At 46.9% G+C, this 123,011-nt stretch overlaps 1 protein-coding gene across 2 annotated transcripts; it reads left to right on the top strand.

Annotated features, from left to right (window-relative positions):
- The first annotated feature begins 52,470 nt into the window (after window positions 1–52,470).
- Window positions 52,471–98,411, top strand: LOC116986995. Of its 2 annotated transcripts, none has more exons than XM_033042878.1 (10): window positions 52,471–52,735; window positions 81,905–82,036; window positions 82,301–82,366; window positions 84,251–84,394; window positions 86,076–86,232; window positions 86,662–87,003; window positions 87,235–87,407; window positions 92,922–92,977; window positions 95,329–95,379; window positions 97,339–98,411. In XM_033042878.1, exons 1-9 carry the CDS (start codon window positions 52,703–52,705, stop codon window positions 95,363–95,365), a joined length of 1,140 nt encoding a protein of 379 aa, XP_032898769.1. In that variant the 5' UTR covers window positions 52,471–52,702; the 3' UTR covers window positions 95,366–95,379; window positions 97,339–98,411. The 2 variants fall into 2 exon arrangements, with proteins under 2 accessions (XP_032898769.1, XP_032898767.1); XM_033042876.1 differs by having other exon boundaries at window positions 84,248–84,394.
- The last annotated feature ends 24,600 nt before the right edge of the window (window positions 98,412–123,011 follow it).

The following is a 123,011-nucleotide window of genomic DNA, read 5'->3' as shown; positions in this document are numbered from 1 at the left end:
GCTGGAACGCCGTTTCATATCTGTCTCCCACTGATAAAATACTGGACATACCCTAAACGTACTAATATAGCTGCAGTTTATCCATCGCCAGCCCTTCCTAAACTGTTAAACACAGTCCTTGACCTATCACTGCGACATCGGTTAGAAAGGATGTGTAGGAAGGAACTGCTTTATGCTGCTTTATGCTGAAGATAGGCGCAACGTGCTGGGTAACCTATGAGAGAGAAGCGAGTGTCACCAAACTTCTGAATTCTCTGGGGTGGAACCCTCTCCAAGACAGACGTGAAGCTCACCGTTTGACCTGTTTTTACAAAATGTTAAATGGTCAGCTCGACATAGACTACAAGACCTACACCAAACCCAAACCAAATAGGAGCAGACGAGGGCATTCGATCCAACTTGTGATCCCAGCTACAAAGACAGATGTAGACAGCAATTCGTTCAACCCCCGCACAATTAAAGCATGGAATAATCTCCACCCAACTATAGTTACCCAACCAGATGCAACTAAATTTAAAGTAGCTCTTTCTTCCCAATAACCCTTTCTGGCTTAAGCCCTCCCTTCACCACCTCCAGTTTAAATTCCATTTGGAATATTTTGGAGGACCAAGAAACCAAGAACCAAGAATGCAGTTGGTCAGGCAACATCTCTGGAGCAAAGGGTCTCCAGTCTGAAGAACGACCTTTTATTCTAAGGCTACGGCCTCTCTTCCTGGACTCTCCCGCTAGTGGAAACATCTCTTCACAGTGGAAACATCCTCTCCACATTATCTTTAAACTTTTGAGAACAAGGCCACGGAAATAAGCCCATTGGCCCACCAAGTCCGCACCGACCAGCGATCACCCCATACACTAGCACTATCCTGCACACCAGGGACTATTTACAATTTAACCAAAGCAAATTAAACCCACAAACCTGTACGTCTTGGGAGTTGGGAGGAAACCGGAGCACCCGGAGAAAACCCACGTGGACATCGGGAGAACGTACAAACTCCACGCAGACAGCACCTGAAGTCAAGATCGAACCTGGGCCTCTGGTGCTGTAAGGCAGCAGCCACTGTGCCGCCCCGTCAATAGAGGTGATAAGCAAGTGAGCGGCATAGTGACGCAGCTTGTAGAGCCGCTGCCTCACAGCCCCTGAGACGCACGTTCATTCCTGACCTTGAGCGCTGTCTGTGTGGAGTTTGCAAGTTCTCCCTGTGACCACCTGAGTTTCCTCCGCGCGTTCAAGTTTCCCCCCACGTCCCAGAGACGTGCGGGTTTGTAGCGTGACTGGCTTCTGTTAATGGCCTCGTGTGTGTAGGAAGTGGATGAGAAAGTGGGATAACATAACAGAGAACTTGTGTGGACAGGTGATCGATGGTCAGCATGGACTCGGTGGGCCGAAGGACCTGTTTCTCTGCTGCAGTTCTAAACTACACAAATTGACAATACCCGTAAGAATTCTGAACTTAAATAAAAAAGATTTCATTTTGATAATGGAATCATTTGATCACTCAATTGACTTTTCATTTGCCTTGTGTATCCAATAGGTGGTTAATTTGACTGAAAGACCTTGAGCCAGCAGCATAATGAAGGACGAGTCACACGCCGGCCACTCTCTCTTCTCCCTTCTCCCATCAGGCAAAAGGTACAGAAGTGTGAAAACACACACCAATAGATTCAGGGTCTCTTCCATACCCCGCAACACTGCTCTCTCTCCCCATCCCCGCACTAGCAATAAGGGCAGAGTCCCCCTAGTCACCCCACCAGCCGTCACATAATCCTACGTCATTTCCGCCACCTCCAACGTGACCCCACCACTCGCCGCATCTTCCCATCTCCCCCCATGTCTGCCTTCCGCAAAGACCGCTCCCTCCGCAACTCCCTTGTCAATTCTTCCCTTCCTTCCCGTACCACCCCCTCCCCGGGCACTTTCCGTTGCAACCACAAGAAATGCAACACCTGTCCCTTTACCTCCCCCCTCGACTCCATTCAAGGACCCAAGCAGTCGTTCCAGGTGCGACAGAGGTTCACCTGTAACTCCTCCAACCTCATCTACTGCATCCGCTGTTCTAGATGTCAGCTGATCTACATCGGTGAGACTAAGCGGAGGTTGGGCGATCGTTTCGCCGAACACCTCCGCTCGGTCCGCAAGAACCTACCTGACCTCCCGGTGGCTCAGCACTTCAACTCCCCATCCCATTCCCAATCCGACCTCTCTGTCCTGGGTCTCCTCCATTGCCAGAGTGAGCAACACCGGAAATTGGAGGAACAGCACCTCATGTTCCGCTTGGGGAGCCTGCATCCGGGGGGCATGAACATTGAATTCTCCCAATTTTGTTAGCCCTTGCTGTCTCCTCCCCTTCCTATCTCTCCCTCAGCCCTCGGGCTCCTCCTCCTCGTTCCTTTCTCCCCCCCCCCCCCATCAGTCTGAAGAAGGGTTTCGGCCCGAAACGTTGCCTATTTCCTTCGCTCCATAGATGCTGCTGCACCCGCTGAGTTTCTCCAGCATTTTTGTGTAACTTCGATTTTCCAGCATCTGCAGTTCCTTCTTGAACACCAATAGATTCAGGGACAGTTTCTTCCCAGCTGTTATCAGGCAACTAAATCATCCTACCCCAACCAGAGACATGTGCTGAACTCCTATCTACCTCTTTGGTGTCCCTCGGAATATCCTTGACCGGACTTTGCTGGCTTTACCTTGCACTGAACGTTATACCCGTTGTTATGTATCTACATGCTGCAAATGGATTGATTGTAATCATATGTTTAAGAAGGAACTGCAGATGCTGGAAAATCGAAGGTCGACAAAAGTGCTGGAGAAACTCAGCGGGTGCAGCAGCATCTATGGAGCGAAGGGAATAGGCAACGTTTCGGGCCGAAACCCTTCTTCAGACTTGCAATCATATATTGTCTTTCTGCTGACTGGTTAGCAGGCAACAAAAATCTTTTCACTGTACCTCGGTACACGTGACAATAAACTAAACTGAACTGATCTAGGAGATAGGAGCAGAATTAGGCCATTCGGCCCATCGAGTCTGCTCCGCCATTGGCTGATCTATTTTTCCCTGTCAAGCCCTTGTTCTTGTAACCTTGATAACGTTCTTACTAATCAAGAGCCTATTTTATCTCTGCTTTTAAAAAAAACACTTTCAGGCCACTCCATGTCACTTGTCCTGCTATTACTAAAGGAAGTCGGTGGCTCCGAAATGCCTTGCTTACTCCATGCATGGGTCTTTCCCAGCACGGACTCATTATCATCCCAGGAAAGAAAGAAATTGCAAAGTAGCAGATTTCCATTTACTAAAAAACAACTCTGCAGAAAGTTCTGGCGTCAAATGCACCACGGGTGATTGAAGCACAACAAAAATCTACTGAGTCTTATTTGCTGCACTGGGATATCTTTACATGGAACATAGAACAAGGAGCAGGCCTTTCAGCCCTCAATGTCTGTGCTGGACATAACAGCAAGATTAATCTCATCTGTCTGCACATGATCCATAGCCTTCCATTCCCTGCATATCCGTGAGCCCATCTTAAAAACCTCATCAACACCACTATCGTATCTGCCTCCATCACCACCCTGGCAGCGCGTTCCAGGCACCCACCACCCTCTGTGTATAAAACTTGCCCCACACATCTCCTTTTAAACTTTCCTCCGCTCATCTTAAAGCTATGGGTTGATGGTAAAGAAGTGTGAAAACACACACCTCCAGATTCAGAAGGTAGACAAAAATGCTGGAGAAACTCAGCGGGTGAGGCAGCATCTATGGAGAGAAGGAAGAGGCGACGTTTCGGGTCGAGACCCTTCTTCAGACTGATGTCGGGGGGGGGGGGGGGAAGGGGGACGAAAGGAAGAGGCGGAGACAGTAGACTTGTGGGAGAGCTGGGAAGGGGAGGGAAAGGAGGGAGAACACAAGGACTATCTGAAATTGGAGAAGTCAATGTTCATACCACTGAGGTGTAAACTACCCAAGCAAAATATGAGGTGCTGCTCCTCCAATTTGCACTGGGCCTCACTTTGGCAATGGAGGAGGCCCAGGACAGAAAGGTCGGATTCAGAATGGGAGGGGGAGTTGAAGTGCTGGGCCACCGGGAGATCAGGTTGGTTAGTGTGAACTGAGCGGAGGTGTTGGACGAAGCGATCGCCGAGCCTGCGCTTGGTCTCGCCGATGTAGAGAAATTGACAGCTGGAACAGCGGATGCAGTAGATGAGGTTGGAGGAGGTGCAGGTGAACCTCTGCCTCTTTCGTCACCTCCAGATTCAGAGACAGTTTCTTCCCAGCTGGTGTCAGGTAAGTGAATCATCCTACCACAACCGGAGAGCAGTGCTGAACTACTATCAGCCTGGTTGGGGTGACCCTGGGACTATCCTTGTTTAAGAAAGAACTGCAGTTGCTGGAAAAATCGAAGGCAGACAAAAATGCTGGAGAAACTCAGCGGGTGAGGCAGCATCTATGGAGCGAAAGAATAATCAGTCTGAAGAAGGGTCTCGACCCGAAACATCGCCTATTTCCTTCGCTCCATAGATGCTGCCTCACCCGCTGAGTTTCTCCAGCATTTTTGTCAAGCTGGGACTATCCTTGATCGGACATTGCTGGCTTTACCTTGCACTAAACGTTATTCCCTTATCATGTATCTATACACTGTAAACGGCTCAATTATAACCAGTTGTCTTTCTGCTGACTGGAGAACGCAACAAAAGCTTTTCACTGTTTCTCGGTACACGTGACGATAAACTAAACTGAAGTGGCCTCTAATTTTTGACATTTCCTTCCTGGGTAAAAGCTTCTGATTGTCTACTCTTTCCACGCCTCACATAATTTTACATGCTTCTATCAGGTCTCTCCTCAACCTCCGGGAATTCTGTAGAGTCCAATCTCTCCTTGTAGCTACTGTAACAGCTAACGTGCAAACACCGCACAAACAGCAGCCGGAGTCAAGATCGAACCTGAGACTCTGGCGCTGTGTGACAGCAGCTTTACTTTAGACTTTAGGGAAACAGGCGCAGAAGCAGGCCCTTCGGCCCACCGCGTCCGTGCCAAACAGTGATCACATTCACCCCATATGCTAGCACTATCCTACACAGCAGCGACAATTTACAATTTTACCGAAGCCAATTAACCTACAAACCTGTGCGTCTTTGGAGTGTTGGAAAAAACTGGAGCACCCGCAGAAAACCCATCCCGGTCACAGGGAGAACGTACAAACTCGGTATAGACAGCACCCGTGGTCAGGATCGAACCCGGGTCTCTGGCGCTGTAAGACAGCAACCCTACCGCTGCGCCACCGTGCCCCCCTAATGGGCATGGTCAAGTATTTGATGGCCAACGTGAACACAATGGGCCGAGGAGTCTTTTAATGTTCTCCCTGACTCGGTGACCCCCCAATGAAAGTTCAAAACCGATGAAATATCTGCAGGAGGTAAATGTACCCTTGAATTTCACCTGGTGCCAAGCATTATTCAACCAGTAGGATTTTCCAACACTCCCTCCATTGTTCCTGCCGCATGACATCGCTCAAGAGACTTTCGGATAGGCACATGGATATGTGGGGAATTAAGGGACAAAGTAGAGAAGAGTTGGTCTTGGCATCATGTTCGGCTCAGATATTGTGGGCCAAAGGATTCTATGTATCTTACAAATCAACCAAGTTGTGATAGTACCTTGTATTTCAAATGTTAACCCACTAGTTTGCCAATTGCTCACAAGGATGACTAACATATGGATGCTTTCAAGAGAGAGCTAGATAGGGCTCTTAAAAATAGCGGAGTCAGGGGACATGGGGAGAAGGCAGGAACGGGTTACTGATTGGGGATGATCAGCCATGATCACATTGAATGGCGGTGCTGGCTCAAAGGGCCAAATGGCCTACTCCTGCACCTATTGTCTATTGTCTATTGTCTATTGTCATATCTAACATGCAACAGATGAAACACAAACTCCTCAGTTAACTCTTGTCGAACTTCAGATGTTAGACATTAGAGATACAGCGCGGAAACAGGCCCGTCGGCCCTCCGAGTCCGCGCCGACCAGCGGTCACCCCGTAGACTAGCACTATCCCACATACCAGAGAAAGTTTACAATTTATACCCAAGCCAAATAGCTCTCTCGTTTATTATATTGTTGACATTGCACTATGTTTACATATTCAGTTGTGCTGCTGCAAGTAAGAATTTCATTGTTCTGCCTGGGACACATGACAAAAAAAACACTCTTGACTGTCTTGAGCAACTTACAAACCCGCACGTCTTTGGAGTGTGGGAGGAAACCAGAGCACCCGGAGAAACCCCACGCAGGTCACAGGGAGAACGTACCAAACTCCGCACAGACAGCACCTGTAGTCAGGTTCGAACTCAGGACTCTGGCGCTGTAAGACAGCAATTCTACCGCTGCACCACTGTTAAAAACTTCATCTAGGTCTTTAATTCCCTCTATAGTTCTCCCTGATAATGGCCTCCCAAGTCCCACTGACTATGTTGAAATCTGCCTCTCAGGAAAAAAGCACTCGACTTCCCTTCTCTATAATTAATTTATGGTTAATTCTCTTTAAAAGCATTACATCACTCCTCTGCCAGTTTACTTGCTATGCTTCATCACCCTATTGTTTCTTATTAACCTACATTTACTGGAAGTATATTCCTTAATCTAATCTCTCTGCAAACACACGTTGTTTTTCAGTGTTTAGACACAAAATGCTGGGGTGACTGAGTGAGTCAGGCAACATCTCTGGAGAGCGTTGATGGGTGATGTTTCGGGTCAGGACCCTTCTACAGACATACATTCTTCTCAGCCCTGACATGAAATGTCACCTCCTGTATATCGGCGTGACCAAGCGCAGGCTCGGCGATCGTTTTTCACTGACAACTCCGCTCAGTCCGCCTAGTCAAGTCAAGTCAAGTCACATTTATTTATATAGCACATTTAAAAAACAACTCTCGTTGGCCAAAGTGCTTTACATTTGTTATAAGAATAGCACAACAAAACAAATTACATACATATATACATGTAGCCCTCACTCAGAGGACGTCAGGAAAGACTTGGGGCCTAAACTTACCTGATCTCCTGGTTGCTAAGCACTTTAACTCACCCTCCCATTCCCACGCTGACCTTTCTGTCCTGGGCCTCCTCCACTGTCAGTGTGAGGCCCAGCGCAAATTGGAGGAAAAACACATATTTCGCTTGGGCAGCTTACATCCCAGCGGTATGAATATTGACTTCTCTAACTTCAAGTTTGCTTTCCCTCTCAATCCACACCTCTCCCCCTTCCCAGTTCTCCAACTAGTCTGACTGTATTTTATCTCTGTTCGTTTTGTTGTTACCTTCACCAAGCTAACAATGATTTATTCTACATTTGCCTTGAGCTTCATCCCCTTTGTCTCATTTTCACACCTTACACTTCCTTATCTCTGTATCTCCCTATCCCCTGACAGTCTGAAGAAGGGTCTTGACTCGAAACATCACTCACTCCTTCTATTCAGAGATGCTACCTGAACTGCTGAGTTACTCCAGCATTTTGTTTCTTTCTTTGGTAAATGCAGTTCCTTGGTATTTCAGTCTGAAGAAGGGCCTCGACCCGAAACGTCACCTATTCCTTTTCCCCAGAGATGCCACCTGACCTGCTGAGTTACTTCAGCTTTTTGTATCTATCCTTGCTATTGCATATTGTTTGATGCTTTATATTTATAAAGAACACAATGAGAAATAATAAATAAATTCAAAGTCTTCATTGTAATTACAAGAAGCTCCAAGTTTTCAAAGTTAAATTATAGCTGTTTCAAATAAGCAGTTCACTTCTCCCACCCTAGTCATCCTACTAGTTTCACTGTCGTCCTGTTCAGCTTCACTATTTGTATCTACTCGTTATCACCTTCTCCACAACCAACAATGGAGCATTGTGGGCTCCACCTTTCCTTGATCATCGTTTGTTTTGTTCTTTTCATTCCTTTGACGCCTTTTGTTCTTTGCACTTTTTCGAACCTCTCGTTTCCCTCTCCCCTGACTCTCAGTCTGAGGAAGGGTCTCGACCCGAAACGTCACCCATTCCTTTTCTCCCGAGATGCTGCCTGACCCCGCTGAGTAGCTCCGGCATTTCGTGTCTGTCTTGGGTGTAAGCCAGCATCTGCGTTCCCTTTCCGACACGCTGTCACCTTGTTCCTGAAAGGAGACTAAAATTCACAAAACTAGGAAGTGCTGGAAGAAATAAACTGCAAGGATCCTTGTAAATGTAAATCTAGAAAAAATGCTTCATTCATCTTGACTGCGACAGTTGTTATAAGCATTACAGAGCGCCGTGCATGACATGGCAACCAAAAAGGCATCCGGCTAAACAAAACCCAGCTATATCTGGCTCCTCGACAAAGCTCTTCCAAGGATTGTTAGTTGGATTAAATAATGCTAGCTTACAGCCATGATTTTGTTTTTGATCTGAATCGGTCCAAATAGCAATAGTTGGAGGTTGTTTTTTTTTTAAAGGCCATTGACCCTGTCAGAAGCAAGACAAAAATAGTTTTTTTTCCCGTGGAAGTATGCGCGGAGTATTTTACCCAGGAGGGGTGGGGAGAATCAGAAACAGGAGGACGAAGGTTTACAATGAGAGAGGCCAGAACATGGAAAGGCGCTTCTGACCATTGTGTCCATGTTGGCCTTCAAATACCTGACCAATAAATACATTGATGATGTAACGGTGGTCAAAACCGTCAGGGGGCGTGCCAATCAGAAACCTTGGCTAACTGGGGAAGTGTGTTCCCTACTGAGAATCCGGAATGCTGCATTCAAATCTGGGGACAACGCAGCATACAAACTGGCAAGGAGTAACCTATCCCGGGGGATCAGGGAAGTGAAGAGGCTGTATGGGCAAAAACTTAATAGCCACTTCGAAAATGACAAAGACACACGTCGCTTGTGGCAGGGATTTCATACCATCACTGACTACAAGCTCCCCCCGCTGCGGATATGCCAAAACGACCCCTCTCTACCAGATGAACTGAACGAGTTCTACGCACGGTTTGAGGTTAAAAACAGCACCCAGACACGTGCACTACTGCCATCTCCCAGTGACCAGTCGCTCAGGCTGTCCGCAGCCGGAGTTAAAAAGGCCTTTGCCAGCATCAATCCACGCAAAGCTGCAGGGCCGGACAACATTCCTGGATGCGTTTTAAGAGACTGCGCCGAGCAACTGAAAGATGTCTTCACAGACATTTTTAACATCTCACTCAGCCAGGCAGTAGTGCCCAACTGTCTTAACAGTGCCACCATCATCCCTGTCCCGAAGAAACCAAACCCAGCCTGCCATAATGACTTTCGACCAGTGGCTCTAACACCCATAGCAATGAAGTGTTTTGAGCGACTGGTTATGCAGCACATCAAAAAGAGTCTACCTGCCGACCTAGACCCACTGCAGTTCGCCTACAGAGCCAACCGATCCACAGAGGACGCAGTCTCAACAACACTGAACCTCGTATTGTCACACCTTGATCGGAAAAATACTTATGGCAGGATCCTCTTCATAGACTTCAGCTCTGCGTTTAACACAATCATTCCGCAGCAGCTGGTTGAGAAGTTGGAGCTATTGGGGGTTGATGCTGGCACATGTAACTGGGTCCTGAACTTTCTATCACAACGGCAGCAGACAGTCAGGGTGGGCAGTAGGACATCAAAAACCATAGCCGTGAGCACTGGCTCGCCCCAAGGCTGTGTCCTAAGCCCCCTGCTGTTTAGTCTGCTTACACACGACTGTACTGCTAGACTCAATAACAACTTCATCAACAAGTTCGCTGCTGACACAACAGTGGTGGGTCTCATCAGTGACAATGATGAGTCGGCGTACAGGATGGAGGTGAAGCTGCTCACAGGATGGTGCAAATCCCACAACCTCATTCTCAACGTGGGAAAAACTAAGGAGATGGTGGTTGACTTCAGGAGGGCGGGAAAACAACACCATACACCTCTGCACATCGATGGAGCTGATGTGGAAAGGGTCAGCAGCGTGAAGTTCCTAGGACTCCACCTGTCAGATGACCTGATGTCCACAACCAACACCACAGCACTGGTCAAGAGAGCCCAGCAGCGACTACACCCTCTCCGAAGACTACGTAAAGCAGGTCTCCCCACTACACATCTACGAACTTTTTATAGGGGGACAATCGAGAGCACATTAACCAACGGCATCACTTCCTGGTTCGGGAGCTGCAAGGCGTACGAATGGCACCAACTAGACAGGATTGTGAAGACCGCCAGCAGGATTATTGGTGCTCCACTCCCTTTCTTGCTGGACATATACAGGAAGAGATGTATCAACAGAGCCATCTCCATCATCAAAGACCCCTACCACCCATCACATCACATATTCTCCATCCTGCCATCTGGGAAGAGGTACAGGAGCATTAGCTGCAAAACCAGCAGGATGCTCCTCAGCTTCTTCCCGCAGGCTATAATACTGTTAAACGGACTTTGCCCCCTGCCAAAGTATCGCGCACCAACCACCAACCTGGACAGAGCCACTGTCGGGCCGCTGCCGATCGGAACGCATGTTGATGTTTAGTTGAGAGTAGTGTTAAACTTGTTCATGATATATGTATTTTTATTTCTATTTATTTTTTACTGCACACTGAATGTTCCTAGTGGCGGCGCGGCTCTGGCTGCAGCGGCTCTCCGGCAGTCCTGTTTGTTTTGTGTTTTTTGTGTTGTTTATTTTCGTTTTGGTTAGTCTAGTTTTGGTTTTTAGTTTCTGTTTTGGGGGGGGGGGGTTGAAACGGGGCTTGCTGTCTCTCCCTGCGGGGGAATGCGACTTTTTTGTCGTATTCCCCTTCTCTGCCTCCGTCTGCGCTGAGGCCTAATGGCGGAGCTGGCGACCTCGAGGCTCAGGAGGCAGAGCCCGCCAGGACTCGCACTGGGCTCGCTCCCGTGAGGACGGCCCGGCTCGGGGCTGGAACAGTGCTTTCGTGAGGGGCTGTGACGCTCCCGAAGGAAGGAACGGTGCTCCCGTCGGAGTGGCCGAGCTCGGGGAGGTACGGCGCTCCTAGCCCGAGGGAGGAGCGGCGCCCATGCTGGGGCGGCCCAGCCCGAGGGAGAAGCGGTGCCCAGTCGGGGTGGCTCAGCCCGAGGGAGGAGCGGCGCCCAGTCGGGGCGGCCCAGCCCGAGGGAGGAGCGACGCCCAGTCGGGGCGGCCTGGCGCGAGGCTGAGACGGTAACGGTACTCACGTGAGGGCGACCCGGCTCGGGGCTGGAACGGTGCTCCGGTGGCTGGGACGGTGTTCTGGCGGCGGTGGCCTGAGTCCGGGGTTCGGCCGCGGGCCAGCGGCTGCGTCAGCAGGACTGGTGGGCGGCAGCTTCGACCACCCCGGGCCGCGGTGTTTGAGCCGCGGGACAGTTGTAACATCGCCCGGGGGGTATCGCCTCAGCGCAGAGGGAGAAGAGGAGGGAAGAGACTGGAGACCTAAGACTTTTGCCTCCATCACAGTGAGGAGATGTTGGTTGGACTCACTGTGGTGGATGTTAATATGTGTTTATTGTTGTTTTTTATTGTATTGTATTGTATGTATGACTGCTTCAATTTCGTTCAGACTTCGGTCTGAATGACAATAAAGGCTATCTAATGGACGCTGGTTTGAGTAACATTTTTTTGTTTCCTCTGGGTATGTGAGTACTCAGGAAAATAACAATAAAGATATACAATACAATACCCATGCCCATTAGGCTGCACAGGGGAGCATCAGTAGATTTTCTGCCTTTCGGCACCAGATACCCAGGTGTGACCTTGACTACAGATGCTATCTGTACGGGAGTTTGTACGTTCCCCCTGAGACCTGTGTGGGGTTTCTCTGGAATCTCCAGTCTCCTCCCACATTCCAAAGACGTACATGTTTGTCATTGGTAAAATTGGCTTTGGTAAAATTATAAATTGTCCCGAGTGTGCGTAGGGTAGTGTTGGTGTGCGGGGATCACTGGTTGGCCCGGACTCGGGACCGGTTTATCGTGCTGCATCTCCAAAAGCTAAAAACTAAAATCACTAAAAACGTAAGACCAAGGGGCTTTACTGTCCATCTCAGTAAATTAGCAAAGAGAAAAAATGCTTGGAAAATCTACAAAAACAGATTCCTGTTAGTGACTCATGCCAAAAAGAGTTAGCCTGGGAAAGAACTGGGCTCACATACAACATGAATGTTACTCTTGGCCGAATAATCACTTCCATTTTATTCTCCTGTGAATCCAGGATCAAGTAATGACACAATGATATAATGCAACCCAATTCATAATGTGGATATTAGAATGATAGAGTCATACCAGCCTGGAAACAAGCCCTTCGGCCCAACATTCCCACACCGACCAACGTGTCACATCGACACTAGTCCCACCTGCCTGCATTTGGCCCGTATCCATCTAAACCTGTCCTATCCATGTACCTGTCTAATTGTCTCTTAAACTTTGCGATAGTCCCTGCCTCAACTACCTCCTCTGGCAGCTTGTTCCATACACCCACCACCCTGTGTGTGAAAAAGTTACCCCTCAGGTTCCTATCAAATCTTTCCCCCCTCGCCTTAAACCTATGTCCTCAAGATCTCGATTCTGTTACTCTGGGTAAGAGACTCTGTGCATCTACCCAATCTATTCCTCTCATGATTTAATACACCTCAATAAGATCATCCCTCATCCTCCTGTGCTCAAAGGAATAGAGTCCTAGCCTGTTCAACCTCTCCCTGTAGTTCAGACCGTCTAGTCCTGGCAACATCCTCGTAAATCTTCTCTGTACCCTTTCCAACCTGACAACATATTTTCTATAACATGGTGTCTAGATCTGAAAACAATACACTAAATGCAGCCTCACCAATGTATAACTGCAAGGTAACCTCCCAACATTTATACTCAAGACTGATTGCCATTGTGCTGAAAGCCTTTTTGACCACCCTATCTACCTGTGAAGCCACCTTCAAGGAATTATGTACCTGCACTTCTAGATCTCTCTGCTCTACAACACACTACCCACACCCTTACCTTTTACTGTGCAGGTTCTGCCCATGTTAGACTTTCCAAAATGCCACACATCACGTTTCTCTGTATCAAATTCCATCAACCATTACTCAGCCCACCGACCCAACCGATCAAGATCTAGCTGCAAATGTTGACAACTTCAGACGACTGATGTTTCTCACACTGATTTTGAAGCTCCCTTTCAAAATGTTGGCACCAAACTCACCATGAGGCCCGTAGTTCACGCCAGGGTCATTATAATCGCGTGGTTTTGTCAAAAGCCTTGTTTTGTCAATTTCATTCTAAAACCGTTCTACTTGTCTGGTTAGATTAGAGATACAGCACGGAAACAGATTCTTCAGCCCACTGAGTCCACACTGACCAACAATCACCCGTTCACATTTCTTCTTCTTCTTAGGCCCACATCGGTCATGTCTGACCATGGGTGTCTCCAGGGTGTTATTCCCTATATCAAGGACGCCTGTGCGTGACTTTGATTAATGTGGGGAGACTGGTGCACAGACAGCCACCCTTAGAAACATAGAAACATAGAAATTAGGTGCAGGAGTAGGCCATTCGGCCCTTCGAGCCTGCACCGCCATTCAATATGATCATGGCTGATCATCCAACTCAGTATCCCGTACCTGCCTTCTCTCCATACCCTCTGATCCCCTTAGCCACAAGGGCCAGATCTAACTCCCTCTTAAATATAGCCAATGAACTGGCCTCGACTACCCTCTGTGGCAGGGAGTTCCAGAGATTCACCACTCTCTGTGTGAAAAAAGTTCTTCTCATCTCGGTTTTAAAGGATTTCCCCCTTATCCTTAAGCTGTGACCCCTTGTCCTGGACTTCCCCAACATCGGGAGCAATCTTCCTGCATCTAGCCTGTCCAACCCCTTAAGAATTTTGTAAGTTTCTATAAGATCCCCTCTCAATCTCCTAAATTCTAGAGAGTATAAACCAAGTCTATCCAGTCTTTCTTCATAAGACAGTCCTGACATCCCAGGAATCAGTCTGGTGAACCTTCTCTGCACTCCCTCTATGGCAATAATGTCCTTCCTCAGATTTGGAGACCAAAACTGTACGCAATACTCCAGGTGTGGTCTCACCAAGACCCTGTACAACTGCAGTATAACCTCCCTGCTCCTATACTCAAATCCTTTTGCTATGAAAGCTAACATACCATTCGCTTTCTTCACTGCCTGCTGCACCTGCATGCCCACTTTCAATGACTGGTGTACCATGACACCCAGGTCTCGCTGCATCTCCCCTTTTCCTAGTCGGCCACCATTTAGATAATAGTCTGCTTTCCTGTTTTTGTCACCAAAATGGATAACCTCACATTTATCCACATTATACTGCATCTGCCAAACATTTGCCCACTCACCCAGCCTATCCAAGTCACCTTGCAGTCTCCTAGCATCCTCCTCACAGCTAACACTGCCCCCCAGCTTAGTGTCATCCGCAAACTTGGAGATATTGCCTTCAATTCCCTCATCCAGATCATTAATATATATTGTAAATAGCTGGGGTCCCAGCACTGAGCCTTGCGGTACCCCACTAGTCACTGCCTGCCATTGTGAAAAGGACCCGTTTACTCCTACTCTTTGCTTCCTGTTTGCCAGCCAGTTCTCTATCCACATCAATACTGAACCCCCAATGCCGTGTGCTTTAAGTTTGTAAACTAATCTCTTATGTGGGACCTTGTCGAAAGCCTTCTGGAAGTCCAGATACACCACATCCACTGGTTCTCCCCTATCCACGCTACTAGTTACATCCTCGAAGAATTCTATAAGATTCGTCAGACATGATTTACCTTTTGTAAATCCATGCTGACTTAGTCCAATGATTTCACCACTTTCCAAATGTGCTGCTATCCCATCTTTAATAACTGACTCTAGCAGTTTCCCCACTACCGATGTTAGACTAACTGGTTTGTAATTCCCCGTTTTCTCTCTCCCTCCCTTCTTAAAAAGTGGGGTTACGTTTGCTACCCGCCAATCCTCAGGAACTACTCCAGAATCTAAAGAGTTTTGAAAGATTATTACTAATGCATCCATTATTTCTGGAGCTACTTCCTTAAGTACTCTGGGATGCAGCCTATCTGGCCCTGGGGATTTATCGGCCTTTAATCCATTTAATTTCCCCAACACCACTTCCCGGCTAACCTGGATTTCACTCAATTCCTCCAACTCCTTTGACCCGCGGTCCCCTGCTATTTCCGGCAGATTATTTATGTCTTCCTTAGTGAAGACGGAACCAAAGTAGTTATTCAATTGGTCCGCCATATCCTTGTTCCCCATGATCAACTCACCTGTTTCTGACTGCAAGGGACCTACATTTGTTTTAACTAATCTCTTTCTTTTCACATATCTATAAAAACTTTTGCAGTCAGTTTTTATGTTCCCTGCCAGTTTTCTTGACAGATCTGGGTCAGGATCCAGAGGCATGGAGTCCAAGACGACCGGAGACCCTTTTCTGCTGCAGCCTTCATCCGCCTTCCCAGCCGTTGTGACGCTCCACTAAGGTCAGCCATCGTCCTCCGCATGTTCCACCGTCGAGGTACTGGTTGGATTTCTCTTTGTCAGAGACCTCCCCCTCAACCTTACCACCATGGGTGACCCTACCAGGAGCATAGCTCCAGACGGCATCGCTCTCAGGATCTCAGGTCCACACAAGCTTCTCCGCCACACCAAGGTGACAATCCACGTTCACACTAGTTCATTGTTATCCTACTTATTTATCCACTCCCGACACACCAGGAGCAATGCTGCACAAAATACTTTTCTACACTAAACCCAATTTGCCTGCATTTGGCCCTTATCCCTCAAAACCCTTCCTATTCATGTACCTGTCCAAATGTGTCCTTTAAAATTAGGTTTAGTTTAGTTTAGTTTAGAGATAGAGTGCAGAAACAGGCCCTTCGGCCCACCGAGTCCGCACCAACCAGCGATCCCCGCGCATTAACACTATCCTACACACACTAGGGACAATTTACAATTATACCAAGCTAATTAACTTATAAACCTGTACGTTTTTGAAGTGTGGGAGGAAACTGGAGAAAATCCCGGAGAAAACCCACGCAGGTCACGGGGAGAAAGTACAAACTCCGTACGGACACGCACCTCGAACCTGTGTCTCTGGTCCAGTAAGGCGCGACTCTTCTGCTGCGCCACCTTGCCGCCCTAGCCAAATGTTGTCATTGTGCCAGCCTCTATCACCTTCTCTGTCAGATTTTTCCATACCCTTAAAAAATTCTACCTTAAAAATTGTCCCTTAAATCTTTCTCATCTGATCTAAAACATACGTCCTCTAGATTCACCTTGGTAGTAAGTCTGCTCATAATACAAATGTGACCTGACCAGGGTCTTACAAACCCTCAGCATAACATTCTTGTTGTTATAATCTAGTCCTCTCTAAATGAAAACATTGCATGTGCCTTCCTTGCTACAGACTCAACCTTTCAAATTAATCTTTTGGGAATCCAGCACCGACACTCCCATGTCCCTTTTCCCCAAGATAGACACAAAATGCTGGAGTGACTCAGCGGGCCAGGCAGCATCTCTGGAGAGAAGGAATGGGTGAATTTTTGGGTCGAGACCCTTCTTCTGACTGAAAGTCACGGGAAAGGGGAATGAGAGACACAGACGGCGATGTAGAGAGATTGGTGTTTCTGTAAATACAGCACTCAGTGGTGAAAAACTTCCAGGGTATTTCCCTGTGTTTTATATAATATTCCCATTGTTTCATATCCTGGATTTTAAGTCGTTTAGGTCATGGTGTATAGCCAAAACAATCAGACGAAGGAAAAATAAATAAATCTGTTTTTACAAAGAAAAATATCAGATACTATATGTCCCTGTGTTTTCTTGCCTATTTTTGCACATTTTTCAAGCAGGATTTCATCAAATCCTATCGCCCTGTCCCACGGTGTGAGTTCATTCCAAAAGCTCTCCCGAGTTTAAAAAAAATCAAACTCGTGGTAAGCACGGAGAATGAACGTAGCGGGTACGTCGGAGCTCGGGGACGTCTCTTAGCGCTAACGGCAGGTACTCGGGAAGACTCGTGAAGATTTTTCTACATGATGAGAAATGTCCACGAGAGCCCCGAGTACCGACGAGCGGCCATTACCGTAAATCTCCAAGTTCGAATCAGGGCAAACTCGGGAGAACTCTTGGAATGAACTCGTACCATGGGACAAGGGTTTTAGACTAATTTATAACTGAAAGATTACATTAATTTTTGCAATTAAATAACTCAATATAAGCCACATTCTGATTATGCTGATGATTTTTCTCATTTGTTACCCGATAAGATGGTTTTCGAATGCCCCAAGTTTTTGCAGCAGAACGTGAGCAGTAGTGTCAATTTGGTCACACGTGCGAAATGTGTGAATTAAAAGCAGAATAACCATATAACCATATAACCATAGAACCATATAACAATTACAGCACGGAAACAGGCCATCTCGGCCCTACAAGTCCGTGCCGAACAATTATTTTCCCCTAGTCCCATCTACCTGCACTCAGACCATAACCCTCCATTCCTTTCCCATCCATATACTGTACCTATCCAATTTATTTTTAACCGTGTATATGTTTATTGTTTCTTTTTTTATTGTTTATATTTTGTGTTTTAGCTTTCCATCGAAATACTTAATAATTATTAGAACTTAAAATCATGAAATAAAAATCTACTTTGCTCACTAATTTTAGCGATGTCCCATTCTGTTGTTCCCCCTCCCGTTGAGTAACATAGTGAATAATATTTATAGACTTTTGTTTGCACGTAGCGATTTAAAAATAAATTCAAACCACGCGATTATTATGACCCTGGCATGAACTACGGGCCTCATGGTGTGTTTGGTGCCAACATTTTGAAAGGGAGCTTCAAAATCAGTAAGTGTCCCATACGTACTGATGTTTTTATAAATCCATTTTATTTTCCAAATTTTGAAAGTATTCAAGTTCAATCAAGTAATTCACTATGATTTAATTCGCAAATTTGCAAATGACACAAAGCTGGGTGGACTGTGAGGAGGATGCTATGAGAATGCAGGGTGACTTGGACAGGGTATTTCCCTGTGTTTTATATAATATTCCCATTGTTTCATATCCTGGATTTTCAGTCGTTTAGGTCGTTTGGACAGGTTGGGGGCGTGGGCTGATTTGGATAAATGTGAGGTTATCCACTTTGGTATCAAAAACAGGAAGGCAGATTATTATCTGAATGGCGTCAAGTTGGGAAAAGGGGAAGTACAGCGGGATCTGGTGGTCGTTGTTCATCAGTCTCTGAAAGTAAGCATGCAGGTACAGCAGGCAGTGAATAAAGCGAAAGGCATGTTGGCCTTTACAACAAGAGGAGTCGAGTATAGCAGCAAAGAGGTCCTTCTGCAGTTGTACAGAGCCCTAGTGAGACCACACCTGGAGTATTGTGTGCAGTTTTGGTCCCCTAATTTGAGGAAGGCCATTCTTGCTATTGAGGGCGTGCAGCGTAGGTTTACAAGGTTAATTCGCGGGATGGCGGGACTGTCATATGCTGAGAGAATGGAGCGGCTGGGCTTGTACACTCTGGATTTTAGAAGGTTGAGAGGGGATTGTATTGAAACATATAAGATTGTTAAGGGTTTGGGCAGAAAAAATGAGGCAGGAAAAATGTTCCTGATGTTGGGGGAGTCCAGAACCAGGGGCCACAGTTTAAGAATAAGGGGTAAGCCGTTAGAACGGAGATGAGGAAACACCTTTTCTCACAGAGAGTTGTGAGTCTGTAGAATTCTCTGCCTCAGAGGGCGGTGGATGCCGGTTCTCAGGATACTTTCAAGAGAGAGCTAGATAGGGCTCTTAAAGATAGCAGAGTCAGGGGATATGGGGATATGGCAGGAACGGGGTACTGATTGGGGATGATCAGCCATGATCACATTGAATGGCGGTGCTGGCTCGAAGGGCCGAATGGCCTACTCCTGCACCTATTGTCTATTGTCTACTGTCTAATAACTTTCAAATTTGGCCAACCCATGTCACAGGTTGGTGCCCGTATTTACGGAAACACCCAGATACGGAACAAGTGAAGGAATGAAAGAAATGCAAAAAAAGTAACAATGATAAAAGAAACAGGCCATTGTTAGCTGTTTGCTAGGTGAGAACGAGAAGCTGCTGTGACTTGGGTGGGGGAGGGATGGAGAGAGAGGGAATGCAAGGGTTACTTGGATTTGGAGAAATCAATATTCATACCCCTGGGCAGTAAGGTACTGAAGCTACCCCATGTCTCCAAACTGTGTCACAAATTAAAAATCACAGGTAGAAAGCGGGAGGAGGCCAAGATGTGGGTGGATGAGATCAGCTTCTGGAATTTAGTGATGTGGGCAACAATCTCCCCCCAACACCCCCCCCCCCCCCCCCCCCCACCCCGTGCTGGCTTTATAGCAAAAAAATATATTCAAATTCAGCTCACAATGAAGAAGCCTTTCCTCATCTCATCAGTGAAAGTATTTTGCGGACAGACCCTTTAACAAGTTTGCTCGTGACATTGTCAAGGGTCGGTTTGATGTAGCCAATTGTTTAATGTGTGTTACATGTGATATTTATGCGTGTTAATATTTTTTTAAAAAGATGGGAGAATCCGAAGAAAAAGAGAAAATGTTGGACATATTCAATATTTTCAAGCTGCATGTGGGGGAAGAGAAACAGAGTTATAGACAATAGACAATAGGTGCAGGAGTAGGCCATTCGGCCCTTCAAGCCAGCACCGCCGTTCAACGGCTGATCATTCACAATCAGTAATGGTCATTGGTTTATTATTGTCATGTGTGCCGAGATACAGTGAAAAAGTTGGGTCGAGACAGGGTGGCACGGTGGCGCAGCAGTAGAGACCTTGCCTTACCGTGCCATGGGTGCTGCCTGTACGGAGTTGGTACGTTATCACGGTGACCAACTGGGTTTTCTCCGGGATATCCAGCTTCCTCCCACACTCCAAAGACGCACAAGTTTGTACGTTAATTGGCTTGATACTATTGTAAATAGTCCCTCGTGTATGTAGAATAGTATAAGTATGCGGGGATCGCTAGCCGGTGCAGTCTCGGTGGGCTGAAGGGCCTGTTTCCACACTGTATCTTTTGGAAACTTTGTGTACCATTGGGTCAAATCATGCTATACATGATTACAAACAAGCTTACACAGTTAAAACAGGTAGAAAATAAAAAAGTACCAGAATGCAGAATATATTGTTGTACAACGTTATAGTGTTACAGTTACAGAGAAAGTGCAGATTTAAAAAAGTGCACGGACTGCAATGTGGTAGGCTGAGAGATTGGCAGTACACACTAGCTTTTGACAAGTATCAGTCTGTAGAAGGGACTCGACCCAAAACATCATCTATCCATGTTCTCCAGAGATGCTGCCCGACCCGCCTGGTTACTCCAGCACTTTGTGTCCTTTTGTGTATTAACCAGCACATTCACTTCTTTGTTTCTATTTGTTGTCTGTTCAGTCGTCTAATAACTGCAGGGATGAAGCCATGCATGAATCTGGAGGCAAGCGCTTGCAAGCTTTTCTGCCCTACAGGAGAGGGGAGAAGAATAACTGCATTTCCTTCTATTGGGTTTCTTCTCAGCCTCTGACGTTCTTAACCAAAATCCTATTAAGCTGCAACATGACTTCCTGACTCTTATACTCGATAAAGGCAAGCATACCATACAGTACTCCTTCTTTACCGCTCGATCTACTTAGTTTTAGTATAGATTTCGGCCCACCGAGTCCATGCCGACCAGTGATCACCCGTATCTGGGTGTCATGGTACACCAGTCATTAAAAGTAGGCATGCAGGTGCAGCAGTCAGTGAAGAAAGCGAATGGTATGTTAGCATTCATAGCAAAAGGATTTGAGTATAGGAGCAGGGAGGTTCTACTGCAGTTGTACAGGGTATTGGTGAGACCACACCTGGAGTATTGTGTACAGTTTTGGTCTCCAAATCTGAGGAAAGACATTCTTGCCATAGAGGGAGTACAGAGAAGGTTCACCAGACTGATTCCTGGGATGTCAGGACTTTCATATGAAGAAAGACTGGATAGACTCGGCTTGTACTCGCTAGAATTTAGAAGATTGAGGGGGGATCTTATAGAAACTTACAAAATTCTTAAGGGGTTGGGCAAGCTAGATGCAGGAAGATTGTTCCCGATGTTGGGGAAGTCCAGGACAAGGGGTCACAGTTTAAGGATAAAGGGGAAATCCTTTAGGACCGAGACGAGAAAAACATTTTTCACACAGAGAGTGGTGAATCTCTGGAACTCTCTGCCACAGAAGGTAGTTGAGGCCAGTTCATTGGCTATATTTAAGAGGGAGTTAGATGTGGCCCTTGTGGCTAAAGGGATCAGGGGGTATGGAGAGAAGGGAGGTACAGGATACTGAGTTGGATGATCAGCCATGATCATATTGAATGGCGGTGCAGGCTCGAAGGACCGAATGGCCTACTCCTGCACCTATTTTCTATGTTTCTATGTACACGAGTTCTATCCTGCACTCTAGGGATAATCTGCAGAAGCCAAATAACTTACAAACCAGCGCGACTTTGGAATGTGGGAGGAAACCAGATCACCAGGAGAAAACCCACGCGGTCACAGAACAAGCACCCGGAATCAGGTTCGAACCCGGGTCTCTGGCGCTGTAAGGCAGCAACTCTACTGCTGCGCCACCGTGCCACACCTTGCAATGCCATTTTGTGGGAGCTATGGACTTTAAGACTCCAAGATCTCTTGGTACATTGATGTTGGGGGATATGATAACGGTCTGCTTTAGGGATATTGCAAATAATGCAACGGAATATATTCCTAATTGGTCAGAAAACAATCAATGTCTCACACTCCAATATCTGGAGCTTCTTCTTTTCGTGTCCATCTTGTTACAAATGTTGACCTCGCTGTCATCGCCCGTCCTGACAAGGGCGCGAGCATCCGGCGACAATCAGTGGGAGCCATCACTTGTCGCAGTAGATGATGGTGGTAGGGGAATTAGCTCGGGATACTTCCAGCTTCCAGCCCCACGACGTGGACCCTTCTGCTATGGGGCCAATATCTGGATATACATTGAAGATAGACACAAAAAGCTGGAGTAACTCATCGGGACAGGCAGCATCTCTGGAGAGAAGGAATGGGTGACGTTTCGGGTTGAGGTCCTACTTCTTCGCAGTTTTCATTTGCCGGCTGAGTAATATTTATTTCGACTTCACGCAGTCACTTTCAGAATTGTGAATAATTGCCAAAGCCACATTGTGATTTTGGCTTCTCACACTGGAGGGAAGATTAAACATTGCGCCGATCGCTGGGGAATTAGCAGTTGGTAATTTATGGCCAAAACAAACTGATATAAAGTCAAATATCAAAGAAATTCCAGCCAGTGGCCTGTGATGTTACCATTAAAATTGCCCCAAAACAGGTCATGTTAATATTTACGTAATTCCTAAGCCTATAATCATAATGATGATTAAAATTGAGCATGTCTCTACATGTGTCTGTGAATAAAATTAAAATTGACATTTTTTAAACGATTGAGTTATTAAAAATTTAAAAATGAAACAGAAACGACTCATTTTTTAACAAATAATTGTGGCTAGCCCTGGCAGTAATTAACTATTAGCTCCTGATTCAATTATTGTCTAGTCCACTAAACGCTCAGACATTGGGATGTCATGTTGCAGTTACATAAGATGTCGGTGAGGCCGCATTTGGAGTATTGTGTTCAGTTCTGGGCACCATGTTATAGGAAAGATGTTGTCACGCTGGAAAGGATGCAGATGAGATCAACGAGGATGTTGCCAGGACTCGAGTGCCTGAGCCATAGAGAGAGGTTGAGTAGGCTGGGACTCGATTCCTGGCAGCGCGAGATCCGATAGAGGAGTACAAAATCATGAGAGTAATAGATCGGGTAAATGCACAGAGTCGCTTGCCCGGAGGAGGGGAATCGAGAACCAGAGGGCATAGGTTTAACGTGAGGGGCGGATGGCAACTTTTTCACACAAAGGGTGGTGAGTGGATGGAACGAGCTGCCAGAGGAGGTAGTTGAGGCAGGGGCCATCACAACGTTTGAGAAACATTTGGACTGGTACATGGATAGTATAGATTTAGAGGGATATGGGCCAGTCGCAGGCAGGTGGGACTAGTGCAGATGGGACATGTTGGTCGGTGTGGGCAAGGTGGGCAATAGGGCCTGTTTCCACGTTGTATGACTCTATGACTCTAGGCTTTAAAAAGCTGCATCAGTCTTATTTCGCATCTGCTACACAAGGAGTGGTGCAGCTGGTACAGCCGCTGCCTCACAGCGCCCGAGTCCCGGGTTCGATCCTGACCTCGGGTGCTCTCTGTGTGGAGTTTGCACGTGCTCCAGTTTCCTCCCCCATCCCAAGGATGTGCGGGTTTGTGGGTTCATTTGGCTTCTGTCGATTGCCCCATGGTGTGTAGGGAGTGGATTATTAAGTGGGATATCATAGGACTAGTTTGAAATGGTGATCATTGGCGGTTGTGGACTCGCTGGACTGCAGGGGCTGTTCGCACAGATAGACACAGAATGCTGGAGTAATGAAAATATCATTCACTTATCCATTCATAACTCAGCCTGGCAGGCGGCATTACTGGAAAAGGAATAGGTGACGTTGTCACTATGCAGTTGTATAGGTGACAAATAAATCACTATTGAACAATGGAACGATTGTGATATACTGTGCTAACTGTAATTAGCTCTGCTCCTAATTGCTAAAAGGGATCATGATAGCTGTTAAAACAATATTTCCATAATAAGTGGGCATTGAGGGCATTGACAGTGAGCTAGCTGTCTTTCGCAAACACTGCAATTTTATGTTGAGGGGTTCCCACAGTATTGCTCGTTAATTATGCCGTCGTGAAATTGCTACAAGCCATGATTATTATCCTGGCACTAAAATTGCTCATCTCTTTCATTCCTTCATGAATAGATAGAAACATAGAAAATACGTGCAGGAGTAGGCCATTCGGCCCTTCGAGCCTGCACCGCCATTCAATATGATCATGGCTGATCATCCAACTCAGTATCCTGTACCTGCCTTCTCTCCATACCCCCTGATCCCTTTAGCCACAAGGGCCACATCTAACTCCCTCTTAAATATAGCCAATGAACTGGCCTCAACTACCTTTTGTGTCAGAGAATTCCAGAGATTCACCACTCTCCGTGTGAAAAATGTTTTTCTCACCTCGATTTCCCCCTTATCCTCTGTGACCCCTTGTTCTGGACTTCCCCAACATCGGGAACAATCTTCCTGCATCTAGCCTGTCCAACCCCTTAAGAATTTTGTGAGTTTCTATAAGATCCCCCCTCAATCTTCTAAATTCTAGCGAGTACAAACCAAGTCTATCCAGTCTTTCTTCATATGAAAGACTGCCGTGATTGAAGGGCGGAGTAGATGATGGGCCGAATGGCCTAATTCTTCTCCTATCATTCATGACCTTATGAACCGTCTGTCTTACAGTAATACGGTGTGACCCTCCCTAACCAGTGGCCAATGGCACTGTGAGGCCGCGAAGAGAGGGGACGTACGGACAACAGGCCGATTATTCCTGTGATCGGGGCTACACCTTGACTGGAGAAGCAACCAGTACAAGCCGAGTCTATCCAGTCTATCTTCATATGAAAGTCCTGACATCCCAGGAATCAGTCTGGTGAACCTTCTCTGTACTCCCTCTATGGCAAGAATGTCTTTTAGCAGATTTGGAGACCAAACCTGTACGCAAATATACAGTATATTAGTTTAGTTTGGTTTATTGTCACGTGTACCGAGGTACAGTGTAAAGCTAGACACAGAATGATGGAGTAACTCTGCGGGACAGGCAGCATCTCTGGAGAAAAGGAATAGGTGACGTTTCAGGTCGAGACCCTTCTTCAGACTGAAGAAGGGTTCTGACCTAAAAAGTCACCTATTCCTTTTCTCCAGAGATGCTGCCTGACCTGCAGAGTTATGGGCCTGTCCCACTGAGGCGACTTTTTAGGCGACTGCAGGAGACCATGCAGCCCCCACATGGTCGCCACGTGGTTGCCGGGGAGTCGCCTTCATGGCCGTGAGGAGTTCCCGCATTCTGGGAACTAGTTGCGGCCTCATTATGGTCGCCGCAAATTTTTCAACCCGGAGAGTAGCGAGTATTCTCGTGCCGCAGGTGAGTCGGCAGGAGGTCCTAGTGGGTCGCCAGGAGGTCGAAGGTTCTCTTATGGGCCCGTCCCACTTAGGCGATTTTTCAGCGGACTTCCGGCGACTGTCAAGTTGCCGGCAGTCACCTGAAAAACCGGGAACCGGAACGGCGACTGTCAGAGTGGGACACGCACGAACGGGGTCAGGGCAAGCGGAGGAGCGCTGTCTAAAAAAATCGCACAGTGCAACGCCAAGGTGATACAGACACACACCGCGATGGACGGGAAGGTTGGCGCTGTAATTAAGACGGCTAAAGCACAGTGTACGGTAAGTCCTTTAAAAGCGAGGGGAGAGGGGGGTGAGAGAAGGAGGGAGAAGGAGTGGAGACAACTTTTAAGAAGCCAGAGAAACACGGCTGTGAAGTTCGGCGGACATTTAACATTACGGGTCGGTTCCTTGGTTCTGAAAACTACTGCTTACCTTTTTATCCCCCCAATGAGCCAATGAAATTCATCGATCCGCACCGGCTCCAACCTACGAGGACTTCCGACCTCCCGGCAACCCACTAGGACCTCATTGCGACCCACCTACGGCACGAGAATTCTCGCTACGCTCCATGGCGGTTTCATTCCGGTGGGCGCTAATTTTTCAACATGTCGAAAAATTCTCGGCAACCATAATGAGGCCGAGACTAGTTCCCAAAATGTGGGAACTCCTCACGACCATGAAGGCGACTCCCCGGCAACCACCCGCGAACATGTGGCGACTGCAAAGCCTCCTGCAGTCACCTAAAAAGTCACCTAAGTGGGACACGCCCATTACCCCATCATTTTGTGTACATGAACCAGCAGTTGCAGTCCCTACCTACTCTTTGGGCCTGTTTCCATGCTGTATCTCCAAGCTAATGAACCAGATGGATATTTTAAAACAATCGAATAGCTTTGTAGAAATTGTCAAGTGAAATAAGTTTTGTTTTCCAGTGGCAACTTTCTAACTGAACTTAAATTAAATTCACTTTCCCAGACTGCCATTCATTTCATATCTCCACACCATATAGGTAACTTCTTACCAAACCACACAGGGCAAAGCAACAACTTAGGAGATGGCATTTTTCCATGCTGTATCTCTGAACTAAGAGAGTTCAGAAGTCAAGATTTTCAATGCACATCGGTGGTGATGCAAAGCATTATTCTTATAAACTAATGGCATTGCATTTTAGACAATTGCCTTCATATAGAAGATGGACACAAAATGTTGGAGTAACTCAGCGGGACAGGGAGCATCTCTGGAGAGAAGCAACAGGCGACGTTCTGGGGCGAGACCCTTCTTCCATCTGGTTGTGGATAAGGGAAAGGAGAGATACAGACAGTGATGTGGGGAGATAAAGAACAATGAATAAAAGATATGCAAAAAAGTAGCAGGAAACAGGCCATTGTTAGCTGTTTGCTGGGTGAAAACAAGAAGCTGGTGTGACTTGGGCGGGGGAGGGATAGAGAGAGAAGGAATGTCGGGGCTACCTGAAGTGGGAGAAATCAATATTCATACCACTGGGCTATAAGCTGCCCAAGCGAAATATGAGATGCTGTTCCTCTAATTTGCGTTTACCCTCACTCTGACAATGGAGGAGACCAAGGGCATAAAAGTCTGTGTTGGAATGGGAAAGAGAATGATTGAATATCGAAGCATAGAGCATGGAGAAGTTCAGCACAGGAACAAGCGCTTTGAATTACCATGACTGTGATGCTAAAATAATCTGATCCCATGTGGTCTGTATCCAAGGAAACTCGAGAACATTTCAGTTAGCAAGTGGTTTAGGCCTTGAGGTCTATTTAATCTTCCTTTCTGCATGAATTAATCTGGTAAGAGAATTTCACAGCAGTAAGAGCTGTAAAAGTGTTGGCATAAGTCAAATGGAAGAAGGCAGACACAAGGAACTGCAGATGCTGGTTTACATGAAAAGACACAAAGTGCTGGAGCAACTCAGTGGGTCAGGCAGCATCTCTGGAGAACGTGCATAGGTCGGGACCCTTCTTCACTGTATATGGTGGTGGGGGAGGGGGGGGGGGAGAAAGCTAGGTCAAGTGATAGGTTACCAGCCAGCATCATCAGAGACCCACACCACCCTGGCCACACTCTTGCCATTGCGAAGAAGGTACAGGAGCCTGAGAACTGTATCACCCAAATTCAGGAACAGCTTCTTCCCTACAGCCATCAGGCTATGAAACACTACAGCCTCTAAATAGGCTCTGAACTACATAGACTTGGCGGGCTTGGTTTTGTCTTTTTGCACTATTCTTGTTTGTAAAATGTGCATATTTACACTGGTATGCCCCCCGTTTCCTCTCACACGCCAAAGACGTACAGGTTTGTAGGTTAATTGGCTTTGGTAAATTATCCCTAATCTGTAGGCTAAGCGGCACGGTGGCGCAGCGGTAGAATTTCTGCCTTGCAGCTCTTGCAGCGCCAGAGACCCGGGTTCAACCCCGACCACGGGTGGCGTCTGCGCAAAGTTTGTACGTTCTCCCCGTGACCCGCGTGGGTTTTCTCCGAGATCTTCGGTTTCCTCCCACACTCCAAAGATGTACAGGTATGTGGGTAAATTGGCTTGGTAAATGTAAAAATTGTCCCTAGTGTATGCACTATGTATTGTTGGTGAGATTTGTGATTTGTGATGTGGTATGGATGGATTAGTGTTAATATGCGGGAATCGCTGGTCGGCGCGGGCCCGGTGGGCCAATGGGCCTGGAACCACGCTGTATCTCTAAAACTAAAACTAACAATTATACCAAAACAATGAGCTGATCATCCAATGTATTGATGTTAATATAACACTGTATGAAATTCCAACAATGAGCTGTTTGGCTCCAAAATCATAACAGCAGCAATCAAACTGATGAAATACATCCTGTTTGAAAAATCCCTGACATTTTGTAAGTGTTCTTCTAAAAATAAGTGAACAAGTTGCCCCTATCAATCTTTCCTTTGCTAGGAGATGCAGCTTCTTTGAGTGGATATCGGAGTGCGTTTTGTCCCTAATCTTAAAGACAGGAAGCAAGGAAGGAGCTGTGGTTTCCAACTAACGATCACGCTCGCGGCTGTCACTGCTGAGAAGAATAGAATAGAATAGAATAGAATCTTTAATTGCCACGCAACCAGGGTTGGTGGTATTTGGGTTCGGTACATGATGGTACACTGCTTTTGTTACATACCACTAATAACACAGATCACCGTAATAAAGTGCATCCATACCACATCACAAATCACAAATCTCACCAACAATACATAGTGCAAAAGAACAAACATAGACCATAGACAAGACACTGTATACATCAAAAGTCATATTATTGTCTGATTATTGGACGGAATTGAGAGTTCTTATTGCTGAGGGGAAGAAACTGTTTTTAAAGCGGGTGGTTTGAGTAGCAAGTGACCTGAGGCGCCTCCCCGAAGGGAGAGACTGAAAAAGGTGATTTGCTGGATGGGAGTGGTCCGAGATGATCTTTTTTGCCCGTTTTGAGGTACGTTGGAGATAACTGGAATGGATTGAGGGGAGGGGGGAGTTGATGATCCTGGAGGCCTTGGAGACAATGCGTTGTATTCTGTGTAGTGAGTGACTATCGGTGTTACCGTACCAGACTGTGATTGAGGAGGTGATGATGCTTTCAATGATTGATTGGTAGAAACGGACCAGGAGGTGTTTATCGACTCTGAACTTTTTGAGCTGTCTGAGGAAATATAGGCGTTGTTGACCTTTCTTGATGACGTGGTCTGCATTGATGTGCCATTTTAGATTATTGGAGATATAGGTGCCTAGAAACTTAAATGAGTTCGTGGAGGTTATGGGGTGAGAGTTGACATGGACCGGGGGTTTGTGGTTTTGATTGCGTCTGAAATCTATGATGATTTCTAAGGTTTTTGAAGTATTAAGCTGGAGGTTGTTGTCTGCGCACCATTTGACTGCGCTATCGACTGTTAGATGGTATTGAGATTCTTTGTTGTCTGAGATAAGGCCAATTATTGTTGTGTCGTCTGCATATTTAAAAATTTTAACTGAGCTGCATTGGGATGTGAGGTTGTTGGTGTAAAGTGAGAAGAGCTGGGGTGACAGAACGCACCCTTGGGGGGCTCCTATGTTGAGAGTCAAAGGGCTGGGAACAAACTTCTCCACCACGCATCCTTCCTCAACAGTCACGGTACAAGTGCGCTGAGGCGCAGCGGTAGAGTTGCTGCCTCGCTGCGCCAGAGACCCGAGTTCGCTCCTGACTACGGGTGCTGTCTATACGGAGTTTGCACGTTCTCCCCGTGACCTACCTGGGTTTTCCCCAGGTGCTCCGGTTTCCTCCCACACTCCAAAGACGTACAAGTTTGTATGGTTAATTGACTTGAGTAAAGATTGTAAATCGTCCCTAGTGTGTGGAGGATGTTGCTAGTGTACACGGTGGTGTCTGCACTGTATCTCTAAACTAAACTAAACTGAACTAAACTAAACTAAACTAAACTAAAGGAAGGACATTCTTGCTATTGAGGGAGTGCAGCGTAGGTTTACACGGTTAATTCCCGGGATGGCAGGACTGTCATATGCTGAGAGAATGGAGCAGCTGGGCTTGTACACTCTGGAGTTTAGAAGGATGAGAGGTGATCTCATTGAAACATATAAGATTGTTAAGGGCTTGGACACGCTAGAGGCAGGAAACATGTTCCCGATGTTGGGGGAGTCCAGAACCAGGGGCCACAGTTTAAGAATAAGGAGTAAGCCATTTAGAACAGAGACGAGGAAATACTTTTTCTCACAGAGAGTGGTGAGTCTGTGGAATTCTCTGCCTCAGAGGGCGATGGAGGCAGGTTCTCTGGATGCTTTCAAGAGCGAGCTAGATAGGGCTCTTAAAGATAGCGGAGTCAGGGGATATGGGGAGAAGGCAGGAACGGGGTACTGATTGGGGATGATCAGCCATGATCACATTGAATGGCGGTGTTGGCTCGAAGGGCCGAATGGCCTACTCCTGCACCTATTGTCGATTGTCTATTGTCTATTGTCTATTGCCTAAACTAAAGTCAGTGTGCTGAGACAGGACTGGCTAAATAACTGGACCCTCATCGTAACGACAGAAATGACATCTTGTAAAGGAGCAAATATCACAAGATTCTACTGCTTTACTCATGCAAAGGAGAGCAAAATGTGTGGGGGAAACGCGTGCCAAGCCACATGAGCTGACATGTCGAAACAAAGAGCTGCAGAAGCTGGTTAATACTCACACCCTCTTCTCCCCTCCCCCATCAGGCAAGAGGTACAGAAGTGTGAAAGTGCACACCTCCAGATTCAGGGGCAGTTTCTTCCCAGCTGTTATCAGCCGTGACCGCGTGGGTTTTTCCCCGAGATCTTCGGTTTCCTCTGACACTCCAAAGGCGTACAGGTTTGTAGGTGAATTGGCTTGGTATAATGGTAAATTGTCCCTAGTGAGTGTTCTTTTTCTTTTTGCGTATGGCGTGCACAGCCTAAAGTTGCAGGACAACTTGTTCTATTTCATCTTATTTGATTGTGCACGCCAGGTTGATTGCATTCGTCGAAACAGGTGAAGGTTACAATCTCCCACCCCAGGGTAGTGTTAATGTGCAGGGATTGATGGTCGGTCCGGAATCGGGTGGGCCGAAGGGCCTGTTTCCGCGCTGTAACTCTAAAAGTTAAAAATCTTTTTAAAAGGTGCCATTTCGGGGTCAAGACCTATCTTCTGAATAAGACCTGAATCCCGACCTGAATCGTCACCTCCCCATGTTCTCCAGAGATGCAGCCTGACCTACTAAATTACTCCAGCACTTTGCGTCTAGATGAGATCAACATAGCAAACATCTATTCCCAGCGTGCCATTAAAGTGGCTTGAGAACAAGGGTGCTACGAAACTTAAATTCAAAGAAGGTTCCCGCAGGGCTGGAGAATTATCTCATTCTAGGAACGAAGGAAACCGAGGGAACATTTAATTGTGCATAAGAACTCGAGACAAAGTAAGTAAGGAGAATTTATTTCCCCTGGCGGGGGACCTAATGATCGGGAAGCAGAGATTTAAGCTGATTGCTGAAAGGATTTGGCCGAAACTCGAGAACATTTCAGGCAGTCAGTAAGTGGTTGAGATACAGATGCAGGAATCCCGAGCTAAACACTGAGGGAACATTTAGGGTGGCACGGTGGCAAAGCGGTAGAGTTGCTGCCTCACAGCGACAGAGACCCGGGTTCGATCCTGGCCTCGGGTGCTGTCTGTCCGGAGTGTGTCCGATGTAAGGAGTTTGTTTGATTTTTGCACAAAGTCCGCGAGCATTGCCACTTTTCATTTCACTGCACGTCTCGTATGTGTATGTGACGAATAAACTTGACTTGACTTGACTTGATAGGCTTAACAGACAGGGCAATGCTTCTTCAGTGTGATTTGCAGCAAATGGGAGATGTGATCATGACAAGCAGGCGTGCTGGTAACAACTCTGGCGCCAGGTGTAGACGGCACAGTGGCGCAGCGGTAGAGTTGCTGCCTTACAGCGCCAGAGGCACGGGTTCGATCCTGACTACGGATGCTGTCTGTACGGAATTTGTACCTCCTCCCTGTGACCGTGTGGGTTTTCTCAAAGTGCTCCAGTTTCCCCCGCATTCTGAACTCTTGCAAGTTTGTTGGTTACTTGGCTTCTGTAAATTGTCCCCATGGAACTAGTGTACTGGTGATTACTGGACGTTGTGTACTCTAGTGGGCCGAAAAGCCTGTTTCCACGATGTAACCACAAACTTATCAAAGGGGTCCAAATTCACTTGAAAGGAGTATTGCTTGAGATGAAACATTACAGTGATGGGCAGGGGTTGGATAGGGATTTTATAAAATTCCACGCAGAACAGGTGAGGAAGGGGGAAACTATTAGAGGTGTGCAAAACTGTGAGCAGCGTAGATAGGATATTTTTGGAACATATTGCACGGCAGATATGTTATGCCCCCGTCCCACCTAAGAAACATGAACGGAAACCTCTGGAGACTTTGCGCCCCACCCAAGGTTTCCGTGCGGTTCCCGGAGGTTACAGGTGGTTGCCGGAGGTTGCAGGCAGTGGAAGCAGGTAGGGAGACTGACAAAGACCTCCGGGAACCGCACGGAAACCTTGGGTGGGGCGCAAAGTCTCCAGAGGTTTCCGTTCAGGTTTCCTAAGTGGGACAGGGGGATTAGTCTGCCGCTGCGCCATCGTGGGCGGTTGTGATTTTTGTATGAACCGTGAGAAATCTGTGGCTGCAAATTGAAAAATAAAACCTAGTTCAGCCCTAATTGCTGTCAGGTGGTTGCCGGAGGTTGCAGGCAGTGGAAGCAGGTAGGGAGACTGACAAAGACCTCTGGCAACCTCCAGGAACCGCATGGAAACCTTGGGTGGGGCGCAAAGTCTCCAGAGGTTTCCGTTCAGGTTTCCTAAGTGGGACAGGGGCATAAGGAGCAGGATGTTTCAAGGGTATCAAGAAATATTTTACAACCTAGAAGGTGGAGTTAACTGAATTGCCACAATGGACGAGGTGCTGGTAAATGGGATTAGTATTGATGGTACTGAATGGTCAACATTAACACAGTGGACCAAATCTGATACCGTCGTCAAGGAGTTATCTGTGGCCACATTTACTGATAATTTCTCATCCCTTCCCATATCTGAGTGTCGGTCATGTGGAGATGATGGCGCGAAAATGAAAGTGCTTGGACTGATGTCACTGCAAACCTAGTTTAAACCTGTGTAAACATAAGAGGAAGGTCTAGCCGGGAAGCTGGCCTACACCAGCACTGGGAAATCTATGTCTGGAGCCCATTAAACTCTACAATAAAATGTTGGACATGAGCATTCACCCAGCCATGTGCCATTGGATTCTACACTTTCTAACAAACAGACAGCAAAGAGTCAAGGTGGGTGAAAAACTCTCCAGCCCTTTGACCCTCAACATAGGAGCCCCCCAAGGGTGCGTTCTGTCACCCCAGCTCTTCTCACTTTACACCAACAACCTCACATCCCAATGCAGCTCAGTTAAAAATTTTAAATATGCAGACGACACAACAATAATTGGCCTTATCTCAGACAACAAAGAATCACAATACCATCTAACAGTCGATAGCGCAGTCAAATGGTGCGCAGACAACAACCTCCAGCTTAATACTTCAAAAACCTTAGAAATCATCATAGATTTCAGACGCAATCAAAACCACAAACCCCCGGTCCATGTCAACTCTCACCCCATAACCTCCACAAACTCATTTAAGTTTCTAGGCACCTATATCTCCAATAATCTAAAATGGCACATCAATGCAGACCACGTCATCAAGAAAGGTCAACAACGCCTATATTTCCTCAGACAGCTCAAAAAGTTCAGAGGCGATAAACTCCTCCTGGTCCGTTTCTATCAATCAATCATTGAAAGCATCATCACCTCCTCAATCACAGTCTGGTACGGTAACACCGATAGTCACTCACTACACAGAATACAACGCATTGTCTCCAAGGCCTCCAGGATCATCAACTCCCCCCTCCCCTCAATCCATTCCAGTTATCTCCAACGTACCTCAAAACGGGCAAAAAAGATCATCTCGGACCACTCCCATCCAGCAAATCACCTTTTTCAGTCTCTCCCTTCGGGGAGGCGCCTCAGGTCACTTGCTACTAAAACCACCCGCTTTAAAAACAGTTTCTTCCCCTCAGCAATAAGAACTCTCAATTCCGTCCAATAATCAGACAATAATATGACTTTTGATGTATACAGTGTCTTGTCTATGGTCTTTGTTTGTTCTTTTGCACTATGTATTGTTGGTGAGATTTGTGATTTGTGATGTGGTATGGATGCACTTTATTACGGTGATCTGTGTTATTAGTGGTATGTAACAAAAGCAGTGTACCATCATGTACCGAACCCAAATACCACCAACCCTGGTTGCGTGGCAATTAAAGATTCTATTCTATTCTAAAAAAAAAAGCAACTAAGTATTGACAAATGGGCCATAATTCCATCATTTTAATCTTGACCAGATAATTAAATAACGTGCATGGATTTCATGGTGACGGGGGCTATGGGGAGAAGGCAGGAGGATGGGGAGAAGAGGGGAAGATCGATCAGCCATGATTGAATGGTCTATTTCTGCTTCTATCACTTGTGATCTTATGAACCACCCCACCCCCACTTCCCCTTCTTCTCTGATACATTAACTGTGTTGAATTCCACCTAGATTGCGATGAGAGACAGATATTGTACACCGTCCCTCACCACCTGCACAGGTCGTTCCAAAGCGTTTCCCAGCCAATGTGGGGGTGAATGGTGAAGAACGATGCATTGAACACGGAGCCTGTTGCAATTGGAAGGCGCTGTCTAGGGAGTCTTGGTGAGTTGCTGCAGTGCATCGTGCAGATGGTGCAAACTGCTGCTGCTCTGCATCAGCGGGGGAGGTTGAGGATGGGGTGTCTATCAAGCGCGATTCTGGGTCATGACAGACCAAGCACAAGTGCTCAGCGAAACTGTGGCCTAGGATTTGCTTGGCCTCGCTGATGTAAACCATTCCCACTCGCTTCTGGACTTCCCCTCTGAGCGTCTCCACACCTACTGGGAGCTACATTTCAAAATTAACTTTGTCAAAGTAAGGGTTATACTTTATGGAGTGAAGGCCAAGTAGATTCACTTTAATTTTGTGTGATTACTGGAGTTCCTCCACAGATTCACACAAAGGAACACGTTTTTAATCCAAATAGAATGAATCTGGTTGCTTTCTCCATCTCAAAGTGACTGTGAGATCTTAAAGGACAGCCAGAAAATTATTTTTAAGGCAGAAGGCAGAAATTTGATGGAATGCACTCGACGCATTGTGATAAGTGCAGGTCTTTCCCTCCTTTCGAAGCTCAACACCTCCCAGGTGAAAGCAACAGGCAATTATTTGTCAGTCCCCCAAACTGAATGGCAGGGTCGACTTGATGGGCCGAATGGCCCAATACTCCTCCTCTCACTTATGAACTTATGAACAATCAAATCTCCGCTCCCTCCCCTCCCCACCCCCACAGACAATGCCTGCACAACGGCAGCATGATGGCGCAGCGGTAGAGTTGCTGCCTTACAGCGCCAGAGACCCGGGTTCGAGCCCGACTACGGGCGCTGTCTGTACGGACTTTGTTCGTTCTCCCCGTGACCTGCGTGGGTTTTCTTCAAGATCCTCGGTTTCCTCCCACACTCCAAAGATGCATCGGTGTGTAGGTTAATTGGCTTGGTGTAAGTGTAAACTGTCCCTAGTGTACGTTAGTGTGCGGGGATCATTGGTCGAAGGGCCGAAGGGCCTCTTTCCGTACTGTATCAGAAAAGGGCCGTTTAGTGGCTGTTTCTCCAGCGCTGTTATTCAAAGTTCTTGACGGGTTTTATTACCACGTGTCTAATCAACTCCTGCATCAAGGCTAAGCAGCAGGAACGATACCAGGGTAAGATTTTCACATGACCTGCAATAATCCTGAGAGCCAGAGGGAAAATCTGTCTGCTTTTGGCATGTTAAACTCTGTTGTAGAAACAGGGAAAGTTTCAGGAAGTTTCAGATCGGTTAAGGCAGTTTTCTCTCCCCGAAACACATTAGTGAATGAAAAATCTTTTCACAACAACCCAGTATTTCATGTCCAGTATCGCTGAGACCAGCATTGAGAAAAATAAATCCACATTTATGTCATCATGTGTAAAATGTTTAAATAATTAAAAATACATAAATCTTGAACTAACAACTGATTAATGTATTTAACTGTTCCATTTAGTTAATTTTTGAAATACAGCTCAGATAAAGGCCCTTCGGCCCACCGAGTCCGCGCCGGCCAGTAAGATCGAACCAGAAACCCGGGTTCGATCCTGACCACGGCTGCTCTCCGTACGTTCTCCCCGTGACCTGCGTGGGTTCTCTCCGAACTCTTCGGTTTCCTCCCACACTCCAAAATACTTACAGGTTTGTAGGTTAATTGGCTTCGGTACAAGTGCAAAATTGTCCCTCGTATGTGTGGGATGGTGTTGGTGTCTCCCTAGCTGTTGATAGGATGGTTCTGTTGCCTGATAACCGTTGGGAAGAAACTGCCCCTGAATCTGGAGGAGTAACGTAGAACTAGTGTATGAATGGGTGATCACTGGTCGGGGCGGGCCGAAGGGCCTGTGTCCGCACTGTATCTCTAAACTAAACTAAACTAAACTGACAGCATGCTTTCTATGGTGCAGCTGCTGAAGTTTACAAGAGTCTGGGTCTGGGTTTCATCAGGAAGTAGAGGCGCTGTTGTGTTTTCTTGGCCACTGCATCAATGCCTAGTGTGGTGATCTAGGCAGCTGGAGCCTATTCCAGCACAGGCCTGGCCCCTACATTGTTGAAAGTGAAAAGGCAGTGGGATATGGGGTTGTGAGTCATTCACCACAGGATGTCCAACCCTTGATCTGTTCTAGCCACAATCTAGATGTGTTTCTGATCAATGGTGACTGTTCCATCTCTCCCAGGATGTTGAGGGGCTTTGCACTGAATGTCATTGCAATGAATGTCATTGGTAGGTGGTTAGATGTACTGACATTAGTCATTGTCAGGATGAATGGTTCAAATGGGAGTCCTTTGGAATAATGTCAACAATAGACAATAGACAATAGGTGCAGGAGTAGGCCATTCGGTCCTTTGAGCAAATTGATCTATGCTAGGTGATAACGAGAAGCTGGTGCAAGTTGGGTGGGGGAGGAATGGAAAGGGAGAGAATGCCGGGGGTACTTGAAGTTAGAGAAATCAATCTTCATACCACTGGGCTGTAAGCTGCCCAAGTGAAATATGAGATGCTGTTCCTCCAATTTGTGTTTGGCCTCACTCTGACAATGGAGGAGACCTAGGACAGAAAGGTCAGTGTCGGAATGTTTAGCAGCCGGGAGATCAGGTAGGTCCAGGCAGCAAAGATCCTGTTAGAATCTGCCATGTTTCCAAACAGATCAACCATTTCCCTTATGCTGATAAAAAGCTTGACTTGGTGGCTCATCATTTAAAATAACTTTGTCTTTGAGAACATTTAAAGGGCTCCTTTTGTTATCAACTTCCTTTCCACGCATCCAGGTCAAGAGGTCTATTTATGGTTATTATTTCCTCTTGGCACCCAGTGTTTATTCAAGGTTCAGTCGGAGAAGGAGGCTTTCATCGTTAGCCAACCACGTGTATTTATGTGGTATCATTGTACAAAGGTTGTATATGTTGCTATGTTGAAGGATGAATTATCCTTAGACTGACACAAAATACTGGAGTAACTCAGCGGCTCAGGCAGCATCTCTGGAGAAAAGGAATGGGTGACGTTTAGGGTCGGTAACATTCTTCAGGGCGGCACGGTGGTGCAGCTGGTGGCGTTGCTGCCTTATGCCCCTGTCCCACTTAGGAAACCTGAACGGAAACCTCTGGAGACTTTTGCGCCCCACCCAAGGTTACCGTGCGGTTCCCGGAGGTTGCAGGTGGTTGCCGGAGGTTGCAGGTAGTGGAAGCAGGTAGGGAGACTGACAAAAACCTCCGGGAACCGCACGGAAACCTTGGGTGGGGCGCAAAGTCTCCAGAGGTTTCCGTTCAGGTTTCCTAAGTGGGACAGGGGCATTACAGCGCCAGAGACCCGGGTTCGATCCTGACTATGGGTGTTTGTCTGTACGGAGTTTTTACGTTCTGCGGGATCTCCGGCTTCCTCCCACACTCCAAAGACGTACAGGTCTATAGGTTAATTGGCTTGGTATAAATGTAAATAGTCCCTAATGCGTAGGATAGTGTTAGTGTGTGGGGATCACTGGTTGGCGCAGATTCGGTGGGCCGAAGGGCCTGTCTCCGTGCTGTATCTCTAAAACTAAACTAAAAAACAAAAAACTCCAAGTGTCATTCAATGATCCATTTATATTTAATTGCCACATGTATCTAAGTACAGGGATATGCATTGTTTAGTTTGTGTGTTATGTGATGTAGTTTAGTTTTGTTTAGAGTCATAGAGTCATACAGTTTGGGAGCAGACCCTACAGCCCAACTTGCCCACACCGACCAACATGTCCCATCTACACTAGTCCCACCTGCCTGCTTTTGCCCCATATGCCTCTAAACCTGTCCTATCCATCAAGCTTAGATTAGTTTTTCCGTCCACAAACGATGTCAGTTCAGCTTTGACATTAATCACCATAAGCACACCCATTCAATCGGGACTGACTGAATGAACATACTTCCGATACACTGTGCACCCGTGCCAGTCCCACCGCATGCGATCTATCAATTAGCCAGCACTTAGAAAATCTCCGTGATGACATTGTTATACCAGATCTAAGCACGCTATGCTAAAGATGAGCAAATTAATATCCATCTGTTCAATGACCCTGAGACAGGAACCGGCTGTCGACAACCAAGATTTTCCTCTATATTCTTCCTCCCGCTGCAGAATAGTTTACATATGATGACCTGATGAGTATTGATGAGTATCAGGGCACGGCAGCGCGGTGGCACAGGGGTAGAGTTGCTGCCTCACAGCGCCAGAGGCCTGGGTTCGATCCTGACTACAGGTGCTGTCTGTATGGCGTTTGCACGTTCTCCCCGTGACCTGTGTGGGTTTTGTCCGGGTGCTCCGGTTTCCTCCCACATCCTAAAGGCGTACAGGTTTGCAAGGCACTTGGCTTCTGTAAATTGCCTCTAGTGTGTAGGGAAGGGGAATGCGAAAGTGGGATAGCACAGAACTAGTGTGAACAGATGGTCGATGGTCAGTGTGGACATGGTGGGCTGAAGGGCCTGTTTCCATGCTGTTTCACCAAAGTAAACAGCATTGGGATAAGTAAACAGAAACAGGAATGTCATAGAACTAGCGTGAACGGGTGATCGTTGGTCGGCACGGATGCGATGGGCCGAAGGGCCTGTTTCTACGCTGTTTGTCTAAACTAAACTAAACTAAACAATAAACTAAAATCAAACTCATTTTTGGTGAGCAAAAGGGCCTGGTTCTGTGCTGTGTGTGTGTGTGTGTGTGATCTTATGACTGAATGTGTGTTTGTATAGAAGAGCTTGCAACCCGCTGGCTCAAACGTAAGGGGCTGTCCCACTTGGGCAACCTAATCCGCGAGTTCTGGCGAGTTTGCCCTCGACTCATACTCGCAGCATGGTCAACACGAGGTCGTAGGAGGTCTTCGTAACTCTCCTTCATGCTCGAGAGTGGTCTCCGCGTACTCGAGGCCTCAGCTAGGTCGCGGCGTTTTTTTCAATGTTAAAAAATGCCTGCGAGTAAAAAAAGGTCGCCATGGAAAAAATCGATACTTTTTTTACTCGTATGTTTAGTTGTAGTAGGTCGGCATGTTAGTCATAGGTAATTGAGGGTAGTCGAAGGTAGTCGAAGGTAGTCGTGGATAGTCTTCATCATAGTCGAAGGGGATCGAAGGAGGTCTTCTTCACTCTCCACTATTCGGTGTCCAATTTTCCCGAAGTTAGTCGTAGCTAGTCGAAGCTAGTCTTCAACATAGTCGAAGGAGGTCGAAGGAGGTCTGCTACATAGTCGAAGGAGGTCTTCAACATGTCATTTTTTCAAACTCTTCTAAACTCGCCAATTAGGTCACCCAAGTGGGACAGCCCCTCTAAAACTAACATGTATAGCAAGGAACTGCAGATGCTTTTTGTGACACCTTGGTGCAATGGAGACTGGGTTTCTGCAAGAAACACCAGGTGTTTCTATGTTTGTGACGTATCTGAAGATGGACTCCCTACAGACAGCCAGACACTGAACAGTTTTGGATTGGTGTACTTCAGCATCAGGCATTTAAAGAGCTCGCCACCAATTATTATTAATGTTTGGTGTTTTCTGAGTCATTCGTAACTGTCACTGTATGTCATGTTGTTACTTGTGGGCGGAGCACCAAGGCAAATTCCTTGTATGTGAATACTTGGCCAATAAACTTACTTACTTACTTCCTTCCTTACCTTTGCCCTTACTTGCCTAATAACCCCTTTCAGCAATGCTGTAGGTGAGAGGATATTTTCTCTTCTATCCTCCGTTACAACGAAGGCAAGAAACAGAATGCGGCTGCATCTTCTTGATGCTATTGTGAGAATCAGGGCAGAACTATTGCTTTCAAACAACTGTTGTAAAGACTTCACCGCATCTCCAGAAATGCTGAAAAACTTCACATCGGACAAGGTTTATGCCGTATGTTCCATTCATTCCCATGGGGAGGATAGTCTTCTTCTTCTTCTTCTTCTTCTTCTGTCGTGTGTCTTTTAGACCTGCAGCTCCGTTGAGGTGAGCCAGGCCAACGTGTCATCGTCCAGGTCAGTCAGACCTCGTTCACCATTCGGTGGCCGGTGTTTGGGACAACTGATGACTATGCGCTCCACTGTGTGAGTTGGGTCCCCACACTCGCAGGGAGGATAGTAATGACCTGGATCTGGAGCTTTTCATGTGATGCGAGGATGAAAAATGTATTAAAATTTGTCTGGCCTTTTTATCTGGTCTTTTTCTAATATTGTTCGGGTTTAAATTAAAATTTCAATCTGGCATCCCCGGTGACAGTACTGACAATCACAATTCGGAGACCTCTGTGTGTGGTAGAGTAAACAGCAGTTGAAACTGAACAGGATATTTATTTGAAGGTCCTGACAAAAGAGAGGTCCCATTATGTTGAATCATACTGACCTTCCGTTAGAGCTTTCCAAACAAGGAAAAGATGAGTTGCATCCAAAAGTTCTTTGAAATATTGAAACAAGGAGACAATAATCTGATGTAGAAACATGGGCTGCACATGCCGGTTTGCACAGTAGGACAGGGTGGTGAATCTGTGGAATTCATTGCCACAGTCGGCAGTGGAGGCCAAGTCAATGGATATTTTTAAGGCAGAGATAGATAGATTCTTGATTAGTGCGGGTGTCAGGGGTTATGGGGAGGGTTAGGAGGGAAAGATGGATCAGCCATGGTAGTATCATCAAAGACCCACACCATCCTGGCCACACACTCATCTCCCTGCTACCTTCAGATAGAAGGTACAGGAGCCTGAAGACTGCAACAACCAGGTTCAGGAATAGCTACTTCCCCTCAGCCATCAGGCTATTAAACCTGGCTCGGATAAAACTCTGATTATTAATAACCCATTTTCTGTTATTTGCACTTTATCAGTTTATTTATTCATGTGTGTATATATTTATATTATGGTATATGGACACACTTATCTGTTTTGTAGTAAATGCCTACTATGTTCTGTGTGCTGAAGCAAAGCAAGAATGTCATTGTCCTATACAGGGACACATGGCAATAAACTCACTTGAACTTGAACTTGAATGGCGGAGTAGACTTGATGAACCGAATGGCCTAATTCTGCTCCTATCACTAATGAACTATGGCACAAAGTGCTGGAGTAACTCACTATGTCAGGCAGCACCTCTGGAGAACATGCATAGGTGACGTTTCAGTCAGAGACTCTTCTTCAGACTCCTCAATGTAGAAACTAGGAGGACTTAGTTAAGGCAGATACCATTGCAATGTTCATGAAACATTCAGATGGATAAATTGGATGGGACAGGTCTAATGGGATATGGGTCAAATGCAGGTAGGTGGGACTAGTGTGTAGATGGGGCATGTTAGTCGGCGTGGGCAAGTTGGGCCGAAGGAACTGTTTCCACGCTGTATGACTCTTTGACTCTAGTTAATTGAGAACTTAATCACAGTTATTTCTCATTTTTAACTTGTATCAGTGCCCATAATCAGCAGCTGCGGTTCTGTTACGGAATGCTGGCATTGGCTTAAGGATGCTTGGTTTCAGTTTTTAAGAAGTAGTCATCGCGAAGAGCAAGTTAATTTTTCCCAGTTATCGGACCGCTGCCAACCTTCTTGGACACTGGCTCTTCTGTGCTGGGCTCATTCCCATGTAATGTCAATGTGTGCAACCATGTATTTGCCAAGTCTGAAGAAGGGTCTCGACCCGAAACGTCACCCACCCATCCCTTCACTCCAGAGATGCTGCCTGACTGTCCCGCTGAGTTACTCCAGCTTTCCTGTGTCATTTTACATGGAGACTGGCCCCAGTGAAATGTGGGAGCATCGCCAGAGAAGGCAAACGCTTTCATTTAAAAAGCATCTTCAATATCGCATGATGTCAATCAGAAATTTCCACTGAGCTTCATGAAGAGATATGAGGGTCATAGGGGCTTTGAGGTCTCCATCAAGACTCCACCAAGTCCCTCAATCACACGTTCACACCAGTTCTGTTACCCCCACTTTCTCAGCCACTCCCCACTCACTAGGAATAGTTTTTTTACAGCAGCCATCAACTTACAAATCTGTACATAGAAACATAGAAAATAGGTGCAGAAGGAGGCCATTCAGGTTGTCATGGCTGATCATCCCCTATCAATAACCCATGCCTGCCTTCTCCCCATATCCCTTGACTCCATTAGCCCCTAGAGCTCTATCTAACTCTTAACTCCATCCAGTGACTTGGCCCCCATTGCCCTCTGTGGCAGGGAATTCCATAAATTCACAACTCTCTGGGTGAAAACGTTTTTTCTCACCTCAGTCTTAAATGACCTCCCCTTTATTCTAAGACAGTGGCCCCTGGTTCTGGACTCGCCCAACATTGGGAACATTTTTCCTGCATCTAGCTTGGCCAGTCCTTTTATAATTTTATATGTTTCTAGAAGATCATCCCCTCATCCTTCTAAACTCCAGTGAATACAAGCCTAGTCTTTTCAATCTTTCCTCATGTGACAGTCCCGCCATCCCAGGGAACGACTTTAGAGTGCGGGAGGAAACCGGTGCACCCGGAGAAAACCCACGCAGGACACGGGGAGAACGTACAAACTCTGTACAGTCAGCACCCATGGCCAGGATCGAACCGGGGTCTCCTGCGCTGTGAGGCAGCAGCTCTACTGCTGCGCCACCGTGCCACCCATGGTACTCTCATATTGACACATTTTCCCAGTTTAGAGATACAGGATGGTAACAGGTCCTTCAGTCCATCAACCAGCGATCCCCGCACACTAACACTAGTCCTACACATTGGGGACAATTTACAATCTTTACCGAAGCCAATTAACGAACAAACCTGTACGTCTCTGGCTCGAACCCAGGGCACCGGGAGAAAACCTACGCTCCGGGGGGAACATAGAATAAATAACAAAACAAACACTCAACACAGTTTAAAGTCCCAAAGTCATTGGTCTCTTCCCTCCTTGCTCTCCCTCTGCGCTGAGGCGATCCAGGCCTCCGATGTTGTGACCCCGCTGGGTGATGGTAAGCAAGTCCCGCGGCTGAATCAGAGCTCCGCAAACGGGCCGATTCAAACACCGCGGCCCAGCGGACGAAGCTGTAGTTGCGGGAGCTCCGGAAAGACAGGTCACCAACCTGTGACCTGCGAGCACCCGACGATGTTGTCTACTGGCCCGCGGCCGAGCCTCCGAGGCTCCAAAGTCGGGTCGGAAGTTAGGTCGCAACGCCACCACAGCCCCGAAATTGGCCAGCCTCGCGTTGGTAAGTCCTGGCTCTGCCTAGGGTTGTCAAGGAGGACTCTCTCTAACTTCTACAGGTGCACAGTAGAGAGCATGCTGACCGGTTGCATCGTGGCTTGGTTCGGCAACTTGAGCGCCCTGGAGAGGAAGAGACTACAAAAAGTAGTAAACACTGCCCAGTCCATCATCGGCTCTGACCTTCCTTCCATCGAGGGGGATCTATCGCAGTCGCTGCCTCAAAAAGGCTGGCAGTATCATCAAGGACCCACACCATCCTGGCCACACGCTCATCTCCCTGCTACCTTCAGGTACAAGGTACAGGAGCCTGAAGACTGCAACGATCAGGTTCAGGAATAGCTACTTCCCCACGGCCATCAGGCTATTAAACCTGGCTCGGACAAAACTCTGAACATTAATAGCCCACTATCTGTTATTTGCACTTTATCAGTTTATTTATTCATGTGTTTTGTAGTCAATGCCTACTATAGTTCTGTTGTGCTGAAGCAAAGCAAGAATTTCATTGTCCTGTCAGGGACACATGACAATAAACTCACTTGAACTTGAACTTGCCTCCAGAGCCTCGAGGTCGGTCGCAGTTGGAGGCCGCCAGCTCCGCGATAGGCCTCAGCGCAGACGGACACGGAGACAGGGGATACGGCAAGAAAGGTCGCATCCCCCCCGAAGGAAGAGTCAAAAAACATGTTTCTCCCACTTACACTTAGTGAAACTTACCAACACATACACAACCAAAATAAACCGAAATAAACTGTAACAACGGGACAAAAGAAAATTAAAAAAGGAAAAGACAAACGGACTTCAGGCGAGCCGCAGCTGCAAGGCAGTGCCGCCACTTCCGGAAGTCTTGCAAGTCTTGGTACATGATAAGGGAATAACGTTTAGCGCAAGGTAAAGCCAAGTCCGATCAAGGATAGTCCGAGGGTCATCAGAGAGGTAGATGGTAGTTCAGCACTGCTCCCTGGTTGTGGTAGGACGATTCAGTTGCCTGATAACAGCTGGGAAGAAACTGTTCCTGAATCTCATGAAAAAAGGTTTTGAAGGTCTTTCCTATATATGGCTCTCATAACTTTATACACTTTATATAACTTATAAAGCTCGCATATCTTTATATTTCTATCAGGTACTGACAACAATATAGATTTTATCAAGCCTTAACAACTGAAAATGAATTCTGAGCCTGATCCAAAATAGTGAAAGTAAATTCCAGAATGATGGATTAAGGGCAGGAACAAGGTCATTCCTGTTCGTTTGAGTCAGAGTTTGGATGAATGTTAATGATGAATGATGCTGAATGAAGCATTTGCCAGCACTGGGCCTGTACTCGCTGGAGTTTAGAAGGATGTGGGGAACCTCATTGAAACTTACCAAATGGTGAATGGCTTGAATAAAGTGGATGAAGTGGAGAGGATGTTTCCACTAGTGAGAGAGTCTAGGGCCGGAGGCCATAGCCTCAGAATAAATGGACGTACCTTCAGAAAGGAGATGTAGTGGAATTTCTTTAGTCAGAGGGTGATGAATCTGTGGAATTCATTGCCACAGACAGCTGTGGAGGCCAAGTCAATGGCTAATTTCAAGGTGGAGATTGACAGATTCTTGATTAGTACGGGTGTCAGGGGTTATGGGGAGAAGGCAGGAGAATGGGATTTAGAAGGAAAAATAGATCAGCCATGATTGAAAGAGTAGACTTGATGGGCCGAATGGCCTAATTCTGCTCATAAAACTTACGAACATGAACTTATTTTTTTAAATCAAAATCTTTTTTATTTAGTTTTCAGGACATAACAAAGTGCAAAGTTGTCTATTTGTTACAGACAGAGTGTACGAAAAGAATAAATAAAAAATAACTTATGCTAACATATAACAAGACAACAACAATAAAAGAAAAATGAGATACCAAAAATAATCCCTCCCCTGTCACTGCCAGTGAGCGTATGCAAATATCAGTCTGTCACAACAATAATCCACGATAAATGAATGGGTAGGCTGTTAAGCTGTTAAACTGTGCTTGATGATCAAGCATTTATAAAGTCTGGAACGCATTTAAAAAAGGTCCCCATGCTTTCTGAAACCTTCCATTTGAATGTTGAAGTGAGCACCTGATTTTCTCGAGCTTTAGGCAGGACATAATATCTGTCAGCCATTGAGTATGAGTGTGCGAGGTAGTTTCCGACCACCTGAGCAGGATTGTTCGCTGAGCCAGAAGAGAAGCAGAACATGAACTTATGAATATATATATATTTTTTAAATTAGAAGCATTGTACATACATCTTAATCATGATATGCAACATAGTACATTTTGTGTACAACTTCTCTTTTATTTTAAACGTTAACCTGTAATAGAAAAAGAGAAAAGAGAAAGAAGAGAAGAATGAGGATCGTAGTGAAGTGTAGGCCGCAGTAGTTGGCGTTAAATGAATGATGATGGCTAAGAAGACTGCGTGCTTGAGAATGTGAGAAAAAAAAAAGAAAAAAGAAAAGAAAACAAGGCCCCAAAGAGAAGAGGGCCTTAAGAAGGGAAAAGAAATAAGTAAAAAAGTCTAAAGATACTTATGAATATTTTAAAGCTTGCTCCTGCAAATTTGTCAGTGTTGGACATTTAAAAGACAAGGAAACATAGTTGAAGATTCATTGCCTAAGAGTTTATGTGCAATATTTTTATATCGCAAACCATGTCCCTCTCTGTGTGATTCTGAGTCAAGAGCATATCAGTTACAGTTGTAAAGCCAGGTTTATTCTTTATTCACACGCTTCATTTCATTGTGCTGGCTCCCATTTCATTGCAACACTGGGCGGCACGATGGCGCAGCGGCAGAGCGTCTGCCTTGCAGCGCCAGAGACCTGGGTTCGATCCCGACTGCGGGTGCTGTCTGCACGGAGTTTGTACGTCCGCCCCATGACCGTGTGGGTTTTCTCTGAGATTTTTGGTTTTATCCCACACTTCAAAGACGTACACGTTTGTCGGTTAATCTTTCTTTCCACAGACTGTGTGAGGCTGCTAAACAGTCACTCCACCTGATTCTGCTGCTTTTGCACTTTGACAATTTAATAACTGGCACTGAGTAATAACTCTGGCACTGGCTCAGGCCACTTAAATCAGCTGCCCTGGATATTTTATGGCTGTTTTTACTTGTGTTTTAATGTTGCTGTTTTTACCTGCACTTTATTTTAACTATTCGTACTGTTTTATCAGGAACTGGATTGTTTTTTTTATAGTTTTGATGCTCCTGGGAAACATCTTCTCATTTTGCACTGTACATAGAAACATAGAAAATAGGTGCAGGAGTAGGCCATTTGGCCCTTCAAGCCTGCACCGCCATTCAATATGATCATGGCTGATCATCCAACTCAGTATCCTGTACCCGTCTTCTCTCCATACCTCCTGATCCCTTTAGCCACAAGGGCCACATCTAACTCCCTCTTAAATATAGCCAATGAACTGTGGCCTCAACTACCTTCTGTGGCAGAGAATTCCAGAGATTCACCACTCTCTGTGCGAAAAATGTTTTTCTCATCTCGGTCCTAAAAGATTTCCCCCTTATCCTTAAACTGTGACCCCTTGTTCTGGACTTCCCCAACATCGGGAACAATCTTCCTACATCTAGCCTGTCCAACCCCTTAAGAATTTTGTAAAGCAACAACTGCTGCTTTGCAAGGTGACAATAAACGATGACAATGATAATGATAATCAACTTAGTATTAAAATCTTAATTGTCCCTAGTATGTGTGTAGGATAGTGTTAATGTGCGGGGATCGCCGGTTGGTGCGGACTCAGTGGTCCAAAGGGCCTGTTTCCGCGCTGTATCTCTAAACTAAACTAAACTAAATGCAAGTTCACTTCAGTCGCTTATTATGTAAGTTGCGGAGTACATGTACATGAAATGAAGGAGGCTGACCAGAACTAAAACAAGTACTTAAGTGTTTAAGAAGGAACTGCAGATGCTGGAAAATCGAAGGTACACAAAAATGCTGGAGAATCTCAGCGGGTGCAGCAGCATCTATGGAGCGAAGGAAATAGGCAACGTTTCGGAACGAAACGTTGCCTATTTCCTTCGCTCCATAGATGCTGCTGCACCCGCTGAGTTCCTGAAACAAGTACTACTCCATAAAGAAGAGACAGGCATAACTGGGGCTCAACACAAAGCGCAGGCTTGGCGATCGCTTCGCTGAACACCAGGCGCTCAGTCCACCTAAACCTACCTGATCTCCCGGTTGCTAAACACTTTAATTCCCCCCCTCCCATTCCCACACTGACCTTTCTGTCCTGGGCCTCCTCCATTGTCAGAGTGAGGCCCAACGCAAATTGGAGGAACAGCACCTCATATTTCGCTTGGGCAGCTTGCAATCCAGCGGTATGAATATTGATTTCTCGAACTTCAAATAACCCTTGCTTTCACTCTCTCTCCGTCCCTCCCTCTTCCGAGTTCACCGACTAGTTTCACTATCCTCCTGAATGAATATTACTGATTGTACGCCTTGTTGTATTTCCTTGATCGGCATCCCCCTTGACCTGTGTTTTCACACCTTACCCTTCCATATCTCTATGTCTCCCTCCCCCCCGACTCTCAGTCTGAAGAAGGGCCTCGATCCGAAACGTCACCCATTCCGTCTCTCCAGAGATGCTGCCTGTCCCCACTGAGTTACTCCAGCATTTTGTGTCTATCTTCAGTGTAAACCAGCATCTGCAGTTCCTTCCAACACATGCCAAGAGAAAATGGCTTTCACGTTATCTTGTCTAATCGCAATGACCATAAATTAACTGAATAGGCGAAGGATGTTGTACTTGCAATTGAACTTATTCCAAAATACCACTGAACCCTTTGTGCATGCAGTTAGAATTGAGTATAAGATTCAGTCTGCCTCTCTGCTACCTCGCAAAGCTGCATGTTTCCACTTGTCAAAACTCAATAGTTTTGTGAGTCAGCAAGGAGGATCAACTCAAAGAACACCATGTTTCCTTGCAACGTGTAAACTGCACAAGAAAGCACAACACCAGGTACATGTCTCGCAGAAAGCAGAACACTAAGACATATTTAAGGATAAGGGGGAAATCTTTTAGGACCGAGATGAGAAAAACATTTTTCACCCAGAGAGTGGTGAATCTCTGGAATTCTCTGCCACAGAAGGTAGTTGAGGCCAGTTCATTGGCTATATTTAAGAGGGAGTTAGATGTGGCCCTTGTGGCTAAAGGGATCAGGGGGTATGGAGAGAAGGCAGCTACAGGATACTGAGTTGGATGATCAGCCATGATCATATTGAATGGCGGTGCAGACTCGAAGGGTCGAATGGCCTACTCCTGCACCTATTTTCTATGTTTCTATGTTTCTATATGGACGCAAAGAAGCGAAGATAGACACAAAAGGCTGGAGTAGCTGACGTTTCGGGTTGGGACCCTCCTTCAGACTGAAGAAGGATCTCGACCTGAAACATCGCCTATCCCTTTTCTCCAGAGATGCTGTCTGACCAGCTGTTTGACCTAGTCCACCTTTTTGTGTAATTCTTCAGATTAAACCAACACCTGCAGCTCCTACACATTAGACACAAAGAACTCCAGGTACTAAAGCAGTAAATTGTGGACACAATATTCCTTCGTAACCAATATGCCCAATTACCATTTTTTCTTTTGCTTGAGTAGACAATAGACAATAGACAATAGGTGCAGGAGTAGGCCATTCGGCCCTTCGAGCCTGCAATGAGCAATGTTCAAAGAACATTGAATTTGCTAATTTGAAGTAACTTCTACTCACACTCCCCTCCCCTCCTCCCTCACCCTCGACCCCCTTCCTCCACCCTAGTCGTTTAAACCAGTTTCACGTTTCGGGTCGAGGCCTTTCTTAGAACGGAACCTATTCACGTTCTCCAGAGATACTGCCTGATAGGCATGGTTTCTCCAGCACTTTGTGTCCATTTGAAGTAATGCAAACAAATACAATATTAATTGTAATTTGGAAGGAACATACGGGTGTGTGTGTTTTCTTGGCATCCTGTGACAGTATGACCATTGTTTATTTTAGTTTAGTTTAGTTTAGTTTAGAGATACAGCATGAAAGCAGGCCCATTGGCCCGCCGAGTCCACACCGACCAGCGATCCCCGCACACTAACACTATCCGAACACTAGGGACAACTTACAATTTTATCAAAGCCAATTAAGCTACAAACCTGTACGTCTTTAGAGTGTGGGAGGAAACCGGTGAAACCCCATACAGGGAGAACGTACAAACTCCGTACAGACAGCACCCGAGGTCAGGATCGAACCCAGGTCTCCGGTGCTGTGAGGCAGCAACTCTACCGCTGTGTTAACGTGCACTGTTTAATTTGACACATCAAAAACAATCGTGGACCGACCTTCAATCGGGGAATAAATATAAAACATAAAGGAGCCCATCATCTTTCATACGATCTACCATGCAAAAGTCTTGCACTTGTTCATAAGTTCATAAGACGTAGGAACAGAATTAGGCCATTCGGCCCATCAAGTCTACTCCACCATTCAATTATGGCTGATCTATCTTTCCTTCATTCAACTCCATTCTCCTGCCTTCTCCCCATAACCCCTGTATTAATCAAGAATCTGTCAATCACTGCCTTAAGAAAATCCATTGACTTGGCCTCCACAGGCATCTGTGGCAATGAATTCCACAGATTCTCCACACTCTGACTAAAGAAATTCTTGAAGATATTGTTTCAGCTCAATTGAATCCTACACAGAAGTCTGAGGATATCATGATTAATGAAAGTGTCATTCATTACAAACCACAATTCATAATCCAGTGAGTAAGAGTTCATGACACTAACATAGATGAGATCCCAGATAGTGAAGAAGCTTTGGAAGAATCGCAACAGGATCCTAATCAGCTAGGTTAGTGGGCTGAGGAATGGCAAATGGAGTTTAATTCTTTTGTGCAAAGCGTGGCAATTCGGGAAGTCGTACCAGGGTAGGATTTTCACATTGCGTGGTAGGGCCCTGTACTTTAGGCTGTAGAGTTACAGCGCAGAAACAGGCCTTTGGCCCGGCGAGTTCGCGCCGACAAGCGATCACCCCGTGCACTAGCGCTATCCTACACACCGGGGACAACCTTTACAACTTACCACAGCCAATTAACCTACAAATCTGTACATCTTTGGAGTGTGGAAGGACACAGGAGAAACCACACCCAGCTACATGGACAGGAAAGGTTTAGATGCAGTCTGAAGAAGGGTCTCGGGCCGAAAAGTCACCCATTCCTTCTCCCCAGAGACGCCGCCTGTCCCGCTGAGTTACTCCAGCATTTTGTGTCTTTCTAAGGATTAGATAGATATGGGTTAAACGCAGGAAGGTGGGGGAGCAGTGTAGATGGGGCATTTTGGTCGGCATGGGCAAGTTGGGCCGAAGGGTCACTGACCCACAATGCTGGAGTAACTCAGCGGGTCAGGCAGCTTCTCAGGAGAAAAGGAACAAGTGACGTTTCGGGTTGAGACCCTTCTTCAGACTGGGATTCAGGGGAGAGGGAAACTGGAGGTATGAAAAGGTTCAGAACAAATCAGAGCGGATGGCCCAGGCAAGGTGGAGCCCACAATGGTCCATTGTTGGCTGTGGAAGAGGTGATAACAAAGGGATGTATGGATGGAACAGTGGAACTGGCAGGACAATGGAACTAGCAGGACTGGGTCCATAATGGGCACTTTATCGGGTATTGTTTAGTTTGGTTTACAGATACACCATGGCACAGATATCGGCGACCTGTCATGGGTGCCAGCAGTCGCCTGTAAAGGTCGCGTAGGTGGGACAGGCCCTTAACACTATCCTACACCCACCAGGGCCATTTTTTACATTTTACCAAGCCAATTAACCTACATACCTGTACGTCTTTGGAGTGTACCAATGATCTCGGAGAAAACCCACGCAGGTCACGGGAAGAACGTACAAACTCCGTACAATTAGTACAGTCTGCACAGACAGCACCCGTAGTCGGGATCGAACCCGGGTCTCCCTGCATTCGTTGTGAAGGCAGCAACTCAACTGCTGCGCCACCGTGCCGCGGGTACTAGTCCAGGTTAGTAATTGGCACTGTCTTGGGTCACTGGTCGGGTCACTGGTCAGTAAGGTCAGTAATGGCCATGTCCTGGGTCAGTAATTCAAGATTCAAGAGAGTTTATTGTCATGTGTCCCAGATAGGACAATGAAATTCTTGCTTTGCTTCAGCACAACAGAACATAGTAGGCATGACCACAGAACAGATCAGTGTGTCCATATACCATCATATAAATATATGCACACATGAATAAATAAACGGATTAAGTGCAAATAACAGATAATGAGCTATTAATGTTCAGAGTTTTGTCGGCGCCAAGTTTAATAACCTGATGGCTGTGGGGAAGTAGCTATTCCTGAACCTGGTTGTTGCAGTCTTCAGGCTCCTGTACCTTCTACCTGAAGGCAGCGGGGAGATGAGTGTGTGGCCAGGATGGTGTGGGTCCTTGATGATGCAGCCAGCCTGTTTGAGGCAGCGACTGCGATAGATCCCCTCGATGGAAGGGAGGTCAGAGCCGATGATGGACATGTCCCGGGTCAGTAATGGGTAATGTCCCGGGACAGTAATTGACATGTCCCTGTTCAGTAATGGACATGTCCCAGGTCAGTGGGTGCAGCAGCATCTATGGAGACCCGAAACGTCGCCTATTCCTTTTCTTCATAGATGCTGCTGCACCCGCTGAGTTTCTCCAGCACTTTTTGTCTACCTTCGATTTTCCAGCATCTGCAGTTCCTTCTAAAATCCCAGGTCAGTAATGGGTCAGTAAGGTCAGTAATGGACGTTGTCCCGGGACAGTAATGATAATGTCCCGGGTCAGTAATGGTTAATGCCCCGAGACAGTAACAGGGGCACTCTCGAGTCGCTGTCAGTTTAAGTGGGAGTCGAGCCGAGCTGAGCCCGACTGCTGGGAAATCACATGGGTCGTGGCTGGTGTTGCGAAATGTAGCAACTCCGCCTGGCGTGTGTGTGTGAGTGTGAGAGAGAGAGAGAGAGTGAGAGTTGGTCAGTGTGTGTGAGGCTCCTTCAAACGCAGGTATTCCCCGCAGCCCTATGCAGTACCCAGTCTTGTGCGGACTGCCCCTGATAAGGCACGGTACCCGGACACACGAATTACCCCCTACATCTGCTCCTTATGAAGAAACAGGCGGCACGCTGCAAATGCAAGGTTAGTTTCAACCACTCTGAACTAACCCACTCACCCTCTCTGGGCAAAGGTTTTCTCTTTATTATTTGTGTTTGATGCCACAAAGAAGGTTTCATTTTGCAGCGTACGTTTGGGAAAATAGACAACTGTTGTAGATTATCTGATTCGATGCCATTTGCACAACTAACCAGCCCTGTTTTGACTACTTTCGCTTTCTCGGTAACTGCGAGTTGTATGTGCTGCGTTCCCCGAGGTTCTGCCTTTGCAATGAGTTATTTTCTCGTTTCTTTGTTTTTTTTGTTTTGTTTTTTGCCTCTTTCGAATCGGTAGCCCACCCCTCTTTCCTGCAAAAATGCCACCTCCCGAGGCGACAGGACAGGTTAGAATCTCCCTCTCATCTCGCCTCGCTGAACGGCTAATTAAAATGCAGCACATCGCGCCTCTAACGAGGGGGGGGGGACTGTTGTGTTGGGAAGGAACTGCAGATGCTGGTTTACACCGAAGATAAGACACAGAATGCCGGAGTAACTCAGCGGGTCAGGCAGCGTCTCTGGAGAGGAGGGGTGGGTGAGGTTTCAGGTAGAGACCCTTCTTCCCATCAGGCGAAAGGTGCAGAAGTGTGAAAATTCACACCTCCAGATTCAGGGACAGTTATCAGGCAATTGAACCACCTTACCAACAACTAGAGAGCAGTCCTGAACTACTATCTACCTCATTGGCGAAGCTGGGTCTAATCTTGATCGGACTTTGCTGGCTTTACCTTGCACTAAATGTTATTCCCTTATCATGTATCTATACACTGTAAATATGCTATCACAGCGTTCAATAAATATTTAGACAGGTACATGGATAGGATTAGATTAGAGGGATATGGGCCAAATGCAGGAAGATGGGGTTAGTGGAAATGGGACATGTTGGCCAACATTGGCAAGTTGGGCCAAAGGGGCTGTTTCCATGCTGTAATGCCCCTGTCCCACTTAGGAAACCTGAACGGAAACCTCTGGAGACTTTGCGCCCCACACAAGGTTTCCGTTCGGTTCCCGGAGGTTTTTGTCAGTCTCCCTAATGGTCAAAAGTTGTTTCCGCTTCTTCTATGTTCCGGCGATTATTTCAACAAATTCAAAACCGGCCGCGACTAAAAATAGGTTGCCGTTTTTAAAATCGGTAATTTTTTAGTCGAAGCCGGTTGCGATGCTAGTTGAAGGTGGTTGCCGGAGGTTGCAGGTGGTTGCCGGAGGTTCCAGGTAGTGGAAGGTCTTACCTGATGTAGTCTTACCTTCCACTACCTGCAACCTCTGGCAACCACCTTCAACTAGTATCGCAACTGGCTTCGACTAAAAAAATTACCGATATTTAAAACGGCAACCTTTTTTTAGTCACGGCCGGTTTTGAATTTTTTGAAATAATCGCCGGAACATAGAAGAAGCGGAAACCACTTTCGACCATTAGGGAGACTGGCAAAAACCTCCGGGAACCGCACGGAAACCTTGTGTGGGGCGCAAAGTCTCCAGAGGTTTCCGTTCAGGTTTCCTAAGTGGGACAGGGGCATTAAGACTCTATGACTATAATTGAAGTAAGCTCAGGGGACAGCTTTAAGACAATTGTTTTTTTCTCCCACTAATTGAGAAGAGGCTTCTGCTTCCTCAGAAGGCTTAGAATGCTTGGCATGTCCACTACAATTCTGACCAACTTCTGCAGATGCAGCATAGAAAACATGTTATCAATATGCATCCCAGCTTGGTTTTGGAACAGCTCCACCCAGAAAACAATCCAATAAATTGCTGCGAATTTTGGACGCAACCCCAGACCATCACACAAAACCAACCTCCCTTCCATTGACTCCATTGATACCTCACGCTGCCTCGGCAGGGCCAGAGTCGCACCCTGGCCACTCCCTCTTCTCCCCTCTCCCATCGGACAAAACAAAACGCACACCTCCAGATTCAGGGACAGATTCTTCCCAGCTGTTATCAGGGAACTAAACCATCCTACCACAACCAGAGGGCAGTCCTGAACTACTATCTACCTCATTGGTGACCCTCGGACAATCCTTGATCGAACTTTGCCAGCTTTACCTTGCACTACATGTTATTCCCTTTATCATAGAACCATATAAAATAGGTGCAGGAGTAGGTCATTCGGCCCTTCGAGCCTGCACCGCCATTCAATATGATCATGGCTGATCATCCAACTCAGTATCCTGTACCTGCCTTCTCTCCATACCCCCTGATCCCTTTAGCCACAAGGGCCACATCTAACTCCCTCTTAAATATAGCCAATGAACTGTGGCCTCAACTACCTTCTGTGGCAGAGAGTTCCAGAGATTCACCACTCTCTGTGTGAAAAAAAAAAATTCTCATCATGTGTCTGTACACTGTCAATGGCTCGATTGTAATCATGTTTTGTCTTTCCGCTGACTGGTTAGCCCGCAACAAGAGCTTTCCACTGTACCTCGGTGCACGTGACAATAAACTGAACTGAACCGTGGCAGGAAGCAATGTATACACGTATGGCTGAGATCCTTGAAGGACCTAATGCAACCTGAACAAAGTGCGAATATCATTGATATTGCAGTGACTTTCCACGGTGTGAATATAGTTCCTACTTCAGTAAACATTTTCCAATTGATTCTCTTTTGAGCAGAGATATGTACAGAGGAAAGTGGGGATTTACCCAATGAGCTGCTGACATGGAAAGTACCTACCCAATAGTAGAAACATATTTAAGATTAATGGAAAGGAAATTTGAGATAAACAGAATTTGATACTGGCCTTTTGGCTCTACATCTCTCAAAGGTTTAACCTCCATGTGAACGTTCTCTTATCTATTTTTCTCAAACCATATTTTTACCCTTCGTATACATGTCAAGAATTTGTCTGGGAAAGAACTGCAGATGCTGGTTTACATCGAAGGTAGACACAAAATACTGGAGTAACTCAGCGGGACAGGCAGCATCTCTGGGGCAAAGTAATGGGTGACGTTTCAGCTCGAGTCTGAAGAAGGGTCTCGACCCGAAATGTCATCCATTCCTTCTCTCCAGAGATGCTGCCTGACCCGCTGAGTTACTCCAGCATTTTGTGTCTATCGTCAAGAATTTGTTTCATTTAGTCAAGTCAAGAGTCTTTTATTGTCAAATGTCCCAGATAGGACACTGAAATTCCTGCTTGCTGCAACACAACAGAATATGTAAACATAGTACATAATGGGAGAAAAAAAGTTCAGTGTGTGTATATACATGCACACATCCTCGATAAATAAACAAATATAGTGCAATAATAATAATACTCTGTTGTAGTTCAGAGCTTATTTGTTGTTGTGTTTAATAGCCTGATGGCTGTAGGGAAGAAGCTGTTCCTGAACCTGGATGTTACAGTTTTCAGGCTCCTGTACCTTCTTCCCGATGGCAATGGTGGCCAGGATGGTGTGGGTCTTTGATGATGTTGGCTGCCTTTTTGAGGTAGATCCCTTCGATGGTGGGGAGGTCAGAGCCGGTGATGGACTGGGCAGTGGTCAGAACTTTTTGTAGTCTTTTCCGCTCCTGGACGTTCAAGTTGCTGAACCCAGGCCACGATGCAACCAGTCAGTATGCTCTCTACCGTGCACCTATAGGCGTTCAAGAGAATCCTCTTTGACATACCGAATCTCCGTAATCTTCTCAGGAAGTAGAGGCGCTGATGTGCCTTCTTTATAATTGCATCAGTGTGCTGGGTCCAGGAAAGATCTTCGGAAATATGCACGCCCAGGAATTTTAAGTTTTTGACCCTCTCCACCAGATATAAACAGGATTGTGGGTCCTCATCCTTCCCCTGCCAAAGTCGAACCGCTCCATGTGATTCTAATCTCTAATCACAAGTGTTTCGAATGAAGTCGCGGCACGGTGGCGCGGGGGTAGAGTTGCTGCCTCACCCGGGTTCGATCCTGACTATGGGCGCTGTCTGTACGGAGTTTGTACGTTCTCCCCGTGACCTGCGTGGGTTTTCCCCGGGTGCTCCGGTTTCCTCCCACACTCTAAAGACGTACAGTTTTGTAGGTCAATTGGCTTTAAGGTTAAATTGTAAATAGCCTCTAGCGTGTAGGATAGAGCTAGTGTACGGGACGGCGCGGACTCGATGGGCCTAATGGCCTGTTTCTGTGCTGTATCTCTAAAGCCTAGAGTGGGGTAAGAACTCAAAACTAGCGGCTGGTGGATAGTTTTTTAAAATATCTATTGACCTTCCCCTACACTGTGTATCACATGTGCTGTCATGCCACTATCTCCATTGCTACCAGGTAAGCAGGTGTGGTTCATAGAACGTACTTTGGCTTGCAGGAAAATACCAGGCTAATCCACAAAAGCAAGACATTGCAGGCTTGAGATACAGTAGAACGAGTGACAAGTTAGCACAGAATCAGACTGTTCAGTCACGAATGGATCGTAGCAGGAGTGGACCAACAGGCCCCCTCAAGCCTGTCGCGCCATTCGATATCACCATGGCTGATGCGACCCAAGCTATCACGGTGTCAGATGTTGGCGGCGCAGCGGTAGAGTTGCTGCCTCACATCGCCAGAGACCCAGGTTCAATCCTGACTACGGGTGCTGTCCGTGCGGTGTTTGTACGTTCTCTCCGTGACCTGCGTGGGTTTTCTCCGGGTGTTCCGGTTTTCTCCCACACTCCAAAGATGTACAGGTTTGTAGGTTAATTGGCCTTTAGTTAAAATTGTAAACGGACACCCTACTGTGTGTAGGATAGTGCTAGTGAACGGGGTGACTGACAGGTCGGCGTTGTTCCCGCGGCAGTTTCTGCGCTAAATCTCTAAACCAAAATTAAACTAATTAGATGCATTAGTGGCCACATCTTTTGTATAAATCATTCCTAAACATGCCTTAACGCGAGTTACATCTCACTGGTAATCATCTTTGAAACATGTTTGTGTGGGGACAGCAAACGAGACAATTTTGGTGCCATTTTCCATAGATTTAGGATCAGTTCCTGTGGATTGGAGGGTACCTAACGTTATCCCACTTTTTAAGAAAGGCGGGAGAGAGAAAACAGGGAATTATAAACCAGTTAGCCAGACATCGGTGGTGGGGAAGATGCTGGAGTCAATCATGAAAGATGAAATAGCGGCACATTTAGATTGCAGTAACGGGATCGTTCCGAGTCAGCATGGATTTACGAAGGGGAAATCATGCATGACTAATCTTCTGGAATTTTTTTGAGGATGTAACGAGGAAATGGACAAGGGAAAGCCAGTGGATGTAGTGTACCTGGACTTTCAGAAAGCATTTGATAAGGTCCAACACAGGATATTAGCGGGCAAAATTAGAGCACATGGTATTGGGGGTAGACAGCTGACATGGATTGAAAATTGGTTGGCAGACAGGAAACAAAGAGTAGGGATTAATGGGTCCCTTTCAGAGTGGCAGGCAGTGACTAGTGGGGTACTGCAAGGCTCGGTGCTGCGACCGCAGCTATTTACAATATACGTCAATGATTTATACGTCATATGCTGAGAGAATGGAGTGGCTGGGCTTGCATACTCTGGAATTTAGAAGGATGAGAGGGTATCTCATTGAAACGTATAAAATTATTAAGGTTTGGACACGCTAGAGGCAGGAAACATGTTCCCGTTTTTGGGGGCGTCCAGAACCAGGGGCCACAGTTTAAGAATAAGGGGATGAGGAAACACTTTTTCATGCAGAGAGTTGTGTTTCTGTGGAATTCTCTGCCTCGGAGAGCGGTGGAGGCCGGTTCTCTGGATACTTTCAAGAGAGAGCTGGATAGGGCTCTTAAAGATAGCGGAGTCATGGGATATTGGGAGAAGGCAGGAACGGGGTACTGATTGCGGATGATGAGCCATGATCATATTGAATGGCGGTGCTGGCTCGAAGGGCAGAATGGCCTACTCCTGCACCTATTGTCTATTGTCTAATTCATCTAAGTGTCGTCAGATTGCTGGAACATGCTGCCAAGGGTGGTGGTGGAGGCAGGTACAACTGTGGTGTTTAAGAGGCTTTTAGAGCGGCGCATGGATATGTGGGGAGCGGAGGGATATGGACCATGTACAGGTGGATGATATTAGTTTGAGATGCATCATATTCGCCACAGACATTGTGGGGGAAAAAGGGCCTATTCCTGTGCTGTACTTTTCTATGCGAATGGAGGAACTGCAGATGCTGGTTTACACCGAAGATTCAGGCAGCATCTCTGGAGAGAAGGAGTAGGTGACGTTTCAAGTCGAGACCCTCCTTCAGACTGAAGAAGAATCACGACCCTCAACATCACCTATGCCTTTTCTCCAGAGATGCTGTTTGACCCGCTGAGTTACTCCACCTTTTTGTGTTTATCTTCAGATTAAACCAGCATCTGCAGTTCCTACACATTAGACACAAAGAACTCCGGTAAAGCAGTAAATTGTGGACACAATATTCCTTGTTAACCAATATGCCCAATTACCAAATTATTCGCTTGAGTAGCCTGCAATGAACAATGTTCAATGAACATTGAATTCGCTTATTTAAAGTAACTTCTATTCACATTCCCCTCACCTCCTCCCTCACCCTTTACCCCCTTCCTCCACCCTAGTCGTTTAAACCAGTTTCACGTTTTGGGTCGAGGTCCTTCTCAGAACGTCACCTATTCATGTTCTCAATAGACAGTAGACAATAGGTGCAGGTGTAGGCCATCCGGTCCTTCAAGCACCACCATTCATGTGATCATAGTTGATCACCCACAATCAGTACCCCGTTCCTGCCTTCTCCCCATATTCCCTGACTCCACTATCTTTAAGAGCCCTATCTAGCTCTCTCTTGAAAGTATCCAGAGACTTGAAAGACTCCACCGTGGAACTGAGGCAGAGAATTCCACAGACTCACAACTCTCTGTACGAAAAAGTATTTCCTCATCTCCGTTCTAAATGGCTTACCCCTTATTCTTAACCTGTGGCCCCTGGTTCTGGACTCAGAGATGCTGCCTGTCCCGCTGAGTTACTCCAGCATTTGGTGTCTGTACCTGTGTCTATGTTAAAACATTCTACATGCAAGTGATTAGCAAGAAGGCTTTTCACTTAATCTCAGTACGCGTGGCGATAGGAAACTAATATCAACACCAATAGCAGTTTGCCATGAAAGGCTTTCCATTTTGATACTGACGTCTTGCGCACAGAGTCTGTGCTATCAATGCACAAGGTATCTTTGCTGCCTTTTCATAGCAACCTCATCGATCTGCTAGCTATATAGAACAGTATATAGAACACTATATAGAACAGTACATCGCAGAGTGTTTGTGCTGAACATGGCGCCCAGTTAAACCTCACCTACCCCTCCCTCTCTTTCCCCCACCCCCTTCCCCACTTAAAATACTGCAGATGCAGGAAATATGAGGCAAAAAAACTGTCTCATACCTTCCTTCCTTTCCTATCTCTGGCCTTTGTTCTAACCATCTGCATATCACCCCCCCCCCCCCTCGCCTATGTCAACCGATTACCTGCCACTTTTTGTTCAGCTTCTCCCCCTTTCCAGCTTTCTTTTCCCCCTTATACAATCAGTCTGAAGAAGGGTCTCGACACAAAACGTCATCTATCCATGGTCTCCGGATATACTGCCAGTCCCGCTGAGTTACTCCAGCACTATGTGTCTTGTGTATTAACCAGCACCTGCAGTTCTTTGTTACCCATGTGCCTTTAACCTGTATCTGTACACTGTGGACGGCTTGATATGTAATCATCTTTTCGCTGACTGGATAGCATGCGCCAAAAAAGCTTCACACTGTGCCTCAGTACGAGTGGCAGTAATAAATATTTCTCTGTGTCAGCCTTTTGTTCACCTGTTCTATGGCTGCCATGCAAAGAGTTGCTTACAAATGTGGCTCTGACCCCGGTGTTGGTGACCACTCCTGGGTTAAAAGTTCTAACTCGTACGTGCAAAATTCACTTTAATATGCGGAAGGTCAATTGAATACTTAGTAAGAAATAGCTCATGAGACGGATGTTTCCTTTGTTACTAACAATTGAAACTTTATGCAACTTCTGGCATGAAGCGCATAAGTGCTGTATCTAAGCATTTTTTTTTGCTCTAGAGGGCGGCACGATGTCGCAACGGTAGAGTAGCTGCCTTACAGCGCCAGAGACCCAAGTTCGCTCCCGACTACAGATGCTGTCCATACGGAGTTTATTCGTTCTCCCCGCGACGGCATGGGTTTCCTCCGAGATCTTCTGTTTCCTCCCACACTCCAAAGACGTTAGGTTTGTAGGTTAATTGGCTTGGTATAATTGTAAAATTGTCCCTAATGTGTGTTAATGTGCGGGGATCACTGGTCGGTGCGGACTCGGTGGGCTGAAGAGCCGCATTGTATCTCGGATCTAAACTAAGATACACCATGGAAACGGGTCCTTCAGCCCACCAAATTCTGGCTGACCAGTGGTCACCCCATACACTAGCACTATCCTATACTCTAAGGGCCGTTTACAATTTACAGAAGCCAATTAAACTACAAACCTGCACGTCTTTAGAGTGTGGGAGGAAACCCACGTGGTCACAGGGAGAGCGTACAAACTCCGTTGGGACATTCTGAGGGGGCTTCTTTAGTACTCAAGTTGGTGGATATGCAGAATGAGGTGCCAGAGGAGGTGGTTGAGGCAGGTTTATAAAGCATTCAAAAGATACTTGGACAGGTACATGGATAGGAAAGGTTTAGATGGATATGGGCCAAATGGGTCTCGATTAGATGGAGTATCTTGCTCGGCATGGACGAATTAGGCCGAAGGGCCTGTTTCCATGCTGTAGATCTCTATGACTGTGGGAGGGAGTGCACGGCCTCGACGGGGGGAGTGGGCCACTGGAGGCCCTGAAGCAGCCTGGGGCTCGGTTGCACCGAGTGCCGCTCCAAGAGGCCGAGCACGTGGTCCGCACGCGGCCTACAGCGGTGGAGCAGCGGCGGAGGACACCGTGGCTACGCTTGGCCAGGCCGACCCTGCAACATCGCCATGACAACGGGCCTTCATGGTCAGGCCAAGATCCCGGCACTTACAACAACTGGGACTTGGAAATAGCGCCAAACTGGCGACTCTGTACACTGTCTCAGTGTACTACTGTTGTACACTTGTACTGTGTACAGATCAAAAGATCCGATTCAGAAAATAAAAGTGTTTACAGCAGCCAGATAAATAATTCAAGGTTGTGGTTTGGATCTGGAACTGTGACAGCTTTTACAACTATCTGCCCATGTTATAACTCTGGGCGTGGTAGTCAATAAAAAGCAAATTGTCGAGTATTAATTGTTTCAAAATGCCGTGTCCTTTCATCATGAGCAATTTAAGAAGCAATGGAATTTCAAGTCTCACAGCAGAACTTAACACCTATTCCCATGGGCTTCTTGGACCAATGTTTAATGGTATGTGCGATTAGAATGCTATAAATATGAGGTGAAATGCAGCAGATGCTGGGAATATTAAGGTAAAATACGGCAGATGCTGGGAATATGAGGTAAAATACGGCAGATGCTGGGAATATGAGGTAAAATACGGCAGATGCTGGGAATAGAAGGTAAAATACGGCAGATGCAGGGAATATGAGGTAAAATACGGCAGATGCTGGGAATAGAAGGTAAAATACTGCAGCTGCTGGAAATATGAGGTAAAATACTGCAGCTGCTGGAAATATGAGGTAAAATACTGCAGCTGCTGGAAATATGAGGTAAAATACTGCAGATGCTGGGAATAAAAGGTAAAAGACTGCAAATGCTGGAAATATGAGGTAAAATGCTGTAGATGCTGGAAATATGAGGGAAAACACTGCAGATGCTGGGAATAAAAGGTAAAAGACTAGATGCTGGATGTATGAGGCAAAATATTGCAGATGCTGCAAATATGAAACAAAAGCATAAAAATGAAAATCTAGATATGTCCAGCTGGTCAGGCAGCAGCCATGGAGGGAGAAACAGAGTCCATGTTTCAAGATAGTGGCCTTTCACAGAACACATGATATGTGCAGGATGGAAGGTGGATTAAATAGCAGTGTGGCCGTACACTATTTATTCCAAAGATGTACAGGTTTGTAGGTTTATTGGCTTGGTTTAAGTGTAAATTGTCCCTAGTCTGTGTGGGATGGTGTTAGTGTGCGGGGATAGCTGGTCGGTGCGGACTCAGTGGGCCAAAGGGACATGGTTCCGCGCTGTATCTCCAAACTAAACAAAGCTAATCCAAGACGGCAAGACCATTAGTAAACCACAGAAGGTCATCTCTGTGGACAAGCAAATGTGAAGATGTAAATAAAGAAGAAGAGATGAAGATGTAAAGTCTCAGCAGGAAAAGGTTCAATCAAAATTGTACCATTCAGACTGACTGGTGTTACTGCGTTGAACAGGGTAACAGGTTAAAGATGCAAATGCCACAATAGCCTTAAAATACAGCTATCGCTTAATATTTAAAAAATCATTTCAAACAGAAAACCGAATGAGACAAAGCCACATTCATCATCAGGATAATAATATTCCTTGGTGTCTTTCTTGAGATTTTGTAATGTTACAGGAATCCAGCTATTGTTTGTGCTGGATTGGCTCCCATCATGACAAATCTTTTTCCTGGGACCCAGTTGCAGATTCCAGCTGCACACAGCCATTTTCCAATGAGGAATTGTAGCACTGTGTTCCAGTGACTTAGAGTCACACAGCACGGAAACAGGCATTCCAGCCTAATAAGTCCCTGTTCAATGGTACACCCGGGACATCTGGCCCTTAGAGAAACCTGTACTGGAGGTATCTCCGCTCACAGCGTGACTCCGCAAAACCTCACATCTACCAACCAACTAACCCCGAACGACACGATAGATGCACTGCCGACGCATCTCACAGAGTCATAGAGTGATACAGTGTGGAAACAGACCCTTCGGCCCAACCTGTCCACACCGGCCAACATGTCCCAGCTACACTAGTCCCACCTGCCTGCGTTTGGTCCATATCCCTCCAGACCTGTACTATCCATGTACCTGTCTAGGTACTTGTCACAATTACCTAGATACAGTGAAATTCCTTTTTTGCATACAGTTCAGTAAAAAATCTTACTATGCAAGTCGGCATGGTGGCACAGAGGTAGAATTGCTGCCTTACAGCGCTTGCAGTGCAGGAGACCCGGGTTCGATCCCAACTACGGGTGCTGTCTGTACGGAGTTTGTACGTTATCCCCGTGACTGCTTGGGTTCTCTCCGAGATCTTCGGTGTCCTCCCACACTCCGAAGACTTGGGACAAGTCTTTGATAATGTTGGCTGAAATCCGAAACATGTGAGCCGAGGCATAAATGTTGACCGGGTCAACAGCAAAAATAACTGGCAGAATCTTTCATTTGCCCAAGGGACATTGAAAAGTATACAAGCAGTGGGAATACAGTATTGTGTCATAGCTGTGTGTGCTGTTCACTATGAGTATGTGCTCTTGCAATGACTGATGCTGCAAATTGCTGCCTTTAGATTCATTAAGGAGAGTTGCCATAAATCCACTTACTGGATATCATTGCAAGTGTCTGTCTCAATATTAATTGCGATTACGCGGCACAGTAGAGCTGCTGCCTTACAGCGCCAGAGACCCATGTTCGATCCTGACTGCGGGCGATGTCTGTATTTAAGTTAGTTTACAAAGTATTGATGGCAATTGTAGGCGTGTGCTCGCTCCAAGCTGCAAAGGGAGAAATGAACAGAAAGAAATATCCAAACAATAGATTTATGATATTATCCCCCAGTCCCTAGAGAATCTGGAATTTTAAAAACAAGGCTATTTAGTTTAGAGATACAGCGCGGAAACAGGCCCTTCGGCCCACCGAGTCCGCACCAACCAGCGATCTCCGCGCATTAACGCAATCCTACACACATTAGGAACAATTTACACTTATACCAAGCCAATTTACCTGCATACAGTACCTGTAAGTCTTTGTGGAGTGTGGGAGGAAACCGAAGATCTCGGAGAAAGCCGACGCGGTCACGGGGAGAACGTACAAACTCTGTTACAGCCAGCACCCGTAGTCGGGATCGTACCTGGGTCTCTGGCAGTGCAACGCTGTAAGGCAGCAACTCTACCGTTGCGCCACCAACGTGTAATACAAATATTATTTTTAAGCGTAAACATACAAAACACATATATGCACAAAACCGTGATTAGCCTACGTTTTGAGTAATGTGTGGTTCAGCATACCCAATTGCTGAATGTGGTAGGGAACGGAGAGCATAAATTCACCTAGCTGGGTGTAACGTGAGAATTCAGATACGTACCAGACAAGTGACAACATTCTGCATTTCATTTGTTTTTTTCAAAGCAGGAAATTTGCAAAGAAATGTGACCAAACTCTAAATCCATTAAGAGTCAAGAGTGTTTTATTGCCATATGTCCTATTGTCAAATTGTCATATATCCAGTCACGTAGAACAAACATATTCCTTTTACTTTCATGAACTATTCATTATTAAACCTTCATGATTAATTTATCAATTTTGCGCCCTATAGCAAAACTAGACTCACCAGATCAATGTGTGTGCATAAGATAATGCCTCCTTCGTTTCATTCAATAACATCTGATAGTCACAAGGAACTGCATATCGGGTTTACAGTCCCGCTTGGCATTTTGAACTATTGCCACACTTTGCTTCGACGACAAACTGTACTGACAGTCAATTGCCCATATTCATACACAATATGAATTATTTTTGAGGTGCGCTCTTTATTCCTGCCTCGCATACAAAACACATTTATGTACAAAACCGTGATCAGCCTACGTTTTGAGTATTGTGTGGAGAGAGCATAAATTCACCAAGTTGGATGTAACGTGAGAATGAAGTGAGGTAGATGGTAAGACAGCACTGCTCTGTGGTTGTGGTAGGATGATTCAGTTGCCTGATAACAGCTGGGAAGAAACTGTCCCTGAATCTGGAGGTGTGCATTTTCAAACTTGTGCACCTAGACTTGGGGGGGCAATGGTCTTGTCTTTTTTTGCATGTGTGTGTGTGTGTGTGGGTGTGTATGTGTGTGTGCGTGTGCGTGTGTGTGGGTGTGTGTATGTGTGTGTGCGTATGTGCGCGCGTGAGATTTTTATCATTTATTATATTGTTTATAGAGTACTATGTTGAGATAATTTTGTGTTGGTGCAAGTAAGAATCTCATTGTTGCATCTTGGACATATGACAATAAAACACTTTGCTAAAATATTTGCTTAACACTTTAACTCCCCCTCCCATTCCCACACTGACCTGGGCCTCCTCCATCGGGAGGCCTAGCGCAAATTGGAGGAACAGCATCTCATATTTTGTTTGGGCAGGTTACACCCCAGCGGTTTGAACATTGACTTCTCTAATTATGTAACCCTTCTCTCCAGCCCTCCTCCTTCTCAGTTCTCTGACCAGTCCAACAGCCCTCATTTACATTTTATCTCTGTTTGCTTTGTTGTTACTTTCTCCCAGCTAACAATGATCGATTCTACATTTTCCTGATTCTCATCCCCTTTGTCTCATTTTCACACCTTTCACTTCCTTATCTCTGCATCTCCCTCTCCCCTGACTCAGACTAAAAAAGGGTCTTGACCCAAAATGTCACCCATTCCTTATATCCAGAGATGCTGCCTGTCCGGCTGAGTTACTCCAGCATTTTGTGGCTTATCTTTGACAATAAAACCCTCTTGACTCTTGACTCCGGGCCTGGTGGTATTTGCTTGATGTTTCTAGTTCTCACACTGTATCCTGCACTCTGTATCCTGTTTATTGTCTCTTTTGCACTTCCTGGTGTCCTCAAGTGTGCTGTGATTTGGCTGAATAACATGCTCTGTGCAGAAGCCAACATCGATATTCTTGGAAGTACAGCACAGCCTCACCTGTACCTGAGCACATCCACCACTAGATGGGGTTTATTGGATTCCTCATGTGTCATTTCTGGTGACACGGGGAACTGCAGATGCTGGTTAACAAGAAAAAGGCACAAAGTGTTGGAGCTACTCAACAGGTCCGGCAGCTTCTCTGGCGAATATAAATATGCGACGCTTCTGGTGGGAACCATTCTACAGACTGATTGTTGAAAGACAGAAAGAAAGCTGGAAGAGGTGGGGGAGGACAAAGTCTGGCAAGTGATAGGTGGATACAGATGAGGGGCAGTTTGATAGATAGATGGTCAGACAAAGGCCAGAGATGAGAGGACAAAAAGTCTGAGATAAAGGCTAACTTGTATCCACCTATCACTTGCCAAGATAGACACACAAATGCTGGTCAGGCAGCATCTCTGGAGAAAAGGACTAGGTGGCGATTTGGGTCGAGACCCTTCTTCAAACGTCACCCATTCCTTTTCTCCAGAGATGTTGCCTGACCCGCTGAGTTGCTCCAGCACTTTGTGCCTATCTTCGGTGTAAACCAGCATCTGCAGTTCCAGCCATCACTTAGTCCCGTCTTCCAGCTTTCTCCCACCAACTACAATCAGTCCGAAATATCGCCTGTCCATGTTCACCAGAGATTGTGTCACTTCTGTAGATGTTTGCCAGCCACTGTGCACCTTGAGCTAATTTTGGTGCCATCAGGTCTAATAACCTGTTTTGCTTTAAAGTGCAAAAGGATAGGAGTTTATATCATGAATGTGTTGATGAGTTTAGAAAGCAGATGTTTAGTTTTTAATTGAGAGATACAGCGCAGAAACAGGCCCTTCGGCCCACCAAGTCTGCGCCAACCAGCGACCCCCGTACACTGACCCTACCCTACACACACTGGGGACAATCTACAATTATACAAAGCCAATTAACCTACAAACCTGTACGTCTTTGGAGTGTGGGAGGAAACCAGAGAAAACTAACGCAGTCACGGGCAGAACGTACAAACTCCATACAGACAGCACCCGTAGTCAGGATCGAACCCGGGTCTCTGGCGCTGTGAGGCAGCAACTCGACCTCAAGGTGCTCTGGTTTCATCCCACACTAGGTTTGCAGGTTAATTGGCTTTGGTGAAAATTATAAATAGTCCGTATTGTGTAGGATAGTGTTCGTGTAGCGAGGATTCGGTGGGCCAGTGGTATCTCTGAAGTCTAAAGTTTCCGAGCTGTATCTCTGAAGTCTAAAGTTTAGCTTATTAATGCCACGCACATCGAGGATTGGTGAAAATATGTTTGTTTGCGTGCTATCTAATCAAAGGAAAGACTACTCATGAATACAATCAAGCTGTCCACAGTACACAGATAAAGGATAAAACGCACAGCATTTCGTGCAAGATATAACATTCAGGTCTGATAAAGTCCGATTAAAGGTGAGGGGAGTTAGGACCGCACTCCACTGCTCTGTTGAGAGAATTGATGCTGGATAACAGCTGGGAACTGAATCTGGAGGTGTGTGTTTTTCCGCACTTCTGTACCCCTTGCCTGATGGGAGAGGGGAGAAGAGGGAGTGACCGGGGTAATACTGCTTAAGAAGGAACTGCAGATGCTGGAAAATCGAAGTGCTGGAGAAACTCAGCAGGTGCAGCAGCATCTATGGAGCGAAGGAAATAGGCCCTATGGAGCGAAGGAAATACTGCTCCCTGGTTATGCTGGTGGCCTTGCCGAGGCAGCGTGACGTGCAGATGGATTCAATGGAAGGGAGGTTGGTTTGTGGGATGACCTGGGCTGGGTCCACAATTGTGGTCATGGACGGAGCTGTTCCCAAAGCAAGCTGCGATGGATCCCAATAAGATGTTTTATGGGCGGCATCTGTTGAAGTTGGCAAGAGTTGTCGGGGACTTGCCAAACTTCCTTAGCCTTCAAAGGAAGTTGAGGCATTGGTCTGCTTTCTTGGCCATAGGGCTGGTCCAGGCCCCATCAAAGCTATGGCCAAGAATTGCTGGCGATACTTATTCCCAGGATCTTTAAACTTTCGACGTGTTTAAGAAGGGACTGCAGATGCTGGAAAATCGAAGGTAGACAAAAGGGCTGGAGAAACTCAGCGGGTGCAGCAGCATCTATGGAGTGAAGGGAATAGGCAATGGAATGGAAACCAAGGGTTTCGTCCCGAAACGTTGCCCATTTCCTTCGCTCCATAGATGCTGCTGCACCCGCTGAATTTCTCCAGCACTTTTGTCTACTTTTAAACATTCGACCATCGGTACTACAGATAACACCATGAATTCAAGCCAAACACAAATACAAAAGGCAGAATGAAAAGAAAGCTATCAAAGACACCAAACTATTAGACACAGTTTAAGGATAAGAGGGAAGTCTTTTAGGACCGAGATGAGGAAATCATTTTTTACGCGGTGAATCTGTGGAATTCTCTGCCACAGAAGGTAGTTGAGGCCAGTTCATTGGCTATATTTAAGAGGGAGTTAGATGTGGCCCTTGTGGCTAAAGGTATCAGGAGGTATGGAGAGAAGGCAGGTACAGGATACTGAGTTGGATGATCAGCCATGATCATATTGAATGGTGGTGCAGGCTCAAAGGGCCGAATGGCCTACTCCGGCACCTATTTTCTATGTTTCTATGGGTTTGATTCTGACTACGGGTGCTGTCTGCACAGAGTTTGTGCGTTCTCCCCGTGACCTGCGTGGGTTTTCTCTGATATTGGAGTGTGGGGTTTCCTCCCACACTCCAAAGAAGTGCAGTTTTGTTGTTTCAGTGGCTATATTTAAGAGGGAGTTAGATGTGGCCCTTGTGGCTAAAGGGATCAGGGGGTATGGAGAGAAGCCAGGGATGGGATACTGAGTTGGATGATCAGCCATGATCATATCGAATGGCGGTGCAGGCTCAAAGGGCCGAATGGCCTACTCCTGCACCTATTTTCTATGTTTCTATTATGGTATAAGAAGGAACTCCAGATGCTGGAGAAATCGAAGGTAGACAAAAATGCTGGAGAAACTAAGCCGGTGAGGCATCATCTATGGAACGAAAGAATAGGTGACGTTTTGGGTCGAGACCTTTCTTCCCACCCCCACATCAGTCTGAACAAGGGTCTCAACCTGAAACGTCACCTATTCCTTCACTCCATAGATGCTTCCTCACCCGCTGAGTTTCTCCAGCATTTTTATCTACCTCCAGATTCAGGGACAGTTTCTTCCCAGCTGGTTATCAGGCAACTGAACCGTCCTATGAATAACTAGAGAGTGGTCCTGAACTACTATCTACCTCATTGGTGACCCTGGGTCTAATCTTGATCAGACTGTGCTGGCTTTACCTTGCACTAAGCGTTATTCCCTTATCATGTATCTATGCACTGTAAATGGCTCAATTGTGAACATGTATTGTCTTTCTGTTGGCCGGTTAACACGCAACAACACTTTTCACCGTACCTTGGTACACGTGACAATAAACTAAACTGAAGTGCTATCTTTAATCGGACTTTACTGGGCATTATCGTGCACTAAATGATACTTCCTTTATCATGTATCTACACTGTGGTCGGTTCGATTGTAATCATGCATTGTCTTTCCGCTGACTGGTTAGCATGCAACAAAAAATTTCCAATGTATGTGTAGGAAGGAATTGCAGAAGCTGGTTTACACCGAAGATAAAAGCTGGAGTAACTCAGCGGGACAGGCAGCACCTCTGGTGAAAGGGAATGGGTGACATTTCGGGTCGAGACCCTTATTCAGACTGAAGAAGGAACTCGACCTGCAATGTCACTTATTCCTTATTATCCAGAGATGCTGCCTGACCCGCAGAGTGTTATGCCCCTGTCCCACTTAGGAAACCTGAACGGAAACCTCTGGAGACTTTGCGTCCAACCCAAGGTTTCCGGGCGGTTCCCGGAGGTTGCAGGTGGTTGCTGGAGGTTGCAGGTAGTGGAGGCAGGTAGGGAGACTGACAAAAACCTCCGGGAACCTCCGGGAACCGCACGGAAACCTTGGGTGGGGCGCAAAGTCTCCAGAGGTTTCCGTTCAGGTTTCCTAAGTGGGACAGTGGCATTTTACTCCATTATTTTGTGTCCAGCTTTTCACTGTACCTCGGTACATGTGACAGTGAACCGATATGTTTTCATGAAGGAATGAAAGAGATGAGCAATTTTAGTGCCAGGATAACAGTCGTGACTTGTAGCAATTTCAAGACTGCATAATTAACGAGCAATACTGTGGGAACCCCTCACCACAAAATTGCAGTGTTTGCGAAAGACAGCTAGCTCACTGTCACAATAATCTCTCCCTCAATACCCACTTATTATGGAAATGTATTAGCACCTATCATAATCCCTTTTAGCAATTAGGAGCAGGGCTAATTACAATTACCACATTATCTCACAACTGTTCAATCAGTCAATAGCACTTTATTTATCACTTATGCAACTACACAGAGAAATTCCTTTTGCGTGTGTTACACATGCGGATGCCGCCATTATAAATCTTGAAAAAGTTCTCAAGATTTTTCACTTCTATTTCAGACATGCATATGCAGTTTTTTTTAAAATAATTTTAGTTTAGTTTAGAGATACAGCGCGGAAACAGGCCCTTCGGCCCACCGAGTCCGCGCCGACCAGCGATCCCCGCACACCACCACTAGGGACCATTTACACTTATACTAAGCCAATTTACCTACACACCTGTATGTCTTTGGAGTGTGGGAGGCAACCAAAGATCTCGGAGAAAACCCATGTGTTCACGCGGAGGAACGTACAAACTCCGTACAGACAGCACCCCGTAGTCGGGATCGAACCCAGGTCTCTGGCACTGTAATCAGAATCAGATTTTATTTACCTAGTATGCTTTGCAACATACGAGGAATTTCACTGGCCAGGTCAGTCGTACAATTAAAAGCTGCAAACTCAAAAACACATTTTAACATGAACATCCACCACAGTGACTCCTACAAATTCCTCACTGTGATGGAAGGCGAAATAAAGTTCAAGTCCTTCCTTTTGTTCTTCCTCGGTCGGGGGCCTCGGGCCCTCCGTTGATGGGACGGTCTTGACTCCCGTAGCCGGCGGCGTTCGGCCCCCCCGTGTCAAGGCGTTTAGATCCTGCATCGGGGGGTTGTCAGCTCCCCCGCGCCGGGCGATCGAACCTCGCGTCGGGCTGCTCAAACCTTCTGCGGCGTTGGAGCTCCCGACTTGCCCCTCCCGAGACTGCGAGCCCTTGATGGTAAGTCCGCAGGCCGCGGTGGGAGCGATCCCAGGCAAGGGATCCGCTCCGATGTTAAGTCCGCACCCAGCGGTGGGGTTCACGACAGTCCGAGGAGGCTTCCAACTCCAGCGATGGTAGGCCGCAGAGCCCGGAAAATGTGATCTGAAAAATTGATCACATCTCCGGTAAGGTGGGAATTTGAAAAAAAGTTTCCTTCAATTCCCCCCCCCGCCCCAACATAAAACAAACCGAAGTACATTAAAACAAACTTTTAATAAACGCTAAAAAGATGAAAATACGAACAGACTGCCGGCAGGGCTGCCATCTCCCCGGCGACCCTGGTGGTCATCACAAAGTTGGTAAGCCAACTACTCCACCATTGCGCCGCCGAGCCAGACTTCCACCGTGCTTTCGTAGAAGTAATATTGAATGAAATCTCCACAGAACTACTTCCATTTTGCTGTTTCAACATCAGTGGAGTCTCAATATAAAGTTGCAAACTACTTTTGGCAGGGGGTTTGGCATATCGCATTATGCCAAACCCTCTGAAGCATCTGTTTCTTATTAACTCTTGTGATTTGTAAACTTATTAAACAGCCAAGTGAACACACGTGACTTGTCTCGGGAGAACTTTCTTCACAGATGCCTTTAAAAGAGTTTTGGATAAGCAGGGAACGGAGGCAGATAAGACTTGGTCTCAGCACCATGTTCAGCATAGACATTGTGGGCCGAAGGGCTTCTTCCTGTGCTGTACTGTTCTTTCAAAGACACAGAATGATGAGGGACCTCATTGAAACTAACCGAATAGTGAAAGGCTTGGATAGAGTGGATGTGGAGAGGATGTTTCCACTAGTGGGAGAGTCTAGGACTAGAGGTCGCAGCCTCAGAATTAAAGGACATTCCTTTGGGAAGGAGGTTTTTTTCCCTTTTTCTTTCCGCCCACAATATTTAATATGTAAAAGAATATGTGATTCTGTTCCATTCTGTTTATAGTTTGTTTGGTTGTTTGTTTGTCTTTTTGCACAAAGTCCGCGAGCATTGCCACTTTTCATTTCACTGCACATCTCATATGTGTATGTGACGAATAAACTTGACTTGACTTGAGATGAGGAGGAATTTCTCTAGTCAGAGGGTGGTGAATCTGTGGAATTCTTTGCCACAGAGGGCTGTGAAGACCAAGTCAGAGGATATTTTTAAGGCAGAGATCGCTAGATTCTTGATTAGTACGGGTGTCAGGGGTTATGGGGAGAAGGCAGGAGAATGGGGTTAGGAAAGAGAAATAGATCGGCCGTGATTGAATGGCGGAGTAGACTCGATGGGCCGAATGGTCTAATTTTTCCTATCACTTATGAAAATATTGGAGGAACTCAACAGGTCAGACAACTTCTCTGGAGAATATGGATAGCGTGAACATTGGCGCAGCGGTAGAGTTGCTGCCTTACAGCGCCAGAGGCCCAGGTTGGATCCTGACTACAGGTGCTGTCTATAAGGAGTTTGCACATTCTTCCAGGGGCAAGCTCTTCCTGTAAACATAGCGACAAAGAAGTGAGACACAGGGAATCGCAGACGCTGGCACCTTGAGCAAAAGCGCAAGAGCGTTGGAGTAACTCAATGGACAGGCGACGGTTCAGGTGGGACTAATGGTCGCTGGCTGGTGTGGGAAAGTTCAGGCCCGGGACCCTTCTTCGGACTCACGGATGACTAATCCTAGAGACTGATGAAGTCGAGGTCAATGAAGTCAATCTTTCAGACAATGATCAATGAAGAAGGGCCTCGACCTGACACGTAGTCTGTCCATTCCACGCTGTATCTCCAAATCTTAAAAAACTAAAACTCGCAATTAATGTTTCCTGTCTCCTTTGGGTTGGTCTGGCCAAAGGATTTTTTTTTTTAATGCAATTTTTGTATTATTTCTTTAACTGTTAGTCACTACCAGTCCCCCGTGCAACCTTTGGATGTATTCTGTCAGAGAATATTATCATTATCATTATCAACCTTTATTGTCATCTTGCAAAGCAACAGTTGTACAGTGCAAAATGAGAAGACGTTTCCCAGGGAATACCGGAGCATCGCACATAAAAACAAACATGTCACGCATAAAATAAAAACGATTAAAAAAAAATTTAAAAATCCAGTTCCTGATAAAACAGTACGAATAGTTAAAAGAAGTGCAGGTAAAAATAGCAACGTTAAAATACAAGTAAAAACAGTCATAAAATGTCCAGGGCAGCTGATTTAAGTGGCCTGAGCCAGTGCCAGAGTTATTACTCAGTGCCAGTTATTAAATTGTCAGTGCAAAAGCAGCAGAATCAGGTGGAGTGGCTGTTTAGCAGCCTCACAGCCTGTGGAAGGAAGCTGTTTAGCAGTTAGAATATGCGAGGAAATATGAGGATGCAAAAATAATTAATTTGACGTAAAATTAATGGCGATACATTTTCATTCTACGAGGATTTTTTTTTTCTTTTTCATTTTTTTACGAGGATGTTGCCAGGACTAGAGGCTCTGTGCTATAGGGAGAGGTCGAGCATGCTGCGACTCTATTCCTTGGAGCGCAGGAGGATGAGGGGTAATCTTATAGAAGTGTGCAAAATCATAAGAGGAATAGATCGGATAGGCGCACAGAGCCTCTTGCCCAGAGTAGGTGAATTGAGAACCAGAGGACATAGGTTTAAGGTGAAGGGGAAAAGATTCAATTTGAATCAGAGGGGTACATTTTTCACGCAAAGGGTGGTGGGTGTATGGAACGAGCTGCCAGAGGAGGTAGTTGAGGCTGGGACTATCCCAACCTTTAAGACACAGTTAGACAGGTACATGGATAGGACAGGTTTGGAGGGATATGAACCAAGCGCGGGCAGGAGGGATTAGTGAAGCTGGGACATGTGGGCAAGTTGAGCCGAAGGGCCTGTTTCCCTGCTGTATCACTCTATGACTCTAATATGCTTGTGACATTTTACTTCCAAGAACAATTCCCTCCAAACCAACTTTGATAACAGCTGTGCCACCATCTAGTTGTTCAGCTCAACTGATAGAAAGATAATCTTCCTTTTCTTCCCCTTAATCGTACCCAGCAGTGTGAACATTGACTTCTCCAATGTCAGGTAGTCCTTGCTTTCTCTCTCCTTCCCTTCCCCTTCCCAGCTCTCCCACAGCCTACTGTCTCCGCCTCTTCCTTTCATCTCCACCCTCCCCCCCCCTGCCGACATCAGTCTGAAGAAGGGTCTCGACCCGAAACGTCGCCTATTCCTTCGTTCCATAGACGCTGCCTCACCCGCTGAGTTTCTCCAGCATTTTTGTCCACCTTCCTTTTCATTGATAGTTTTAAATTGCATTGTATTATACACATTTTCCTATTGACAAAATATTAGTGGCAGGGCACTAAGATTGGTGATATCTACATACAAGCATTGGCAATCAAGCTCCTATTGTCAATGGTGTATGGCAATAGGCTTGTGTTGCCTATGGTATATAGACACACTGAACTTTTATCTCCTGTTCTGCATTATGCTTACATATTCGGTTGTGCTGCAGCAAGCAAGAATGTCATTGTCCTATCTGGGACACATGACAAAAAAACTCTCTCGACTCTTGACGTGTTAGCACCAGACTCTCTTGTACAAATGATTGCAGGAAAAATCGCAACATTTAACAAACATTTGGGCCGATACATGCAAAGGGTAGGTTCTGGGGGATACGGGCCAAATGCAGGCAGGTGGGACTTGTGTGGATGGGGTACATGTGACAATAAACGAAACTACATTTATTTAACACTGTGGCAACTCGAAATGTTAAGAGGTTTTCTTTGAATCGCATAAATCACTTTGAAACGTCAAGAAAATGATTTCAAATTCATGCAGTACATATAGGCATTGAATTATAGGTTAGTGACAGAAATAATTAGGATATCAATTTAAGCTATTGTTGGAACACAATGTATTGGGTTTTAGTCACAACTCCAGAGACAATGTTTCTGGGGCCAGGGAGGGTCAGGAAATTAAAGTTATGCAGAGAAATTGTCTCGACTTGCCATGTTTTCGGTAAAAAAACAAAAAGATTGAAAAGATGTTCAGCAGTGAATAGGAAGCAGAATTGGGCCCGTTTCTGTGCTGCATAACTCTGGGGATTTGAGAAGATTCAGGATAAAATAGTTACTCAACAAGCCCAGACTTTTAATTTCGTTTATTTTAGTTTTGAGATTCAGCGCGGACACAGGCCCTTCGGCCCACCGTGTCCGTGCCGACCAGAGATCCCCGCGTTCTGATGCTATCCTACACACACTAGGGACGATTTACATTTATACCAACCCAATTAACCTACAAACCTATACGACTGGAATGTGGGAGGAAACCGAAGATCTCGGAGAAAACACACACAGTCATGGGGAGAGCGTACAAACTCCGTACAGGCAACACCCTGAGTCGGGATCGAACCTGGGTCTCGGGCGATGTAAAGGGCCATGTCCCCACTTTCATGACTTAATTCACGACCTCTGTCGAGTTTGCCCTTGACTCGTACTCGCAGCATAGTCGTCACGAGGTCGTAGGTAGGTCGTGATGCTAGTCGTAGATATTCGTGGCATCAAGTAGGTCGGGCTGTTTTTCTAGCCTGATGAAAAATGTCCAGTGGTAAAAAAAGGTTGTGAAAGTGGGACAGGCCCTTAAGGCAGCAACTCTACCGCAGTGCCGGGTCCTTTAGACAGGCCCTTCGGCCAACCGAGCCCGTGCCAACCAGTGATTACCCCATCCACTATACACTATCCTACACACAAGGGACAATAGGTGCAGGAGTAGGCCATTCGGCCCTTCGAGCCAGCACCGCCATTCAATGTGATCATGGTTGATCATCCCCAATCAGTACCCCGTTCGTGCCTTCTCCCCATATCCCTATTTTTAAGAGCCCTATCTAGCTCTCTCTTTAAAGCATCCAGAGAACCTGCCTCCACCGCTCTCTGAGGCAGAGAATTCCACAGACTCGCCACTCTCTGTGAGAAAAAGTGTTTCCTCGTCTCCGTTCTAAATGGCTTATGCCCCTGTCCCACTTAGGAAACCTGAACGGAAACCTCTGGAGACTTTGTGCCCCACCCAAGGTTTCCGTGCGGTTCCCGGAGGTTGCAGGTGGTTGCAGGTAGTGGAAGCAGGTAGGGAGGCTGACAAAAACCTCTGGGAACCTCCGGGAACTGCACGGAAACCTTGGGTGGGGCACAAATTCTGCAGAGGTTTCCGTTCAGGCTTCCTAAGTGGGACAGGGGCATAACTCCTTATTCATAAATTGACAATATACAATATTACAGAAGCCAATTAACCTACAAACCTGCACGTCTTTGGAGTGTGGGAGGAAACCGGAGCACCCGGTAGAAATCCACGTGGTCACAGGGAGAACGTACAAAGTCCATACAGGCAGCACCGGTAGCCAGGATCGGACCCGGGTCTCTGGCGCTGTAAGGCAGCAACTCTACTGCTGCGCCACCCTGCTGCCCCTAGCATGACACGGTAATTGCTCCAATTACATCTCTGATTTACATCACTTATTCTTTAAGAGAAATCAGTTGTTTACTTTAAATTACATAACTTTGTGTTCCAAGGAATCCTTTGGAGCCTTCTACTGTGCACACACACACACACACACAGAGCCAATTTAGAATAATGACCAACTTGTTCTCTGACTTGTTTGAAGTCTGGATTCAGAAATAAGAAACTCATCCATATTTATTTATCCATTCGTTTTTTAATTGTCAGCCAAAGTTTGGCAGCCTTTATCGAAGCGGGGGGGGGGGGGGGGGGGGGGGGCACGGTGGCGCAGTGGTAGAGTTTCTGCTTTACAGCGCCAGAGACCCGGGTTCAATCCTGACCACGGGTGCTGCCTGCGGGGAGTTTGTACGTTCTCCCCGTGACCGCGTGGGTTTTCGCCGAGATCTTCGGTTTCCTCCCACACTCCAAAGACGTGTAAGGTTTGCGGGTTAATTGGCTTGGGATAAGTGGAAATTGTCCCTAGTGTGTGTAGGCTAGTGTTAATGTGCGCGGATTGCGGGTCGGTGCGGTCTCAGTGGGCTGAATGGCCTTCTCCGCACGCTGTATCTCTCAACTAAACTAAACAAAATTGAAAATATACAATTTGTGCATTCTGGAGTGAGTTAGTAAATCCTCAGGAGTGTAAAATTGTTGTTACTTATACTTGAAGTCTAGAAGAGAACTCAATCAAAGCACTTAAATTGGACCCACAGCTTTAGACTTTGGAGATATGATGTGGAAACAGGACCTTGGGCCCTACCTACACGAACCTACTGCACACTTTGGACAATTTTTCCATTTTTACCAAAGCCAATTAACCTACAAAACCTAAACGTCTTTGGAGCATGGGAGGAAACCGGAGCACCCGGAGAAAACCCCCGCAGGTCACGGGGAGAACGTGCAAACTCCGTACAGGCAGCACCTGTGGTCAGGATCGAAAATGGCAGCAACTCTGCTGATGCGCCACAACGCCAACCCTTACTCCAGCACTTTGTGTCCTTTCTCTGTAAACCAGCATCTGCAGTTCCTAGTTTCTCCTTGGAAAAGTACAGGACAGGAACAGGCCCTTCGGCCCACAAACTAAACTCCTCTGCCTGCACATGATCCATATCCCCCCTCACCCCCAATCCCTCCATGCACCCATTGAAAGACCTCTTAAACACCATTGTTGTGTCTGCCTCCAACACCTCCTTTATACTTTGCCCTTTCACCTTAAAACTATGTCCTCTAGTCTTTAACATTGCACACTGGAAAAAAGGCTCTATAGTTTGGTAAAACTATCCAACCATGTCCCCAATCACCTCATTGCAACTTGAAAGTAGATTTTTTTTAAAACACACATTAGGACACAAAGTGCTGGAGTAACTCAGTGCATCTATTTCTGCCGGAGGTGGTAGTTGAGGCAGGGACTATCCCAACCTTTCAGAAACATTTGGATAGGGCAGGTTTAGAGGGATATGGACCAAACGCAGGCAGGTGGGACTAGTGTAGATGAGGCATGTTGGCCGGTGCGGGCAGATTGGCCCGAAGAGCCTGTTTCCGCGCTGTATCACTCTACGACTCTCTATGACCAGGCAGCATCTATGGAGGGAATGGATAGACAGTGTTGCCTCGCCCTTACTGCAGATATAAAGCATACTGAATGAAACAGTTTGCAATCTTCTTCAGTATTAAGGAGGGAGCCGAAGAAAGTGTCTGAAGATGGGTCTCGGCCCAAAACGTCACCCATTCCTTCTCTCCAGAGATGCTGCCTGTCCCGCTGAGTTACTCCAGCTTTTTGTGTCTATCCAGAGAGAGAGGTAACAGAAGATGATCCTTGTAAATCACCGTGGTTTGCAGTGGCGTGGCGTTTGGACACACTATCGACTTTACACACACAGATGGATTTCCAATTTGAAGGATTGCAGAATTTTAATAAACATGATGTTATTCAAGAAAAGAAGATTTCTGAGGACATTGCCAGGGCTCGAGGGCCCGAGCTATAGGGAGAGGTTGAGCAGGCTGGGACCCTATTCACTGAAGCGCAGATGATGAGGGGTAATTTTATAGAGGTGCACAAGATCGCGAGAGGAATAGATGGGATAAATGCACAGAGTGTCTCCGAGGATCCTCCAGTGCTTCTACGCAGCGGCGGTGGAAAGCATCTTGTCCGGGAACATTACCATCTGGTTTGGGAATTGCTCTGCCAAGGACAAGAAGGCTCTGCAGAGAGTAGTGCGTTCGGCCGAACGCACTATGGGAACTTCACTTGCCCCCCTGCAGGAACTATACATCAGGAGGTGCAACTCCAGAGCCAACAATATCATGAGAGACCCCTTCCACCCCTGCAACGGACTGTTCCAGCTGCTACGGTCAGGCAAACGCCTCCGTTGCCATGCCGTGAGAATGGAGAGGTTGAGAAGGAGTTTCTTCCCAGAGGCCATTCGGACTGTAAATGCCTATCTCACCAGGGACTAACTCTACTGAACGTTTTTCCTTCCATTATTTATTATGTAAAAGAATATGTGTGTTATGATTGTGTTTATAGTTTGTTTGGTTGTTTGTCTTTTGCACAAAAGTCCGCGAGCATTGCCACTTTCATTTTACTGCACATCTCGTATGTGTATGTGACAAATAAACTTGACTTGACTTGACTTGACTTGACTTGAGAGTAAGGGAATCGAGAACCAGAGGACATAGGTTTAAGGTGGGGAGGGGAAAAGATTTAATAGAAACCTGAGGGGCAACTTTTCCACAATAGGTGGTGGGTGTATGGAGCGAGCTGCCGGAGGAGGTAGTTGAGGCAGGGACTATCATAAAGTTTAAGTGACATTTAGACGGGTACATGGATAGGACAGCTTTAGTTGGATATGGGCCAAGCGCGGGCAGGTGGGACTAGTCCAGTCCATGCATGTTGGGCGGTGTGGAAAGTTGAACCAAAGGGCATTTTTCCATGCTCTATGACTATGACTAAAAATTGGCACATTTCAGTGAAAGGAATTAATATCATAAAAATATCCTTCGTCTCACTGGGATTAAAAGTATTGTTGACGTATTATTTGACTCCAGTAACGTTTAAAATATGTGAGGATGGCTATTTTTAAAGGGCCTGTCCCACTTTCACGACCTCTGCCAAGTTTGCTCTTGACTCATACTCACAGCATGGTCATCACGAGGTCGTAGGAGGTCGCGATGCTAGTCGTAGGTACTCGTGGCATCAAGTAGGTCGGGGCGTTTTTCTAGCCTGATGGAAAATGTCCACGAGTAAAAAAAGGTCGTGAATTAGGTCGTGAAAGTGGGACAGGCTCTTAATCACTCCCCAACCCCTCGTGATCTACCCGCCATGAAGTGAGGAAGATAGACTCAAAATGCTGGAGTAACTCAGTGGGACAGGCAGCATCTCTGGAGAGAAGGAATGGGTGACGTTTCGGATCGAGACCCTTCTTCAGTCTGACATTCCTGGGAGAAGGAAACTAGGGAAATGGAAGGGTAAGGTGTGAAAATGCAGATCACAGGAAATCAAGGATGATCAAGGAAATATAGAGACATCGAAACCTATAAAATAGGTGCAGGAATAGGCCATTCTGCCCTTCGAGCCAGCACCGCCATTCAATATGATCACGGCTGATCATCCAAAATCCGTACCCCGTTCCTGCTTTTATTCCACATATCCCTTGATTCAGTTAACCCTAAGAGCTATAACTGGGCCTCTTCCATTGCCAGAGTGAGGTTACACGCAAACTGGAGAAACAGCACCTTGTATTTAGCTTGGGCAGCTTACAACACATGAATATTACATTCTCTTATTTTAAATATCTTCTACTTCTCTTCTCTCCTCCCTCTTGTCCCCTTCCTCCCACCCAGTCGTTTTATCACTTCTATAGTTCACCGCATTGATTCTCTCTTGAGCTAACATCTTCCCTAGCCAACAATGGGTCTACCAGGGCACCTCCCTACCCGAGGTCATTGTGGGCCGAAGGGCCTGTTCCTGTACTGTACTGTTCTATGTTCTATCATATGCAGCATAGATATTGTGGGCCAAAGGGCCTCGTCTTGTGCTGTACTGTTCTATTGTTCTATCACATACAACATATATTGTGGGCCGAAGGGCCTTTTCCTGTGTTCTATCATATTCAGCACAGACATTGTGGGCCAAAGGGCCTTTTTCTGTGCTGTACAGTTCAGAGATCAGAAGGTTATGATGCTTGGTCTACGGTGAGATGTGCAGTGGGCCAAATGCCTATGAAGGAACTGCAGATGCTGGTTTAAACCGAAGAAAGGCACAAAGTGCTGGAGTAACTCAGCGGGACAGGCAGCATCTCTCGAGACGTGTCAGAAGGAACTGCAGATGCTGGTTTATACCAAAGTTAGATGCAGAGTGCTGGAGTAACTCAGCGGGTCAGGCAGAAACTCTGGAGAGAAAGGACTGGTGCCGTCTCGGGTTGGGACCCATCTTCTGACTCGAGAAGTAGCCTGAAGAAGGGTCCTGGCCCGAAACGTCACCCATTCCTTCCCTCCAGAGATGCTGCCTGTCCCGCTAAGTTACTCCAGCTTTTGTTGTCTATTTCGGCATCCCTGGAGAGAAGGAAAGGCCAAATGCCTGTTGTCTAGACATGTCAGAGTACCCCCCCCCCCCCCATTCTCTGCATGCGCGACTGAGACATGGAGATGACACTAACTATCTCTGCATTTTTGTTGCAGGCACTCTGCATCTTGTGTCTTGTGTTGCTGCTGCCTCTGGCCACGCCTCTGACGACAACTTCGTCATTGTGTGAATTATTGGAACCCTCCAAAGAGTTAACTGTCAGGCTCCAAAGATGGATCAAGAAACTGGTTAGCAAACTGAAACAACACCCACACTGCAACGCCTCCGAATGCATTTGCTCTCGTCAGTATTCATAAACCCTGCTTTCCCTCTAATATATCGCCACCCTATTTAACCCTGAGCTATTAATTATGTACATGAGTGCTACTAACCTTGTTACAACTTAAAATCTCTTGGTTAAAAACCACCTGATAAAAAAACTGCAAGCTGCAAATACTGATTCATCTCAAAAGCACTAATTTCAATAGTCCAAATGGTATCTTCTTTTCCAGAACGATAATCTTCTACCAAGTATTGTACAGTATGATTTTTTAACAGATACAGAAGCTAAAAACCTGGTAAGAAATTCCTATTTAGTTTTTTTGTTGTTGTAGTTTTTAGAGATATGGCACGGAAACAGGCCCTTCGTCCCACCCAGTCTGCGCCGACCAGCGATCCACCCCCACCCCCGCACACTAATAGCCCTGTCCCACGGTACGAGTTCATTCCAAGAGCTCTCCCGAGTTTAAAAAAAATCAAACTCGTGATAAGCACGGAGAATGTACGTAGCGGATACGTCGGAGCTCGGGGACGTCTCTTAGCGGCTTGTAACGCTAACGGCAGGTACTCGGGAATACTCGCTAACGGCAGGTACTCGGGAAGACTCGCTAACGGCAGGTAAGCACGGGAAGACTCGTGAAGATTTTTCAACTTGTTGAAAAATGGCCACGAGAGCCCCGAGTACCGACGAGCGGCCATCACCGTAAATCTCTGAGTTCGAATCGGTGAAAACTTAGTTTATTTAGTTATTTATTTAAACCTTTAGTTTATTTATTATTGTCACATGCACCGATGCAGAGTGAAAATCGTTTTTGTTGCGTGCGATCCAGTCAGCGAAAAGACTATACATGATTACAGTCAAGCCGCCTGCAGTGTACAGACACAGGATAAAGGGTGTAACAAAAAAGACAATAGATGCAGGAGTAGGCCATTCGGCCCTTCAAGCCAGCACCGCCATTCAATGTGATCATGGCTGATCATCCCCAATCAGTACCCCGTTCCTGCCTTCTCCCCATATCCCCTGACTCCACTATCTTTAAGAGCCCTCTCTAGCTCTCGCTTGAAAGTATCTAGAGAACCGGCCTCCACTGCACTCTGAGGCAGAGAATTTCACAGACTCACAACTCTCTGTGTGAAAAAGTGTTTCCTCATCTCCGTTCTAAATGGCTAACCCCTTATTCTTAAACTGCGGCCCCTGGTTCTGGACTCCCCCAACATCGGGAACATGTTTCCTGCCTCTAGCGTGTCCAAACCCGTAACAATCTTATATGTTTCAATAAGATGCCCTCTCATCCTTCTAAATTCCGGAGTGTACAAGCCCAGCCGCTCCATTCTCTCAGCATATGACAGTTCCGCCATCCCGGGAATTAGTCTTGTAAACCTACGCTGCACTCCCTCAATGTCCTCCTCAAATTAGGGGACCAAAACTGCACACAATACTCCAGGTGTGGTCTCACTAGGGCCCTGTACAACTACAGAAGGACCTCTTTGCTCCTAGCTCTTTACTCTAGCTCTCAACGGGGGCTGACGTTTGACTCCAGCAAAGGAAAGCTGAGGGCTAACTGTGTGGAGTTTGCACGTTCTCCCTGTGACATCGCGGGTTTCCTCCAGGTGCCCCAGTTTCATTCCACACACAAAGGATGTGCAGGTTTGTAGGTTAATTGGCCTCATTAAATTGCTCCCAGTGTGTAGGGAGTGGATAAGAAAGTGGGTTACCATAGAACTAATGTGAAGGGGTGATCAATGTTCAGCACAGCCAGGGTGGGCCGAAGGGCCTGTTTCCCACTGTATCTCCGAACTAAACTTAACTAAACATGATCCACAGAGGCGCAGTGGTAGAGCTGCGGCCTTTCAGCGCCAGAGACCTGGGTTCGATCCTGACCATGGGTGCTGTCTGCATAGAGTGTGTACGTTCTCCCCGTGACTGCGCGGGTTTTCTCCAGGTGCTCAGGTTTCCTCCTGCACTCCAAAGAATTGTGCGGGTTTGTAGGTTAATTGGCTTCGGTAAAAATAGTAAATTGGCCTCAGTGTGTAAGATAGTGCTAGTGTACGGGGATCGCTGGTCGGCACGGACTCAGTGGGCCAAAGTGCCTGTTGCTGCCTTGTATCTCGGGGGAAAAAAGATATCATATGTTTTCTTAAATGGAAGAAATATTAACGTTGTTTCATTATTTACTCAACAGACTGACTGCTGTTTCATTGACATCACTGCTCAACAGCTGATTAACGCCTTTGACCACCTTCGGCAATACTTTAGAGAAAACGCAACTAATTATCATGTTGTCAATAATATAACAACTTGGCTAACAAGTATTCGGAATGTTTACGTTGTTGAATTTGAAAAGGTTTGATTTTTGCTACTTTTGTGTTTAAACTACAGAAGTAATACATTTTTAAAAGGAAGGGTGGGGGGGACCTTACTGAAATGTACCGTATAGCGAAAGGCCTGGATAGAGTGGAGAGGATGTTTCCACTAGTGGGAGAGTCTAGGACCAGAGGGTACGGCCCCAGAATAAAGGGACGTACATTTCGAAAAGAGACGAGGAGGAATTTCTTTAGTCAGAGGATGGTGAATCTGTGGAATTCCCACAGACGGCGGTGGAGGCCAAGTCATTGGCTATCTTTAAAGTGGGGATTAAGAAAATGGTTCTTGATAAGTAAGGGTGTCAAAGGTTATGGGGAGACGGCAAGAGAATGGGGTTGAGAGGGAAAGATCAGCCATGATTGAATGGTGGAGGAGACTTGATGGGCCGAATGGCCTAATTCTGTTCCTACGACCAATGAACCTTTGAGCAGGGAATTGCCTTGTGCAGTGCCTGAGACACAAAATGCAAATAAGTTCTGACGACCCTACACTCAGTGGCAATGGGATGTATTATTAAAAGTTTTCATGCCACTGGGTAACGCAACTGGCAGTTTCCTTGAATCAACTGATTGAAAGATGCAGCGTGGAAACAGGTCCCTTAGCCCATCGGATCCACGCCGACCATCGATCGATCACCCATCCACAACTAGTTCTAGAAACGAGGAACTGCAGATGCTGGTTGACAAAAGAGGACACAAAGTGCCGGAGTAACTCAGCAAGTCGGGCAGAATCACTGTGCCACAGGGAGAACGTACAAACGCCGCACAGACAGCACCTGTAGTCGGGATCGAACCTGGGTCTCTGGCGCTGCAAGGCAGCAACTCTACCGCTGCGCACTTTTTGCTTTGTAAAAGCCTGTGACTAAAGCTCCTGTCCCACCTAGGCGATTTTTCAGGTGACTGCCGGCGACAGTCGCAGTCACAGCGGGACGCCGAAATGGACCCACCCTCCGACAATGTCTTCGACGAGTTACCACCAAGTCGACGTCAAGCTGCGACACAATTCTTCGCGACTTGGGGCGTCCACCTACGACCACACAGGCGACAACCTACGACACCCAAAGTCAACTCACCTCCACCCGCAACAACCAATGACCCTGTCGGCGACAAATGAAGACAACTGAAGACTTCTCTTGACGCCGGTACCTGTCGCCGGTTGACGTAGGATGACGTAGGTGGCCGCCAATGGAATTCACCGAGGTCAACGCCCGGCGACAACCAACGTCACCTGGCGTCATCCTGGCAACAACCTGCGACAGCACCTACGACAGAAGAAGACGGGCAACGTCAGGCAACGGCAATCCCACCGTCGCTGAAAGGTTTTGAACATTTCAAAATCCAGCGGTGACAAGAATATTTTTAATTTTAATTAAAAATTTATTTTTTTTTTAAATTTCCAAATTCAGCGGCGACAAGAAATAAGTAACGACACTCGAGGAGACCGCTCGCGACAATACAGGCGTCACCCCGTGTCAAGCTGCCACCATGTGGCGACAGCCTATTTTTCGGCTATTGCTGAAAAAATCGCCTAAGTGTGACAGGCCCTTTACTGATTTTACAACTTAGTTTTACATTTGTGAAAATATAGCATTGACTTTATAAATATGGGGATTAACTTTCTTTTTTCTTTTTAATTCCTCGGCGCAGTGCGCTAATGAGACGTGCAGGAAGACAAAACCAAGGATAGTTACTGGATGTACAAGAGACCTGTTTGCATACAGTGAAGCATATGTTTCCCATTATGGCACTATAATTGATCGCTGCGAAAAACAGCACACCAATGATTCCAGTTTCCCAAGAGGTAAGTAGGATTTTATTGAATTTTATGTACTAGAGAAAATTTAGTCTTTCATACCACCGTTAGCTTTAGACTTTGGAGATACAGTGCGAATATAGGCTCTTAAACCCACCGAGTCCGCGCCGACCAGCGATCACCCCGTACACTAGCACTATCGTACACATTAGGAACAATTTAAATTTTACTGATTTAACCTACAAACCTGTACTTCTTTGGAGTGTGGGAGGAAACCGGAGCTCCCGGAGAAAACCCGCGCGGTTCACGGGGAGAAGGTACAAACTCCGTACAGACAGCGCCCGCAGTCAGGATCGAACCCAGGTCCCCGGCGCTGTAAGGCAGCAACTCTACCGCTGCGCCACCGTGCCGCCCCTATTGAACAGCCGTCTGCAGTTCTTTGCTTCTGAGACCTGACGTGTATGTTTGTTCCTGCAGATCTCAACACTTCCCTGGAGTTGAACTCCTGCGGGGTCTTCCCTAACGGTGTTGCGGCCACGGACAGTTTCGCCGCCAAAGTTTGCTCGCAATATTTGCCCGCTACCAGCCGGCCTCCGCCTCTCACTGCCCCGGCGGCTCCTAGACGGACTACGACGACCAACGAGCTGGGCACCGCGGCGGAGGTGACGGCCACCCTGGTCAACGCGCTGAAGGGGGATAAAATCGGGGGAACCAAGAAGACACTGATCGTCGATCCAGCCCATCGCCAGGACAACGTGTCGCAGGCAGCAAGTACTCACAGCGGGCCTACAACTGAAGCCCAATCTATGACCAGCACTGCAGTATACCCATCGCTAACTGGCAGCGCTCCCAGCCAGCCTCCGCCTCTCACTTCCCCGGCGGCTCCTAGACGGACTACGATGACCAACGAGCTAGGCTCCGCGGCGGAGGTGACGGGCACCCTGGTCAACGCGCTGAAGGGGGATAAAACCGGGGGAACCAAGAAGACACTGCTCGCCGATCCAGCCCATCGCCAGGACAACGTGTCGCAGGCAGCAAGTACTCACGGACCAGTATACCCATCGCTAACTGGCAGCGCTCCCAGTGCCTTCACAGCAAAGCATGAAAGTGGAGACCAGGGCAAGACGATGGACAATAATATGCCTATATTCGATGTATGCATCGCATTATTTGTCGGGATAATCCTTGTATCCGTCTGCATCTTCCAAATCTGGAAGAAAGTGGTAAGATGGGTGATTCCTATTCAGCTGCTGTTCCCCTTTTGCTCTAAGGTAGACACAAAATGATGGAGTAACTCAGCCGGTGAGGCAGCAACCCAGGAGAGAAGGAATGGGTGACGTATCGGGTCGAGACCCTTCTCTCATGAGATGCTGCCTCACCCGCTGAGTTGCTCCAGCATTTTGTGTCCACCTTCGATTTTAACAGCGCACGCAGTTCCTTCTTATGACTCTCTTCCTCTATCTACAGCTGTAATTGTAGCAACATTGTAGTAACAATTGAAACATATAAGATTGTTAAGGGCTTGGACACGCTAGAGGCAGGAAACATGTTCCCGATGTTGGGGGAGTCCAGAACCAGGGGCCACAGTTTAAGAATAAGGGGTAAGCCATTTAGAACGGAGTCGAGGAAACACTTTTTCTCACAGGTAGTGGCGAGTCTGTGGAATTCTCTGCCTCAGAGGGCGGTGGAGGCCGGTTCTCTGGATGCTTTCAAGAGAGAGCTAGATAGGGCTCTTAAAAAAAAATAGCGGAGTCAGGGGATATGGGGAGAAGTCAGGAACAGGGTACTGATTGTGGATGATCAGCCAGGATCACAGTGAATGGCGGTGCTGGCTCGAAGGGCCGAATGGCCTACTCCTACACCTATTGTCTAAAAAGAGTCCCAGCCTACTCAACCTCTCCCTATAGCTCAGACCCTCTGGTCCTGGCAACATTCCTCTCAAAACTTCTCTGTGCTAAACTCCAGCGAGTCCAGGCCCAGTGCCCTGATGTACTCATCATACGGGAACCTAATGATCCCCGGGATCATTCTTCATAAAAGACTTTGTGTGCTGGAGGCACAATAGGTTTCCAATGCTGAACTCGTGAGGTAAACACTAACTGCTGGAGGAGTTTTTTTTTATTTCCCCACACACTTTGTGTCACTCCTGTTCTCAAATGTGCCTTTAGTAGGCCCGCCTCGGTCATGACTGCCCATGGGTGATGCATCCTAGTTTGCAGATGATGTGTGGTCGGATGCAAGCCTGGGCGATCGATGTCATATGGAGGACAGGCTGTTGCCCATGCAGCACGTCCCCCCTCTCCACGTCGCTGATCGATCCAAAGAAACAGTGGGGCCGTTACAGTTTGGCACCAGCGCCATCGCAGGAGCTGCCAGAGCGAGGTTGTAGACAACGACAAACTGCCTTAGGGGCTCCGACTCCGGATTTTCTTGAGGTTTACTCCAGGAGCCTTTTCCATGACTGGAAATGGCCACAAGGCAGTGGAGGTTTTAAATCAGAGTTTTCCCTCCCCTAGATGGACTGCCTTCCCAGGCTGACGAGCACCATCTACCCGAGACTCGTGGGGGCGGGAGCGTCTACCTTCCCGTGCAGGTCTATAGCTCTCAAATGCCACTCCCATACATTTCTTTGAAGTAGCGCCGTGAAAAACAGTTTAAAGCCTGAGGGCAGATGATCAAAGAGATAAAAACTGAAATACTCCGTGCGCGCAGCACACAATGTGGAGGCGGTGGAGGCCAAGTCATTGTTTCTGTTTTTAAGTCGAGGTCGATGGGTTCTTGATTAGTAAGAGTGTCAAAGGTTATGGGGAGAAGGCAAGAAAATGGGGTTGAGGGGGAAAAATATACTAGCCACGATCGAATGGTGGAGTAGACTCGATGGGCCAAATGGCCTACTTCTGCTCCCAGAACTGATATAACATAGAAACTGATGTAACATTGAAACATAGAAATTAGGTGCAGGAGCAGGAAAACGCACACCTCCAGATTCAGGGACAGTTTCTTCCAGGCTGTTATCGGGCAACTGAACCATCTGACCACAGCTAGAGAGAAGTCCTCAACCACTATTTACCTCATTGGAGACCCTTAGAAACATAGAAACATAGAAAATATGTGCAGGAGTAGGCCATTCGGCCCTTCGAGCCTGCACCGCCATTCAATATGATCATGGCTGATCATCCAACTCAGTACCCTGTATCTGCCTTCTCTCCATACCCCCTGATCCTTTTAGCCACAAGGGCCACATCTAACTCCCTCTTAAATATAGCCAATGAACCGGCCTCAACCACCTTCTGTGGCAGAGAATTCCAGAGATTCACAACTCTCTGTGTGAAAAATGTTTTTCTCATCTCGGTCCTAAAAGATTTTGCCCTTATCCTTAAACTGTGACCCCTTGTTCTGGACTTCCCCAACATCGGGAACAATCTTCCTGCATCTAGCCTGTCCAACCCCTTAAGAATTTTGTAAGTTTCTATAAGATCCCCCCTCAATCTTCTAAATTCTACCGAGTGCAAGCCGAGTCTATCCAGTCTTTCTTCATATGAAAGTCCTGCCATCCCAGGAATCAGTCTGGTGAACCTTCTCTGTACTCCCTCTATGGCAAGAATGTCTTTTCTCAGATTAGGAGACTAAAACCTTACGCAATACTCCAGGTGTGGTCTCACCAAGACCCTGTACAACTGCAGTAGAACCTCCCTGCTCCTATACTCCTGTACATGAACCTATGATAGGTCCTTGATTGGTAAGGGTGTCAAAGGTTACGGAGAGAAGGCATGGGGAATGGGATTGAGCAGGAAAGATAGATCAGCCATGATTGAATAGCGGAGTGGACCGAATGGCCTAAATCTGCCTCTATGACTTATGAGCATCAACTTATAATAGGTTCTTGATTAGAATGGTCGTCAAAGGATACGGGGAGAAGGCAGGAGAATGGGGTTAAATGGGAAAGATAGATCAGTCATCTTCTTCTTGGGAATGAAACATAAATAAACCAAAGGAATAGTTAGATCTCACGCTGGGTGTTGAGCAGCCAGGTCGTTGTCTCTGTTGGCGTTAATGTCTGCCAGGCCCTGAGCTCCATTTGGTGGGTGGTATAGCGGGCACCCAGTGATGACATTGTTGAATGGTGGAGCAGTCTCGATGGGCTGAATGGCCTATCTCCTACATCCTTAGCAGTGCACTGACACTGAGCATTGGTGCTCATCAGCTGGAGGTGGATTCGAACCCGTATCCTTCAGGCCCAGAGGCAATGAGCTGCAGTCTCGAAGGGATCTAACCCAGTGGTTTAACCTTGGCTCCATAGATGCTGCCTCACCCGCTGGGTTTCTCCAGCATTTTTGTCTACCTTCGATTTTTCCAGCATCTGCAGTTCTTTCTTAAACGTCCAACCTTCACGGAAGCTGTGTGGGGAAATCTGGAGGTTATGTCATGGAAAAAGGATTTGTGGATCATTGTCTTGTTTTGTTGTGGTGTGGGTGGAGTGGCCGCAGAAGGCAGGTTGCAACACCAGCCTGTCGGCTCGTCATGCAAGCCTACGCAAGTTCCATGACAAACATGCAACTCGGCCTGTTCCAACTTGCTGGGCTGCGAAACAGAAGGAACTGTGGTTACAGCTGCCCCAGCACCTAAACATATCTGACAACCTTTCCCCAACACCAAATCTGCCTAGACCTACCTGATCTCCCGGTTGCTCAACACCTTTAACTCCCCGTCCCATTTCCACACTGACCTTTCTGTCCTGGGCCTCCTCCATTGTCAGAGTGAGGCCCAGCGTAAATTGGAGGAACAGCACCTCATATTTCGCTTGGACAGCTTACACCCCAGCGGTGTGAACATTGACTTCTCTAACTTCAAATAACCCTTGCTTTCCCTCTCTCTCCATCCCGTCCCCTCCCACCAGTCTGACTGTCTCTGACAACATTCTATCTCTGTACCACCCACTCCCCTGACATCAGTCTGAAGAAGGGTCTCGACCCGAAACATCACCCTGGCCCGCTGAGTTGCTCCAGCAATTTGTGCCTATCCTCGGTTTAAACCAGCATCTGCAGTTCCTTCCTGCACATCAGTCTGAAGAAGTCTCCCCTCCTGAAATGTGTTGGAATGAACTGCAGATGGTGGCGCAGCAGTAGAGTTGCTGCCTCACAGCGCCAGAGATCTGGATTCGCTCCTAGCTATTGCTGCTTGACTGTACGGAGTTTGCACGTTCTCCTGCGTGACCTGGGTGGGTTTCCTCCGAGATCTTCAGTTTCCTCCTACACTCCAAAGACGTACAGGTTTGTAGGTTAATTGGCTTGGTGTAAATGTAAAATTGTCCCTGGTGTGTGTAGGATAGTGTTAATGAGCGGAGATGGCTGCTTGGTGCAGACTTGGTGGGTGCTGCTTCTCTAAACTAAACTTTTTTTTAAAAAGGAACCCTAGGGACAGCTTTTTTACACAAAGGGTGGTGGGTGTATGGAACGAGCTGCCGGAGGAGGTTGTTGAGGCAGGTACTATCGCATTGTTTAAGAAACATTTAGACAGGTCCATTCATTGGAGGGATATGGGCCAAATGCAGGCAGGTGGGACTGGTGTAGATGGGCCATGTTGGTTGGTGTGGGCAAGTTGGGCCGAAGGACCTGTTTCCATGCTGTATAACTGTACGAGATGCTACCTCACCTGCTGAGTTACTCCAGCACATTGTGCTTTATACATTCTCTTCCTTTGGTGATTTGACCATTAGGTGGGTGGCACAATGGTACAGCAGTAGACCTACTTCCTTACTGTGCCAGCGACACGGGTTCAATACTAACTATTACACCACTTACACCATCCCACACACATTAGGGATGATTTACAATTTCACCAAGCCAACTAACCTACAAACCTGCACGTCTTTGGAGTGTGGGAGGAAACTGGAGCACCCGGGGAAAGCCCAAGCAGGTCACGGGGAGAACGTACAAACTGAGTCCAGACAGCACCCGTAGTCAGGATCGAACCTGGGAACCTGACACTGTGTGGCAGCAACTCCACCGCTGTGCGACGGAGCCACCGAGATTCCCCCCCACATCACAAAGACGTGCGGGTCTGTAGGTTAATTGTCCTAGCGTGATGAATATTGACGGAAATGCAACCATTAGAATATCCTCAATATTAATGTCTCCAGAATGGGGCATCAGTGTGGCACAGCGGAAACGTTGCTGCCTTATGCCCCTGTCCCACTTAGGAAACATGAACGGAAACCTCTGGAGACTTTGCTGGACCCAAGGTTTCCGCGCAGTTCCCGGAGGTTTTTGTCAGTCTCCCTACCTGCTTCCACTACCTGCAACCACCTGCAACCTCCGGGAACCGCACGGAAACCTTGGGTGGGGCGCAAAGTCTCCAGAGGTTTCCGTTCAGGTTTCCTAAGTGGGTCAGGGGCATTACAGTGGCAGAGACCCGGGTTCAATCCTGACCATGGGGTGCTGTCTGTACGGAGTTCGTACGTTCTCCTTATGACCTTGTGGGTTTCCTCCGGGTGCTCCAGTTTCCGCCCACGCTCCAATTGGCTCCGGTAAAAAATTGTAAATGGTCTCTAGCGTGTAGGATAGTGCTAGTGTACGGGGTGATCGCTAGTCTGTGCGGAGTCGGTGGGCCGAAGGGCCTGTTTCCGCGCTGTCCCTCCGAACTAGACTAAACTGAGCAGTTTGTTTCTTCGGCTCTAGATTCCAGCATTTGCACTCTGTTGTGTCTCAATAATAGAATCGTGTGTCTGTCTTTTGCAGAATCAGAGGATGGCCCACAGAGTCTACCACGCTCCAGGTCTTGATCCAGACAACAGGTAGGAGTTCACCCACTTTGCTGCTGCCAGTTCTTTACAGGCAGTTCCCAGTTTATGCAGGAGTTCTATTCCTGACAGCAGCCCATAAACCGTTTGAATGAATGAATGAATGAATGAATGAATGAATGAATGAATGAATGAATGAATGAATAAGTTTATTGGCTAAGTATTCACATACATGGAATTTGCCTTGGTGCTCCGCCCGCAAGTGTTAACATGACATACAATGTTTAAGAAGGAACTGCAGATGCTGAAAAATCGAAGGTACACAAAAATGCTGGAGAAACTCAGCGGTTCGGGTTTCGGCCCGAAACGTTGCCTATCTCCTTCGCTCCATAGATGCTGCTGCACCCACATGACATACAGTGGCAGTTAGGAATGACACATAAAACATTAAACATTAATAATAAAACATTATTGATTAAACATGTGAATTAAATAAAATACCAGCGCAAAAGGAGGCTACAGATTTTTGGTTATTGAGTTGAGCTACTACTCGTGGGGGAAAAAAGCTGTTTTTATGTCTGGCTGTGGCAGCTTTGACAGTCCGGAGTTGCCTTCCAGAGGGAAGTGATTCAAAGAGTTTGTGGCCAGGGTGAGAGGGGTCAGAGATGATCTTGCCCGCTCGTTTCCTGCTCCTTGCAGTGTACAGTTCGTCAATGGAGGGAAGGTTGCAGCCAATAACCTTCTTAAATCCTAAGTGATCATTTTCAATGAGGGTTGACTCGCACAAACATTTCTTAATCAATGCCACTACAAAGATTGCAGATCATGTAATGTGCAGCAAAACCCCTCTGGAAGAACTCAAAGGGATCAAGCAGCATCTCAGTTCAGTTTAGTTTATTGTCACGTGTACCGAGGTACAGTGAAATTTTTTTTGACTATCCTGTCAGCAGAAAGACAATACATGATTAAAATCAATCCATTTGATACATCAATCCATAAGATACATGTGGAGGCACAAAGGGAATTCATTTCTTGCCATTTAATTTAGTTTAGAAATACAGAGCGGGAACATGCATTTCGGCCCACCGAGTCCGTGCCGACCAGCGATCCTCGCACATCCTACACGCACACTAGGAGCAATTTTTACATTTACCCAAGCCAGTTTACCTACATATGTACGTCTTTGGAGTGTGGGAGGAAACCGAAGATCTTGGAGAAAACCCACGCGGTCATGGGGAGAACGTACAAACTCTGTATGGACAGCGTCTGTAGTCGGGATCGAACCCGGGTCTCCGACGCTGCGAGGCAGCAACTCTTACTGCTGCGCCACCCTGCCGCCCTATTCCTTGTTCATTTATTTACTGTCTTCCCCTGTAGAGTCATAGAGTGATACATTGTGGAAACAGGCCCTTCAGCCTAACTTGCACACACTGGCCAACATGTCCCAGCTACACTAGATCCGGGTAGCCTGTGCATGGTCCATATCCCTCCAAACCTGCCCAAACTAAACATTGCTGATACATGTACAATGGTACAGGATCAGAACCCCCCCACATCCAATGGATAATCCCAATACTTTAAAGTATCAATGAGTGTTACAATGTTTGATAAAGTATTTTACAAGTGTCAATAGAAGAGATTTGCTTTGTCAGTTTCCAGAGCAAATGTCTTAAGAGGCCTCCCACTGTGATTTAACAGGTGCAATATTAAACTCAATGTGTAGGAAGGAACTGTAGATGATGGCAAAGTGAAGAATGGGTGACGCTTCAGGTTGAAAAACTTCTTCTCCGCCTGAAGAAGGGTCTTGACCCAAAACGTTATCTATTCCAGTCGGTAAAAGGGTCTCGGCCCGAAAAGCCACCCACTCCTTCTCTCCAGAGATGCTGCCTGTCCAGCTGAGTTTCTCCAGCATCTTTGTGTCTACATCCAACCAATGATCACTAGCTCTATCCCACTCACTAGGGACAAATTAACATTTTTACTGAAGTCAATTGACGTACAAACAGGCAGGGCCTGTTTCCACACTGTATCTCTAAAATAAATCCAAATGCTGCCTGACTCGCTGGAGTTGCTCCAGCATTTTGTGTCTATCTTCTGTCTAAACCGGCATATATTCTTTATTATCTCTTTCTTTCTTATTTCTCTCTTTAAAAAAAAAAAAAAGGAAGTTGTACAGAGAATGTATTATGTTAACATAATTTTGGGAACCTGTAAAAAAGGTACCACTGTATTGCACTTCTAATAAATAAAATTAAATTAAAAAGAAAAAATGAATAAATAAACTGATAAAGTGCAAAAAAAAAAACACAAAAAAACCCCCAACATCTGCAGTTCCTTCCTACATATTAAGTTTAGCAACGAGCCTGCTGATTCACAATTAATCTTTAACAATTTTCACTTTACAGCAACAGCTCTCTGGACGATCTCCATTACGAACTGTAAAGGAACACAGAGTGGTGAGTGTTTGAAAAACATTGTGTATAAATAACTCACGTGGGCAAGGTAACATCTGAGGGTGAGTGAGTGCACGGTGTGTTTGAGTCACTGTGAAGATAACATCAGCAATTTTCCACACAAAAACAGGTTCCTTTTAGTTTGCCGACAGGCACAAAAAGCTGGAGTAACTCAGCGGGTCAGGCAGCGTCTCTGGAGAAAAGCAATAGGTGGTGTTTCGGGTCGAGACCCTTCTTCAGACTAAGAGTCAGGGGAAAGGGAAATGAGTTATATAGACGGTGATGTAGAGAGAGAGATATGGCTTGGATTAGTGATACAGCACAGAAACAGGCCCTTCGGCCCACCGAGTCCGCGCTGACCAGCGATCCCCGTACACCAGTACTATCCCACACACACTAGGGACAATTTACAATTTCACCAAAGCCCCAATAGGCCTACAAACCTGTACGTCTTTGGAGTGTTGGAGTAAACCGGAGCACCCAGAGAAAACCCACGCGGGTCACGGGGAGAGCGTACAAACTCCATACAGACAGCACCCATAGTCAGGATCGAACCCGGGTCTCTGGCGCTGTGATGCAGCGACTCTACCGCTGAGCTAACGTGCTGCCCTAACCATTCTCAAAACCACTTCAGTTACAACATTGAACTGAGGACTGTCAATATTTGAACTGTCTACCCTTGCAAGTAAAGTGTGCCAAAGAGCAGATGCCAGGTCTCCCGGCCAATATCAATACCTCAGTCCATATCTGGTCAGTATCCCATTAAGTGTGGTTGTGACCAAATTCACCGCGCTGTATCCCACACTGCAAGAGTAAATGCATTAAACAAAAGTACATAAATGGCTACGAATTGTACCAGGCGACATAGCTCATGTTTCAATCAGTGAGGCCCAGCACAAGTTGGAGGAACAGCATCTCATATTTCGCTTGAGTATTTTGCACCCCAGAGGTATAAACATTGACCTCTCTAATTTTAGAATGCCCTTGCTTTCTCCCTCCTTCCCCTCCCCCTTCCCAGGTCTCCCTCAAGTCCTATTGTCACCGCCTACTTTCTCTTCCCCCCCCCACCCCGACATCAGTCTGAAGAAAGGTCGCGACCCGAAACGTCGCCTATTCCTTCTCTCGATTGATGCTGCCTCACCCGCTGAGTTTCTCCAGCCTTTTTTGTCTGCCTTCGATTGTTTCGGCATCTGCAGCTCTTTCCTAAACATTGTCTTTCTGCTGACTGGTCAGCACGCAACAAAAGCTTTTCACTGTACCTCGGAACACGTGACAATAAACTAAACTGAACCAAACAATCTCTAAACTAAAACTAAACCCGTTGTCTGTGAGCGAGTGCTAGAATTAGTGACAATAATATGGATTGATTAAAGAGTTTGGTTGGATTAATGGTTGGTGATTACTGTGGACTCGGTGAGCCAAAGTGCCTGTTCCCATGCTGGTAGACAAAAATGCTGGAGAAACTCGGCGGGTGAGGCAGCGTCTATGGAGCGAAGGAATAGGTGACGTTTCGGGTCGAGACCCTTCTCCGTCTGAAGAAGGGTATCTACCCGAAACGTCACCTATTCCTTCGCTCCATAGATGCTGCCTCACCCGCTGAGTTTCTCCAGCAGTTTGTCTACCTTCGATTTTACCAGCATCTGCAGTTCTTTCTTAATCTGTTCCCATGCTCTATCCCTCTATCCTTAAACGCAGGGACTATCGCAACGTTTAAGGAACATTTAGGCAGGTACATGGATAGGACAGGTTTGGAGGGATATGGACCAAACGCGGGCAGGTGGGACTAGTGTAGATGGGACATGTTGGCCCGTGTGGGCAAGTTGGGCCGAAGGGCCTGTTTCCACACTATGGCTCAAGCGTGTTGATTAAGAGGAGAAAGATCTCAGTATCTTAAATTCTCCTTATGTGCCACAAATCTTCTGCTCCATAATCAAAGCTAATTTCTTGACTTTGTGTTTGCAGATACTAAGGAATTCGGAAGTATTTGGCTTCTATGAAGCAGTCGGTTTGCAGTTTTTCCCCCAAGCTATTGATGGATGTTCCATGAGTTCCCCTGGGATAAGCTTTTCTTCCTGAATTCCGTGCAGGCTACGAACCCTCTCCTCCTTGCCTCGACCCAGATAGTTACAGAACTGAAGCACAAGCAAACGAGGATCCAGCCATTTCTTTACCCACCCGACGTGTGAAACTGGGACGCACAGAGAAGGCTCCTCTTCTTCGCAAGAAACCTCGACTCAAAACCTTGCACTGTTCATCCGATGGTCTGGGCTTAAACGGACTTTCGGATCCAGATTGGTATCTGCAGAACGATTGGACTCTGAGTGCGAGTTATCTTTTCACGTTAAGAAACAAGTTGTTTTTAACATGTGGGATGCAGTCCAAAGCAAGAGTTGGCGGAGATAGGGACTTCACCAAGTCACAAATTATTGAGCATGCCATGATAGTATATATCTTCACAATGCCATATCACTTTCCTACCACTAATTCCCAGTCACCTAGTCATTCCTAACTAACAGCAAACCCGGAGCATTCAATGGGACGTTGTAGAGCTGGCCAAAAATGTCCTCGTGCTTAATTAGAGGCTATAGAATCAATGTTACTGCACCTCTATTATAAGTATCTACCACTAGTAGAATTAAGTTGTGAAGGCGAGTATTTTAAAACTCTGCTTTTACGCACTTTTGTGCCTGTGTATGACTATGAACAGTTAAACAACCTTGCCGCTGTGATGTGAAGTGTGAATTCTAGGCTTTCCTTAATTATTTTTTTTAAGTAATTTTAATAAAGTTGCCAAGATGTTCTGTCCAAAAGAGGTACATGCTCGCTGATTTGAGATGGGAATTGTTCCCAACGCCATGGGATATGAACAAAAACAAAGATGTTTGCACAGGTCCATGGATAGGACAGGTTTAGAGGGATATGGGGCAAACGCGGGCAGGTGGGACTAGCGTAGGTGAGGCATCTTGGTCGGCATGGGAACGTTGGGCCGAAGGGCCTGTTAACCGTGCTGAACGACTCTAAAAAGAGAAACGTGTCAGAAATTGGAGTTTCCCCTTTTCTTTCTGATGTGCTGAATGGATGTGATTTCTAGTGGCATGCCCTCCAACTAGATCGCACGAATTCACAAAGACTAGTATGCAGGTACAGCAAGTAGTTTGGAAATGTAACAGAATGGAATTGTTTATCTTTACACTTCCGAGATTACAGCGCGGACACGGGCCCTTTGGCCCACCAACACCGCACCAACCAGCGATCGTCCCGTACATGGGCGCTATCCTAGACGCTGGGGACAATTTACAATGTTTTAACCGGAGACAATGAACCCACAGACCTGCACGTCTTTGGAGTGTGGGTGGAAACCGAAGCACCCGGAGGAAACCCACACGGTCACGGGGAGAACGTGCAAACTCCGTATGGACAGTACCCGTAGTCGGGTTCGAACCCGGGTCTCTGGCGCTGTAAGGCAGCAACTTTACCGCTGCGCCACTGCCCCTTGTGGCTAAATAAATTAAACACAGAAGTAGGGAGATAGACATAAAAAGATGGGTCTTCTGAAAAGATGGGTCTCCTAGAGATGCTGCCTGACCCGCTGAGTTACTCCATCTTTATGTGATATTCTTCGGTTTAAACTAGCGTCTGCAGTTCCTTCCTGCACAGAAGTAGGGAGGTTATGCTTCAGTTACCTGGGGTGTTGCTAACTAATGCCCCTGTCCCACTTAGGAGACCTAAACAGCAACCTCTGGTGACCTTCCCCGCCACCCAAAAAAAAATCAAGGTCGAGGTGACCTGCAACCTCCTACCACCTCCCACGCATATGTTGAAAACCTTCCTCGACTATGAAGAAAACCGGCTTCAACTAAAAAATAATCGATTTTTAAAACGCCAACCTATTTTTAATCGAGGCTGGTTTTAATCATGATGAAAAAATAGCAGCGACCTAGATGAAGCCTCGACCACGCGGAAACCACTTTCGACCATTAGGGAGAGTGACCAAAACCTCATGGAAACCTTTGGTGGCGGGCAAGGTCACCAGAGGTTGCTGTCTAGGTCTCCTAAGTGGGACAGGGGCTTAAAGACTACATCTTGAGGACTTCCTCACTTAAGGAAGAACCTTAACGCATCGGAAGCCAGCCAGGGAAGGTTGACCAGATAAGTGTGTGGAATGGGTGGTTGCCTTTTGAGGAAGAGTTGTACGAGATGGGTTTGAATCCACAGGAGTTGAGAGGAGGTTACATTGAAACATGTAAGATATCTCGATGGTGAATGCGGAACCCTAGATGGTGGCTGTATGACTACAACAGCCCACATAACACTGTGAGGTACAAGGCGAGGTAGTAGTCAGTGATTGTAATATATTGTACTTGGATTGCTTACATAAAACTGCTGTGATTATTGAGGGGCTGCTCACTGAAGCTCAGCCCCAGAAATGAATTGAAAGTCCATGAACATGTCAATTAGCCATCCCATGTCAATGTTCAGATGAGAAAGTCCTTATTAGAACATAGGAGATAGTATAGTGCAGGTAGACACAAAGTGCTGGAGTAACTCGATACGATACGATAGATCTTTATTCATCCCAGGAGGGAAATTGATCTGCCAGCAGCAATGAAAATACATGAAACGTGTCAGTCTCAGTAGGGGGGGAGGAGTTGTACAGTTTGATAGCCACAGGGAAGAAGGATCTCCTGTGGCGTTCTGTGCTGCATCTTGGTGGAACCAGCCTGTTGCTGAACCTGCGCCTCAGGTTGGCCCGCTCCAACTCGACATCTCTGCAGCATAACTGCCTGAACACGGTATTTTAGATTTTGAAAGACTTTAGCGACACTCTTAACTCATTAACTCTTGTGAAAGACCTGTCCTGGGACGACCAAATTGTTCACTCTGGACATTAATTTACGTATTTTACTCTAGTTTAGAGATGGAAGCAGGCCATTTGGCCCACCGGGTCCGCGCCGACCAGTGATCACCCCGCACACTAGCACTATCCTACACACATTAGGGACAATTTACAATTTTTACCGAAGCTAATTAACCTACAAACCTGCATGCCTTTGGATTGTGGGAGGAATCCGGAACTCCCGGAGAACACCAATGCGGTCACAGGGAAAATGTACAAACTCCATACAGACAGCACCCGTAGTCGGGATCGAACCCGGGTCTCTGGCGCTGTGACGGCCAGATTGTTAAGGGCTTGGACACACTAGAGACAGGAAACTTGTACCCGATGTTCGGGGAGTCCAGAACCAGGGGCCAAAGTTTAAGAATAAGGAGTAAGCCATTTAGAATGGAGACGAGGAAACGCTTTTTCTCACAGAGAGTGGCGAGTCTGTGGAATTCTCTGGCTCAGAGGGCGGTGGAGGCAGGTTCGCTGGATACTTTCAAGAGAGAGCTAGATAGGGCCCTTAAAAATAGCAGAGTCGGGGGATATGGGGAAAAGGCAGTAAAAGGGTACTGATTGGAGATGATCAGCCATGATCACATTGAATGGTGGTGCTGGCTCGAAGGGCCGAATGGCCTGCTCCTGCACCTATTGTCTATTGAGGCAGCAACTCTCCCGCTGCGCCAATGTGCTGCCCACTCCTGCCTCTTTTTATAATGTCGAATACTATTTGCGAGTTGATTGATCTACTTATCCAGCTGGTAAACGCATGTTTCCATGGTCAAAGCTGCATGTCTCCGTGTCTCTGTTTACGGGGCCTCTGTAATGTCATTTACGATGCTTGCAAGATTTACTGCTTCCAGGAAGGCAGCCAACCAATGCGACTATTTGCATTCCATCCACAGAAGCAGATCCACCATCACACTCTTAAATCTCCACTCCTACAGCGACATTTCTTATGTTCGGACTTTGCTGGCTTTACCTTGCACTAAACGTTATTCCCTTACCATGTATTTGTACACTGTAAACGGCTCGATTGTAATCATGTATTGTCTTTCTGCCGACTGGTTAGCACGCAACAAAAGCTTTTCACTGTACCTCGGTACACGTGTCAATAAACTGAACTGAAATGCAGTTTGACTCTCTGAAATACGGCAACATTATGTAAATAATATTAACTGAGCTTACAAGTGTTTAACGATTTAATGTACTCTGATAGTTAACGTAATTACGGCCACCATATTCTTGCTGTAATTACTACCCTGTTACTAACGACTGTATTACTGAGACAATTCTAGGGGCCGGCTTTTAAGTGCAGATCTTTGCAAAAAAGTTTGACAAAATAAGCCTTCGAGGCATCACGCAGTTTACCTTGTGGTATATATGAATGCATCTTTTTTACTTGCTGCGTATAAACAGTATATAAAACATCGGCCACTGTCTCAATTCATCTGGCAACTTTAAACCTGATAAGAGATTACAAGAAGATAGACACAAAATGCTGGAGTAGCTCAGCGGGATGTTTCTGGTCAACACCCTTATTCACACCGAAGCAGTCTGAAGAAGGGTCTCGAACTGAAACATAACCCATTCCTTCTCTCCAGAGATGCTGCCTGGCCCGCTGAGTTACTCCACCATGTTGTGTCTATTTTCGGGGTAAACCAGCATCTGGAGTTCCTTACTACACATCCAGCTTAATCTCAACTGAAATCATTGATTTACCAAAGGAGAAAGGTTATGAACTAATTATTTTTAATAACCATATAACAATTATGGTTATATGGTTATATTATGGTTACATTGTATCAACAATGTTGATACAATGATACAATTTATTTGTTGTCATTTGAACCTCATTGAGGTTCAAATGAAATTTGATTTCTGCAGTCATACACACAAGAAAAAGAACCAAGACACAACACAATTTACAACACAGTGAGAAGGAGATTCACTGTGATGGAAGGCAAAGTCTTATCTCTCCCCTGCACTCCTCATTCTCCTCCCGATGTCAGAGTCAAAGCCCGCGGCGGGCGATGGTAAGTGTCCCGCAGCCATTAAAGCCGCGCCGGGTGATGCAAGGCCGCGCGCCGGGTCTTGGTGTTGGAGCCCCCGGCGGGCGCTAGCAATTCCCACGGCCGTTAAAGCCGCGCCGGGCGATATAAGGCCCCGCTCCAGGTAATTTTCAATCCCGAAACTCGGGCGGGAGAAGTCGCCGTTGCGGAAGCCCCGAAAAGTGGTCTCCCAGCAGGGACCCGCAGGCTCCCGGTGTCACCGTCCACCAGACCTGCGGTTGGAGCCTCCGGATCTCCGGGGTCGGGCCGCAGCAGCGCGCCACCACCGCTCCGAACTCGGCCGGCTCCATGATGGTAAGTAGGTCCGCAGCTCCGCGACTGGAGCCCCAGGTCGTTCCGGTTGGAGGCCGCTCCACGGTGCTCGGCCCCAACGACAACGGAGACCCGACAGAGAAAAGGTCGGGTTCTCCGTGCAGGGGAAAGATTTTAAAAGTTTCCCCACCCCCCCCCCCCCCTATAAGATCTTATCTCATATGGGCGGCACGGTGGCACAGCTGGTAGAACTGCCACCTCACAGCACCAGAGACCCCGCTTCGATCCCGACCTCTGCTGCTGTCTGTGTGAAGTTTGCACGTTCTCCCTGTGGCCGCAAGGGTTTCCTCCGGGTGCTCCGGCTTCCACAATCCAAAGATGTACAGGTTTGTAGGTTAATTGGCCTCTGATAATTGTCCCTCATGTGTAGGGAGTGGATGTGAAAGTGGGATAACATGGAACTAGTGAGCACATGTGATCAATGATCGGCATGGTCTCAGTGGGCCGAAGGGCCTGCTTGAACTAAACTTAGCTGTTTTAGAGATAAGGACTGTCAGAAGGGCTTAACAATGTACACTGGTAATTGGTTTTGAAACCCACACTAATTATTTTATGGCATGAAAGCTCGGCATAGATCTTCTGAGCTACAATGGGCAAGATCGAACAAGGATCTTTGTATGTGTAGGAATGAATAAATACGTTTATCGGCCAAGTATTCACATACAAGGCATTTGCCTTGGTGCTCCGCCCACAAGTGACAACATGACATACAGTGACGGTTAAGGATAATTAACAGAAGCCAATTAACCGACAAACCTTCATGCCTTTGGGGTGTGGCGGGAAAACGGCCACAGAGTGTGTGGGTGTGTGGAACAAGCTGCCAGAGGAGGTAGTTGAGGCTGGGACTATCCCGTCGTTTAAGAAACAGTTGGACAGGTACATGGACAGGACAGGTTTGGAGGGTAACGGACCAAGCGCAGGCAAGTGGGACTAGGGTAGATGGGACATTGTTGGCCAGTGTGGGCGAGTTGGGCCGAAGGGCCTGTTTCCACACTGTGTTACTCTATGTTTTTAAGAAGGAACTGCAGATGCTGGAAAATCGAAGGTACACAAAAATGCTGGAGAAACTCAGCGGGTGCAGCAGCATCTATGGAGCGAAGGAGATAGGCAATGTTTTGGGCCGAAACCCTTCTTCAGACTGAAGAAGGGTTTCAGCCCGAAACGTTGCCTATCTCCTTCGCTCCATAGGTGCTGTTGCACCCGCTGAGTTTCTCCAGAATATTTGTCTACCCTGTGTTACTCTATGACTCTATGACACCTGGAGAAAACCTACGCAGTCACAGTGAGAATGTACAAACTCCGTACAATGCACGAACCACCCAGTCTCTGTTTTAAATGATGATCAAGCCTCCACATCCCTCCAACATAGAGAATTCCAAGATTCACCACCATTCGGGTTCTAGTAATTTTCCTCATCTAAGTTCCATGGGGCCCACTCCAAATGTGTTCACCCTGGTTGTTTAGCCTAGTTTAGTTTATTGTCACGTGGACCGAGGTAGAGTGAAAAACTTTTGTCGCGTGCTATCCATTCAGCAGAAAGACAATACATGACTATACATTAGAGGAAGAGACTGACTTTGATGCCTTCCCTCACAGTGGGAAACTTTTGATTCTGCTGTGTGGGGATGTTTTATGTTGATTTCTATCAACTCTATGTTGCGTTCTTTATTTTCATTGCATGGCTGTGTGGTTATTACATTTCACTGTGCCAACTGGCACATGTGACAAATAAATGTGACTTGTATCTTATCTTGTATCTTGACTACAATCGAGCCGTCCACAGTATATAGATTATAGGATAATGGGGATAAAGACATCCGAGGAATCACCAATGACTCAATTTACACCTCACGCTGCCTCAGCAAGGCCACCAACATAATCAAGGACCAGTCGCACCCCGGCCACTCCCTCTTCTCCCCTCTCCCATCGGGCAAAAGAAATAGAAATAGTATGAAAACGCACACCTCCAGATTCAGGGACAGTTTCTTCCTGGCTGTTATCGGGCAACTGAACCATCTGACCACAGCTAGAGAGAAGTCCTCAACCACTATCTACCTCATTGGAGACCCTTAGAAACATAGAAACATAGAAAATAGGTGCAGGAGTAGGCCATTCGGCCCTTCGAGCCTGCACCGCCATTCAATATGATCATGGCTGATCATCCAACTCAGTATCCTGTACCTGCCTTCTCTCCATACCCCCTGATCCCTTTAGCCACAAGGGCCACATCTAACTCCCTCTTAAATATAGCCAATGAAACAACAAAACTGTATGTCTTTGGAGTGTGGGAGGAAACCGAAGATATCGGAGAAAACCCACGCAGGTCACGGGGAGAACGCACAAACTCTGTGCAGACAGCACCCGTAGTCAGAATCGAACCCGGGTCTCTGGCGCTGCATTCACTGTAAGGCAGCAACTCTACCGGTGCGCCACCGTGACCGTCCTTTCTCGCTGTTCTATCTTTGATCGGACTTTATCCTGCACTAAACATTATTCCTGTTATACCCGTTATCAAGTATCTGCACACAGTGGACGGCCCGATTGTAACCATGTGTCGTCTTTCCGCTGACTGGTTAGCGGATCCTCTCCACATCCACTCTATCCAGGCCTTTACCTGATCTGTTGGATAGCAGGCGAAACAAAGCCCTTCACTGTACCTCGCGAGATACACTTGACAATAATAATCCTAATCCCAATCCACTATTGCTGCCTTCAAATGATCTTGTCATGAAGGTCAACGTACTTCTGCTTTTCCAACCCTTCATTCATCGTGTCTTTCAGGGTGTTAGCTGAAGCGTGCAACGTCAAAAGATAACTCTGCAAATGGGAGATAAAGTTGGAAGCAAGATTGAGATAAGAGCTATTTTGTGCTGGAGTTGTTTACAGTGGTTCTGCATTTTATCTCTGCTGCGCCATGACTGAACGGGTGTGGTTGTGTCAGGTGAGGCGCCAGGTTTGGAGGAAGATCGCCTGTCTTCAGTCTCCCAGAAAGACATCTGTCTTATGCCAAAGGAAAAGCCATTATCACAGCAACAGTGGTCGGTTCAAGTTTAGGTTAAGAGATACATCGCAAAAACAGGCTCTTTCTGTCCTCCGAGTCCACGCCGGCCAGCCATCCCCAATAGTACAGGTGTCAGATGTTATTGGGAGAAGGCAGGAGAATGGGGTTAGGAGGAAGAGATAGGTCAGCCATGATTGAATGGCGGAGTAGACTTGATGGGCCAAATGGCCTAATTCATAGAAACATAGAAACATAGAAAATAGGTGCAGGAGTAGGCCATTCGGCCTTTCGAGCCTGCACCGCCATTCGATATGACCATGGCTGATCATCCAACTCAGTATCCCATCCCTGCCTTCTCTCCATACACCCTGATCCCTTTAGCCACAAGGGCCACATCTAACTCCCTCTTAAATATAGCCAATGAACTGGCCTCAACTGTGGCAGAGAATTCCACAGATTCACCACTCTCTGTGTAAAAAATGATTTTCTCATGTCGGTCCTAAAAGACTTCCCTCTTATCCTTAAACTGTGACCCCTTGTTCTGGACTCCCCCAACATTGGGAATAATCTTCCTGCATCTAGCCTGTCCAACCCCTTAAGAATTCCAAGCACATGACCTTGTGACCATGTTCGGTTTCCTCCCACATTCTAAAGGCGTACATGTTTGTAGGTTAATTGGTTTGATATAAGTGTAAATTCTCCCTAGCGTGTGCAGGATAGTTAAATGCGGGGATCGCTGGTTGGTGGGCCGAAGGGCCCGATAACGCGCTGTATCTCTAAACTAAACTGGTCTAAAGTAGCACCATTCTGGACACCAGGGACAATTTGCCATTTTACCAAAGCCAATTAACCTACAAGCCAGTAGGTCTTTGGATTGTGGGAGGAAACCGGAGCAGCTGGGGAAAGCCCACGCAAGTCACGGGGAGAACGTACAAACTTCGTACAGACAGCACCCGTAGTCGGGATGGAACCCGGGTCTCTGGCGCTGTGAGGCAGTCCCTGTCCCACTTAGGAAACCTGAACGGAAACCTCTGGAGACTTTGCGCCCCGCCCAAGGTTTCCGTGCGGTTCCCGGAGGTTGCAGGTGGTTGCCGGAGGTTGCAGGTAGTGGAAGCAGGTAGGGAGACTGACAAAAACCTCCGGGAACCGCACGGAAACCTTGGGTGGGGCGCAAAGTCTCCAGAGGTTTCCGTTCAGGTTTCCTAAGTGGGACAGGGGCATTACACTCTGCCGCTGCGCCATCGTGGGTGGTTGTGATTTTTGCATGAGCCGTGAGAAATCTGTAGCTGCAAATGGAAAAATAAAACCTAGTTCAGCCCTAATTGCTGTCAGACAGATCAAATATCAAATAAACAGACCAATCTTTCACTGGCACATTCGATAGTACAGAGAATCGGAGCCAGAAGTGATTTAGGGATCGTGTTTAAGAAGTAACTGCAGATGCTGGAAAATCGAAGGTACACAAAAAGTGCTGGAGAAACTCAGCGGGTGCAGCAGCATCTATGGAGCGAAGGAAATAGGCAACGTTTCGGGCCGAAACCCTAGAAGGAAATAGGCAAATTTTCGGGCCGAAACCCTAGAAGGAAATAGGCAATGTTTCGGGCCGAAACGTTGCCTATTTCCTTCGCTCCATAGATGCTGCTGCACCCGCTGAGTTTCTCCAGCTTTTTTGTGTACCTGTGATTTAGGGATCGTTGCTCGTGTGTTATAAGCAGACAGAGCAAGTTTGCTTTTATGGCGACTCGTATGTCCCTGCTAATCCAAAATGGGAGGCCGGATGGCTGCAGGAAGTTTTCTGAACTTTAAACCTTGGCGACAGTCAGTCTTTACAAATAAAAGTTCCAAATGCCCATAGAACTCGTGATATTGGAAGGAACTGCAGATGCTGGTTTACACCGGAGATAGAGGCAACATGCCAAAAAGACTGTCTCTTCAGACTGAAGAAGGGTCCACGCATTCCTTCTCTCCAGGGATGCTGTCTGTCCCACTGAGTTACTCCAGCATTTTGTGTCTATCTTTGCAACATTCCCTGTTCGGGGGATGGTTGGCATTGGGGGGGGGGGGGGGGGGGGGGGGGTCGGGGGGGGGGGGTAGAAGGAACACGGAGGTGAGGTTGTCTGACTGCTTTGTGCTGAGTCAAAGGAACAAAAAAACTATTTTTGTGCAAATACAATGAGAGCAAGTAAAAGCATGACTCATTGGAGAAGCATTCTCCACCCACGCTCTGTTTTGCTGTCTCTCCTCTCTGTGACATTATGCTGTAATCCTTTTAGTTTAAGAAACAACTGCAGATGCTGGTTAAAATGGAAGGTAGACACAAAATGCTGGAGTAACTCAAAGGGTGAGGCAGCATCTATGGAGAGAAGGAATTGGCGACGTTTCGGATCAAGATTCTTCTTCAGACCTTATCTCCATAGATGCCGCCTGTCCCGCTGAGTTACTCCAGCATGCTGTGTCTACCTTTGATTTTAACCAGCATCTGCAGTTCTTTCTTACACATTTTGTCCACTCCATTGCAATATCTCCTCAAGGTATGTCTATCTTTGTGCCCTGACATCAGTCCCCTGACATCAGTCCCCTGACATCAGTCTGAAGAAGGGTCTCGACCTGAAACGTCACCTATTCCTTCTCTCCTTAGCTGCTGCCTCACCTGCTGAGTGACTCCAGCATTTTGTATCCTTTCAGTTTAGTTTAGTTTAGAGATACATCGCGGAAACAGGCCCTTCGGCCCACCGGGTCCGCGCCGACCAGCGATCCCCGCACATTAACACTACCCTACACACACCAGGGACAATTTTTAAATTTATACCAAGACAATTAACCTACAAAACTGTACGTCTTTGGAGTGTGGGAGGAAACCGAAGATATCGGAGAAAACCCACGCCGGTCACGGGGAGAACGCACAAACTCTGTGCAGACAGCACCCGTAGTCGGGATCGAACCCGGGTCTCCGGCGCTGCATTCGCTGTAAGGTAGCAACTCTACCGCTGCACCACCGTGACTGCCCTTTCTCGTTGACCATGGCAATCTGCCCAAACCAACTGCTCCACTGCAAAGTCCCACACATTTCAGCCGCTCCACTGCGATATACCCTCAAGGAACAGTGTGTCTTCTTTGAAGAAGTTCTCCTCCTCTCTCCGACGAGGGTTCCGCAACGTCCTCCCCCTCTGTGCACGCCTTACCCTTCCTTATCTCTGTCTCCCTCTCCCCTGACTCTCAGTCTGAGGAAGGGTCTCGACCCCAAACGTCACCCATTCCTTCCACCCAGTGATGCTGCCCGTCCCGCTGAGTTACTCCAGTAATCGGTATGAACCAGCATCTGTAGTTCCTTCCTACACACCCACTCCCTATCTTTGCAACTTCCACTGCCCTCATCTGATTTTTAGTTTTTTGAGATACAGCGCGGAAAGAAGCCCTTTGTTGGATTGCCATACCTGAGAACGAATTAGTACAAAGTGCAGAGAAATAGTCAACTGAGGCCGCATGTCAAGAGTCTCCAGGTTTTGGCACCATTTTCTAAGACTAGCTTCAGAAGACCGCTCGCTTGTTCTTCGCCGGGCGAGGAGAGGGGGGGGGCGAGGGTTTGTGGTACGATCCGGACAGAGGAGATGGATGTAGGCCCTGCAGAAGCCTGGGGCTCGCCTAGATCAGGCCCCGCTCCAGGAGACCCAGAGCGCGGACCGGACTGGACTTTGAAAACGTCACCTCTTGCATGCGGTCTCAGCCGACTATTCCCAAACACTTTGTACTTATCGGGGTTCTTCTGTACGGCAATGAACTGAACTGTACACAAAGAAAGAATGCCAGAGGAGGTAGTTAAAGCAGGGACTGTCCTAACATTTAAGAAACAGTTAGACAGGTACATGGATAGCACAAGTTTGGAGGGATATGGACCAAACGCAGGCTGGTGGGACTAGTGTAGCTGGGACATGTTGGCTGGTGTGGGCAAGTTGGGCCGAAAGGCCTGTTTCCACACTGTATCACTCTATGTCACCAATCTCACTGTACATCTGTAGAGGTGACAACAAAGATTGACCATCGATTCTTGAGTGGAAACAGAAATAACAACAGATTTAAAGGAGACATTGTAAACATCTAAAGATATTATCTATTATCTGCTACATTCCCGTTCTGCTACAACTGAATGAAGAGGAACAACTTGCATTGCCAAAAAGACAAAAAGAGCTGGTGTAACTCAGGAGGTCAGACTGCATCTCCTGAGATCCCCTGAAGAAGGGTCTCGACCCGAAACGTTGCCCATTCCTTCTATCCGTGGATGCTGCCTGTCCTGCTGAGTTACCCCAGCAATTTGTGTCTGTTTTTTGCCCAACCTGGATTTTACAGATGAACTGCTTAGAAGGGGGGATTCAATGAACGAAATCTCACGTGCGAGCTGATCGTGACTGAAGACGATTACCAGCGGACGGGGTGGGTCGAAGGCCTGTTTCCGCGCTGTCAAGACAAGTCTATTCGTCACATACACATACGAGATGTGCAGTGAAATGAAAAGTGGCAATGCTCGCGGACTTTGTGCAAAAAACAAACAAACAAACTACAAACTACAAACAGAATGGAACAGAATCACATATTCTTTTACATATTTCATATTGTGGGAGGAAGGAAAAAGGGGACAATTGGCCTGCAAACCATTACGTCTTTGGAGTGTGGGAGGAAACCGGAGCAGCTGGAGAAAACCCACGCGGTCACAGGGAGAACGTGCGCAAACTCAGTCAGGATCAAACCCTTTGTCTGTGGCACTGCGAGGCAGAAACTCTACCGCTGTGCCACCATGCTGCCAACAGGTCATGTGTAGGAAGGAACTGCAGATGCTGGTTTAACCCGAAGATAGACACAAAAAGCTGGAGAAACTCAGCGGGCCAGGCAGCATCTCTGGAGTGAAGGAATGGATGACGTTTCGGGTCGAGACCCTTCTTCAAACTCCCTGCACATCGAAAACCTCTTATTTATTTTATCTATTAAATGCCCTGTTCCAGTTTCTACCACTGGTGTGATGCAATATCATTTTTTTGGCCGTTTCTACTTGGAACTACTTTCTCTGCCAGTTTGTCTTTTGCAACACTATCCGTCCAATTCTTCAAAATCATTTCAAATTCCTCCTGTAGTCTCGGAACATTCCCCGCACATCAAAAACTGGAAATCAATTAATATTCACCTCAAGAAATTCCCGATGGGTAATGCCAGCACCTCAACCTGCAGCCAATGTTGAACGGTAAATGACGCTTCCCCCGAATTTTCCACGACTCACCATTTGGTGCCTTCAACAGTAATGTCAGGAACAAACTGGATAGAAAATATAGTTTCTAATCACAATGAAATAACTAACCCTCTTATTTATTTTATTTATTTATTGCCGTGTCCCAGTTTCTGCAACTGGTGTGATGCAATAGCATTTTTTTTGGCCGTTTCTGCTTGGAACTATTTTCTCTGGCAGCTTATCTTTTTCAATCTTCCATTGGCAGTATCTCATCTCTGGGGGAGAGAGAGAGAGAGAGAGAGAGAGAGAGAGAGAGAGAGAGAGAGAGAGACTCACTCACACACACACTCACACTCACGCTCATATACACATATGCACGCACACATACACACTCACTCACACTCAACCACACACCCATACATTCACATTCATACACACTAACACTCTCACTCACCCACACTTACAAACAGGCTCCCATGCACACTCACACTCACTCACACTCAACAACACACCCACATTCACATTCATACACACTAACACTCTCACACTCACACACTCACACTCACGCACTCACGTGCACAGCCACACTCACACACTCGCACACATTCTCACACACATGCACACACCCGCGCGCACATGTACATCCACGCACATCCACACGCACTCAAGCACACACTCACGCACCTTTACACACACACGTACACTCACGCGCATACACCCACATATACACACACATTCACACACATTCACACACACTCACACACACTCACTCACTCGCACACACTCAGGCACACACACCCACACACACTCACTCACTCGCACACACTCAGTCACACAAACTCACACACACTCAGTCACACACACTCACAATCACACTCACAACAGAACACAACTCCGAGCAGTGTAAAAACAAAAGAATATGTCATACAACAACAAATACAGCCATTCACCCCAATACATGCGCGCGACAAGGTGTTTAGCCGAGTTAGTGCCATTCACCTGTACCATATCCCTCAAAGCATGTGCTATCAGAATATCTTTTCAACATTGTAATTGCACTCATCTCTACTGCTTCCGCTGGAAGCTTTTTCCGCAAACCCACCAGCCCTTGAGTGAAAGAGTTGCCCTCAGTCCACTGGGCGACGAGGTGGAGTAGCTGCCTTACAGCACCAGGGACCCGGGTTCGATCCTGACTACGGGTGCTGTCTGTACGGAGTTGGTACGTTCCCCCTGTGACCCCGTGGGTTTTCTCCAGGTGCTCCGGTTTCCTCCCACACTCCAATGACGTGCAGGTTTGTAGGTTTATTGGAGTCTGTAAATTGTCCCTGGTGTGCAGGATAGAACTGGTGCACTGGTGACCGCTGGTCAGCGTGGACTCGGTGGGCCGAGGATCCTGTTTCCGAGCTGTGTTTTAAACTAAACGAAGCTAAGCTTTTAAATCGCTCCCCTTTCACCTTAAACCAGTCTAGGCCCAGAAGTCAGAGCCTCAGAATGAAAGAAGGTACGCGCGGACGCGATGGGCCGAAGGGCCTGTTTCCAGCCTGTATCTCTAAACTAAACTAAACTAAAAACAATAAAGTTTTTCATTGTACAAATATTGTGAGCAATTTTAGGCACCATATCCATGGAAGGATGTGCTGGCTCTGGAGCGGGTCCAGAGGTGGTTTACAAGAATGATCCCAGGAATGAGTGGGTTAACCTGTGATGAGCGATTTTTGGCACTGGGCCTGCACTTGCTGGAGTTTAGAAGAATGAAGGGGGACCTCATTGAAACCATACAGAATAGTGAAAGGCTTGGATAGAGTGGATGTGGAGAGGATGTTTCCACTGGTGGGAAAGTCTAGGACTAGAGGCCGTAGCCTCAGAATTAAAGGACGTACTTTTAGGAAGGAGATGAGGAGACATTTCTTTAGTCAGGGGGTGGCGAATCTGTGGAATTATTTGCCACAGAAGGCTGTGGAGGCCAAGTCAGTGGATATTTTTAAGGCAGAGATAGATAGATTCTTGATTAGTACGGGTGACAGAGGTTACGGGTTGAAGGCAGGAGAATGGGGTTATGAGGGAGAGATAGATCAGCCATGATTGAATAGCAGAGAAAGCGATGGGCCGAATGGCCTCATTTTACTCCGATCACTTCTGACCTGATGACATTAATAATAAACTAAACTAGAATCTTTATGTACAAGTGTTTGAGATGAACAACGTGACTGATGGAATTGATGTGGAGAATGTAACCTAATGACTGTACATTTGAGATCGGCAGATTAAAACAATGTCAGTCGATTCTAATCTTTCCCATTTTAGCTTTCAGTGCTAACCACCCACATGAGCGCCTCAGATGGTGGTTTTTGACTTAATTTAGTTTCGTTTAGAGACACCGCGCAGAAACAGGCCCTTCGGCCCACCGTGTGTCCGCGCCGGCCAGCGATCCCCGCACACTGGCACTTATCCTACTCACCGGGGACCTCCTTACAGAAGCCAACTTAACCTACAAAGCTTTCAGTTTTAGTTTTAGTTTGGAGATGCAGCGAGATAACAGGCCCTTCGTTCCACCGATTCTGCGCCGACCAGCGATCCCAGCGTGCACCAGCACTACCCTACACGAACTAGGGACAATTTTACATTTACTTCAAGCCAATTAACCTACAAACTTGTGCGTCTTTCGTTTTATAGATACAGCATGGAAACAGCTCTGTGGCCCACCGAGTCCATGCTAATCTGAGGAAGGACATTCTTGCCATAGAGGGAGTACAGAGAAGGTTCACCAGACTGATTCCTGGGATGGCAGGACTTTCTTATGAAGAAAGACTGGATAGACTCAGCATGTACTCGCTAGAATTTAGAAGATTGAGGGGGGATCTTATAGAAACTTACAAAATTCTTAAGGGGTTGGACAGGCTAGATGCAGGAAGATTGTTCCCGATGTCGGGGAAGTCCAGAACAAGGGGTCACAGTTTAAGGATAAGGGGGAAATCTTTTAGGACTGAGATGAGAAAAACATTTTTCACACTGAGAGTGGTGAATCTGTGGAATTCTCTGCCACAGAAGGTAGTTGAGGCCAGTTGATGGACACATCTGTGGCCCTTGTGGCTAAAGGGATCAGGGGGTATGGAGAGAAGGCAGGTACAGGATACTGAGTTGGATGATCAGCCATGATCATATTGAATGGCGGTGCAGGTTCAAAGGGCCGAATGGCCTACTCCTGCACCTATTTTCTATGTTTCTATGTTTCTATGCCAACCATCGATCACCCATTCACATTTGTTCGATGCTGTCCCAATTTCGCATCTACTACTCACTGGGGGGAAGTTTACAGAGACCAATAACCCTGCAAACCCAGATGGCTTTGGGATGTGGGAGGAAACCGGAATACCCAGAGGAAACCCACGCGGTCACGGGGAGAACGTACGAATAGCGTACATACAGCACCCGTAGTCAGGATCGAACCGGGGTCTCTGGCGCTGTGAGGTAGGAACTCTACCGCTGTGCCACCGTGCCACCCTTTTATGATTTCATAAGTTCATAAGTGATAGGAACTGAATTCGGCCATTCAGCCCATCAAGTCTACTCCGCCATTCAAGCATGGCTGATTTACCTCTCCCTCCTAACCCCATTCTCCAGCCTTCTCCCCAAAACCCCAGACACCCGTACTGATCAAAAACCTATCTATCTCTGCCTTAAAAAGTATCCATTGACTTGGCCTCCATAGCCTTCTGCGGCAATGAATTCCACAGGTTCACAGATCCACAAATTTCTGGTGGTTTTTAAGATTACTTGTCTGAAGCGACCGAGGTTTGTAGAGGGGTTTGCCTGATGCTTCAGAACTGGTTATGGGCCTGTCCCACATAGGCGATTTTTTAGGCGACTGCCAGAAACTAGGACAATGGAGTTTACCGAAGTCAGCACCAGCGACAACCTACAGCAACACCTACGACAACCTACGACAGCCCAAATTGTCGCCAGTCGCCGAAAAATTTCCAACAAGTTGAAACTTATTCGGCAGTCGTCTAAAAAATCGCTTAAGTGGGACAGGCCCATTACTCGTAGTCATTTAGTGAGTATTGAAGTTGGGAAGTCACGTTGCAATTGTATAAGACGTTGGTGAGACCACATTTAGAGTATTGTGTTCAGTTCTGGGCATCATGTTATAGGAATGATGTTGTCAAGCGGGAAAGGGTGCAGAGAAGATTTACGAGGATGTTGCCAGGACTCGAGGATCTGAGCTATCGGGAGTGGTTGAGCAGGCTGGGACTCTAGTCCTTGGAGCACGGGAGGATGAGGGGTGATCTTATAGAGGTGTACTGTATAAAATCATGAGAGGAATAGATCGGGTAGACGCACAGTCTCTTGCCCAGAGTGGGGGAATCGTGGGCCAGATGACATCGGTTTAAGGTGAAGGGGAAAAGATATCATAGGAATCTGCGGTAGACAAAAATGCTGGAGAAACTCAGCGGGTGAGGCAGCATCTATGGAGCGAAGGAATATGTGAGGTTTCGGGTCGAGACTCTGGGCAAAAGACTCTGTGCGTCTACCCGATCTATTCCCGCTGAGTTTCTCCAGCATTTTTGTCCACCTTCGATTTTTCCAGCATCTGCAGTTCTTTCTTAAACATAGGAATCTAGATGCACAGAGACGCTTGCCCAGAGTAGAGGAATCAAGGACCAGAGGACATAGGTTCAAAGTGAAAGGGGAAAACATTTAATAGGAATCTGAGGGGTAACCTTTTCACACATAGGCTGGTGGCTGTATAGAACGAGCTGCCAGAGGAGGTAGTTGAGGCAGCGACTATCCCAACGTTTAAGAAGCAGTTCGACAGGCACATGGATGGGACAGGTTTGGAGGGAAACGGACCAAACGCGGACAGGTGGGACCAGTGTAGCTGGGACATGTTGGCCGGTGCGGTCAAGTTGGACCGAGGGGGCCTGTATCACTCTGTGACTCATTGGCTCTCCGCACAGCCAGATACAACACTGAGAGAATGTAGAGAGAACAAGAGCAAGGCTGTTTGTGCTCAGACACACAGAGGCTTTTATTGTGGACTGGATGAATATGTTAAACAAATACCATCGCAAGCAACACAGAGCAGCACTCACGCACTTTACACCACAAACCTTAAACCCAAGCATCTCCAAAGGAATGTTTATCCCAGAATATGAGTGGGAATTTACCAGGTAATTTCCCCCACTGTGTGATGGAAGAGGGAATTTAATTTAAGCCGGTGGGGGGGGAATTCCACTGGCTTTAGATCAGAGGTGGGTGGTCACGGTGGGACAGCGGTAGAGTTGCTGCCTTAAGGGCCTGTCCCACTTGGTGATGTTTTTCGCCGACTGCCGGCGTCATATCAGTGTCGTCAAATGATTTTGAACATTTCAAAATCCAGCGGCGACAAAAAAAATGTTGCGGCACTTGGAAAAACACCGTGCGACAACTCGTCATCACGGCGCGTCAACGTGGAATCACCGCCACGTCAACGCCGAATCACCGCCGCGTCAACGTGGAATCACCCCGCAAATTTTTCAGTGACCTGAGACGGACGTCAATCATGCCGGGAGTCGCCGAAAAAATTGCCAAGTGGGACAGGCCATTAACAGCTCTTAGAAACATAGAAACATAGACAATAGGTGCAGGAGTAGGCCATTCGGCCCTTCGATCCTGCACCGCCATTCAATATGATCATGGCTGATCATCCAACTCAGTATCCTGTACCTGCCTTCTCTCCATACCCCCTGATCCCTTTACCCACAAGGGCCACATCTAACTCCCTCTTAAATATAGCCAATGAACTGTGGCCTCAACTACTTTCTGTGGCAGAGAATTCCACAGATTCACCACTCTGTGTGAAAAAAGATTTTCTCATCTCTTTCAATGCCGGAGACCCGGGTTCGATCCCGACTACGGGTGCTGTAGGTAGGGAGTGTGTACATTCTCCCCGTGACCCGCGTGGGTTTTCTCCGAGATCTTCTGTCTCCTCCCACACTCCAAAGACGTGGAGGTTTGTAGACTAAGCGGCTTGGTATAAAATGCAAATTGTCCCTAGTGTGAGCAGGGTAGTGTGAATGTGCCGGGATCGCTGGCCGGTGCAGACTCGGTGGGCCGAAGGGCCTGTTTCCGCGCTGTGTCTCTGGACGAAACAAAACTGAATGAGACCAGACCTCGATGTAGGTCGCTATCTTCAGGCTGGGAGATGATGGCATCACTGGGCAGTGGTCCAAGTGTGTGTGTGTGTTGTGCACCAGACTGCCTTGCAGTTGTACAGCTTCAATGCAGTTCTTGCCACAAGAGAAAATAATTTGCAGCGAATGCCCAGCAGATCTGGTAGCAAACCCTCCCGCGCAACCAGAAGAAGGGTCCCGACCTGAAAGGTCACCCATCCTTTTTCTCCAGAGATGCTGCCTCCAGACCTGCTGCCTTACTCCAGCGCTCCAGAGCCAGTCCCTTGACAACCCTCCCCCTCCACCGCAGCGCCCTCACTCCTCCAATGCACTGACTCCTCTATTTTTAAGAGCTCTATCGAACTCTCTCTTGAAAGTATCCAGAGAACCCTTGACAACCCCCCCCCCCCCCCCCCCCCCCCCCCCCCGCCTCCACCGCCCTCTGAGGCAGGAAATTCCACAGACTCACAACTCTCTGTGTGAAGAAATGTTTCCTCGTCTCCGTTCTAAATGGCTTACCCCTTATTCTTAACCTGTGGCCCCTGGTTCTGGACTCCCCCAACATCGGAAACATGTGTTTAAGAAGGAACTGCAGATGCTGGAAAATCCCAGGTACACAAAAATGCTGGAGAAACTCAGCGGGTGCGGCAGCATCTATGGAGCAAAGGAAATAGGCAACGTTTCGGGCCGAAACCCTTCTTCAGACTGAAGATTAATAAAGTATTAATATTTAGACTAGTATTTATATTCAGACTGAAGAAGGGTTTCAGGCCGAAACGTTGCCTATCTCCTTCCCTCCATAGATGCTGCTGCACCCGCTGAGTTTCTCCAGCATTTTTGTGTACCATCGGGAACACGTTTCCTGCCTCTAGCGTGTCCAATCCTTTAATAATCTTTTTTGTTTTAATAAAATCCCCTCTCATCCTTCTTCAGACTGTGAAGTGTCTAGACCCAAAACATCACCTGTTGCTTTTCTCCAGAGATGCTGCCTGACCCGCTGAGTTGTTACTCAGCTTTTCACGTCTACCTTCTTCGTATTTGTTTTCTGTTGGTTTCGCAAGCAACAGAGAACATTTTTCTTCGCTATTGGCTAAGTACAGGATTTCCTGCCTGACTCCATCAAAGGAAATTCTAATCGTCACATCTAACCACCGTGGAAATAACCCAAGGAAATTTTCCAAGGTGTTTTCCCCCCAAGAAAAGCACGAGTGGAGTTACTCTTTCCTCTGGTCCATGTAGATTAGATTCGATTAGATAATTAGAGGTGAGATAATACTTTATTAATTCCCTTTTCAGAGAAATTCAGATGTCCTTGCAGCACACTAATAATAATAAAAATAGAACATAACATTAAAGAAGAAATTTAACATTAAAACATAAAAACATCCCCCCTCAATGGTTCCCACTGTGGGGGAAGGCACAAAGTCCAGTCCACATCCCCTTGTCCACCCACGGTCGGGCCTATTGAGGCCTCCGCAGTCGCCGCTATGGCGGCCCGATGATTCAGGCCCTCTCGCCGGGCGATGGTGCTCCGGCGTCGGGAGAACCCTCTCAGCGGCTTGGGATACCTGGAACGGCCGCTTCCTTAATTATAATATGATAACAATATCTTTTATTGTCATTGCACATAGGTGCAACGAGATTTGGTATGCAGCTTCCATCCGATGTCGTAACTTAAACAACTAATAACATTTAGTTTTAGATACCCAGAGAAACATGATCTATTAAAAAAAAACAGTAAAACAGTCTAAAGTGCAAATATGTCTGTGCCGGGTCGATGTGCGACGTGACCATCCGAGGGAGGCAGTTCATGGGGATGGGGGGGCACTCAGCAGGGCCGGTTCAGAGCAGCTATAGCTCTAGGGATAAAGCTGTTCCTGAGTCTGGAGGTTCGGGGGTAGAAGGCCTTGTAACGTCTGCCGGAAGGTAGGAGTTCGTACAGACTATTACAAGGGTGTGAGGAGTCTTTATGGATGCTGACGGCCTTCCTGAGGCACCATGTGTAGTAGATGCCCTCCAAGGCTGGTAGCTGTGTCCCAATAATCTTCTGCGCTCTGTGGACGATGCGCTGAAGAGCTCTTCTCTCCGCCTCCGTGCAGCTGAGATACCACACAGAGATGCCATATGTTAGGATGCTCTCTGTGGTGCAGCGGTAGAAGGTTGTCAGCAGCTGTTGGGGAAGACCAGTCCTTTTCAATGTTCTCAGGAAGAACAGTCGTTGCTGTGCCTTCTTGACCAGCGCAGCGGTGTTGGTGGACCATGTGAGGTCCTCTGAAATGTGAGTGCCCAGAAACCTAAAGCTGGACACTCTCTCCGGACACTCTCTTACCGGAGACCGCGGGTTTCCGAAGCTGGATGGAGCTCCACCACTGGCGATCTCGGCGAGAGATCCCAGGCTCCCGATGTAAAAGTCAGCGCCACCGCCCGCGGCTGGCCGCTCCACAGACCCGCAGCTCCGCGATGTTCAAATCGGCGGTCCCAGCTCACCGGAGCTCCAGCGCGGCGACCCGGGCAAGGCATTGCCCGCTCCGCGATAGCGCACCAGCGCTGTGCCGCCGCCGAAGCCGTGGCTCCGGCCAGTCACCTCAGGAAAAGCCGCTCCAGATCCGCTGGTAGGCCGCGAGGATGGGTCAAAGATGCTGCTCGGAGCAAAGCCGCCTCTCCGACCATGTAGGGACTAGGAAAAGCAGTTTACCCCCCCACCCCGCCCACCCCCCACACATAAAAAGACTAGACCCCCAACAACACGCTTTTAACATACTAAAATAAAGAAAAGAAGTGAAAAAAACGGACAGTTGCAGGACAGGCCGCCATACAGACGGTGCCCCCCTAGAGGGTGTTCCCTTAGGTTTGGGAACATGTACCGATACACATCAACCTTACACTATCAAGCAAAAGGCGCGGCATGGTGGGGCAGCGGTAGAGTCGCTGCCTCACAGCATCCGAGACCCGGGTTCGATCCTGACCACGGGTGCTGTTTGTGCGGAGTTTGTACGCTCTCCCCGTGACCCATGTGGGTTTTCTCCGGTTGCTCCAGTTTCCTCCCGCACTCCAAAGACGTGTAGGCTTGTAGGTTATTGACTTTGGTTAAAAATGTAGATTGCCCTTAGTGCGTGTAGGATAGTGCTAGTGTGCGGGGATCACGGGTGCATCTGTAGAAGTTGGTGAGAGTTGTAGGGGAGATGCCGAACTTCCTTCGCCTTCTAAGGAAGTAGAGGCGCCGGGGTGCTTACTTGGTCGTTGTTTCAATATGGGTGGTCCAGGAGAAGTGGGTGGTGAGAGCATCTCCTAGGAATTTGAAATTTTCAACCATCTCTACTTCGACACCGTCAGTGTGAACGGGCCCACAGACCCCTCAGTCCCCCCTTTCTATCAGCGGCTACTGACTGTAATTCTGTAAACCCGCGTCTAAGAGGCGGCTGCGCATACAAGACATGACTAAGATAGACACAAAATGCTGGCGTAAATCAGCGGGACAGGCAGCATCTCTGGAGAGACCGTATGGGTGACATTTCGGGTCGAGACCCACAACGTCACCCATTCCTTCTCTCCAGAGATGCTGCCTGTCCTGCTGTGTTACTCCAGCTTTTTGTGTCTATCTTCGGTTAAACCAGCATCTGCAGTTCCTTCCTGCACATGACTTTGCGCTATCTTGCTTGTGACTGGGCTGTGCTATCTGTGGTCTGATCACACTAGGTTTTCAACATTCGATAAACAACTGAACAGAATTCTGAGAACGGAACAAGGACTTGTGGTTAGAACCCTGTCGTTACGCATTTGCTTCCAGTGCTGCCCCATTAGGTCTGCAGACAAACTTATGAGAAATGCCTTTTTTATGTCTGGAGTTGGTTTCATTTCATTTCTGGATGTTCGAGAACTTCTCACATATAGTCCGAGGGTCTCCAAATGAGGGGGATGGTAGTTCAGGACCAGCTCTACAGTGTTGGTGGGATGGTTCAGTTATCTGACAACAGCTGGCCTGAAACTGCAGATAGACACATAAAGCTGGAGTAACTCAGTGGGTCAGACAGGTCTCTGGAGAAAAGGAATAGTCGTGGCGTCTTGGTTCGAGACCCTACTTCAGACTGTCCCCAAATCTGGAGGTGTGCGTTTTCACACTTCTGCACCCTTTTGCCGATGGAGAGGGGAGAGAGAAGAGGGAATGGCTGGGGTGTAGGACTGGTCCTAGTTGTGCTGCTGGCAGCGTGCAGTGTACACGGTGTCATAGAAACATAGAAACATAGAAAATAGGTGCAGGAGTAGGCCATTCGGCCCTTCGAGCCTGCACCGCCATTCAATATGATCAATGGCTGATCATCCAACTCAGTATCCTGTACCTGCCTTCTCTCCATACCCCCTGATCCCTTTAGCCACAAGGGCCACATCTAACTCCCTCTTAAATATAGCCAATGAACTGGCCTCAACTACCTTCTGTGGCAGAGAATTCCACAGATTCACCACTCTCTGTGTGAAAAATGTTTTTCTCATCTCGGTCCTAAAAGATTTTCCCCTTATCCTTAAACTGTGACCCTTGTTCTGGACTTCCCCAACTATCGGGAACAATCTTCCTGCATCTAGCCTGTCCAACCCCTTAAGAATTTTGTAAGTTTCTATAAGATCCCCCTCAATCTTCTAAATTCTAGCGAGTACAAGCCGAGTCTATCCAGTCTTTCTTCATATAAAGTCCTGCCATCCCAGGAATCAGTCTGGTGAACCTTCTCTGTACTCCCTCTATGGCAAGAATGTCTTTCCTCAGATTAGGAGACCAAAACTGTACGCAATTCTCCAGGTGTGGTCTCACCAAGACCCTGTACAACAGCAGTAGAACCTCCCTGCTCCTATACTCAAATCCTTTTGCTATGAATGCTAACATACCATTCACTTTCTTCACTGCCTGCTGCACCTGCATGCCTACTTTCAATGACTGGTGTACCATGACACCCAGGTCTCGTTGCATCTCCCCTTTTCCTAATCGGCCACCATTCAGATAATAGTCTACTTTCCTGTTTTTGCAACCAAAGTGGATAACCTCACATTATCCACATTATACTGCATCTGCCATGCATTTGCCCACTCACCCAGCCTATCCAAGTCAGCTTGCAGCCTCCTAGCATCCGCCTCACAGCTAACACTGCCCCCCAGCTTCGTGTCATCCGCAAACTTGGAGATGTTGCATTCAATTCCCTCGTCCAAATCATTAATATATACTGTAAATAGCTGGGGTACGAGCACTGAGCCTTGCGGTACCCCACTAGTCACTGCCTGCCAATCTGAAAAGGACCCGTTTACTCCTACTCTTTGCTTCCTGTTTGCCAGCCAGTTCTCTACCCACATCAATACTGAACCCCCAATACCGTGTGCTTTAAGTCAATGGAAGAGAGGTTGGTTTGTATGATGTTCCGCACAGCGTCCACAACTCTCTACAATTTCTCAGTTCCGTAGATGGAGCTGTTCCCAGACTAAGCTGCGATGCATCCTTATAAAATGCTTTCGACGGCGCGTATGTGTTTAGGTACAGTGGGCGGCAAATGAAGATGAAACTGAGGGCAGGCAGACACAAGGTTGGCAGATCCTTTTATTACACGGATGCATGGGGTGCTAGTGGACTGGTTAGCACGCAACAAAAAAGGCTTTCCACTGTACCTCGGTTCAGGTGACAATAAGCTAAGCCGGCGAACTTCGATGTGTGGGAAGGAACTGCAGATGCTGGTTTAAACCGAAGATAGCCACAAAAAAGCTGGGGTGACTCAGCGGGTCAGGCAGCTTCTCTGGAGAGAAGGATTAGGTGACGCCTCGGGTCAAGACCCTTCTTGGGATTGAGAGTCGGGGAGAGGGAAACGAGAGATGTGAAAAGGTGCAGAGAACAAAGGAAATCGAGGACTAGTGGAGCCTGCAATTGACATCCCACCAGTTTCAATAGACAATAGACAATAGACAATAGACAATAGGTGCAGGAGTAGGCCATTCGCCCCTTTGAGCCAGCACCGCCATTCAATGAGATCAT

The sequence above is a fragment of the Amblyraja radiata genome, chromosome 24, assembly GCF_010909765.2.
Source record: "Amblyraja radiata isolate CabotCenter1 chromosome 24, sAmbRad1.1.pri, whole genome shotgun sequence".
Lineage (NCBI taxonomy): Eukaryota > Metazoa > Chordata > Chondrichthyes > Rajiformes > Rajidae > Amblyraja > Amblyraja radiata.
This window is presented reverse-complemented; position numbering and strand designations above follow the sequence as displayed.

Excerpts from the sequence above, each read along its gene's own strand:
- LOC116986995 (XM_033042876.1), top strand. The coding sequence starts at position 52,703 with ATGAAGAAACAGGCGGCACGCTGCAAATGCAAG. Across the intron at positions 82,367-84,247 it reads ATACAGAAGCTAAAAACCTG|CAGACTGACTGCTGTTTCAT; the intron begins GTAAGAAATTCC and ends TTATTTACTCAA. Across the intron at positions 92,978-95,328 it reads GGTCTTGATCCAGACAACAG|CAACAGCTCTCTGGACGATC; the intron begins GTAGGAGTTCAC and ends TTCACTTTACAG.